This window comes from Equus quagga, chromosome 15 (assembly GCF_021613505.1).
Source record: "Equus quagga isolate Etosha38 chromosome 15, UCLA_HA_Equagga_1.0, whole genome shotgun sequence".
Lineage (NCBI taxonomy): Eukaryota > Metazoa > Chordata > Mammalia > Perissodactyla > Equidae > Equus > Equus quagga.
The window spans coordinates 30,057,119-30,193,669 of record NC_060281.1 but is presented as its reverse complement, the minus strand read 5'-3'; the positions used below and the strand labels follow the sequence as shown (position 1 = coordinate 30,193,669).

The window sequence follows — 136,551 nt, the reverse complement described above, 5'->3', positions numbered from 1 at the left end:
CATCAAAGTTCTTCCCCTGCCCTTGACCTTGGGTCTGACCTCCACTCCCATCTCCCGGACTGCTAAGGGACCCGGTTCTTTGGCACTCCATTCTCTGGCACCCAGGGCCCGGGCGAGAGGGGAAGCCGTCTGAGGGGCAGCCAGAGGGAGCCCTGGCTGGATCAGGCCCCCAGCAGGGGTTGGCAGCGCTGCCCAGGCAAGCCGCAAGGCCTCCCCCTCCTCACCCTACTGCCTGCGGGCTCCCTGCCCCACCCTGGGCCTGGGACTGCCGAGAGTGGGGTGGATGGGCAAGATCCTCCAGCTTACCTGCCCGGACCCTGGCCCAGGCCAGGATGGCTCAGCGGGGCCGAGGCCGGAGGTCCCGAGTGGCCAGCGGCTGCTCCCTGGGGTATGGTGCCCAGGGCTGGCTTCCAGAAACGGGCGTCAGTGAATTTCTGGTGCCTGGATGCAGCCTCTGCTTGTCCTGGCGCACACGGCCCCAGGGACCCGCGAGGCTGCGCCGATCATAGAGGTGCCGGCTGCTCCCGGCTCCAATCAGCTCCCTCTAGAGGAAGTTGCTCTGTGGCCGCCGGATACGGATGCACCGGCCTGCAGCCTAGGGGGCGGTCTGGGCTGCCCGGCCCTGGGAGCCGCTCCCGCCCCCTACCCACGGGTCCAGGCCGGCGGAGCGGCTCCCTCTCCCCCGCTGCTTTTCCTACCCCTGATTCCCAGCCCTCCTCCTTGATCTTGCCCTCTCTTCCTTTGATCAATACATACCAATAAAACAATCAGGGTGGTGACACTTTTTAAGCACTGCCTGTGCCCTGCCCTTTAGCAACCATTGTCTCACTATATCTCACAACCCTGGGAAGTAGGTGCTGTGGACTACACCCATTTTACAGAGGAACAAAACTGAGGCTCCGCTGGTTTAAGGAACTCTCCCAGGGTCCCTGAGCTGGGTTTATAATCAGGTCTGTAGGTGCCCTGGGGAATAATAATGCTAAATTGAGATTCAACGTGCGGTTAAGACGCGTGCACCAGGCACCTCGTGTCTCTGGAGAGACGAGATCCTGAAGGTGATAGGCAGCTAAACAGAGGTGAAAACACAGTGGGGTCTGTGCTACCACCTGGGCGCCGGCAAGCTGGATGCTGAGAGGAGAGAAGAGTGAGGTCAAAGACTATCTGGGCGTGGGGAAGGTTCTCAAGGACAGCAGCAGCCTCAGCCAGAGGACAAGCCAGGTGGAGAGAGGAGTGTGCACATCCTTAAGAGCCCCTGCCCCATTCTCGGGGCCCTGGTCCCCCCCAGCCTCCTCTGCCTGCCCCCGACCCCCACATCTCCTGGAGCCTCCCAAGCCACCCTCAGTCTGGCTCCCCATACCTCCTGCCCCTGCCTCATCAAACCCTGCCCTCTCTGCCCGCAACTAAGCCCCACCACCAGGTCCTCCCCCACCCCCCAACATTCCCCTCGCCTGCCTGACCTTTGCCTTCTAGAACTCCTGGAAGTTTCCAACTGGAGGTTTTAATTTGAAAACTCCTCCTGTTCTTAAGCAGTTGGTCCTGGGGGTGGCTGCTACGGCCCCTCCCTCTGAGTCAGGGTCCCCCTCAGGATGGAGGCCCCAGCTCCAACGCCTCGACCTCGAATTTTGGGCCGCTCCTCCATGTTGCGCTTTTTCCGTAGGCTGGTGGGGAGAAAGAGCAGCCCCAAAAGCTCCGCCAAGGCCCTGTCACGGGGTCGGGCATGCCCCTCGCAAGAGCAGGACGCCATGCCCCTGATGACAGATCGCAAGGGAGGAGTGGGGAGGAAGCAGCCCAGGTCACCCGCCACACTGCCCTATGTCCTCTCTGTGGCCGTGCCACGGCACAGTCCCTCGGGGCTGGGGGACATGGGGACCCAGACCCCCAACCCCGTGGAGGTCCTGAGGGTCGCGGCCCAGAGTGTGGAGGTGAAGTCAGTCCTGCCCAGAGGAAGCCAGGAGGTGCTGGACAACCTGTCTGAGAAGGAGGGGAGGGAAGAGGAGGAGGCAGCAGGCGAGGCCTCCGGGGACCCAGGGACCTCCAGCAGGTGAGGGGCTGGGCTGTGGTGGGAAGGGGCTTGGGAGGGAGGTGCTGGGGCCGGTGAGGCCGGGATGTAAGCTGGGGGAAAGATATGGGCCTAAGATGCGAGGACCCAGATTGGAGAGGGTCCAGGAATGTGAGTCCTCGGATGGGCAGAGGACTGGAACCGGATACCTGGCTGGGGAGGAGCCCAGAGATGGGGGTGGTGGGGAGGAGGCAGAGACAGGTGGATGGAGGCACCAGAGATGGAAGGGGGACAGGCTGGGGACTGGGAAGGGAGCATGCCAGGGCCAGCTGAGTTCCCATTGCTTCCAGCTCCTTTCTGGGCCCCGCCCCACCCTGCCTTCCCTCCCCACTCTCTCCCTCCTGGTTCCCACTCCCATTTGGACCTGGTGCCCACTCCCTGTGAGGAAGGGGGCCCACCTCTCCCTCTGCTCCCCACCCTACCTTCGGGGAGCGATAGCCCTCATCTATGATGAAGACCCCAGAGGGCAGAGCAGGGAGCTGTTGGGAGCAGGAAGGTGGAGGGGGCTGAGCAGGGCCTGGCGGAGAGCCTTGGGAGGGGTTGGGGGCTCAGGGGCCTTTGTTGCATCTCTGGGCCCCACGTGACTATGCTTTGGGATCAGAAGCCACTTTGCCAGAGCCCTGGAGGCGGAGCGAGGATGCCTGCGGAGGGCCACGGGGCCGCTGGAGGTCAGCCCCGAGGCCTTCACCAGGGAGGAGAAGGAGTGTCTGCTTGATGGTGAGTGTGGTGGCCACAGGCCTGGGGCAGGCGCCAGACACAGACCCTCTTCCTCTAGGTCTGGCAGGGTGTGGGTCCTGGGAGGACACAGGACAGTCTGAGGGAATGCTGGAGGCAGACTGCCTGGGTTTGAATCCCAGCTCCACTGTGCCGAGCTGTGTGACAGTGGCAAGTTGCTCAGCCTTTCTGTGTCTCAATTTGCTCATCCATGAAATGGGAGTATAATAGTACCTATCTCAGAGGGTAGTTGAAAGGATTAAATGAACTGTTCTTTGTAAAGTGCCTATGCCTGGGCCTGGCACATAGTAGGTGTTTGCTAAAGAAAACAAGGAAACCCCACCTCAGTCCAGCCTTCCCGATGTCCCTGCCCACCTGGGCCTGGGCCGCCCCCCTATTGCTATCAGCCTGTCTGTGACACTGCCCCTTCACAGGAGACCTCAGGCTAGCCTCTTCGAAGGAGGGGGCCACCCCTTGGAACCGCCTCCTCACCTTGTACAAGCAGCTTCAGAAGTCAGCGGTGGTCAAGGTCTGTGGGGGGATGGGGGGAGCCTGGGTGGGCCCTGCTCCCTCTCCACGTCCGGCTGGCCTCAGGATGTGTGGCCCGGGCCTAGGGGGAGCGGTCCCCTTTCTTAACCTTTGGGAGCTGCTCCCTCCTGCGCTCTGTTGTAGGGGGTGCAGGCGGGTGGGGGCTGCAGGCTTGGGGCCCGCCCTTTTCACCTGCCCGGTGACCCCTCCCCCCCACGCCCTCAGTTGCCTCTCAAGGAAGGCTTGACCCCTGAGGAGAAAGGGGAGGAAGAGGAAACGGAGGAAGAGGACAGCTCATTCAAGTTCTGTGTCCCAGGCACCGTCACCCTCCAGTCCCCGCTGCATAAGACCTTTAGGTCGACAGACACCGTGGGTAAGTGCGGCGCCCCCACCTCGCCTCCTGCAGGCCCGGGAGCCCCACTGTGGCTAGCGGCTCACGGGTGCGATATCAGTTCTCACCAGCAGGTGGAGCCAGAGGACCTAAGATGACCACCGGGGATGGGGGACCAGCGTGTGGCTGGGCTGGGCACCACGTGAGGTCTCGCAGGGGTCCTCCTCCCTCAGAGTTTGGGAGGCAGCGAGGTGGCGGTTGTGACTGGGGCTGTGGTCTCCTGAGCACCACCTTTTCCCAGCCCGGAATTCTACCTCCTTCGCTGGCCACCTCCATCCCTGGTTTTCCCATCACACACTGTTGTGACAGGGCCCCAAGAGTCCGCTCTCCCAGTACAGCCCCTGTGCTGCCCAGACAGGGTGAGCAGATGGCTCAGTGGTAATACCATAATATGGTAAAATCATTGTTGACATCACCATTCCCATGGGCCAGACTCTCTTCTAAGCACTTTTCATGAAATACTGCATCACAACTCTGAGGGAGGTCCTCTTATCATCTCCACTTCACAGTGAGGAAACTGAGGCACAGAGAGGTTAAGTAACCTGTCTGAGGCCACACAGTAAGGGGGCAGAGCTGGGACTTGGACTCAAGCAGTTTGGGTGGTTCCAGATCCTTGCTCCTGAGTTGGTGGCTACAGGGGGGCAGATGTCTGCTCCTCACATGCTCTCGCCAGGAGGTAGAGACTCATACTCATTGTGGAGCCCAAGGAAAGTGAGATTCCTGGGGATGGCAGGGTGGTGGGCAGGTGGTGTCTGGCTGGCTCCAGGTAATGGAAGAAGAAAGGGCTGTGCTGGGGGTGACCAGAGACTGCACAGGGCTGGCATGAGGTCCCGAGGCACCACCTTCTCCTTTGGTCCCTAGCAGGTTGCTGCTCCCTTCTCCCACATGTCCTGTGCCCATTTCTCTGGCTCTCAGGTTTCGTGGAGTCGGAGTTAAAGAAGCTTCTGGTAGTACAGCGGGAGTCCCGCCTCTGGAAGATGGGCAGCCACGAGGGCCGGGAGCTGCTCACCCAGCCAGAGATCACCCTGGAGGAGGCGGGCATTGTGGACGGCCAGGTATGCCTGGCCCATCCCCCACATCCCCCACTGCCTGAGGGCCCTGGAGAGAGTGGGCTGGAGGCCTCCACCTCCACAGGCCTCACTGTCTGGGCAGGAAGGCACAATCTCTCCTTGGTGGGGGTATTTCAGAGAGTAGGACCCTGAGCCCCTGAACACACACACTTCTCCATCAGTCCCTCTGTCTCCTACTTGACCCAGAGTCCAAATGTCCATTTTTAAGTCTTAAGTTTGCCATTCACTTGCTGTGTGGCCTTGGGCAATCCCTTTCCCTCTCTGGACCTCAGTTTTCTCATCTGTACAAGAGGATTTGTCTAGGCAGCTGTAAGGTTTTCCTGGGCATCTGTAATTCACACAGTGTTGCTCTTTTTCTCTCCAATTCACACCCACACCTACTCCCACAAGCACACACAGGCATGGGGGAGTTACCCCGCTGCCACCCCCCTTGACACAGGCCTTCAAGGTTAGGCCTGTCCCAGCTTCTCTGAGTGCACATTGATGGAGCTGTTGTTGAAAACCGTGTCGATGTCCTTTTTGAGTTCATTTCCATTCCTTCATCAGCTCATTCATTCCTTCAGTGGCTATTTGCCCCTGACCGTCCGTGCGGTTCACAAAAGGAAGAGCACAGGGTTCCAAGGACTCCAGTCCTCTCCCTTCCCTCCAGAACGACTCCCTGAGCGCACTTGCCCTTGACCCAGGGGTCACAGTCCTGGAGTAGCCTGAGCAATACTGGGGGGCCCCAGGGGGTTTCTGGGTGGTGACAAGTGGGGGCCCAGCTCAGTCCTCACTTGGGGGACAGCAGCCTCAGGAATGCCTTCCTCCTCTGGGTGTTTCAAGGATCCTGTCCTTCTCACCACCCCACATCTCTCCTTATCTACCCTCAGGGACACCAAGCTTGGGGGGAAGGAAGCCGCCACCCCAGCCTTTGGGGAATGCTGGGGACTTGGGGGAGGGGCGCAGAGGCAGCTGCCATACCACCCTAGGCTGGAGGGAAGGGTACAGAGGCCCCTTGGTGTGGTGTTCAGCACAGAGGTGAGGGAAGGCAGGGGTTGGCTAGGGTGCCTGACTCCTGGGGCTTGCAAGGAACCCCCCAAGCTGGAGACAGAAGGGTCCCTCCATTTTATGGGAGGGAGATGGCTCAGGGTTGGTGGACCTGGACAAGCTGTGCGGATGTGGGGGAGGGTCTGAAAAAGGTGGCCTCGGGGTGCTTGTCTCTGGGGGATAGGTGGGAAGTTCTGGGGGTGCAGAGGAGGGAGGGGAGAGCCCGAAGATGCTGAGGCGTCTTCCTTCACTCACTCCTGCCCCCAGCACCTGCTCCTTGAGGAGATGGACGAGATGGGAAACTGGCCTCCGGAGTGACCCCGGTGCTGGCCCTGAGTCTGCCCCACCCCAGGGCCCTGGAACTTGCATAGGAATGTATCCCCCCTTCTAGGGCACAGCCAAGGAACCCCTGGGGCCAGGGGTCTTGGGATAAACAGTGTCCACCTGTCTGCAGGGTGGGCCTGCCCGGCAGACTGTCCCCACCCATCAGACTCAGGCCTCCGATGTTGTTAATAAAACCCAGTTTGACTCCGACCTCCTCGGCTGTGTGTGTGTGGACCTGCCGCTCATCCTCAACTCCAGAACAAGCTCATTGTGTCTGGGTCTGTCGTTTTATCTGTCTAGTCCCCAGTCTGTGCCCACGTGATGCCAGGACTGCCCCTGCTGCAGAGTCCTGGGTTCCAGCGGAGGGGCCGCGGGGTATCTGAGTGCGAGGACTAGGCGGGTTGATGCACCTGACCCTGGGTGGGGAAGGACCCCGCGGCCCAGAGCGCTATGGGAGGCCCTGCTGCCACAGGCCTGGCCCTGGTGAGGAGGAGTGTCCCCGACTTCCCTCCCTCCCTCCTAAGTTCCCAGGCCAGGCCTGCGGCCTCCCGGGGAGGATCCGGGAATTCTCCAGCAGGAAGTTCCTGCCCAGCCAGCACAGGGACAAAGCCAGGAAAGCAGCCCTGGGATGGGGGGACGTGCTGGGTGCCTGGGCTGGGGGAAGGTGAGGGGTCCCTGAGGGTGATGCTCGAGGGCCTGTGCTACAGGGGTGGGGCCAGGGCCCCATCCTGCTGCCACTGGTCATGGCCCGCTAGGTGCCATGCTCAGCACCGGGTGCCCCTGGGATCCGGGCAGAGGGAGTTCCAGACACCCAGAATGCCCAACTCTACCTAATCCCGGAAGCAAGGATGGGCTTGAGTTGGGGGCACACGTGCTGTGCCCTTCCTGTCATGGAACGGGGCACCCTCACACCTGGCTTTGTGAGGATGCGATGGGAGGGAGGGCCAGGTCTGATGTGGACACCAGGAGGTGCTGTTCACCAGGAGGTCCTGCTGGCTCTGGTGGTGGCACCCCTGGTTCCTTCCCTTCTGGGTGGGTCCAGGCTCTGAGCATCCAGCATGCAAATGAGAAAGAGAGCTCACATGGCGCCCAAGTCCTCTCTACACAGCTGCTATTTGCAGAAGCTTGTCTGCTGTTCTCCACGAGCCCCCACTGTGTCTAGCCTGAGGCCGGTTGCCGAGCTGAAGTTCACTGTCGGAACAGAGGCATCCACTCTTAATGATCATTATGATTGATAACAGCTGTCTGTTTGGACCCGTGGCTCGTGCTTGGGGTGGGGGTGGGGAAATGGCAGCAGTCTGGTCCCCCGCCCCAGCCCAGCAGGTCCAGTGGAGGTGGGAGTCTGCCCGGGTTGGGGGGGGGTGTGGTGAGGGGGCGAGTTTGGAGAGGGTGGGTGGTTCACAGCAGGCCGGGGCCTTCTCCTGGGCTTCCCAGCTATGCCCCTGGAATCCTTGACTCAGGCTCTGAGCTGGGGGCTGGTGGAAGGGCCCATCTGGACTGACCCCTGAGTCAGCGGGGAAGCAGCCTGTGACCGTATGACTCACCTGTGCCTTAATTATGTCCTCCCAGAGTGCTGGCCGTTGGGAAGGGTGGGGCCTTGGAGGGCGGACTATGGGTTCGGGGGTTGCACCTAGAACCCCCTGACACCCCTACATGGACATAGCACTCCTCATGGACCGGACACCTGGCCTCCTTCCCCCTTCCTGATAGGCCCCGAAACCTCATGCTGGCCAGGCGCAGGCTGGAGCGGGGACTCGCTGGGCCCAGAGCGCTCGAGGACAGAGCTTCTGCCCCGCCCCGTTGCCCTCTGGGTGGGGCCAACCAGTGGCTGCTGGGCACAGGCAGGCACCACAGTGGGTCGGGCCAGCCCAGGCCCCCGCTGCCAGCTCAGGCTCATAGGGCCCCTCATAGGCCACCTTAGCTCCTGGGGACAGGAGCGTCTCATCCTTGGACCCCAAAAGAGTGGGGCTGCTGGGGCGTGAGGGGGGCAGAAACCTTGGTTCAGTCTGTAGGACTCTGTGCTGACCACTTCCGTCTCTGCTCCTCGCTTTCCCTTTCTGGCACGTGAGCACCATGGCACCTCCTCGTCCACTCCCAGGGTTCCTATGAGCCACAGAGAGGAAGGGCTGGAGGCTGGGACATGTGGCTGCTGGTGCTGCGCTGGAGCAGGAAGGGGGGCTGTGGGCTGACACATGCGTGAGGACCCCTTCCCAGCCCCGCAGGGCCCTGGGTTGGTTTCTGTGGATGGGCCTGGCTCGACACTGCTGAGGGGCGAAGGCGGGGGTGACATGGCCCAAGGACCTGCTGTGGAGGAAGGCCCAACGGGCAAGTCCAGAGGGCTGGGCTCAGGCTCATGGCCCACACCGAGCGAGCCCAGGCATTTCTGGAAGCCTTCAAGGGAACAACCCACACTCATCTGTGGGGCAGACCTGAGGACTGGGTGGCATTTAAAGTTGCCCTCCCATCCTGGGTATGCAGGATGCACGGGGGAGGGCTGCGTGCACTGCTGTGCAGGTCGGGTCCTGCACCAGGGTGCTTGGCTCAAGGGTGAGAGGGCTCTGAAACCCAGCCAGCGTGCCTCTCTCTAATTTGCTCAAAAGGGCCAACTGGGCTGGCAGTGGCCCTGGTCAGGCCTGCGGGTTTGAGTTGAGCCATTAGGCCAGAACTTGGCAAGTCTCTGCTGCTCTCCAGGTTTCTCTCTTCTCTCGCGTCTTCCTCCGTCTCTCTCTGTTGGTGTCTGCTGAATGTCTCTGTTTCTGCTGCTCTCTCTCTCTCTCTTTCCCCCTGTGCTTCTCTCTCTCTCTGTCTCTATGTCTCTCTCTTTCTCACTGTATCTCTGGTGGGACAGAGATGAGAAAAGCAGCCTCTAGATCTGGCTGAGGGTATTTCGGGGCCAGTGATGGCTGAAAGGAAGGAGGCAGGTGGTGGGGGTGGGGCTGGGGGTAGGGGGTGGGGAGCAGGCTGGGTGGCTCTGGGGAAAGGTGGGCAGGGTCAAAGCTGGGCCTGCCTGCTGGGGAGACAGTGGTATCTCCCTCCCCGTGGGCTCCTGGGCAGGACCTTCGAGGAAGATACCAGCTCGCACCCTGTCTAGAGTCACTGGTTGTCAGTCTTGCCCATCCCGGGTGAGGGAAGGGAAAAACCACCTGTATTCTCTTCCAGGCGGGACATGAGATGGAGAGCAGAGAGGCAGAGGGAGGGACCCGGCTTGGTTGGAGCCCCAGCTCCAACTCTGACAAGCTCATGTGTCTGCAGACAGGTCCCACACCGCTCTGAGTCTCAGTTTCCACATCCATGAAATGGGCGAATGATGGTCTTCTCGTGTGGGCTGAATGAAGTGCTGTTTGGCATGGAACAAATATTTATTAAGCACCTACTACATCTTGTTCCTGTTCTAGGCACTGGGGAACAGAGCAGTGAACAAGACATACAAAACCTTCACTTTTTTGAGCATTTATTATTGCTAGTAGGATAGACAACTGATAACATAGGGAGTGATGAGTACTTTGAAGAAAGATGAAGCTGGGTAATGGGATGCCGTTTTAGACACTGCTGGGATGGGAAAGGCCTCTCTGAGGAGGTCAAAGGTAAGCAGGGACCCCCAGGAAGTAAGAGAGGGAGCCAGGGAGGTGCTGGGGAAAGGGCATTCCAGCAGAGGGAACAGCAGTGCAAATGTCCTGATGCCAGAGCAGGCCTGGGGTGTTTGAGGAACAGGAGGAAGACCTGTGTGGCTGGAGGGGAGTGAGTGGCAGCTGGGGTAATAGGAGGTGAGGTCAGGAAGGAAGATCAGGCACTTTGCTGATCTGGGGTTTTGGGGGGTTATTTTATCAGAGTGAAGAGTGACGTGATTTACATTTAAAAGTCTTTCTTGGCTGCTCAGTCGGGAAGAGACTGTAGGGGGCGGGGGCTGAAACAGGGAGGCCACGCAGGAGGCTGCTGGGGTCCTGGGGCGAGGTGGCCTCACTGGCCCTGTTCTTATGATGAAAAGGGTGCTGGGGGGGCGGTCTTTACCACTAGGGGGCGCCCCTTAGGCCGCACCTCCGTGCAGTCGGCAACCAGGCCCTCCCCCACCAGAGCGCGGAGAGGGGCGGCCTCGGGGCGTGGAGTCCGGGCCGGGCGTGCCGACGGCGAGCGGGCGCCGGCTCACGCGTGGGCCCCCGCGGCGGGGCGGCGGGAGGAGGCGGTTGGCGCCGGCTGGGCGTGTGCGCACCGAGGCGCAGCAAGTGCGTCCCGACCGCGACGGCGGCGCCACCCGAGGCTCGGCCAGCCAGGCATCCGTGCGCACCCTGGCGCGCGGCGGGGCCCGCGGAGCCGTAGGGTGCTACCGCTCTCCGCGGCCCTCGGAGGGCCCGGGGCTTCCTCTGTGAAGGCAGCTTGGCTTAATGTCAGTGGCCCAAGGACAGAAGACCCCTCCATGCCCTCATGAGACTCACAGTCGGGGCTGTGGGGTAACCACAGACCCCCGCAATAAAGATCAGGTGATGACGTCGCTACGGGTTTGGAAGGCACAGAGGAGGGAGCAAGTGATTCCAGCAGGGAGGGACCCGGAAGGCTCCCAGGAGGAGGCACCATTTGTGATTTGGGCTCGCAGGAGGTGGAGGAATTTGACACAGGGAGTCAGGGGAGAAGGGCCTGCCTGCCGGGGGACCCCATGGTGAGGGACAGTGTCCCGTCTGCACCATGCCCCGACTCTGCGCCTCTCTCACCAGGCCAGAGCCGCCTGACCGCCTCTCTCCGGGCCTCCTTGTTCAGTCCTGCAGTTGATGTTTATTTAGTCCTTCGCTCCCTGCCATTCCTCCCTCTTCACACATGCTGTCTTGCCGCCTTTGCTGGGGCCCCGAATCACAGCCACAACTGCCGATCCTCCCAAAGCTTCTGCCCCACGGCCAGGTCTCCCCTGCTCCCCTCTCTAACCCCTGCCCCGCCTCTGTAGCTCATCCCGGGCACCGCCCTCCCCTTCTCCTGGGGTCCTCACAGCTCCCAGGCTCGGGATCCACATGGTTACCCGCTCTCACCTGGCCTGGACAGACATGGCTTCCCCTGGGGCTTTGTCTCCATGCCCGCAGAGTCCAGCACCATGACTGGCACAGAGCAGGCTCCATGCATGGTGCTGGGCTGACTGAGCAGGGGAGGGCAGGTGGGACGAGGGGGCCCAGGGGTGGAGCTGGAGAGGTGGTGGGGCGAGGTTGCACAGGGTTGTGTATGCCAGCCTGAGGGGCTGCATTTATCCTCCACTATCCATCATCCTCCATGGGCAGTGGGAGCCACAGAGGGCTGTAGAGCTGGGAGAGTGACATGGGAAGATGTACAGTGGAGGATGGAGGGGAGAGGGAGGGGGCCAATTTGAAGACTGTGACAGTTGTCCCAGTGAGAGGCTGTGGGCCTGAGCTGGGACAGTGGCAGATGGGGTGGACAGGAGGACCCTTGGCAGTGGTTCTCAACTAGAGCAATTCTGTCTGCCTGGAGACATCTTTGGTTTGTCACGACTTGGTGTGTTGGGGGGGGGGTGCTACCCACATCCCCTGGACCCCTCTGGTGTCAGATTCCTCATCTTTAATAAAGGTTATTGGGAGGATTAAATGGGTTAATACATGTTTAGTGTTTAGAAAAGTGGCAGATAAATATGAAGCCCTAGGTAACATGAGCTACTGTTATTTTAAATATAAATCCTCTGTTCGAAGCCCTGCACTGGCTCCCCATCACTTGAGAGCCAAATCCTTCCCAGGGCTGACAAGGCCCTCACCATCTGGTTCCCTCTCCGTCTCCAACCCCTCTCCTGCAGCTCTTCTTCTTGCTCTCTGTGCTCTGGCCACACTGGCCTCTTTGCTGTTGCTCAGACACATTCAGCCCCCTCCTGCCTCAGGGCCTTTGCACTTGCTCTTCCCTTTGCCTGGAGGTTCTGCCCCTAGGAATTTCTGGGACTCACTTCCTTGAGGTCTTTACTTAGCTCTCACCTTCTCAGGGTATTTATTAACCACCCTATGTAAAAAAAAAAAAAAGCATCTATCACCCCCCACAACCAGCTCTCTTCCTGTGCCCCTGCCCTGTTTTATTTTTCTTCAGAGCACTTTCATCATATCATATATAAATTATCGAACTTTTCATTTATGCAGGTGCTTATTGTCTCTCAACTGGAATGTCAGCTTCCCGAGGGCAGCACTGTTGTTTGCTGCTGTGTCCTTGGGGCCTAGAACCTCAGCGGCACACACCAAGTGTTCCTTAAATATTGCTCAAGTGAATGAATGAATGAATGGAGAGAGTGAGAAACTCCACCAGGAGTCAGGAGGTAAAAGGAGCATGAAGAGATGGTGAACTGTGGAGGAGAAGGGAGGTCTGAGTGGACCTCTGAGAGGGGCCAGGTCTTGGCACGGCCTGGGGCACAGAGCCTTGCTCATCTGCCTTCCCCAAACCTGCCATCCCCATCTGCCGCCGGGATCCTCCTGCAGGTAGCTTTGCATGCCCGGCCCTGGATGTGGCACCCCCGTCCAGGCGGACGGCCAGGCCTGAACAAAGTGTCCCTTCCCCTCTGATAAGCTGCCTCCTTCAGGGGCACATGGGGCAGCACATGTCCTGCTGCTCAGGAAGTGCCCAAGGCCTGGCGGGTCTCTGGAGTGGGTACCGGCTGGCCGGCTGCGGCAGCCACCGTGCGTGGAGGCCGAGCGGAGAAGCCAGGGCAGCGGCCAGAGCAGCCCCCTGCCCACCCCCAACCCCAGCATGCGCCCACCCCTCATTCATGACAGAGACCCCTGCTGGTCGGGAGGACAGCTGTGAACAGGACCCTGCCCGGGGATGGGGAGCCTGGGTTGACAGGTGGCCACGCTGGGGCGCTGGCCTGCCTTGGGCACTTGGTTCTGGGCTGCCACGGGACGAGGTTGGGCTGGAGGCCCAGGCAGCTTCAGGGACAGTGGGGACAGGCTAGGTACTGAAGGGGCGCCTCATATCTTGGCCTCAGGGTAGGGGCTGAGGACCCTGGGTTTATCCAGGCTTCCCTGACCCCACCCTGTTCCCGCCCCATCCCCCTCCATCCTCTGGTCTCTCTGCCTGTGTTTCTGGATTGACTGTGCTGCCAGGAAGCTGTCACTGGTTTCTCATGATTCTCAAGAGCCCTGAACCCTGAGACCCCAGGACCAGAGTCCCAGCCCCTCCCACCCCCACAGCCTCCCTCTTTCTCCACACATACTCTTGACTCGGCCCCTCCCTCTGGAAGCCCCTTCCTCCCCACGGTCCTGCCTGGACTTTCCCATTGTACCTGCAAAACCTGGGTCCTGGGGAGGGGAGTTTGGTGATGGAGCACAGTATCTCCTAGTGGGCAGAGTAACCCTCCCATGTCCATCCACACGTGCAAGTGCTTGTACACACACGTGCACATGCTTAAACACCCCTTGGGCACTCGCGCCCCCACATGCCTGCCCAGCTTGCTGACCTGCCCTGGGCCTTGGGGCCTAGGAGCCCTTGGCCTTCCCCGTGGTGGACAGGCAGGATGGGGCAGAGGCAGGTGCTGAGGGCCCAGCTCTGCGCTTTTGGGGCCCTGGTCTTTGAATCTGTAGGATGGATGCTGGCTTCAGGTCTCTTGGTGTCCCCCAGGGCCTGTCACCTGTGAAGTCCCAGTTAGCACAGGGAGAGAGATCTGTTCTGAGATGTTCTCTGTGATAGTTTTAAAACACGGCCCTGACATCCTTTGGCACCCTTCTTGGGGAGAGGAGGCCTCTATGTCCTCCTCCCCTCGAACCTGGGAGGGCTGTGACGGCTTCCAGCAATAAAGTACGGTGGAAGTGATGCTGTGTGGCCGCGGAAGCGAACTTATAAAAGGCCGCACAGGTTCCACCTGCTTCTCTTCCGATGCTTGCTCTGGGATGGGCCAGCCCCCGCCCAGGAAGTCAGACTACCCTGAGATTGCCCAGCTGGGGAGGCCACGTGGAGCTGGTCTCACCCACAGCCCCAGCGCCACCTGCCAGCCGTGGGAGGAGCCGCCTTGCACGTCCAGCCCAGCGGAGCCTTTCAGATGACTCCAGCCCCAGCCAACATCTGATGGCAATCACACGAGACCCCAAGTGAGAACCGCCCAGCCAGGCCCTTCCCGAATTCCTGCCCCACAAACCTTTGAGCCAAATAAAATGGCTGTTGTTTCACATTGCTGAGTTTTGGATAATTTGTTATGCAGCAACAGTAATTGGAACATTGGCCCCAAACCTTTCCTGATCCTTGTTGGTCCCCTTCCCACCCTGTCTGCCACACTGAACCCCTCCTGGACTGGGCCCAAAGCCCCAAGATGGCTCCCTGGGCTCTGGAATGCAATGGGGAAGCTGGGGAAGCTGGGGCAGCCCCACCCTCCCCCCAGGAAGTGCTGCGCTTACCCTGATGGCAGTGACCAACCACGCACCTGACAGATGAGCCGCCGGGTGGCACCCTCGCCCTGGTCCCTCCTGTTTGGCCAGGACCAGGGTGTTCCTGGTGCCCACCTCTGTGCCTGCGTTGGCCCTCGGCCAGGCCCTGCCCTCAGCCCCTGGCACCCCATGTCTCCAAGGCCTGGCCTCCTGTCCCCCAGTGTGTTGGCTGAGCACAGCTGGAGCCAGATGAAGACAGGATAGCCCAGCATCAGAGCTCAGAGCTGTGGGACGCTGGGACCTTGGACATGGCTGAGGTTTGAGTCAATATTAGAACTGCTGACTGGTGTGTGGAGGGTACATACCTGTCATCTTGTTGAATACTCACCACGATCCTTTCCGGTTGGTACTTCATTATGCCCATTTGACAGATAAGGAAACTGAGGTCGAGGGAAGTTGTTTGTTCAAGGTGAAGAGCTGGGAAGCGGCAGCTGGTGGTCCCTGTCATTGACTGCCCCATGGAGAGCAGAGGTCCTGGGCACGTCCTCTTGGGCAGGGGGACATGTAAGCTGAGCCTTGAAGGATGAACAGACATGGGACGATGGAAAGTCCTGGAAAAGGCCTCGGGCCTCGGTTTCCTCATCTGTCAAGTGGACATAATAACAGTGCCCCTCTCACAGGGCCGTGTGAAGATTAAATGAGTTGATGGAGACATAGGGACTGTAGTAAGTGTTGAGTGAAAACTAATCCTTACTGGCTCTGAATGGGAACAGCGTGAGCGGTTGGGTGTGGTCCTGGCTGGAGGTCTGAACAGGTTCTGGAGGCAAACTTCCAGCTCAGCTCCCAGCACTCAGGCCCTGAGGGGAGGGAGCTGGAGAAGCCAGAGGAAGTTAAATTAGTCTGGAGCCCCTGAATTTGGATTTTCAGTCAGGCAGCCTGGTATATTCCTCTTTTAAAGAATTCCACCACCTCTGCCACCCAGTCCCCGGATCTCCCATCCCCGACAACACGGAAGTCCTCCCTGCCATCTAACCTCCTTTCCTCCTGCTGTGCATTTTGTCTGTTGGGACCAAGGGAGAGCTAATGAATCATGGCGGTTGGCGCCGGAGTCTGCTGGAATCAGGGCAGGTGCAGCCCCATGTGGCCCACGGATTGTAGTACCTAGAGAGAAGCCGTCCTGGGTGCAGAGGCCCACCTGGCTCAGGGTGGATGGAGTTCCTCCCAGCCACCACCGAGGAGGAGTTCAGGATAGGGTCTGTGAGGGCAAAGGGACAGCCCTCTACCAGGCATAATTTGAGTGACCCAGGTTCCCCTCCCAGATTCCCTGTCTGGGACCCTCCTGCAGAGTGAAGACTAAGCCAGCAGGTTCTGAGGTCAGGCACGTCTTAGTTTGAGTCCCACCTCTGTCATTTGTTAGCTGTGTGACGTTGAGCAGGACCCTGCACCTCCCTGAGCTTTCCTCATCTGCAAAATGGGGACGCCTTCCTCGCCGTACAACCTCCACCAGCCCGTTAGAGAGCTGAGTTTCCATTCCCTATCTGTGGAATGGGAATGATCCACTAGCCGTTTGATGCCCTCAAGTCCCCTCAGCTGCTCTGTGAGCCTCAGTTTCCTCATCTGTAAAATGGGAACAGGGCTGAGGCCAGACTAAGCGCACTAATGCAGCCACAGCGCCACCTAGGGGTGGATAACAGGTGTTGGCAATGATTGGTTGCTGTCAGCTTCCCCTTTCTGGCTCCCACCCCAAGACACTTGCCTCTGGGCGCCTTTCTCCCTGCTCCCCTTCCTCCCTGCTGCCCCTGATCAACCCTGGACAAACGCTGAGGGCTGGCTGAGGAGGGGGGGCCGCTCCTGGGAGTGGCTACATTTAGGAAGGGGGCGTAGAATGACAGCATGCCAACAAAAGGAAGGAGTCGCTGAGGTTCAGCTTGGCCCAACCTATGTCTGTCACAGGCCCGCTGGGGTCAGGGGCTGGGCAGGGGACGGGCCACAGCCACCAGGTGCCCAGGCCAGCAGGGAGCCCTCCCTCTCCCACCCTGGAGAGTGCCAGGCACACAGCACAGACTCTCTATTTGTCAAGGGACTGGATGCAGCTCCCCTCACCAGACTGCATGCCCCAAAGGTCCGGGGCTGGGCTTGCTCATGGCAGACCAGGAGCACCCCTTCCAGAGGAAAGCCCGCCCAGCCTTGAAGACCCAGACCCAGACGGGCTCCGCAGCATCTGGGCCTCAGGAAAGCAGCACCTTGGGGTGCTTCTGAACGTCCCGGGGCTGCTTCCAGAGGCTCTGCTGTCTGGGTGGGAGGGGGGCTGCGCTGCCCCAGGCCTCAGAGAGGCTCCTCTCTTCCTCTCGGCTGGCCCAGGAGCTTGGTGGGGGTGTGGGAGGAAGAGGCTGCGCTCAGCCCAGGAATCCCCCCCCTTTCTCCATCTGGCCAGCAGCCTCCCCCGCTGCCACAAGACAAGGGCCCCAGTGTCTGCTCAGCTCCTGGGCAAACAGCAGGCCTTTCTCTCCCTCTCCCCTCCAGAGCGCCTCAGCTGTGACCCCTCCCTGCCCCCTCGGAAGGGCATGCACACCCCTCACTGCACAACCTCTTCCTTCTGAATGATCCAGAAGCAGAGGCTGGCAAACCTGGCAGAGGAGTAGGTCCTGTTTGGCAGGTGGACCCCTATATTTCAGCCATTCCCAGCTTTGGCCGGGCAGCCCAGGCAAGGGCCAGTTCGCGGGGCCTCCGTCCTGCCAAGGTGGGTGTGGGGCGTGGCTGGAGGCCAGGGCCCAGCCCAGGTGGACTTGACGTCATCCTGTTGGTCTCCTGCCAGACAAAGGCTGCTCTCGCCTGGCCCTGGCCCTGGCCCCGGGGAGGTTTTTCCTGCTAGTCCCCTTTCCCAACAGGATCACAGGGCCGATGTCCCCCCTGCTCCTAACCTGCCTCCCTTGTTGGCAGGTGAGGTGTGGAGGTCCGGGCACACTCACAGAAGCCCGTGCGGCCTCCCCTTTCTGAGTGTGGTAGAGAGGATCCCCAGAGGCCTCCCTTCCTCTTGGTGGCTCCTGCCAAGGTCCTGATCTGGACATCAGGTTGGGGTGACCTCACAGGGTGTCCTGGAACTGTAATCAGACAGCCTCCACTGTAACCTCCACTCCCCCAATCTGACTCAGAACTCAGTGTGGGGGGATCACAGCCCAGCCTAGCCCCCTGTACCTCCTCCTCCGGGCCCGTGGGTGTGACAGACACTCAGTACCTGATGACTGGGGAGGGGATTCCGAAGCCTCATTTGGGGAGATCTCAATAAAATCTGCCTCATCAACGGCCCCTCCTTGGTCATTCTCTAAAACAAAATTCCACCATTAGATTGTCCTTTCTTTAAATCTACAAGCACTTCTCGTTGTTGAGAACTCTGAGGACTATGCAAACAGAGACAATCACAGAGAACATGTGCTGACTGGGCTAAGTGCTTTACAAAGTAGTCACTTATGTTAGACAGTCTCCATTCACCGCCCCCAGATCCGCCGTCCACTCTTCTGTGCTTGCTCTGTGTCCCGGGAGGCCGGCCTCTACGGCCTGGCTGACCCAGGCTGCCTTGCCCTCTGAGCCCATGGCAGGCACGGGTGAGGGACTGCAGGGCAGGAAGGGAGAGAGGTCGGGGTGTTTGTTCCAGCGGCTCCTTCTCAGGCCTAGGGTGGTAACAGCTCTCTGCAGTGGCTGGCTCCAGGGTGCTGCGCCATCCCTCGTTGGGTCTCTTATGCCTGTCCACCCATCTGCAAGTCGATCCATTCACTAACCTCCCTTTAATCACCCACTGGGGACGTGTTGCCAGTTTCCTGCCAGGATCTTACTAACACGGCTCTGTATTCTCATTTTACACATGAGAACACTGAGGCCCAGAGAACCTGGGACAGAGAGCTTCTCTGTACAGCTGGAGAGCGGTCAGAGCCAGGCCGCAGGGGTCCTGCTCCAGGATTCTGCTTTTCACTGTCCGTAAAGGTGCCTGGGGGGGAGGGGTCACACCTCACCTGCCGGCCAACACTCGGGGGAGAGGAGGAGGAAGGACCTGGAATAATTGGGCCCTTCGGTTTCAGGACCCCACAACCAGGGGGCTGCTCGCTCAAGAGGCCAAAATTAGAAGTGGTGGGGGGGCCCTCAGTCTTTCTACTGTGACCCGGGGGGAGTCCTAGCAGCAGACTTTTTATCTCTTTCTTCACGAAAGCAGGACCACGTGTGGGGTTTGCTGGCCGTGGCTGGGCAGGCTGTTTCCTCTCTGGTCCCTTGCATGTGCTAAGTGGTCAGCAATGTCTGAAATCAATAGATAGGGCACTGGGGCTGGGGCTGGGGGGAGCGGGGAAGGCCAACAGAACAAGTTCTGTCTCCTCTCAGGCTTCCGGGAGGGTGAGTGGGTGTGAGTGTGAGGATGAGAGTGTATGAGGGAGAGTGTGTGTGCACGCGAGACTGTTGTGAGTGTGAGAGTGTTTGTGTGTGACTGTGCATGAGGGCTCCTGGGACGGGCAGCCCTGGCTGTGGCTAAGTGGTTGCTGTGGGCTGGGGTGCCCGCCCAGGGCAGCTTATGGCATGGGGAAGGAATTCTCTGGGAACCCCAGCGGGCCTGGGCTGGCACCCCACCCACGGCGGGTGACCAGGCTGGGTGGCTGCTGCACTGAGTCAGCCCTTCTGGCCCGGCTCTGCCCCGCCCCTCCTGGCCCCGCTGCCTATCAGGACCGAGGGGCAGAGGAAGCCCTTGGGAACTCCCTGTTATCGGCCCCACACCCTGAGAAGGCACAGCGAGCACGGGCAGGGGATTGCTCCTACCCCTCCCCATCACAGTTGGGGAGGGCCAGAAAGAGCTTGAAGAACAGTCAGAGCCAAGGATGAAGTCTGGCAAGGTGATGTCAACGCTGTTTAGAAGGAAGCTGAGACCCAGAGAGGTCTGTACCCTGTGCCAAGTCACACAGCAGAGCTGGGAGAAAGTCTCCAGAAGGCAGTTGTAGTGGTGGGGAGGGTGGGCATACGGGTGGAGGAGGCTTAGGGTTCAGAGCTGTGGCCCCTCCCTATGCTACAATTCAGTCTTATTCCCTGCCACACACACACACACACACACACACACACACACACGCATACATGCAGCATTCCCTTCTGTGCCCAGGGGGACGGTCTGAGCATCACCACCCTCCTTTCCTCATCTCCTCAGGCCTGGGTTGGATAGAGAGCGGGGGAGGCGGGTTTCCTGGAGGTCTTCCTGCTGGAGCTTGGAGCTTGGGGGTGAGCCTTGGAACATCTTTTTTTAAATCTATTTTTGGTTATAGGTTATATATCTGGATAGTCCAAAATTCAAAAGTTTTAAAAAGAGGTATGGTGAAAAGTAATTTCCCCCATCCAGCCCCTGCCACTCAGTTCCCCCTCCAAGAGGCCCCTGCAGTCACTGGCTTCCTGTGAACCCAGAGTTTGGGATTTCTGAGCAGAGCTTCCCATTCCGTTTTCCCTCTGGGAAAGGCTCCTTTGGGAGGTGGGGCTGGTGGGTGCGGGGAAACACCCAGCCACTGAGGTTGGGGCCTGGACCAGGCAGACCAGTGGCCATGGGGATGGTGGTGGCCTCCTTCCTGGGCCTGAATTTGGCTCCAGCTTAACAGTGTCCCACTCAGGAGGGGTGGGACCCATCGCTTCTCCTTTTCAACTGCTTAGAGCATCCCCGGAAGCTCCCCACCTCCCACCTGGGGGACCCAGACACCTGGCACCCCGAGCTGGGGCTCCCACAGTCTCCCTTTGTCTCCTGGTATAATTTATGTACTTTCCCCACTCTCTTTCTCCTTGACAGTTGAATTCCACGCAGATTTATTAAGCACTTACTATGTGCCTGGCCTGGGCTGGAGACCCAAAGAGAAGTGCACACAGCCTCCTCCGTCCAGGAGCTCACAGTCTGCTGGGGGAGGCCGAAAAGGAGAGAGAGGGTTACAATTCAAGATGGCCCACGATATGTTCTCCGGTGGTGGGAGGATCAAGACATTCCATGTGAAAAAGCCTGACAGTGCCCAGCGTTGGTGAGGGCGTGGTTCAGCGGGCACACTCCTCGTGGCTGGCGAGAGGGTGAGTTAGAACAGCCACTTTGGAGAGTAATTTGGCAGTTCTAGGAAGTTGACCAAGCATCTTCCCTATGATGCAGCAATTCCACTTTTTGAGTTCTCGCTCTAGAGTTTTTCAGACTTTTTGACATGTATCCTCAATAAGCATGCTCTGGGATCCAGAATACACACACTCCACACCCATGACGGACAACTTCCACCGTAATAGTCACCCTGATGACTGGTGATGCACGATGATATTTTCTAAGCAATTTTGAGTTTTAAAAATGCTGATCTTCGGGGCCGGCCCCGTGGCCGAGTGCTTAAGTTCGCGTGCTCCACTTCAGTGGCCCAGGGTTTCGCCAGTTTGGATCCTGGGCGCGGACATACCATTCATCAGGCCATGCTGAGGTGGCGTCCCACATGGCACAACCAGAGGCACTCACAGCTGGAATATACAACTATCTACGTATTGGGGGGCTTTGGGGAGGAGGAGGAGGGGGCGGGGGAAGAGGAGGAGGAGGAGGAGAAGAAGAAGAAAAAGATTGCCAACAGATTTTAGCTCAGATGCCAATCTTTAAAAAAAAAATGCTGATTTTCACCCACTAAATTGATTTCCTGACCCATTCATAGGTATCAATTCATAGTTTGAACAACGCTGCCCTAGAGACACTCATGCATGTGCACAAGGAGACGAGAATGTTTACCTCAGTGTTGTTGTAACAGCAAAAACTTAGGGCTTTAATGGTCGTCAGCAAAATGCATAAACAAATTGTGATGTGGTCAGGAAGTGGACTGTCACCCTGCTGCTCCGTGCATCAAAGAACACACACAGGGCGGCACCATTTCTATAAAATGTAAAACCCTGCAGGATGCGATCATCCATTGTGTGTGGAGACATCTGTCTGTGGGACAAGCATCAAAATGACGTGCAGTGATTCCCACCCAAATCAGGAGCGTGTTTACCTGTGCGGGGGGTGAGGGGGGGGGCGGGGAGGAGGGGAAGGGAGGGGGGAAGGAGGGCATAAGGAACTTCAATTGAATTTTTAATTTAAAAAAATACATTGGAACCAAATTTTGCAAAATATTAAGATTTGAGAAAGCTGGAAGAAAGGTAAAGGGCACTCACTATAATTTTAATCTATTTATTTTTATTTAATATTATTATTTCTTAAAGTATTTCATGAAAATACTTCCAAGACTGGTGTTCCAGTACATCAGGGAAGGACGCTTTACTCTGCCCAAGGGAAATGGAAAGCGGGCAGTGTGGAGGGCAACCGCATGAGCCCAGGGATAGGGACAGGAGTGGATGAGGTCCTGGGGAAACGAGAATGAAGACGCCCAGTCCTGCCTCACTGGGGATGCTGTGCTGATGGCTTTATCCCGCTTCCCACACGTGTTGGTACTATACTCTCCCCATTTAACAGAGAAGAAACAGAGGCCTCCTTATGTAACAGATGGGAACAGAGGCTGAGAGAGCTGCCACTGGACAGTGGTAGGGCTGGGACTGGAACCCAGGCCTGCGAGAGCCAGAGCCCACGCTCTCATGCAGTCCACGGCGTGGCTCCTCCTTGAGGACCAACCTTTGCGCCTGCCCAGGGTGCAGGGGTGGGGAGGGGAGGGACAGAGGGTTCTGGTGCGCCGAGCTAAGGTGTGTAGACTTCATGCTGTGGTGATGAAGAGATACAGGGCAGTTTCAAGAGGGGAGCAGCGGAGCGGACTCGCTGGAGCTGTAGCATCTGTTTCTTAAATTTTTTTTAACCAACTGAAGCTTTCTTCGAACAAACTCTAACTCAGAACCCATATGTACAAAAGAGCTTATGGTGGAGTTGATTTAGCAGAAGCAGATGAGGAGGGCCCAGGGCCCAGGAGTGGCTCCTCTGGGAACACAACATGGGCGTCAGGTTCCATAAAAATACCTAGAAGCAGTGCGTGTGGCAGGAGGCTGGCCATGGCATCCCTGCCAGGACTTCTCCCGTGGATGGGAGTTGTGCTCCCCACTCTGAATCCTCCCGGTTGGTGGAGGGACAGGGGCTCAGAGCACTCCCAGGCTGGGGGTGGAGGGAGAACCAGCGGCAAATGCTTTGGGTGAGATAGGCCTGCCCCCCACATCCTGGCTATGAGACCTGGGCTGAGCTATGGAACCATCTATTTGAATCTCAGGAGGAAGGACATGGCCCCTTGGATGTGGCTGGGGCAAGGAAGGCACAAGGCCTGAGTGCCTCCACCGGAGAGCATGTTTCCAGCACATCCCCCTTCCTCCTTGCTTTCTGGGGTAGGGGAAAAGGCAAATGGGCTGAGGCTGGCGGCTTAATCAGAGCCTGGTGCCCAGCCGAGGCCAGGCACGTAGTAGGCTGTCAACTGCTTATGGAACGAATGCATATATTTCCCTTGTACGGGGAAGTCAGCAGAGGCCTGACTTCTGGGAGCAAATGAGCTGTTCCAGGGGCTGGCCCTTCCCAGCAGGGCACCAGGGATGGGCAGCTGCAGCTCCAGCGCAGTATGGGGCAGTGGGGAGAGCACCCGGCTGGGAGTCAAAGGCTGGGCTCCCTGCTGCAGTTGCCATGAACCTGCTGTGTGACCTTGAGGTTTGATGCTCCCTTTCTGGGCTTTGGTCATCTCCTTTTGGCAGAGCGGTCTGGATGAGGTGTTTCAAACTGCACTTTGCAATCCGTCTGGTACATTAAAAAAAAAAAGTAATTTAGTGGGTCACAATCAGTATTAAAAGAACAAAACAAACACTGAAATAGAACAGAAAGCAGAAGAGTGCATCACAGGTCATAAGGGTAAGTATTGTTTTCTGAAACTATTGTTTCCTTAAATATAGATAAGGGGTGGACTGGTCTGATGTGAAATGTATTTGTTATTGTGGGTCTGGTGAAAAAACTGTGAAACCCTGAACTCAGCAATCCTGGAGCTGTGTTCCCTTGCCCCGTTCTGGGGGTCTTGCTGGAAAAACCACACACCCAGGGGCTCTTCTTTCCCTCCGCCGGTGGGTCAGCCGCTGTCTGTTCGTTCTTAGCTGCCTCCCCGGGTCTCTTCCTCCTGCTTCAGACGAGTCCCCTCCTCCCTTTCTCCCAGGGACAAGCCTCCCCAGGAAGTCAGGGCGGGGGTGGGGGTTGGGGGGGTGGGGGGGGGGGTGGGGAGGGGGGGGGGGGGGTTGGGCAGGGAGTAAATGTGAACGAATGGGGGTGGCATGGGCACTGGATCTCAGGAGTTCAAATAAAAGCACTAGGAAGAAAACACCCGAGGGCCCGGGGACAGAACAGAAAGTAGGCGAGCTGGGGACGTGAGTCTGAGGGCAGGACTTCGTGAGCAAGAGCTTGGCGGCGACACTGCAGCGGGTCCCTCCCAGAGGGCCGGCACCAGCCTTGTCATTGTTGGCGCTCGGGTGCGCTATTAACTAGAGAAGGTGGCTTTCTCCCCCGCCCCCCTCCTCCCTTTTTAAAAAGAAAGACAGAAGGAGCCAAGAGTTCTGGAGCCAACTCCTGGAGAGGAGCGGCTGAACTGATTCGGAAGTTGGATCTCTTTGTACACAGGAATGCGGAGAGAAAAAAACAAAACCCACCCCATTGCTTCATTTCCCCTCCAAGCCCGAACACTTTCTATTGTGCAATGAAAAGGCTTTTTCACGTAGAGAAAAATGAATCCCGATTTGCGCCGCAGGAATGAGACGGCTCTCAGCTGGGCGCGGAGACGGCGCGGTGGCCGCAGGGCGGCCGCACCAGGGCGCTCCGGGTCCTCCGCGCGCGGCTTCAGGTAGCGCCTGAGGGGGCGCTGGGCTCCCCCTTCCGCGGGCGCCGCCCCGGCTCTCGGCGACCCGGGGGCCTAGGAGCAGACAGTCCGGGGAACCCCGAGGGCTGGGCCTCCCAGGGATGGTGGTTGCACGGTCTGTTTGAGGGCTCGCTGGAGCTGGAACTCCTTCCCGGGGAGCCCGCCGGAGGCCCGAGACTCCTTGGAGTCGTGCGGGGCAGGCGGCTCGCTGGGTGTCCGGGAGGCCGGGCCCAGGACGCGCGAGGGGCGCAGGGCGCGGGGGGCGGGCCGGCGCACATGGGTGCCGGCGGGCGGGCAGCGGATGGGGTGCGGGGGACGGGGTGTGGCTTCCCCGCCTCCCGGGCGGGATTTGCATGTGTGTGTGGCGGCCCCAGACTTCCTGCTCCTTCTACGCTGCAGGTACGCGCGGGCCGGGCGGGCGGGCGGCGGGCGCGCGGAGCCGCGGGCACCTCCTCACCCGGACGCCACCACCGGCTGCCGGGCCACGCCGCGCCGCCTTCAGCTCGGGTGGCCGCTAGCCCGTCCCGGCCGCGCCGAGCGCTCTGCTCGGAGGAGGGGACGCGCCCCTTCCTGCCCCCTGGGTCATCTCCGTTCTCCGCACCGAGCCTGGCCGCGCGCCCCTGGGCGCCCCCACCGCCCCGGCTCCCCGGAGGGCCGTAGCCATGAGCGAGATGTCTAGCTTTCTCCACATCGGGGACATCGTCTCCCTGTACGCCGAGGGCTCCGTCAATGGCTTCATCAGCACTTTGGGGTGAGTGAGCCGAGTTCAAGTGGGGCGCAGGCGGGGAGGGGGCGCTGTGGGCCTTGGTGCCACTTGCGTGCGTCCTGCCGTCGCCTCCCTCAACAGAGAACCTGGATGTCCCCAGCGTCAAAGAGCGGGGGAACGGCTAACCTCCTTCTTTTAGAGAAAGAAAGTGAAATGTTTGCCCAGGTAGGAGTCGGGCGCCCTGCCGCAGTTGGCAGGAGGCGCCGGGCTCCGCGTAGCCTCCAGCGTTGCGCGCTCGCCTTTCTTCAGAGGGGGCGGAGAGGCCGAAACTTCCTCTGCAGGTGGTCCCGGGGCGGGGGCAGGTGGGTGGCTGGGGCCTGAGTTGGGGAACGGCATCTGGGTCTGGACGTGACCGGCTCTGGGGGTGGGACGGAGCCGTGGGTGGTGGGTCCTCTAGTTGCGGCTGTCGCACCTTTGAGGGGTCGCACTTTTTCCTCTTAGCTCTCTCCTGTCCTGCCGCCCTGTGGTAGGAGTGTCTTCTCAGCCCTCCCCTTCCAGGGGTCCCAGGTTCTGGTGCGCTGCCTCCCTTCTCCCCGCCTCTCTCTGTCAATTTCCTGCGCAACTCATCTGGCGCCCCTGGGTCCCTGGTCCCAGGATCTCTCGGGCACTTTACAAACATTAATTAATTCTGGCTGCCACCCCCCAGGGTCTGGGCTGGATAAGCAGGGAATCAATTCAAGTCCCTGGGGAGGGCCAGGCCTGAAGCAGGCATAGGGCACGAAAGGAATTAGGCAGAGAGAATAGGTTTGTCTTTAGAGGAGCAGTTGGGTGAGTCTTGAGGCTGGGGGGGTGGGTAAGGGGGAAGGGAGTAGAGTGGTTTCTTCACCTCTGCAGCCTGGCTGGAGGGCATGTCCTGCTACCTTTGTCCCATTTCAGTCTGAGGACCTGTGTTGTCTCATCTTCCCACCACACCCAGCTGCCGTTTAGGATAAACCCACCCTCCTCTGCTGACCCTGCTCATCTGGACACCAGCCAGCTACAAGGTGCCCCCTCTCTGGGGGCTTCGGAGGACAGCCCTGGCCGCCTCAGCTGGGGTCTGGCTCTGGACTTGCCTGGGAGGTGGGGTCACCTGGCTCCTGGTGTCTCGCTGGGTTGTTGGGAGTTTAGCTGTGGGAAAGGGAATCCAGCAGGGGGTTGGAGGGCGGGTGGGCGGGCTCTGCCAGCAGGGGAGCCTGACGACAATTCCACATACCCTGCTCTCCTTATCTCAGCGCCCTCCAGGCCGCTCCTTCCCCTCCCCAGACAGACGTGGAACCCGCGCCTGTCCTCTCCCCCATTAGATTTGACTTTACTTGCTCAGTTCCCCAGAGGATGGGGGTGGAGCCACATCTGGGCCATCTGTGCAGGTCTGCCCCAGAGAGCAGTGACCAGAGCCCTGGCTGTCCCTCTGGCCAGGCTGCTGCTTGAGGCCAGGGCCCGCACATAGTAGGTCCACAGTAAACACCTCTGATAATGCTGAGGGGAGAAGGAGAGAGTGTGGGGGACCTGGGGGCAGTTGGTGGAAGCTCCCTCCTAGTGTCTGAACAGCAAGGGGGGCTTTTGGGAAATGACCATCTTCTCTGTTGCTTAGTGCCTGGCTCAGGGCTGAGCGCACAGTGGGTGGTTTTGAAGCTCCTGTGAGATCTATCAGAATCAGGGAAACATCTTATTCCGCTCTCCACACAGGCCTCATCCGTCACAGAGAAGGGATTCCCTCTGTTGCTTCGCGATGTAGCTCCCTCCCGCCTTGGCCCTTCCTTCCCCAGGAGGCGGCTTCTTCCAGTCCACTCTGATCCTGGGGCAGGACCTAGTGACCTCTGAGAGCCCTTCCACTCCAGGGCTTTTACTCCCGGGTGCCCATTCCCCATGCAGACGCCTCCGACAGTTCCCCACTTCCCACCAGTGGATGCCCGCCCTCCCAACCTGGCATTCTAGCACTGGCCTGTGCTGGCCCAAACTTCACTTTCCGGTTTTTTTCACATCCCCCTTCACACCCTCCGAAGCTCCAGGTGCACCACACTCCTCCCAGTTCCTGGAACGTACCTACCCCCACGCCCACCATCTCTTTACCTTTGCCCCTTCAGCCAGTTTCCACCTGGGTAAATCTGACCTGGTGCCAAGTGGCTTCTTTTGAGACCCCCCCCAACCCCGCCCTGCAACCTGGCAAAATTAACCCTTTTTCCTCTGTGGTTTGCACTGCTTTGTACAAACTCCCCTCTGGTGTTAATTGTGTTGTCTTACAATTAGTTGGAGGTTTCTCTGTAGGTCCATCTAACACTGGCACTTTGCCAGGATTAGCTAATTAATTACACCATTCATCTACTCGGCAGGTCCACAGGCACTGTACTGGGCACGGGGGACGAGGTGGTGGATGAGGGAGCTGTGCGTCCTATCTTCTGGGAACTTAGAGTCAATGGAAGAATGATTTCTGGGCACTGTAAGCCTAGATGGCTACTCAGAGTGTGGTCCTCAGTCCGGCAGCACCAGCATCAGCCAGAAGCTTGTTAGAAATATAGAGTCTCAGACCCCTGATGGTCCTACTGAATCAGTCTGCAGGCTGATCCCCAGGGATTTGGTGCCTTAAAGTGTGAGAAGCATTGCTCTAAGTGATTCTTTCTCTGCTCCCTTGTCCCCTCTGGTCCCCTTTTGCCTTCACCCTGGCTTTTGGTGTCCCTGTCTGTGAACTCTGGAGGCCAATTTGACTAAGTTCCCAGGTTAGCCCAATGCTTGGTGACTAAGAGGTGCCCAGTGAGGGCTGGATGAAATGAATTTGGTGAAGACAGGGCAGCCCTGGTGGGCAGAGGGTTGTTCAGCTGGGAGGTGGGAAGGGGGCACTGGGGGAGGAGGGAGTCTGGGGCGGCCTTCAGATTCCGGCCAGGCTCTGCAGGGCAGCGTGGAGGAGGCCACTTAGAGCCGCCTGGATAATTAGAGCTCCTGGTGAAGATTGTACATTAACTCTGGATTGGGAGGGCGGGAGGGGTCTGAGGGGTGGATCCTGGAGGAGGTCGAGACCTCAGCTGGGAAGGGAAAGCAGGCCCACGCCCATTCTTGGCAGGAGAGCATGGTCAGGGCCGCTGCCTCAGCCCTCGCCCTAAGTGGGAGGCTGGAGAGGCCAGGGCTGGAGCGACTGATCAGGGCCAGCGAAAGGTGGAGGATCTAATGTGGCTCCCGGCCAGTGGCTGCGGGGAACTGGCCGTGAACGTGCAGGGTGGACCCCTCAGAGTCTCACATCCAGTTCCTTGGAGATCTCTTGAGTGGCCAGAGGGGTGGCACCAGGCCACAGGGAGTAAGTTGGGGAGTGCAGGTGAATGGGTCTTGAAGCTGAGCTCCTAGCATTTGTCCAAGTGGCTCTGCCCACCCCCATGGCCTCTGGGGGCTCCCATGGCCCCTGGACCTGGATCCCCCAGGGCTGGGTGATCATGGGAAGTAGGGTCAGAAGGGGCCCCCTTGGGGTTCCCTGTCCTCCTTCTAGCCTGATCTGCTTTCCTGAGGAGGGTGGGCACTGGAGGTCGGGACCCAGGAAATGTGACGGGGAACATGGAGGAAGCCTGGTCCCCAGCGACCTGGCTTTCCTGCTCTATCATTAACTTGCTGGGTGATTCTGGCGAGGTCTTGCCTTCTCAGAATGTTTACTTCAGCCTGGGTGTCCTCTAAGGTGCTCTCTTTGTACCTGAGGATCCCTCTGGAGTCTTTAAAAAAAATTCCAGCTCTGAAGTCGCAGGTGAGACCAACCTAGAAATGTCAACATTCTAGGGCTGGGTTTGAGGGCTGGATTTTTTTAAAGCTCCCAGTGATTTTAATGTGTACCTGGGGTGGGGATCCCTGATCTGAGAGCCCTCCCAGGCTGACAGGCTCTGAAGGAGCCTACCTGTTGGGTCTGCCTGCCTCTTGCTCCAGAAAGCTAATCTCTTAGCTTTCATCAGACTTCATTAAGTCATTCAACAAACACTTATTGGGCACTTGCTTTGTGCCAGGACTCTTCTAGTCACTGGGGAATCAGTAGTAACCAAGACAGGGTGCCAGCCTGTTCTAGTCTGTACAGTGAGGAGCTGGGAGGGATGGTCTGTAAGGGCCTTTGAGCCCTGAGTCTCTGAGACACATGTCATTCCAGGAGCAGGGGGCACAGGCCCTCCAGTGCAGACTGCATTCCCGGGTAGACTTCAGACCTGCCCTTGGCTTTCATTTGACTGTGATTTCACTGGAACGAGATGTTGAACTCACCCCTGACCTGTGCCCCAAGGCAGGGTCCTAGCCTCAGGTAGGCTCATCCATGCAACTCCTTTTTTGAAAATACATATTTTTTTTAATTAAAAAATAATATATGCCCCATGGAGAAAACGTGAAAAACTCAAATAAAGAATTATCTGGAATACCACTGTGACTTATATTCATATTCTGGATACGGACCTTCCAGCCTTTTATGTACACAAATAGACATTTACAAGACGATAGCAAACTGCAGAAAGGACTTTGTATCCTGTCCTTTTCGGGAGATACATTAAACTGTATTTTCCATGCCAGCACGCCACTGTGACGGCTGCGTAGCATCCCATGGTGTAATGTCCCGTAATTTATTTAAGCAACTCTAGTATATTTAAGCAACTCTAATATGGGGTATTTAGATTGTTTCTAAATTTTTGCTGTTCTAAACAGTCCACACTGAGCATCCTAGTCCATACACGCCCGAACACTTGTCCACTTATTCTCTCAGGATAAATTCCCAGAAGTGGAGTTCTGAGATCAAAGGGGAGGCATGGCTATTTTTGTTTTTGGTGAAGACGATTGTCCCCAAGCTAACGTCTGTGCCAGTCTTCCTCTATTTTGTATGTGGGACACCGCCACAGTGTGGCTTACCTCGTGGTGCTAGGTCTGGGCCGGAGCCGAACCTGGGAACCCTGGGCCTCCGACGCGGAGCACACACACTTAACCCCTCCGCCACCAGGCTGGCCCCACAGCTTTTTAACTCACAGTCTGTACCTCTGCATGTCTCCCTGGGGGTGGAGGCTGCAGAAACGGGGACCCTAGGCCCGGCAGGTCTGGCACACTTCATGTCATAAGTTTGAGAGTGTCGTCCTAGGAGGTGGGGGGAGTAAGACCAGCCTCCACCCCCAAGGTTGGGCATGGTGGCAGTGATCCGAGGGGTGAAGTGGGGAGAGGGGCTGTGTGGGGGTTGCCTGAGGACAGAATCAACCCCAGTGTCCCACCGTGGGACTCTAGGGACCCAGGCTGCCTCCAACTCCTCGGCCTTAAAGAATCTTGCAGTGGCCACTTGCTCACACTCTGCCCTGCCCTACATTCCTGACCCCATGTCCCCTCCCCTCCCCGACTTGGCCCAGTGGGGCTGTGGGGTGGGTGGGGCCATGCCCTGGATTTTAGGGTGGGGCCACACCAGCCTTCTGCTCTCAGCTCAGGGGGAGGTTTCTGGGTTTCGATTACCCTGGGAGCCTCTGGAGTCCCTGTGGTACACCCCCGGGCCTGCTTTCCAGACTTTACCGTGTGGAGCTGGGGGGCTCTTCCCGCTAGGTGGAGACTGTGAGAGAGGAGGGAAGGAGGCATGGGGGGAGGGGAGGAGAGCCGAGCCCAAATCTCCAGTAAGTTCATCACAGGCCTCTGAATGGGAGCTCTGAGCCCCCTGAGGGTGTCACACTGGTCATCCAGGAGTGGCAGTGGTACCCAGCCTTTGCACCTGCAGGCACAGTTTCCTGGAGTGAGGACCCTTGGCTTAGGGAGGCTAACTGACTTGCCTGGTGGTCACATAGGGGGTCCTCAGAGAGGAGGCTGCAGAGTGTTTCACACCAGGGACCGTGGGGGCAGAAATGAGGCTGGGCGTGGACTACACGGTGAGCCCAGGGTGTGGGCTGCAGAGGGGTTTCCAGCAGGGGAGACAGGCAGGAGGGACTCATTGCAGGGGACTGAGTGGGGGAGTAAAATGATCATAGTGGTGTGTAAAGCTGGTATGTTTTGGCTGGCAGGTGGGCAGAGCCAGAAGAGGCTGCAAACACAAATCTCAGCCCGGGCAGCTGCGGGTGCTCCGGGCAGACACCTGTGCGTCATTTGGTTCGCAAATCCCTCTCCCATCACTCACTCGGCCCTCCAGCCATGAGCTGGCCTCTCCAGGGTGAGATCAAGAAATGGGTGATGGGTGATAGAGGTCAGGGGAGGGAGCATGGAGTCGGTGCCCTGGAGCTGCTGTCGCTGCGGGAGGTGGACTCTGCAGAGCTTCCATAGCCGGCTTGGCTGTGGCCTCTACCTCTGCTGTCACTCTGGCCCCTCAGCACCAGCCTGAGGCATAAATATAATGCAGGAAAAGTAGAGAGAACCTTCTAGAACACCCATATACCCACTCCTTAGACTTAATAATTGTTCACGTTTTGCCATGTTTGTTGCATCTATTTTTTGCTGAAGTATTTTCTGGTAAGTTACATCCATTGCGTGGTTTCACCTCTCAGTACTTCATTGTACGTCTCTGAGAAATAAGGGTACGTTCCTGTGGAACCACAGTACTGTTATCATGCCAATTAGTAATTTCCTGATAGCACCCAGTGCCCCATCCGTAGTCACATGTGCCCTGTTGTCCTCAGTCTGTCTCCAAACACTGGTTTCTTTAATTCAGGATCCAGTCAAGGTCCACGTGTTACATTTGATTTTTATGCCTCTTAAGTCGCCTTTGATCTAAAACAGTGCCAACAGTGCCCTGCCCCCACCTCTTTCTTTCCCCTGCCCGGTGATGCTGAGCTCCAGACGAGACGAGACGGGGCTGGTTATGCAGGAGACCGTCTCACTTTCTGGATTCATCAGGGCTGTTGCTGCCGTTTCCCAGAGAGCTCTGCAGGCCGGGGGCCGGGAGGGCTGGACCTCAGGGCCTGCTGTGCTGACGCTCCGAGAGCCTCAGTTACTACGTCAAGTAGGACAGGCTGGGTCCAGCCGGCGGCTATGGAGAGCCGGAGAGGCCCGGGCCCAGCGAGGCCAAAGTGTGAGGCGGGGGCTGGCTGGGCGGCCCCTGGCTGCACCGCTTCTCTGTCTCTTCCCAGCATTCCTTCCTGTCTCTCCTGCTCCCCATCCTTCTTCTCCTTGGCCTAACAGCTCAGTCTTCCCCTGCCCCCAGCAGCACTGTGGAGACCCCAGGACTCACTGGAGCCCCCAATCCTGAGAGCCAGAAACCCAGACCCATGGGCAGAGGGAGCGCCCTGCAGGCTCGTACACTAGCCAGGGACCTTTAGTTCTGTTGGTCCAAATTCCATCCTTTTTCTACCTCCATTCATCACTGGAGAGACTCTGGGGTTCTCTGAGTGTGCGGCTTCCTGTCCTTTCTAGATTTAAGCTCCCTGAAGGGCTGAGCCATGCTTGTTTGAAATTCCATACACTGGCCCCTCGGGTGGCACAGGGTGGGTCCACGGTAAAGGGAGAGAAGTAGAGGTTACGTAAGTGGAGGTTTCTACAGGGATGCACAAGTGAATTGCTTTTCTCTGATGAGCCAGGCGACCCTGGGTTCCTCTCCCAGCATTCCTCCCCACTCCCACCTGGTGGGTGTGACTTTGGGTGTCTGGAGGGGACTACCGTCCACCTCCAGCCAGTCCCAGCGTCTGACAGAGCCTGCATTGGGAGTGGCCTTCCTTGGGTCTGGCCTGGATCTGTGGGGTTGTGGCCAGTGCCCTGGGCTGGGAGTCAGGAGACCTGGGGTCTGGAACTGGGTGTTCCTTTAACTTGTTGTGTGACCTGAGCTAGTCAGTTTCCCCTCCACACCTTGGGTCCACAGCCGGATGGCGGAGGGGCTATTAGGGTCCGTGGGGCATCTCCCCAGTGTGTGATTCCTCCTCCCATGGCTGTGAAGCTGGTCAAGCTGGCCAAGCTGGCAGGTGCAGGCTTTGATTCAGGCTCCTCTGATAGTCCCCTGTCCCACTTCTGGCTCCCTTCTTCCTCCTCCTTATCTAATCTTTCCAGACAGCACTGACGCACCCCACTGCCTTTTCCGTGGCTCCCACCTGCATCTCAAAGTCCACCCTGGGCAGGGCCCTGGATGCATCTGCCTTCTCGTCTTCCCTCAGACCAAGGTCCTGGGGTGCAGACCCCAAGGGCATTTCAGGGACAGCGCCCTTCTCCACTCCCTTCTAGAGCAGAGTTGTCAACCAGCTCCTCTCCAGAGTCCAGGGCAGCCCCACCCACAGGGCTCATCCCCTTACCCCCATCCCTGCCCACTCTGCTGATGCCCTCCTGGGCCGGAACAGTGCAGCCTCAAACTGGTCCCGTGCCTCCCAGTGGATGGCAGGCTCACCGCAGAGACTGTCCTCAGCTCTGTGGGGGTAGGGAGGATGGGAGTATGGGGGGATGCACTGGTAGAGGGCATGGCTTCTGTCCTCAGGGCACTCAGCATGATGGGCATCAGCTTCCTGAGGGTGGGGACCACACCCAGTGCATTATCGGCTGCATAGTAGACTGGGAGTAAGGTTTCGTTGAACGGGTGGAGGCCTGGGTTGTATAAGTGGCCCCTTCTGGTCAGTGAACCTCACACTGGACTGTGGTAAGAAAGGAATGAGGTATTGGATGTAAAAACGATTCATAAATTAAAACGTGTTCTGCACATTGGAGGGTCGGTTTTTCTAATGTGATCTTGGCTGGGGTGCAGCCAGCCTTTAGAGGGACGATGCCCGTGGGGGAATGGGCAGTGAACTCTGCGGGAGCTCAAGCGCGGCCTTGGAGCCGGCGGGACTCTGACAGGGCTGCTGCGCGTGCAAAGGTGCGGAGGGCGACGGTGAGATCAGCGGCCTGACGGAGGGTGGGAGCAGGCCCGCCCCCGGACCTCGGGCGGAGATGCAGGAGCTCCGGAGGGGGGTGAAGCCACGGGGTCACTTCTCCCTGGAGAGCTCGGCTCTGGTTACAGCGCCAGGTGCGCACTCGAAGCCGGGCACCTGTGCGCGGCGTTTAATAAACACAGATGTTCCCCGCCACGAGGGAGGGTGGGGGGCTGCGGCCCGGGACATGGGTGCCACAGGTGGGGAGGGGTCCTCGGGGCCGCCCTCTGCGGGCAGCCGGGGAGGAGAGGGAAGCGCGGGTGCAGGCGGCCGGACGCCGCCCCGCCCTCCCGCCGCCCCCGGCGCGCCTGGCCGATGCCCAGCGTCTTGGCAGCGGCGCGCAGTCGGAGGCAGGCCGGGGCGAGGCCTCTGTAGGCGGCGACGGCTGCACGTGGGTCAGCCAGTTTCGCTCGGCGGCGGCGGGGGCGGGGCAGGGGGCGGGGAAGGGGCGGGGTCTCGGGGGGCGGGGCCGGGAAGCCGAGCGTGCACATCAGCCTCCGCGCGGGGCGGGTTCTCGGGGGCGGGGCCGGGACGCTCGGCCAGCCCTGCTCGGCCGCCCCCTCCCCCGTCCTCCCCCGCCCCCTCCCCCGTCCTCCCCCACCCCCTGGTAGGCCCGAAACGGAAGTGCCGGCCTCGACCTGTGACGCTCCCCTCCGTGAAAACTTACCTGTCTAGTGGCCCTGCCTTCGGGCCTCCCTCTGGGCTCAAGTGTCCCCGTAGCCCATCTGATAAGGGCTTTCCTGCTAATCTGTTAATGGCTTCACGCGACACCCCTGCCACGCCCTCCCGCCCGCTGGCACCTTTGTGGGATGCCTCAGTCCTAATGAGTATACACAGGAGGAATGGAGGGGAGGCGTGTGCGGGGGCGTTTGGGGACATTTGGGACTCTAAACATCCTGCCGAGGGCCGCCCTCTTTGCCTACAGGCGAGGTGGGGAGCTGCCGTAAGCACCAGACGGGAAATACAAAGATGAGGAGGGCAAGGCGCCACCCCTTAGAGGTTCTTGGGGAGGGGTACGGAATGTAGCCCAGTGTTCCCAGGTGACGTTGATTCTGCTAGCTGGGTACCCACACTTGGAGCTCGGAGGGTGTGGAATGCCGGAGCCAGGAGGAACCAGAGAGCCGCATCTACTGACCGTGTGTTCCTGATACCTCCGGGGAGCCCCCTAGCTGTTCCCACCCGCAAAATGCCTTGCTTCTCCGTTCTGGTGCCTCATGCAGACCATTCCTGTCCCCTCTGGGCTGCAAGCCTGGGATGTTTTCTTTCCCCACCTTATTTGAAATTCTCCTCCTGGTGGCCATGCTCCCCTCCTGACCAATCCCTCCCCTTCTCTAAGTGGCTTCGGCTTGCGTTCCCAAAATGTGGCTGCTTTGTAGACCCATGGGCACTGGGGAGGGGCTGAGTTGGAGACATCAGGGCTTCAGAAGCTGTGGCAGAGTGGGTGGGGACAGAGGGACATCCACATCGTGACCAGGCATATTTGTGCCGGGGGGATTAGGAAAAACATGCCAGGCATCTGAATTTGCATGTCTTTTTCCTGCACATGTGACCCAGACAAGGAGCGTCTTCCCAGGGGAGGTGAGGAGGGGTCAGGGGTGAGGATGGGTTTTCCCTCAGACAGGGAGTCTCTGAGGAGGGGGCTTCCACAAGGCCTTGTGTACTGGTCAAGATGGGGGCTGTGGGGGCCACCCCCGCCTCTCCTCAGCGGCACCGACTTCCGGGATGCCCTATGGCTGCCCAGCACCCCCGGCAGTGCCAGGTCCCAGGCCTGACCCACGCTTTCTCCCTCCTCTCCCAAGGCTTACCCGTCCTGTGTCCCTTCCCCTTGAGCTTTGGGAAGAGACAACCAGCTCATCTGATTCACTGGAGTCTTACAGGAAATTCTATGAATTATTCACGACTCTGCAGGGCTCCTGCCTCTTCTTTCACACCTGCCCTGATTGGCCCAGCTCTGACCTCTCCCTACCCTGAATTCGGACAAAATCCGCAGCGGTACCACCAGTTGGCAGCAATGCATATTCCTTATATCATTAACTCCTCCGAGTGTGTGACTTGTCTTCCCAATGAGGTTTTAAACTCCCTGAAGCAGAGACCTTATCTTTTGCTTTTCGTATATTTTTCTCAGCAGCTAGGAAAATGAATTAATTTACTCAATGTGTATTTCTTCTGTGCCCGCTGTGCACCAGGCAGTGGTCTAGATGCTGGGGATACAGCAGGAAGCAAAACAGATACATCCCTGGCCTCGTGGGTCTTCCATCCCAGGTGGGGGGAGAGTAACCAAAATAAGTAAGTAAAACGTCTAGCAGGCCAGGTGGTGATATGTGCTGTGGAGAACAGTGAGGCGGGGGGAGGACAAGGAATGTGGGAAAGAGCAGTTTACTGTTTTAAAAGGGATGGGAAGGAGGGTGTCCAGGGAATGGGTCATATGAGCCAAGATCTGAGGGAGGTGATGGAGGGAGCCGAGAGGGTGTCTGGGGACAGAGGGTTCCAGGCAGAGGGAAGAGCCAGTGCCAAAGGGCCGGGAAGGTTTGAAGAGCCTGGAGGAGGGCTGTGGCTGGAGCAGAGTGGGCAGGAGCCCCTGGAGGAGATGAGGTCAGAGAGGTGAGGGGGCGGATCATGTGGGGTCTTTCAGGCCATTGAGAGTTCCTGGCTTTTACTCTGAGATGGGTGGTTCTGAGCAGAAGATTGCCGTGATTTGCTGCTGTGTGAGGAACAGGCTGTGGGGATGAGGGGGGACATCGGGAGACCAAAGAGGAAGCCGTTCCTCACATCCAGGTGAGTGCTGGAGGGACCTGGACGGGGTCGGGGGGCGGTGTCAGTGATGAGAAGAGGTCACGTTCCACACTTATCTTGAAGGTAGGCCTCACAGATTAGGTGCGAGAGGCGAGTAGAAGAGAAGCCCAGGATTGGTCCAAGGTTTTTGGCCCAGGCACTTGGAAGGATGGAGTTGCCATTGACTGATGCTGGGAGGACCTCAAGAGAAGGCCATTCAGGGGGCTGGCCCTGTGGCGCAGAGGTTAAGTGCGCACGTTCCGCTTCTCGGTGGCCCGGGGTTCGCCGGTTTGGATCCTGGGTGTGGACATGGCACCGCTTGGCAAAAGCCATGCTGTGGTAGGTGTCCCACGTATAAAGTGGAGGAAGATGGGTATGCATGTTAGCTCAGGGCCAGTCTTCCTCAGCAAAAAGAGGAGGATTGGCAGCAGATGTTAGCTCAGGGCTAATCTTCCTCAAAAAAAAAAAAAAAAGGCCATTCAGGTGGAAGAGCAGGAGCACAGTTTTGAAGATGCTGAGTTGGAGGTGGAGGACATCCGAGTGGAGATGTGGAGTAGGCAGTTCGACGCGCAAGCCTGGAGTCAGGCGAGGAGGAAGGGCAGAGGTGGATGTGGGAGTCATCCTGAGGGTACAAGTGGTGCTTTGAGCCCACGAGTGTGGCCGAGGTGCCCATGGGCCTGAGTGCAGATGGAGAGGGGAAGGGGGCCAAGGACTAGGCCAGTGCTGGAGGTGGGCGAGAGGGGAGGAGACCGAGAGGGTCCCTGCAGGGCAGGCCACCGTCTCCCTGCGCCATCACTGCAGGGTCCCACTCAGCACCCGCTCTGACGCTGCACGGCCTGGCTTCCAAGCCCAACTCTGCTGCCTGCTGGCCGTGTGTGCCTGGCCAGGCTCTTTAACCTCTCTGTTCTCGGCTTTCCCTGCCTGCGAAAAGGAAATAATAACAAAGTAGGTTTAGAGAATTAGGAAACAATATATGAAGACGTTAGAAAAAAAATCCTGCTTGCTATTGTTATTACTATGGACCGCACTGTGCAAAGTGCTGGTGATTCCAAAGGGAGAAGCACTGGGTCCTATCCTCAAGGAACTCACAGTGTAGACACTACGGGTGTTCGAGGTAGAAAGAGGCCTGGCAGCGGGAGAGGCCAGGACCACGTGCTTCGGGGCCATGGGGGAGGGAGGCCGAGAGGGAGGCCGAGAGGGAGGGAGGGCACTGGCCAAGGAAGGCTCCACAGAGTAGGAGAGAGGGGCTGAGAGTGGAATGGAGCTCTACTGGGCCTGGGGCTTGGAGGGGAGCCAGGGTGGGCTGGGCATGAAGGGCCTTGTAGGCTGCCAGCACCACCTCTGTAGAGATGAGAGCTCTGGGGACCTTGGGATCAACTGGAGGTTTAGCGTGGCTAGGGCAAGGAACTTGTGAGGTTAGCGAAGGAGTGGGTGGAGGTCAGATCACAAAAGACCTTGTTAGCCAATCCAAGGAGGGGAGGAGCAAAAGAAGGCTTTAGAATCAGCTCTGTAACTTCAGACAAAGTATTTAACCTTCAAACTCAGTTTCTTCCCCTATAAAATGGCGCTGTGACTAGCCCCTTGTGGAGAAGTTGGTGAGAATTCAGAGGCAACAGTTGTGAAGTGTTGAGACAGAGTTGGTGAGAATTCAGAGGCAACAGTTGTGAAGTGCTGAGACAGAGTTGGCCTCTGAAGTGGTGGATCCTCATCATCATTTTTCCTAGAGGCTGGGGTGGCACTGAAGGGTTTTAAGTGCAGGAATGAATGGATGGCTGATGGCTAGTGGGAGGATGCGTGCGTGGGTGGATGTCTTCTAGAGATTTGGGGTTAACCCCAGCCATGGCTGTAAGTGGGGGAACTTCAGGCCCAGGATGGGCTGGAGAGGAGGGTGTGCAGTGGGGCCTCACTGAGGCTGGGAAGGCACAGAGTTCATTGTCCTGTCTTTGAGACCCAAAGGCCTGTCCTCCTGGTTTGGTGTCTCACAGCTTCTCTCATCGGTCTGTCTGTGTCCGGCCCTCTCTACCTCTGTTTCTTATCCTGTTTATCCCTCTGACTCTGTCCTGTCTCTCGCTGTCTCTCTTGCTCGCTCTAACTTGCTCTCCCTCCCTCTCTGTGTCTCTCTGACTTTGTCTCTGTGTCTCTTGCTCCCTTTCTCTCTCCCTCCTCCATCGCCCACTGTCCTCTCAGGTCTGGGCAGCCAGGTCTCAGGGCCGTGACAAGAGTTGCACCCCTGCGTGTGACAGCCCGGACTGGCAGCAGACCCCACAGGACAGCTCCAGCTCTGGCTCGGGGGTTTGGGGGGGGCTGGGTGTGTCTGTGCTCTTGCTGGGGGCTCCCCTACCCCAACCCCGAGAGACCTTGCCTTGCAGTGGTGCCAGGAAAGGGAAAGCCTTGATGGTGGGGTGTGATGGTGGCGGAGTGCTTTCTCTGGAGGCCTTCCTGGTGTTTTGGAATCCCCTGCCCAGGGGAGGGATGCTGTGGGGAGAGGGGTCTCTGCTCTCCCGCTGACCGGGCTGCCTTGTTCCCAGGCTGGTGGATGACCGCTGTGTGGTGGAGCCTGCGGCCGGGGACCTGGACAACCCCCCTAAGAAGTTCCGAGGTAAGACCTTCCCCCCCACCCCGCCAATTCCCCTCCCGGGCTGCCGCGTCCTGGGCCCGGGGCTGTTGGACGAGGAGCCCGTGCACGCTCACACTGCTGTCTGCGAACCCCCAGCTGCTGCTATCATGGCACTGATGGCCTCTCCCTGGGTGTTCCAGGGGCCACACCCCACTTCTCAGGGGCACACCCACTTCTGGCGGGGGGCCTGTTCTCCCCCGAACTCCCCACCAGCCACAAGACTTTCTTTGTCTGCGTGACTGGGCGTTTTCTGTGGGAACAGGGGTGGAAAGAGAATTTCCCCAGGCGTTAGGAGGCCCAGGGTGGGCTCCCTTCTCTTCCTCACATCTCATCGGTGGTGAGGGAATTGGAGCCCCTTCTCCTGAACCAGGCTTGTCCTCAGCCCCACGTGGTGTGGACGACTCCTGCCCTGGGGGAGCCTGTGGAGCTCAGACCTGGCTCTGCTGTGTGACCCTGGGCAAGTGCCTTCCCTCTCGGGGCCTCTGTGTGCTCCGTGGTCAGTGGGCTTCTCGGCCCAGCCTCACAGCCCTGCAGGCCCTTGTGAGAATTCGATGATATTCTGCTGTCGCTGTGCCCAGCCTGGGCATGGTGTTATTATTGTCATCACCTGTGAGGCTGAGGCCGACAGTCAGACAGACGGATCCTGGGTGTGGTGGGCAGGGTGGGAGCAGGCAGAAACATGCCGGCCGCCGCCGCCCCGTCTGCCCACGTGGCTGCTCCTCTTGGGGAGAGTAGCTGGGATTGTTCTGGAGAGGGATGCTGAGAGGGGAGCGGGATTTTAGATAATCTTGCGGCATCCTTGGCTGGCTGGCTGCTGGGGCCTTGCCCATCCACTGGAGCATGGAGGAGACAGAAGGGGGGTCCTCCCAGCCCACAGAGGGGCCCCGCGTCTACTGGTCTGCCCCTGCTTCTATTGTGGCCTCTGAGTGGGGCTTTACTTTGGAGTCTTAGGTCGGGACATGCCTGGTTATGTGGGAGCCACCTCACGCGCTGGACTTTCCTCACCGCTGTGGACCCCTCTGCCCAACACCGTCTGGCCCCGCTGCCTCTCTCTCATTCCTTCCAGCCACGCTGACCTCCCTGTTGTTCCTCCTATTTATCTCCCATGCTCCCGTCTCTGCACCTTTGCACTTGCTGTTCCCTCTGCCTGGAAGGTTCTTGCTCCAGTATCCACGTGGCTCGCGCACTCAGTGGCTTCAGGTCTCGTATCCTCAGTGGGGCGTTTCCTGACCACTCAGTCGAAAATGCGCCCCCACCTCCCCTCCCTGCGTTCTTCTTCTCCGTAGCGTGAATCTGACATACTCCACGTGTTTTAATTATTTGTTTATCATCTGTCTCCCCTGACAGAATGTCAGCTCCCCCGGGACAGGGATTTCTGGCAGTTTTATCTGGCTGTTTTGTCTGTCCCATAGTGGTGCCCATCTGAGGAGTAATGCATGCATCGGGGCCCCCTCGGGCTTTGTCCTATCCCTGCCCCAGGCCTGGCGGCTCCAGGTCCCATTGACGTGACCCACCCAGAGTCCCCGGTTAAGCCCAGCCTCGAAGGCACTGGGCCCAGGTGCTGGGGGTTCCAGGGCGCTCGTGTGGGCCGCCTGCTTGGAGGCACAGCTCTGACCACACCTGCCCCTGGGTCGTGAGGTTGGGAGTGGGTAGTGAGCCTGGAGCCGGAAATCAGAGAGCTGCGGGCTGATGGCGGGGGCAGGGTTCCGCTGTAGCTGCGATGATTTAGGTGGATTCTGGGGGAGAACTCAGTAAGGGAGGCAGTGGTGAGGGTCCTGAGGGTAGGCTCTGCCAGGGCAGGGAGGGTCTGGGGCTGAAAGGAGAAGGTGTGTGCGTGTGTCGAGATATATGCAGTCTGCTTTGTGGTGCGACAGCTGGGGGCAGATGGGCGTGGCTGAGGAAGACTTGCCCTAGAGTTCCAGTGGGCAGAGTTTGGGGCCAATTTTTGACAACAAAAAGCCACTTAGCAGAACAAATGCTCCTCTGACTTCTTGCTCTCCTCCATCGCTCCTTCCCACTCCCTCCTTCCTCTTCCTCTCTTTTTTCCCCAAGCCCGTGAGGAGGGCCCACCCCAGGATCCGGGGGCTGCCCCGTGGTCCCCATGGCCTCACCGGGCCCAGCCAGCTCAGGGAGACGGAAGAGCAGACTCAGCCTCCAGCCTTCTCCGGCCCGCTCGCCCCATGTCCTGGCCTGTGGTGTCTTGGTGAGGCAGATAGAGGCCCCCCCGGACTCCCTGTGGCCCTGTCTGGACCTGAGAACAGCCCATCTTCTGGGGCAGACCCGGGTCTCTGTGTGGCCCATGGCTGGCGGGTACCAGTTAGAGGGCTAGGACTTCAGACAGAGACACGGACTCCACCTCTTCAGTTTTGAGGCTGACGTCCAGAGAAGAGAAAGGCGGAGCTTGGCCTCAAACCCAGGATCCTGGCTCTCATTGTTCCTTGTCTCTCCTGCAAACACCTGGCCCTGGAGGGGGCTCCCAGCAAGTGCGTGGGGGTCACGGCAGGCATTATAGAAGGTGCCTAGAGGTCATCAGAGATGGCCATGTCCTGAGGCCCCCACAAATGCTGCCCCTCCATCCTGTGGGGGCCCCAGCTATTGCTGGGGGCTGTGGTCTCTCCTTGTCTCCCCCCACAGCCCACTACCAGTTCCCTGCTGACACCCCTTCACCTGCTGACCCTGGAGGCCCCCAGGCTGGGCTGCCCAAGCCCAGTGAAGCCCCCGCCTGCCTTGTCAGCCCCTGACTGGCTCCTTGTTTGTGGTTTCAGCTCCTGCCATCTTCAGAGGCCATCCCAAGCCCTGACATGCTCAGGACATTCTTTCCAGAGTCTGCAGGGCCCTGGAGGCCCAGGCTGCCGGTGCCCCAATGTACAGGGCACCCCATGCCAGCCCAGCCTCCCTCACCTCTGCTTTGCTGTAGGGGTCTTGGGTTATGGCTGCTCTGAGACCTGCTCATTGACTGGCCTGGGGTCTAGGCATGTTCCCTCCCACATGCCCTTTCTCTTTCTCTGCCCCTGTGCTGGGCACAGGGAGACCCCATTCAGGACTCGGGCAGCTCTGGCCTCCCAGTCTCCCTCAGGGAAGCGCAGAGCTCACACCCCAACTACGGCGACCCCAGGAAAATGTGTGGGGTCACTTACGCACCTAGACTGGTTGGGGACAGGTGCCGGGGAGGGGGCTGATGACGTGTCCTCCCCGAGCTTGCATGACTCGGTGCCCGCCCCCACCCTGAGCCTTACGCCTCTGCTCTTCCTGTCCATCTTCCAAGGCCAGTTGATTGTTATTTTTATTATTATTAAGACACACTTCAATTCTACACAAAAGTATAGAGAAAAATAACACACACCCGTGTACTCACTACGGAACTCTGTCAAATCCTTTTTGTTGTGTTTATTTCAGAGCTTTTCGTTTTTAAAGAGATACCATCTTAACGCCTGGAGCTGAAGCCCCCTGCATCACCCCCGTCCCCCCATCCCTTTCCCCTCCCTCGGTCTCCAGAGGTAAACACTTATCAGAAATTGGTGTGTGTCATTCAGGGGCCCATTTTTATATTTTTGCTATTAATACTTAGGGATATATCCATATAGGGTGTTATTTCCCATTTCTGCAACCCCGTGTATTATCGGTAGCCTTCTGTGTAAATCTTTCTGCACTTCTTTTATTCTGCACTGTTTTTGAGATTTATCCATGTGGACACGTGTGGCTGTAGTTCATCTGTTTAATTGCTATGTGATATTCCACTGGGTGAATAAACTGCCATCCATTGTCGCCTCTCCTGGTGAGGGACACGTAGCTCATTTCCAGTTTTTGGTACTTGCCAGCGATGCCACGATGAGCATTCGTGTACACGTCTCCTTGGGTGCGTGTGTACAGGCTTCTTGGGTGCGTTCCGAGGAGGGGGAGCCCTGGTGGGAGGACGCTAGCTGTTCTGTGCCTGCCTGGAGGGCTGTGTGTGCTCACCCCCGACAGACTGTGGCTGCGCGCCCCCTCGCTCCACCGCTGTCCTTGCTGCCTTTGGTTGTGTCCCACTTAAATGTCTTCCAGCCCGCTGGGTGTGAAATGGCATCTCACTGTGGTTTTAATTTGCATTCTTCTGGCTCCTAGTGGAGGGGGCGTTTTTCCTATGTTATCGGCCACTTAAAATTTTGTTCTTACTCTTTTTTTTTTTCTTTTTATAAAAGTAATACAAGTACATGCTCCAGGATCAAGATGACAGCAATGGTGCGCCCACCTCATCCTCACTCACCTCCTGTCCCCATCTCCGGGGGCAAGCATATAGAAAATCTGACTAGGAAATTTATTCATACGGTTAAAACATCAAAACATTGTAGAAATAGATACTGAGAGTCTGCTCCCACGGGCCGCCCTATCTGTTATCCACTCAGGTAATCACTTTCTTTAGTTTCTTATGCATCCTCCAAATTCCTTTATGCAAATACAAACATATATTCAGATTTCCCTCTCCTTACACAAAGATAGCATTCTATATACACCGTTCTGTTCTTTGCTGTTTTTACTTTATAAATCTTACGATGGCTAGATCCTCTTACTGATCCTTTCACATTAGTATAGAGAACTCTTGGACTCTTTTTGTCTTTTTTTTCATTTAAAAACTCATTTTTGTTCCATATCTTGAACTATGTGAAAATAGTGTTCCTACAAATTACAGTTTTAAGCATTTAAAATATGTTTATTTTTAGGGGCCGGCCTGGTGGCACAGTGGTTAAGCATGCACATTCTGCTTTGACGGCCCAGGGTTCGCCGGTTCAAATCCCGGGTGCGGACATGGCACCGCTTGGCAAGCCATGCTGTGGCAGGCGTCCCACATATAAAGTAGAGGAAGATGGGCACAGATGTGAGCTCAGGGCCAGTCTTCCTCAGCAAAAAGAGGAGGATTGGTGGCAGATGTTAGCTCAGGGCTAATCTTCCTCAAAAAAAAGTTTATTTTTAAATTGTGGTAAATATCCATAACATAGAGTTTACGTCTTAACCGTTTTTGTGTGTGTATTTGAGGAAGATTGTTGCTGAGCTAACATCTGTGCCAGTCTTCCTCTATTTTGTACGTGGGATGCTGCCACAACATGGCTTCATGAGCCGTGCTGGGTCCCTGCCCGGGATCCAAACCTGCAAACCCTGGGCCACCAAAGCAGAGCGCGTGAACTTGACCGCTATGCCACTGGGCTGGTCCCTCAGCTTAACCATTTTCAAGTGTACGGTTCAGTAGCATTAAACACATTCTCTTTGTGCAGCCATCGCCACCATCCACCCACAGAACGTTTTTCTTCTTGTAAAACCGAAACTCTCCACCCGTTACACAGTGACTCCTCATCCCGCCTCCCCGACCCCTGGCAGCCTCCACTCTACTTTCCACTTGTATGAATTTGACTGTTCTCAGCCCTTCATAGGAGTGGAATCATACCGTATTTATTCTTGTATGACTAGCTTAGTTCGCTTCACGTAATGTCCTCAAGGTTGGCCTGCCTAGTAGCGTGTGTCAGAATTGCTGACCCCTCCCTCTCCTACAGCCTCAGAGCATTCCACTGTGTGGCTCTGTTGTAATTATTTATCCTGTCCCCTCGGATGGACACTTGGGCTCTTTCTAGTCTTTATCATTCCTGACATGCTGCAGCGAAGACCCTGTCCCGCTTCATTTTGTACGAATGCGCGTCTGCTTAGAATGAGTGACCAGTGGTGAGATCATGGAGGCCAAGGGCAGAGCATCTGTGATTCTGATCAGGACTGCCAGATGCTCCCCACTGGGGTGGCACCACTTTGCATATCCTCTGGCAGTGTAATAAGAGAAGGCAATCCTAATGCACTCCTTTGATTGTTTCTTCTGCCAGCGACCCCCATGTCTCCATAGGTTTTGCTTATTCCATGAGAATTTAGCTCCCTCGGCCCACTCCTCCGCTTTCTCTCCTCCCACCCTCCTGACAGCATCCTGTCGCTCTTGCAGATGCTCCATTATCCCCTTTAGAAACCCAAGAATCCTAGCTACCCCTTTATTTCTCCTTCCGTCAGCTCCTCGGGCCCCTGCCCCCGTCTCCCTTCCACCGCTGCCACGTGCACTCTTAGTTTTACGTCATTGGGACTGAATAAGCCTTACATCCTCTTCTGGAACCACAATGGGGTCTTTGGTGTTTTGTTGGTCTAAATGTTGAAAGAAAGTAAAAACAGATGTTCGCATTATTTATACAGCACTTATGCATTGTTGCAAGGGTATAACTTTATCCGTTGTGTTCTGTTCTCATCTCCAGTCCTCCACACTGGTGCTTTTCAACCTTGGTTGAGCAACAGAACCATTTAGGGTCTCAGGGTGTATATGTGGGGTGGGGTGGGGGGTGGGGGCCTTTACAAATGCATATTCCCGGGCATCACCCTAGACCTGCCAATATCTATGGGGGACCTGGGAGATTGTTTTATTTATTTTTTTTTAAGGAAGATTAGCCCTGAGCTAACATCTGCTGCCAATCCTCCTCTTTTTGCTGAGGAAGACTGGCCCTGAGCTAACATCCATGCCCATCTTCCTCTACTTTAGATGTGGGATGCCAGCCACAGCATGGCTTGATAAGCAGTGGGTAGGTCCGTGCCTGGGATCCGACCTGGTGAACCCCTGGGCTGCTGAAGCGGAGAGTGCGAACTTAACCGCTGTGCCATGAGGCCGGCCCCTGGGAGTTTGTATTTTTTAAAGCTCCCGCCACCCACGGTGATTCTGTGCAGTGGCAGTAGCCTTTGGGGTGTTACACACCTTAGTCAGTTTCAGGGAATGTCACTTGCCTTTATTTAATAAATGAGTGTCTTCTTTCTGCAGCCTCACAAGCCCCATGCCCCCCTCACCGACAGGCCCAGACCCCCAGAACACACAGGCCTAACTGTCGGAAACCCCCCTGGACTCACAGTTTTCTCTTAGCCTTTGCTGCTGCTGCTGTCACGTGGGCCCAGTCTCCCTTCCTCCTGTCTGCCCTCTGCCCTGCTTGTTTGATGAGAAGGAAGGTTGTGACCCCTTCTGGGGTTCTGCAGGGCTGCCTTTGGGCAAAGAGCACAGTAACAGCATGGAGATGTGCACAGAGGTGGCCCACAAACATTTAAGAGAGCTCAAATCATTTATTCATTCAACAAGCATTTTCTGACATGTATTGTGGGCAAGGCTCTAAGGGAGGATCTATGTGAGAGAAAAAGGTGAATTTTGACACGTTCCAGGTAGTAAGTTTCCAAGAAAGATATAGAGGAGTCGAGAGCAGGGAGGGATCGCTTCCGGCTTCATCCCTCTCCGGGGACGCCCCAGGGCGGCACGATTCATTCAGACACAGGTTCTGACCCATTAGTGGGTTGTAAAGTCCCTGTAATGGGGCTCAGCCATCCATTAAAAAGTTGAGTAGAGGGGCTGGCCCGGTGGCGCAGCAGTTAAGTTCATACGTTCCACTTCGGTGTCCTGGGGTTCAGTAGTTCGGATCCCGGGTGTGGACTTCCGCACTGCTTGGCAGGCCATGCTGTGGTAGGCGTCCCACATATAAAGTAGAGGAAGATAGGTACGGATGTTAGCTCAGGGCCAGTCTTCCTCAGCAAAAAAGAGGAGGATTGGCGGCAGATGTTAGCTCAGGGCTAATCTTCCTCCCCCCCAGCCCCCCGCCCCCCAAAAAAGTTGAGTAGAATAGAATTAGAATGCCTCAACCACAGTCAGGTTTGTTACTGTTTTACAAATTCTTTCTTCAGCTCTGTCTGTTCTCTTAAGTATGTTCAGTGAGTTTTAAATTTGGTTATTGAAGTTTTTTGATTTCTAGAAATCCCGCTTGGCTCTTTTTCAGTCTGCGGTGTCAGTTTTTCTGGTTTGCTGTTCTCTGCAGGGGTCCTCGAGCTTTCCTCTTGTGGATGTAAGCAGAGTGGGCGCAGCCGCGTTACAGATGATGTCTGTGTCTGCGGTCTCTTCTCTTCTGCTTCTAGCTTCTGTTTTGTGGTTCGTTCTGTCTGGTGGCGTCGAGCTCCCAACAGTTCCTGGTTGTCTTTGACTGTATACTGGTTCTTGCATTTGAAAAGTTTGGTGTGCGTGGTCGTGGACTAGGAGGAAGGCACCTTCTTGCCGGGAGGGTGTGCGTATCCTGTCACCAGACTCCTGGGGCCGCCGCCTGGCCACAACCACCTGAAGCTCAAGTTTGGGGTTTCTTGCACCATGCAGGGGATTCCAGGGGGCTCTAGTTCCTGGGAGGAGCTGTTTTACTCCGGGTCAGCCCTCACCTGGGGGTGGTGCTCTTTGGGGTCTCAGCTCATTGAGGGCCGTTCTCCTACACCCTTCCTGGGCCTTGGCTCGGATTTCCGCCCCCGTCACCTGGTAAAGCTGTCCGAATAAAAGTTCATGTTTTCTGGAATCAGCAGATACCCTCAGGGCGAAAGTCGCTGGGGTGTTTCTGTATCTCCCAGGTTTTCCTTTTGTTCTTCTGTTCTCGCGGGGTGATTCCTCATTCTCTCGTCCGTTCTTTAAGTCTTAAAATAAGACGCATTTGAAAAATCCGGTTGTTTTCTAGTTGGGTTGGCCCAGAACGGATTACAACCGTGGTTCTCAGCCCTGTCAGAGGCACAGCCTGCCCACCCTCCCAGGAACAGGAAGTCCCCGTATTGTTTTCTGGAATGGTGATCCAAAAATGTATTTCCTAGGGCTTGAGAACCTCGGCTCTAGGCGACCTGCGGTAGCATCTCTCTTTCCTCCTGTCCTCGTCTCTGGTTCGGGGTGGAGGGGAGGGGTGGGCTGTGGAGAGACCAAGGGGTTCACGATCCATCGCCAAGGCCTTTGGGCTCCCGGTCACGCTGCCCTCCCCTGGCTCCAGTCTCACTCAGACTCAGCCCCGACTGCCCTCTCAGCCCCCTCCCGTCTCGGCTCACCAGACCAGCTGGTGGCTCCCTGCCTCCTCCTCCTCTCTCTTCCCTTCCCTCCGCTCGCAATACCTCATCCCTTTCCTCCCTTCAAGGCTAAATTCAAGCCCCGTGTCCTCACACACGAGGGAGTCATTTCTAGATTCATGCGTTCGTCTAGCAGACATTGACTGATCCCCGGGCTGGGGGCTGGGGACACAGTGACGAGCTCTACTCGGCCCTGCCTCCCTGCCCCTCAGAGTCTGGTGAGGGCGGCGAAAAAGGAGCAGATCCACTCTCAGACTCAGAGCCCCCTTTAATATTAGGAAGTGGAATTCAAAAAGGCTATAGTCTTCATGTAACAGGAAAGGGCCCAGGGTCTGAGGAGCCCGGAGACGGGGGAGGGAGCGAGGCCAGTATAAATGCCCTAAGCGTGACAAAACAGAGAACTAAAAGGAAAGCGTTTATAGTAAAGGAATATATATGGTGGAAGTAAGTGTGGGGCGAATAAAGGAGGCAGTCAGGTTAGCTGCTGAGTCATGAATGCCGCAGCCACAAGTGCAGGCATTCGGCGTGGCTGTGAGCGATGCATTTTCTAAAAGAGCAAAAATCTCGTGATAGAGTTTGAACAACACAAATTCCCTGAGTTTATGTCAGAGTTGCATTCCTGGGAAATTCAGTGTTTGCTAAAACCATGCAAAAAATGCTTTGTGTGTCTGTGCCCCCCCGGGTCAAGAGCACCGCCTGCAGTGTCCACCTGTGAGCACACGGGGGACGCTCGCGGCAGGCGTCACATGGGCAGTGTTTATGGTGCTGGCGTCCGGCCTCCCTGTCCTGCCCACTAAATGTCAGCTGTGACCTCAAGCCTCGGGACAACCAAAATTTCACCCCTACTTCCAAAACACCCCCTGGTGTGGCCCCACTTCCCCTGCTCCTGCTGGGAACCAGAGGCCTCTAACAAGGCAGTGAGATCGATGTGGTGACCAGGGGACCTGGGGGAGTCCTGAGAGCTCCAGCCCGGCCTGAAGAAGCAGGAGGACTTCCTGGAGGGGGTGACACCGCAGCTTCTTCTTGAGCGCTGAGCAGAACCCCTTGAAGACATACTCTCTCCAACACACTGAGTGCTTGTTTCCAGAAGTGATGCCCACTCGTGCTGGTGGTGCCAAGGTGGGCTAGGCAGGGCAGCCCTGGGCCGCTCCATCTGCTTATGGAATTGTGACTTTCTTCCCTCCCCTCAAGGAAGTTCTCTCTTCTCTGAACTGTGACTCACTCAGTTTCTCCTGATGGCACCAGGTGCCTCTGCCAGCTTTGCTTTTACTTCCCAGGGGCTGGATGACCAGCTTTGACCAGGGCAGGGACACAGCCTTCCTTTTAGATGGTGGAGGAGAGGACGTGTGAAAGGGGGCTCCCGGGCTCTGTGACCTGCTCCCCCAGCGGCCCCCCTCCTGGTGCCCCAGCACAGCCATCTTTCTCCTGCATTCCGTGCTGCTGGAGCACCGTGCAGTCACGGAGGCACAGCCCTGCTGCATTAGAGGGTCTTAGGCGCCATGAGCCCAACCCCTTGCCCAGGGTGGGATTCCCTCCTGTGACGGGGAACTCACTGCCTCACAGCACAGCCCATGCTCTTGTCAGACAGGCCCAGCATTTCCCCGTGACCCGGAATCCTCAGTCCCCTCCTACCACACTTTAGGATTTTTCAACTCGTGCCCCCTTTCGATAAGGAGAAAAATCTGATGCCCTTTCAGGAGTTTGGGCTTATGAAAATCGTAGGTATTTTGTCTGATTTCCAAAATAAAAATTGTAAGAGTGAACCTGTTTCTGGAATTTTGGTTGGCTCTGTCTTAGGTCAAGTCCCCTAGAAGCAGAGCCGACGGGGAGAATTACTGAGGCGAGCTCTCCGGAGAAGAGGGTGAGGGAGCCTCGCTCACAGAGGGCCAGGGAAGAGCTGAGCAAGGATGTGGTTTCGGGGGAGAGAAGCGTCACCCTGACCCCACAGGGAGCCGGGCCATGCCTGGCACCGCAGACAGTCTCTCCGAGGCTGGGCTGTTACGGGCCTGCGTCAGCTGCTGGATGCGGCTGCCCCTCGGGAGGGGGCGAGGGGGTTGTAACTTCCCAGGCATCTGTGGGCAAGATGGCAGTCGGCCAGCGAAGGATGCAGGTGTGAGCTGTCAGCCGCTAATGTCCGCAGAGGCTGGGCACAGACAGGGCGTAGGGGTGGGGCCAGGAGCCTCTGATAGCTCTCCTGTGGGGGCACGTGTCTGCCTCCCAGGTGCCATCCTGCTCTTAAACCTGCCTCTGGGACTCTCCATCCTACTTAATCCAGGATGCGCCAAGTTCTCCGGGGTTTTTCCAACTGCTGCCTCTCTACCCTCCATGGGGCAGGAGGAGGGGGAGGGATGGGGAGAGTGGAGGTGGGATCTGGGGGCGGGGCTGCTGGCTGGGTTTTCCCACATGAACCCATCTCCCTCTCTTTGCCGCCCTGCTACAGACTGCCTCTTCAAAGTGTGTCCCATGAACCGATACTCGGCCCAGAAGCAGTACTGGAAGGCCAAGCAGACCAAGCAGGACAAGGAGAAGATCGCTGACGTCGTGCTGCTGCAGAAGCTGCAGGTGTGTGCGCACGTGTGCACCTGTGTGTGCGTCAGGAACCTGGGCGCGCACGCAGGGCTGCTGCTAGTCAGGGCCAACAGGGGCCCTGTGGCTGAGCCCAGTGGTTTTTAAGACCCTAGTACGCTAGAGATTGGTGTGTGTTGCTGTGAATGAGGTGAGGTGGGGGAGAATAGTACCCTCCCAGTGACCCACTCGTCTACATGACCCTTTTGTGCCAGTTAGAAGAAGTTGCCCCTTCCTGCAGGCTGGCATAGCCCTGTACCAGGGCACATGCTCAGTGAGTGGAATGTGGACTGGATTTCAGCTCCCACACAGCCCTTCAGCTGAACACCATGGTGCAGTGAACAACTTGTACAACTGTACATGGAGTTACCAGTGGCTCCCGGAGACAGTGGCTCCAGGGAACCCGATTTGAGAATTAGTCTTAACCTCTCCCCTCATTTTACAGAGCTGGAGCCTGGGGCCCTCAGAGGGCACTGGGCTGTCCCTGGTCATCCTGTGAGTTTGCAGTAGGGCCTAGATGGCCCCCGGATCTCTGACTCACTTTGGGTTCCTTGGACACGTGGTGCTAGGGCCCAGTGGGTGCTCACAGGCCTCAGGGGCCATGGTTCACATCCTGGGCAGTCCTCTCTGGAAAGAGCTCAGGGCCCCAAGCCCAGTCACCATGGAAAAGAGAGTGGGAAGATTCGGCTGTGGTCAGCGGCTTTGCAGCCTGCTTCTGAGACCCTCCCTCGGGCCCGGTGCCCCGTGCCCCGTCATGCAGGCCTTGCTGCCCTGTGTCCCCTTCCCCTGGCTCCCGGCCCTGAGGAGGATGTAAAATTGGGGAAGGGTGGGCCACCCCGTGGCTGTGAACCGGGCTGGAAAGAGGGGCTTGGGTGGGCTGCCAGAGCTCTGTTATAAATAATCCCATCTTTCTTCCTGGGCTGGGGGCCGTCACAGGCTTCCTTCCTGTTGCCGGCGAAAGGCCGAGGCTGAACTGGGCATTGGGCCTGGGGGTAGGGCGTTCACATGTGCACAGACACATCCTCAGAACCACACGAGGTCACACAGCCAGACACGATAGGTCCGTGGAAATCCACATGGTATGTGGCAACACTCCCCAGCGGCCACCCTCACCCGGGCCTCAGTCCTGGGTCCTGAGACTGAGGAGAAGGAAGGGGCAGAGGGGCCAGTGGTCCCAGGGAGTGCCAGTCTGATGGAGGAGACAGAGCCCCTGCCTGCAGGGACCCCTAATCTGATGGAGGAGATGGAGCCTGTCCTCAGGCAGCTTCCAGTCTAATGGGACAGAAGTGCCTTAAAAGGTGCCCTTAATAGGATGCAAATCAAATTTCTGAGGCCACCAGAATTCGATCCATCAGAGTTGGACCTGGCCCGTCAGGGAGGGCTCCCAGGAGGCGGTGGGCTGGGAGCACACACAGTTTTGGGAGGGAGGGTCACAGAGGAGTGGGGGTAGAGGAGGAGGAGGAAATGGCAGCAAGCACACCTGCCAGCGTTTGGGCTGGGGCAGGGCTCCCCTGTTGGGGGCATCAGGGGTCTGATGAGGTGGGGGTAGTGAGGCATAGCTTTAGGTGCCTGGGGTGTCAGGGGGCATAGGGGCCCGGGGGCCTGTGGGCATGCCCCCTCCAGAGGGAGGTGGGGGCAGGGGCTAGGGGTTTGGTTCCCTGGGCTGCATGCTGTACAACGTCGGGCTGCCTCTCCACCCTCGGAGCCTCAGTCCCTCATCAGTAGTGGGAAGGGACAGGCTAGATGGCCTCTGAGGATCACTGTGGGTGCAGTGCCAGGAGCCGTGTGTGTGTGTGTGTGTACCCACACGTGCATGTTCAGGGGTGGGGCTGCCCCCCTCCAGGAGGAGGCCTCTAAGCTGCCCTCACCCCTGTGTGTGTCCGCGTAGCATGCGGCCCAGATGGAGCAGAAGCAGAACGACACGGAGAACAAGAAGGTGCATGGGGACGTGGTCAAGTATGGCAGTGTGATCCAGGTGAGGCCCGCCTCCTCCCCCTGCAGAGGCCAGGCTGGTGTTGGGGGTGAGGGGTGCTCGCTGACATGCCCTCTGGGGTGTGTGTCCCTGGGGGGTGGCTCCAGCACCATCTCTGTGACTGCACATCTGCTTCTGTGTGTGCCACTTGCTGTGTAGCCTGAGCCCAGGGGTGCCCAGGGGTGTACTGCCAGCACGGTGGTCACCAACACAGATTCTGGAGCCACTTGATCTGGGTTCACATCTTGGCTCTGTGACGTGGACAAGTTATTTGACTTCCCTGTGCCTCTGTTTCCCCGTCTGTAAGATCAGGCCGGTGATAATACTTCCGTCTCGGTTATTGTAAGAGTGCATGAGCTAATACACGTAGGTATTTAGAACAGTGCAGGCTTCTTTTTTTTGTGTCACTGGGGTGCCCAACTGGGTGTGGGTGTTTGTGTATGATTGTGTGTGTGACTGCGTGTGTCTGCGTGTTTGTGTCTGTGTGTCTGACACTGTATGTGCGTCCAGCTGTGACCAGGGGTCCAGTGGGCCCCCCAGTGTCCACCTCCCTGGTGGGCTGGCCTCCTGGGGCCGGGTGACCTGACCTGTGCCCCGCCCGACCCTCAGCTCCTGCACATGAAGAGCAACAAGTACCTGACAGTGAACAAGCGGCTGCCGGCCCTGCTGGAGAAGAACGCCATGCGGGTGACGCTGGATGCCACGGGCAACGAGGGCTCCTGGCTCTTCATCCAGCCCTTCTGGAAGCTGCGGAGCAATGGGGACAATGTGAGGACAGGGCCGGGTTGGAGGGGCCTGGTGGAAGGTGCAGGCCACAGCTCCAGAGGGGCTGCTGTGGGATCTTTGATGTGGGGACTGCATGAGGTCTTGCCCATTTCTTAGAGGGGCAGACTGAGACCAGAGAGAGGGCCTGGAGGCCTGGCCCTCCTCCCCTCACCCTGCTCTGCCTGTCCCCATAGGTGGTTGTGGGGGACAAGGTGATCCTGAATCCCGTCAACGCAGGGCAGCCTCTGCATGCCAGCAATTATGAGCTCAGTGACAATGCCGGCTGCAAGGAGGTGAGTGGGGTGGTGGGGCCAGCCGTGCAGAGGAGGGGCGTCCACAACCACTGAGAGTAGAGACACCCCCTCCCCACCAGGGTCTCTTCCTTCGTCCCATGTGGCCCTCTGGACGAGCTGGGCCTCACTGCTCCCCCACTTGTCTCCCACCATCTGCCCCCTTTCTCTGCCCGACAGGTTGGCAGCCCGAGGGCAGCTGGGCTGGGGTCAGGGGCCCTGGCTGGGAGAAGTCACTCCTCCTTGTGCTCTAACGTGGCTGGGCTTGCCCTCCCCTCACCCCCTCTCCGGGCCTTCAGCACTGCCCCTCTCCCCAGTGGCCGGGGGCTGCTGGCATCATGGGTCTCTGCCCTTCCCCAGGTCAACTCTGTGAACTGCAACACCAGCTGGAAGATCAACCTGTTTATGCAGTTCCGAGACCACCTGGAGGAAGTGTTGAAAGGGGTAAGAACTGGGAGCTCCCCCCACCACCCCACTGCCTTCTGCTTGCTAGCTGCCCTGCCCCGCCCCCACAGGTCCCCCTTCCTGCCTTCTCCCACCTACCACGTACCCAGCTCTGCTTCCCGTCTGACCCTCCCCTCCATGCGCCCCTGTCTCTGGCTCTGCACCCCACTCCAGCCTCCCTCCACAAGCGCAGGGCCCCACCCACAGGCCCCAACTGGGCTGGGGTCTCCATCCCCCCACCTTGAGGTGGGCCCAGACCCTTGAACACCCCATCCCCTCCCAGAGGCCTGCTCCGTGGATCCCGGCCAGGCCCCTACCCTTTGCCCTGTGCCCTTGTAGACAAGGGTGTGAGGTTGCTAGGTCAGGGCCTGTGGCCTGGTCCAGACCTGCTGGCATGGGCACTAGGACATAAAGGATTGCCAGGTGGGGAGGGGACGAGCCTGCCGAGGACAGGACTGCTGGGAAATACCGCAGTAAAGACTTTGGGAGGGACCAGAGCAGAGGGTGGCAGGAGGGCTGGAGAGAGCATTAGAGAAACCCCGAGACGCGGGAGAAGAGAGGAGAGGTCAGAGGTCACTCAAGCGGGGCTGCAGTGGATGGAACCAGCCTGTTGGGGAGCAGGCGGCACGTGGAGGGGCAGACTTGGGGTAGCGAAGAAGGTGGGGGTCCTCAGCTGGGGGACTCGGCAGGTTCACTTGACCATGATACCCGTTAGAGGGACAGGTGACAGGCCCCTGAGCAGCCACCTCAGGAGCACCCTGTGCGCTGCGCCCTCCCCTGCTCAGACACCTGCAGTGGCTCCATTTACCCTCCTCTCCCAGCCAGGCTGCTCTCTCAGACTTTCCTGCCCCCTAGGGCTGCCTCAGCCCTTCGCCCCCCGCCTCCCTGCCACCTCCCAGGCTGTTTCCCATCCGCTCATGCTGTGTGCACATGCCTTTCCCTCTCTCCCTTAAGGCTGCACATCATCCACACATGCATCAAGGCCCAGCCCATGTGCCACCTCCCCCCAGAAGCCTCCCCCGATTACACATTACATTCCCAACTCTGTGCAGCACTCAGAAAATGAAGCATCACTGGCCAAACCCCGTGGTGCCGTCCGGAGTGGTTTCGGTGACTCTGTCGTGGCTCTGCGGTTAGACTCCAGGCACCTCAGGAATGAGATTTGAGTGTACAGAGCCCCTTTTTCGCTCTCACCCAGCACTGCCTGGCTACAAAAAGTCAGTAGGTTCTGCCATCGTCACTGGCCCAGCCTGTGTACATTCATTCGTTCCCTCGGTCACACTCTCATGCCTTAGTGCACAGATGTCGACTGAGTCCTTTGTGTCCTGCAAGTGTAGGGAAGACAGAAGATGTTATTAGTGATGATGCTGGAAGTGCAGCCTACACTGAGGGCCTGCTGGGTGGCAGGCCCACTGCAGGAGGATGGGAGGTGGAGAGATGAGGATGTGGGCACTGGAGCTGCGCCTGGATTCTTGTCCCATTTGTCACTAGGTGCGTGACCCTTGGCAGGACACTTACCTTCTCTGTGCCTGAGTTTCTCCACCTGTCAAATGGGGATAATGGTGTCTGTCCCCAGAGGGTTAGTGCGAGGGTTAAGGAGAAAATTCGTGTAAGGTGCTCCCACTGTGGCTGGCATGTGAGACGTGTCCAGTGTTACTTCATTATACAAATTATGATCATCACAATTTCTGCCAGGAGGTGCTAGTATTTTACAGGAGAGGAAACTGAGGCTCAGAGATGTTAAGGGACTTTCCCAAGGTCACACAGCTTGTAAGAGCAGAGCCAGGATTGAAAGTTGATCTGTGTCCAAAGCTATGGAGATCAACAGGCCACAGTCCCGGCACTCCAGCTGCTCCAGGCCGGTAGGGAGCCAAAGAAATGGGCATGGTCTCCTGGTACTCAGACAGCAAGGGCCTAGGAGAGGTGCAGCCATGGGCCTGGGGAGACCCCAGGAGGAGCGAGCCCTCCTGTCTGCCTGGAGGGGTGACTTCGATTGGCCTTTAGAGGTCAGGTGGGGTTTCTAGAGGTACATATCAGGGAGGGAGGTGATCAAGGGCAGGTTCAAACAGGAGAAGGCCCGAGAAAGCTCTGGGTAAGAGCACGTCCCATGCCAGCTGTCCGTCCGGATGTTGTGGCCTTGGGTCTGGGCTGAGGGCTGTGGGTGGCGTGCCCAGTCCTGGCCTCCCTCAGGTGGGGCTCAGTGCGCATCTCACCCTCTGCTTGGCGGCTCTGGAAGAAGCAAGAGGGGCCCAGCCGGCTGCGCCTGCGTCTCAGGCGGGTGAGGTTGGTCCTTGTCCATCTTGAGCACCCACCCGCTGCCTGCAGGGAGACGTGGTGCGGCTGTTCCACGCAGAGCAGGAGAAGTTCCTGACATGTGACGAGTACAAGGGCAAGCTGCAGGTGTTCCTGCGTACCACGCTGCGCCAGTCTGCCACCTCGGCCACCAGCTCCAACGCCCTCTGGGAGGTGGAGGTTAGAGCCCTGCTTCCGGTGCCCAGGACTCAGCCCTTTTCTCCGGCCCTGGGCTCCACCCCTCCCTCTTCCCCGTCATCCCGCAGGGTGGGAGGCCAACCCGTCTCTCCTCTGAGCCCCTGCACAGCCAAGGGGCCAGGGAGGGTCCAGGCGCTACCCACCCAGAGCTCTCTAGGCCTCCTAGTGCCCTCCCTCCCGGTCTCCCCAGGGTCGGAGCTCCCCCTCCTGGTCAGTCTCTTCTTCCTGCCTCACCCCTGCACCCCCCAGGTGGTGCACCACGACCCCTGCCGTGGAGGAGCTGGCCACTGGAATGGCCTGTACCGCTTCAAGCATCTGGCCACCGGCAACTACCTGGCTGCCGAGGTGAGCGGGAGGCACGGGCATCCTGGGAGCTCAGGCTGTGCGTGCATGTGCGTGTGCACGAGCATGTGGGCCTGGTGCACGTCTGCACACATAGACACGTGTGTGTCTCATGCATTTATTTAACAAATAGTATCAAATAAGTACATGACTGTCAATGAGCCTAATCAATGTTACTGCGCCCCCACCCTGTGCCAGGAGCAGTTCTAGGCACTGGGGGTGCAGCAGTGAGCAAAATGCCCAGCCCTTGTGGGACTTAGATTTGACCTCCATGTTTGTCCATGCTGCACAGGCTTGTGTGTATTGGGGTATTTGTGTGTGTGTGTGTGTGTTCATCTGTGGGCCTAGGGAGGGGGCCATGAAGGGTAGGGCTGGGGGCTATCATGGGGTTTTGGGGCTGGGATGGGCACCTTGGGAGGGTGGGGGCTGCCTGACCTGACCCTGGGCCACGTGTGGACCTTGTTTTGTGGTGGGGGTCATGTGGGCACAGCTTGGTGTCCAGTAGCTCCCCCATCTTGTATTTCTGTCCAGGAGAACCCCAGCTACAAGGGTGACGTGTCTGATCCCAAGGCAGCAGGAACGGTGAGGCCCGAAGCAGGGCTCCGGGGCCGGGAGAGGGGTGACTGTGAGCCGCTCTGGGTGTGGGCGGGGCAGGGGGCCCCCAAAACCCTGGGAGGAGGGCTGGAGGGAGATGGCCTCTCAGGTGGGATCCCCGGTGGTTTCAGGGCCTCTGAGGGGAGGGAGGGGCTCCTGCCTGAATTGGGGTCCTCACCCCAGGGTGCCCAGAGCCGCACAGGTCGCCGGAACGCTGGGGAGAAGATCAAGTACCGCCTGGTGGCTGTGCCCCACGGCAACGACATCGCCTCCCTCTTTGAACTGGACCCAACCACGCTGCAGAAAACTGACTCCTTCGTGCCCCGGTGGGTGTGTGCTGCGTGCCTTGGGGCTGGCTGGGGGTGCCCAGGCTGGGCCATCCTGTCCTTGGACTCCCCGCATCCCCAACTCCTCTGTCCTCCTGAGGTCCTTTGGCCTCGGGATCTGCACGACCCGTCCCTCTGGGGCTCCAGCTCTGAGACCTGGAGGGAGCTGACCACCATGGGACGCCCGCCATGGGCCGGGCCCTGGGTTCTGTGCGCGGGGTGCTGCCTTGTGCTTGTTGCTCTGTCAGAGGCCTTCTTGCCAGTGTTCTTTAGCAGCCACTCGTCCCAGCCGGTCTGGGTGCCCCGGCACAGGCTGCACGACAGTTTGTCCAGGGTACACTGGGCAGGGGAGCTGGGCCCTGACTTTTAAAGCCCCCCAGCCCTGAGATTCTAGGACGAAACATCAAGAAACTTCTGAGTGTCACTCAGGCTTTAGCATTTACTAGGGTGTGACCTCGGGCAGCTTACTTTGCCCTGACTTCCCCCCACCTGTAACATGGGAGTAGCAAGTCTGCCCATCAACAGGGCTGATGGGAGAATTAATTGAGTCACTGTAGGCCCGTGACCCCTTACCTGAAATTCTTGGGCCTGATGCATTTGGAGATTCATAGTCTTTTTCATTTCGGAAAGGTAATTCTATTTCATAATCACAGACATGAGTATTTCTGCTGTGAAACGGATGCACGTTGACACTAAATGGGATAAATAGTGTAAATAGCCTCATTTGTCCAAATGAATTTTGGTCCCACGTTTATGAGCAAGCCTTGGCTTAGGAAGCGCTCTGGGTCTGGGGAGTGGGGAAGGCCTGTGGGCCCGGGAAGGGTAGCTGTTAGCACACGGCTGGTGCGTTTCTCTGGCTCGGGCTCCTCACCTGGAGTGGACAGTGCCCCTGCCCCGTGGCTGCTGGTGAGGAGTCAGGTGGAAGGTGAAGCTGTTGGGGGTACGGTGGGTGGACAGCAGGGATGCGCTCCGGGGCGCCGTCTGCAGCCCTGCCCCCGCCCTACCTGCAGGAACTCGTACGTCCGGCTGCGGCACCTCTGCACCAACACGTGGATCCAGAGCACCAACGTGCCCATTGACGTGGAGGAGGAGCGGCCCATCCGGCTCATGGTGCGGGCCGCCGGGGCGGGGGCCAGGGCTGGGGCCAGGCTTGTTCCTGGGTGGCCTGCTGACCTCTGTCCTTGCAGCTGGGCACCTGCCCCACCAAGGAGGACAAGGAGGCCTTTGCCATCGTGTCGGTGCCCGTGTCCGAGATCCGAGACCTGGACTTTGCCAACGATGCCAGCTCCATGCTGGCCAGCGCCGTGGAGAAACTTAACGAGGGCTTCATCAGCCAGAACGACCGCAGGTGGGCCGGGGGCAGGGTTACTGAGGTGTCCCGAGAGGCCTTGTCCTCCAGGGGTCTGTAGTTCATGAACAAAGGAGCCACAAAGCAGGAGCCGGGCAGGCTGGCTGGGGCGGGAGAGACAGGTGGGGACTGGCCCCTGCCTCACTGCTCACATACTCCCAGAATGAACGGTGTGACGGAGCCATCATTACCCCTGTGTTACTGATGATGGGACTCAGGCTCAGAGAAGTTAAGAGACTTGTCCAGGGTCACACAGCCAGTAAGTGGCAGAGTCAGGATGGAAACACAGAGCCCTTCACACCAAAAATCGCCCCCCCTCCTTGTGCCCTATTCCTTTCCAGATTGGAGTACCCTGAGATTCTTTGTCTTGGGGGCACTTCGGAATGCAGGGTGGGTGGGGGAAGGGGTGTGTTTTGAGAGCAGATCGGGGTGAAGCTGGGAGAGAAGCTGCAGGTGGATGATGGGCTCTGTGCTTTGGACAGCAGGGCCTGAGAGCCATGTTTGGGGAAGGGCTGGTGTCCCACGGGGGGGCACGTGATGCGGGAGTCCTGGGGGGGTTTCCAGGGTCGGTGCCTCACACTCATCATCCCCGTGTCCCTTTGTGAAGGTTTGTCATCCAGCTGCTGGAGGACCTGGTGTTCTTCGTCAGCGACGTCCCCAATAATGGGCAGAACGTGCTGGACATCACGGTCACCAAGCCCAACCGGGAGCGGCAGAAGCTGATGAGGGAACAGAACATCCTCAAACAGGTGCGTGTGCACGGGTGTGGGGGTGCGGCCGGCGGCATCTGGACCTGCAGCGGCAGGCCTGTGGGAGGGGGAACAGCATGCCTTTTTCACGAGTTCGCCCGCCCGTCTCGGGTTGAGCTGCAGTCTCCCTGCCCTTTCTCATCGCTCCCTTTCAAAAAACCAATATTTATTGAGCACTTACTGTGTGCCAGGCTGTGCTCTCAGTGCCCTCCATGTATTAACTCATCCGATCCCCTCACCCCGTGAGGAAACTGAGGTACACAGAGGTTGGCGCAGCCGGACCGAGAGCACACAGCCAGGAAGCAGCAGGGCTGGGATTTGAACTTAGGATGTGGCGTCCAGAAGTGTGCTCTTTGAAACTTTTTTTTCCCTAAGTTTTTATTATGAAAATGTTCGAATACTTGGAAAGTCTTGAAAGAATAGTGCTGTGAACACTGCGTCCCACGCCTGAGTTCAGTTGTTACCATGTGGCCAGTTTGGCTTCATGGACCCACATCTACACACGCATTCTTCCATCCGCGCATCTCACACAGGGTGCGCCTCGCCCTCAAGTGCTCAGTGTGCACCTCCCGAGAATAAGGGCGCTGCCCCATATGACCTCGGCACCTTCATCACACCTCAGAAAATGAGCAATTACACCCAATCCGTATGACGTTTCTCAACATGTCTTTTTGAAGCTTGTTTTTAGGTTTTCTCCTTCCATTCGATTCTCTTTGGCCTGTTCTAGATCAGTTTTTCACCCCCATCCCACCCCCCGCCTTTCTGAGTTTTGTAATTACATTTTTTGTGATGCGACTGGCCTGGGTCTCGTCTCTTAAGCTCTGGCCACGCCGGCCTGGCCTGCCTTTTCCCTTAGCCTCAGCCCCCTGAGCGTTGGTGACCCTCTGCTCTTCCCCCAGAGGCTGAGCCGGGCCCAGGATCTGAGCTGGGATTAGAGTTCATGTCGGGGAGTGAGGGCTGAGGCCGGCCTCGGGATCCCGGCCAGGAGTAGGGCATGAGGGCTGGACCTGGGGCCGATGGGGTGGGCTGGGGTGGCAGTCCAGCTTAGAATTAGCCGGGGGTTAATGTCGGGGTGGCTTTGGGACAGGGCCAGTTGGGGCTTAGGGTTCCTGGGATAATTAGGGGTGTGGGAAGGAGTGGGGGACCCCTCCTCATCCTCCCTGTTCCCCCAGATCTTTGGCATTCTCAAGGCCCCATTCCGCGACAAGGGGGGTGAGGGCCCCCTGGTGCGGCTGGAAGAGCTGTCGGACCAGAAGAATGCCCCCTACCAGCACATGTTCCGCCTCTGCTACCGCGTGCTGCGCCATTCCCAGGAGGACTACCGCAAGAACCAGGTAGGTGTGCTGCCGCCTGTTCCCTGTGACTGCCTGCGCCCTCTGCCCGGGCCGCCCACCTGCTCGCTGCCTGCCTCCCTCGCTCGCTTGCTCATGCTTTCATTTACTCAGTGAATATTTACTGTGTGCAGGCACGGTGTTAGGCCCTGGGGCTAGTAGGGAGGCACACAGTAGGCCAGCTTCAGGGCGTACCACCTGGCTCCCTGCTCAGAAGGGCCGCGCACTGGGTTTAATGCTCTGCTTTTGCCATCTTGAAATCTTAACTATTGACCAAGGCTCCCACTATTTCATTTTGCACTGGGCCCCACAAATTATGTAGCTGGTCCTGCCACACAGACAAGGTCCCCGCCTTGTGGAGGTTTTGCTCTGGTAGGGAGACAGACCGCGAGCTGAACAACCGTATCACATAAACCCGTTCTTCCACCCAGTGCTGGGTCGGGGGCCCCTGCCAGTGTCGGGGCCCCGTCTTGGGGCCTGGGGGCAGTGTCCAGAGCGGAGCTGGGCCCCCGTGACCCCCAGCCCGTGTGCCCCCAGGAGCACATCGCCAAGCAGTTCGGGATGATGCAGTCCCAGATTGGCTACGACATCCTGGCCGAGGACACCATCACCGCCCTGCTGCATAACAACCGCAAGCTCCTGGAGAAGCACATCACTAAGACCGAGGTGGAGACCTTCGTCAGCCTCGTGCGCAAGAACCGAGAGCCCAGGTGGGCCCACCCGCCTCCCCTCCCGTGCCCCTCCCTCCTCCTTCCCACCCCTGCGCAGGGGAGAAAGTCAGCCGGTGTTGGTTGTTAAAATTCGGAAATACTTCTGCCTCTGTTGGTGAACTGCCGCCTCTCTGAGGCCCTGGCCTCCCCAGCCCCTCCCAGGGCCCCCTCCCACATTGGGCCCAATGTAGCAACAGGAGGGTTGACTCCTGGTCCGGCAGGAGGCTCCAGACCCTTCTCTGGTGACAAAGTCAGTGCCTGTATTGAACCAGTTGTTAAGTATTTTGAATATCACTCTTGTCCTTGTGCCTGACCCCCTGCGTCCCTGTCTACCTCCTCCCTGCCCCAGGTGTCCATGGGTTGTCCCTCCCTGGGCAGCTGGGAGTCCGTCACACCTGTCTCCAAGCTTTGGAGAGGGAGTAGGGGCAGTAACTGGTCCAGGGAGCCCGCCGGGGAAGGAGGAGGGTGGGCTTCATCCCCACCGGGCCAGCCTCTGAGCCCCCTCCCCCACTGCTGTCACCATCCCAGATTCCTGGACTACCTCTCCGACCTGTGTGTGTCCAACCACATCGCCATCCCCGTCACTCAGGAGCTCATCTGCAAGTGTGTGCTGGACCCCAAGAACAGCGACATCCTCATCCAGACCGAGTGAGCCGGCTGCCCCGTCTCCCACCCACAGCCAGGGCTCCACCCTGGCCGGCTTGCCGGCCTCCTTAGAGCTTGGGCCCCGTCTGAGTTCGGGGTAGAACTGGCACCACGCTCTCTGCAGATATGTGCCCAGTGCCTGCCATGTGCCCAGCTCTGTGTGGCACTGTGTGGGGGAGAGGGGAGCACAGAGGAGAGAGAGTGAGCCACGGCCCCTTCCCTGAGAGGCTCATGGTCTGTTTGGGGTCCCAAGCTGGGAGGCAGCATGGGAGCCTGAGCTGGCACTCAGCCCAGCTCAGGGAGGGCTCTGGGAATGGGAGGAGTCCTGCCCCGGCCCCCCACTCCCTGTGATGGGTGGCGTTGGTCTGCAGGCTCCGGCCGGTGAAGGAGATGGCCCAGTCGCACGAGTACCTGAGCATCGAGTACTCAGAGGAGGAGGTGTGGCTCACTTGGACCGACAGGAACAACGAGCACCATGAGAAGAGCGTGAGGCAGCTGGCCCAGGAGGCGCGGGCTGGCAATGCCCACGATGAGAACGTGCTCAGCTACTACAGGTGCCCCAGTCCCCGCTCCATCCCCTCCTCAGAGCTTCCCGTGCCCTTGGCCTTCTCAGAGGCCTTGGCCAGTCCTGCCATGGCCGAGCTCCAACAGCTTCAGATGGGGCTCCTGCCTCCACTCGCCTGCCACGTGGCCTCCACCAGGGAGACCAAGGGAAGGCCACCAGTGGAGCCCAAGGAGCACAGGGTGGCCCTGAGGCCGGGTTCAGCACAGTGCCCAGGCCTGAAGGAAACCCAAACCTGGCTCCAGACATATATTTTAAAAGCAAGAATACTAGCTAACAGTTATCAGATGCTCCTATATGCCAGGCCCTGTTCAAAGCACTTCACCTGATCACTCATTTAAGCCCCACAACAACCCCGGGAGGTAGGGACTGTCATTACCCTGATTGTAAAGTGGGGGAGACAGGCACCGAGAGGTTCAGGAACTTGCCTGAGGTTACCCAGCCATAACTGGTGAGCCACGGTTCAAACCCAGGCCGCCTGGCTCTGGAGCCCGTGGTCGGTAATGCGGGGCTCTGAGGAGGAAGCAGAGGGCACGACATCACCCGGGCCCCACAAAGCTTCCTCCCGTCCTCCTTTCTGTCACTCCTCCATCGTGGTCTCGCCCCTTCCACCAGCAGCTCACTTCCCCTCTCTCTCCCGGCCTTGCCCGCACCGTTCCTGCCTGGGGCTGGTTCCTTCACTGCCCTCTTCTCCCCGCCTCTCCCGGCCTTTCTCTGTGCTGTCCCTCTTCCCAAGAAGACCTGTGCTGGATGAGCCGGAAAGCGTTTTCCTCCGTAGCCAGGAGGGGGAGATTTACAAATACTCCTAATTCCTCTCTTCCTCGGAACTGTGTCCTTTCTGTCATAGTGGCTGGTGCATGGTTTAACCTGAGTCCCTTTGCCACTTTCTCGAGTCCTCAAAAGCCCAGGCCCAAGAGCTAGCAGCCCTTGCCAGCCCCCACCTGCCGTGTCCTCACCTTCTCCCTGTCCGCAGGTACCAGCTGAAGCTCTTTGCCCGCATGTGCCTGGACCGGCAGTACCTGGCCATCGACGAGATCTCCCAGCAGCTGGGCGTTGACCTGATCTTCCTGTGCATGGCCGACGAGATGCTGCCCTTTGACCTGCGCGCCTCCTTCTGCCACCTGATGCTGCACGTGCATGTGGACCGCGACCCCCAGGAACTGGTCACGCCCGTCAAGTTTGCCCGTCTCTGGACTGAGATCCCCACAGCCATCACCATCAAGGAGTGAGATGGGTGGGGGCAGGGGGGCCAGGCAAGGCTGGGGTGGGATGGTCTCAGGGACCCTAACCCTCACCACCTCCACCCCCAGCTACGATTCCAACCTCAACGCCTCCCGAGACGACAAGAAGAACAAGTTCGCCAGCACCATGGAGTTTGTGGAGGACTACCTCAACAACGTGGTCAGCGAGGCCGTGCCCTTCGCCAACGAGGAGAAGAACAAGCTCACCTTCGAGGTGGGCTGGGGCTCAGCCGGGATCTGGCTTGTCTGCTCCCTGGGCCTCTGTCGCCTGCAGGGGTGGGCTGTGGGGTCCACCACCTCCCTTCCCTCAGTGCCCTCAGCCAGTGCAGGGGGACTCCATAGACCGCTGGGACTCTGGTGCTGGGGGAGCGCTGCCTGCCCCAGTCTACTCATCCCATCAGCCTGGGGCTGTCACAGGCTCCTGGCGGGACCCCCCCCCCCCCCCCCCCCCTGCATTTCTGCCCTATCCCCCTCATGGTGGCCTCCTTTGCAAGCCTGTCTTTCTCAGTAACCTCCTGGGTGGGGCTGGCCTTGTCTGAGACCCTTGGTTCCATGTCCACGCAGGCCACCCTCCCAGAGGTCACGCCTCTCCCCGGCTTAGCCCAGGTTCCCGTCTTGGCCCCGCCTATCACTCTTTGGCCCCGCCCACACTCACCTCGGCCCCGCCCCTCCGCAGGTGGTCAGCCTGGCGCACAATCTCATCTACTTCGGCTTCTACAGTTTCAGCGAGCTGCTGCGGCTCACGCGCACGCTGCTCGGCATCATCGACTGCGTGCAGGGCCCCCCGGCCATGCTGCAGGCCTATGAGGACCCCGGCGGTGAGGCCCGGCCTGGCCCCTCCGCTACCCGCCCCAGGGGGCGCCTCAGTCCCCTCCCAGCCCTGGAAGCCCTCTCTGGTCTACCCCCCTGTGCAGCCTGCCTCCTGGCTCTGCTGCAAAGGGGCGTGTTTGTGCTCGATCCCCTCCAACCTCGGCTGGCCGAGCCGGGCCCCCTGCCCAGGTGCTGTGGAGACCCCGGGTCTGGGCGAGCTACCTTCCAACACAGCTTGATCTTGAGGGACATGGTGGGGGAGGAGGGGAGACACAGGCCCTGCCTGGGGAGCTCCCAGTCAGATGGGGGACACAGCCCAGCTACTGGGGAGTGTGAGGAGGAAGAGGGCAGTCTGAGGGGTGAGCCACAGTTCTTGCCCTCGGGGACAGCCCCAGGTCGCATAAGGTCATCTAAACAAAAAGTGCATAGAGACTGACACCTGGATTTTGGTGCTCCCCACACTGTCCCCTCAGTCCCCATGCTCTGTAGCAGCTCCCATGATTTTCCACCTGAGAATCCTCACTGATCTCCCCACACAGTTTGCCTTTGCCCTGGTTCTCTGTTTTTCCCCCAGATTTGGCTTAAAGCTCACCTCCCCCAGGAAGCCTTCCTGGGTTAGCCTTGTCCCTTCCTTAGCATGGCTTTGCCCTGAAGCTGGTGGAGACAGAGTCAGACTGGGGGCCCCTGCTGGTACCCTCTGTGACCCACTCCTGCTCTCCACTCTGCAGGCAAGAACGTGCGGCGGTCCATCCAGGGCGTGGGCCACATGATGTCCACCATGGTGCTGAGCCGCAAGCAGTCTGTCTTTGGTGCCCCCACCCTGTCTGCTGGGGCCGGTGCCGCTGAGCCCCTGGACAGAAGCAAGTTTGAGGAGAATGAAGACATCGTGGTGATGGAGACCAAGCTGAAGATCCTGGAAATCCTGCAGGTGGCTGGGCCAGCACCGTGGTGGGAGGTGTCAGGAATAGGAAAGGAGAGTGGAGGCAGGGACGGGGAGGTTGGGCCGGGTGAACCCCCCTCAGATCACAGTATCTAGTCCTGGAAGGCTCCACGGTGGTCAGCTGTCTAGCCCCATGGTTCTCTAAGTGTGGTCCTTGGACCAGCAGCATCAGCCTCACCTGGGAACTTAGAAATGCACGTTCTCGGGCCCCACCCAAGTCCTACAGATCAGAGACACTGGAGGCCGGGCGCGCAGTCTGTGCTGTGACAACCCCTCCCGGTGATGTGGCATGCACTAAAGTCCAGCTCTGACCTCCCATTGTACGAATGAGGAAAGTAAAAGCAGGGAGGGGACATGGCCGCGGTCACACAGAGATTTTGAAGCAGAGCCCGTTTCCCGGCAGGGCAGACCCAGTCATCCCTATTCTGATCTCGTCTGAGACTCCCCAGAACACTTGGGGAAGGGGCTGGTAGCATCCTGAGGAGGGATGGGGACCCTTACTTTTGCCTCGCTGCCGCCAGAGGACGGGAGGGGTAATGCAGTGACCTCCTTGGGGACCCAGGCTGGGCAGGGCCTGTTCAGGAGAGTCAGAGGAGGGGGCTTCTGACTCATTCTGGGGCCTTTCAGATCTGAGTCCTGGCTGTGTCCAGATGCTCTGCGCCCCATGAGGACAGAGGCCAGTGGGAGTGTCTGCAGATGCAGTGTCCTCACCCCAGACCCCACAGGGGCCTCTCCTGCTCCCTCACAGTCTTGGGTTCCCTGCCCCCCCCCCCCCGACCAGGAGCCCCAGGGTACAATGGGGAGAACAGGAAAGGAAGATAAGGGTTGGCCTTTGGATGTAGGGAGCTTCATTCCCTTTCCTGTCAGCGTCCAGCCTGGGAAAGAGGGACTGAGTGGGCCGGGAGGGGAGTCTCTGCCTCATTCTGAGAGGAGGTGCTATCCCCTATCACTGGGGTGGGAGCTGGGGAGAGGGCACCCTGGAACCTCCCTGGGGAGAGCGGTCTTGATTTTTATGGTTGGGATGTCCGGGGGCATCGCTGAACATGTGTTCTGAAACCCCCGAGTGCTAGAGCTCGTTCAGGGTACCCCTCTCCCCTCCTGGAGCAGGATAGGCCTCCTGACCCTGGGCTGGTCCTCACCCCATCCTCTGTCCACTTCTCCAGTTCATCCTCAACGTGCGCCTGGATTACCGCATCTCCTACCTGCTGTCCGTCTTCAAGAAGGAGTTTGTGGAGGTTTTTCCCATGCAGGACAGCGGGGCCGATGGCACAGCCCCCGCCTTCGACTCCACCAGTGAGCCCCCACCCCTGCCCTCAGGCCCAGGGATACCCAGCAGTGGAGTGGAGCCTGCTCCCCAGCCCTGGCCCTGCTTCCTCACCTGCAAAGGCCTTTCCTCTCCATTGTCTCGTTTAATTGCCACAGTGAGGCGGAAGGGCAGGGATCGTTCGCTCCATTTCCTAAATGGGGAAACTGGGGCCCGTAGAGGAGTAGGGACTTGCCCAAGGTCACAGCCAGTCAGAGGCTGAGCCAGACCAGGGCCCAGGCCTCCTGACCCCCAGCCCAGAACTCTGCCCCAACACTGGCCTGCAGGGCAGTGGGGCTGCTCTGGTCCTTGCCCTGGTTGGTTCCCTCTCCACTCCAGGAAGCAGTGGGCAGAGGGGCTACCACCCAACCAGTGGGGAAGGGGTGGTTTGGGCATGTCCCTGTTCCCGCACCCCTGTGCTCCCCATCTTTCCAGCACATGGACCTGCCCCCTGCTCCCATCTGTCCCCTCTTGCTCCCCACAGCTGCCAACATGAACCTGGATCGCATCGGGGAACAGGCAGAGGCCATGTTTGGAGTGGGGTGAGGCCAGGGTCGTGTGGGGGATTTTGGGGGGGGGTTGGGTGGTGAGGCTGGCACAGGCTGGCAACCCCCTCTTGGGGTGGTCTGTTTCCCAAGCCCGGGGCTGGCCTCTCCCTCTCTCACTCCCCCTGTAGCCCCTTCCCAGGCTCTGGGGCAGGGGTCCCCGGCTTTGTGCTCTGACCCTCCCTTACCTGCCCCACCCCACTGTCATTCTGGTCATTCCCCTGCCTTCACTCGGGGCAGTTGGGCCTCTGTTGGTGCATCAGGACTTGGCTGGGGCCTGGGAAGGACACCCCCCGTCCCAGAGCAGAGAGGGGGTGGGGGGTATGCAGCCTGCTCTACAGAGGGCTGGAGTTGGGGGTCTCCCAGGAGGTAGGGGCCCTTTACCGTTTCTGGATGCCCTTGGCGTCCAGTGAAGCTTTTGGACCCCTTCTCAGAATGGCGTTTTTAAATTCATAAAGCAAATAAAATTAGAAAGAAAACCAATGACATTGAGATACACTTACCACAACATTGAAGAAACCAAATTTGAAGTGGCAGTTGTGTGTGTGTCTCTTTATTAACACATTAAACAACGAGCTGTGCCCGACGTGTCATTAGTGCCTTTACTTCCGAGCAGTGATGAGTGTAAACGATGTTTCGAGATTTCTGTCACTGCTCTGAGGTGATGTGAAAACATCAGTGATTTTTAGTGGTGACAAAGTCACAGGTAACTGCTCCTTTTTTCTCATTGAAGGAAATGGTAGCTTTTGGTTAGAGGTTGGTAAAATAAAGATGCAGTCTTTTCCCCATCTCTGCTCACGGCCCCAACTTCTATCCAGGAAATCCCTTTGGGGGGCTGCGGATCCCATATTAATAGTCTTTGCTTCAGTTGCTTAATCCGGGGGAGTCCTGCTGGACCTTAGAGGACATGGGGATCCCGTGGGGAGCTCAGGGCAGTGGGTGTTTACAAACTGGTGAGAAATGGTTGATACTTTTAGCAAATAGTACCCTGGGCGCTGCAAGTGCTAGCGGGTGGCAGGGAGTGCGCTTGTCCCCTTGGACAGCGGGGAGTGCGCCAACCGTGCCCACCCGGTGCTGCAGGAAGACCAGCAGCATGCTGGAGGTGGACGACGAGGGCGGCCGCATGTTCCTGCGCGTGCTCATCCACCTCACCATGCACGACTACGCGCCGCTCGTCTCGGGTGCCCTGCAGCTGCTCTTCAAGCACTTCAGCCAGCGCCAGGAGGCCATGCACACCTTCAAGCAGGTGCCGCCCCCTCCTGAGCGCCCAGCCCTCGGGGGGTCCGGGAAAGAAGGCCTGAGGGGGCTTCCTGGGGCTGCCCCGGCCACGCATTGGCCTGCGCTGGGCACTGGGGGTGAACAGTGATGGAGAGCTCACAGCGCAGGGGGGAGCTTAGATGCACATTCGGGGTTCTTGGCTTTGCTGAGCTCCTTAAAGGTGTTAGGGCCAAGTCCTGGCCGCCCTCATCTCCTCTCGGCCTGGCTGAAGGCCTGTCATTTCGTACGACGTGGACGGCACTGATGGTTTGCAGACTCTGTCACGTGCACCTTTGCTGACTGCTTTAGGTCACGCCTGGCACGCCCTCAGCCCCGACTAAGGCGGCTGCTTTTGTATCGTGATGTCACCTGGGCTCGACAGCTCCCTGTGCACTTCGCAAGAGCTTGCTGTGTCCCAGGCACTGAGCGTTGCAATTCTCGCAGCAGCCCTGACAACGTGGTCACTACTCTCCTTCCTCTTTTACAGAGAGGGAAATCGAGGCCCAGGGAGCTTTCCTCCCTTACCCACTGACCCACAGCGGGTAAGGGGGGAGTCAGGGTTCAGGTCCCTCTTCAGCCAGCATTCAGGGGTGTCACTGCACTTTGCCCTGTCCTGTTCAGGGTCCAAGTGAGCAAGTGACAGCCCATAGCAGCATGTGACACGAGTCTGAGCAACTGAAGCTAGGCGACGAGGCTGCTCATGACGGAGAGCACAAGGAGGCCTGTGACCATGAGGGAAGGCTTCCTGGAGGCGGTGGACTTAGGCAGGGCCATAAACATTGAGTAGGATTTGGCCCAGTGAGGAGAAATGGTGGTGGCGTGGAGATGCCAGGAGAAGAGGCCTGGAGCAGGGAGGGCGGCGGGAGTCTACGAGGCAGTGGCCCCGGCGGTGCCCCTCTTACCAGGCAGCCCTGTCCTCGGCCTTCAGGTGCAGCTGCTGATCTCCGCCCAGGACGTGGAGAACTACAAGGTGATCAGGTCAGAGCTGGACCGGCTGCGGACCATGGTGGAGAAGTCAGAGCTGTGGGTGGACAAAAAGGGCAGCAGCAAGGGTGAGGAGGCAGAGGCGGGCGCCGCCAAGGACAAGAAGGAGGTGAGTGGGCTTGCAGGGAGCTGGGCCGGGGCCCCTACGAAGGCGGGGCCCGGCTGACCCCAACCCCTGTGCCCCCAGCAGCCCACAGACGAGGAAGGCTTCCTGCCCCCACCCGGGGAGAAGAGCAGTGAGAACTACCAGATCGTCAAGGGCGTGAGTGGCGGGTCCTGGGGATGGCTCTGCAGCCCGCCTGTCCTAGGGGCCCTGGGGCCCGGCCTCTGCTGACTCCCCGCTCTGCCGGCCACTGGTCCTCAAAATAGTCATCTTCTGGCTTTTCCTGCATGTTAAAAACAACCCTGCTAAGGTCCAGATGGAATGATTTTAAAGCTGAAGGAATTTAATGAAATTCCATTTCAAAGTCATCTTGTTCTACTTACTTTTATGGGTAGAATTGGGTTTTTACTGCTTCCCTGCCTCGTTGCAGTGATACGATTCACTGGCCATGGCCTCCTTCCCGCTTCCTGGCCCTGGTGTGTGCTGGGCCTCGGAGCAGCCTGAGGGGTGGGCCAGGCGGGGGGAAGCTGAGGAGGGGGGAGGGCCCTGGGCTCAGCCTCCCTGCCCCCAGATCTTGGAGCGGCTGAACAAGATGTGCGGCGTCGGGGAGCAGATGAGGAAGAAGCAGCAGCGGCTGCTCAAGAACATGGACGCCCACAAGGTCATGCTGGACCTGCTGCAGATCCCCTACGACAAGGTGACCCCTGACTTCTGACCTCTGACTCCCTAGTGCAGCTTCACCTTGAACCCTGACCCAACCCAAGCCGCACACTAACCCCCGATGCTGATCTAACCCAGTCTCACCCTGACCTTTTCCCCTGATCTGTCTTTAGACACACCTTGACCCCTGAATCCAATCTTAGTATCATCTCAACCTTTGACCCTCTGCCCCTCATCCTCATCCACTTGGACCTTCATTTGATCCCAGCCTCACCCTGAATCTTGACCCTGACCCCAGCTTCTGTCTCCCTCTCTGGCCTAATTCTGATAATCTCAGCTTCATCTTAACCTTTCACCCTCAGCCTCCTTTCTTTTGACCCATGTTGACCCTAATCTGACCCTAGCGTTTCCTTGACCCATGATAGCAACTCTGGCCTCATTCTGACCCCTGACTTTGATTCCTCGCCTAGCCTCACCCTGACCTGTTCCCAGGCCCATCCTGGCCTCTGACTCCAAACTTACCTCATCTCCACCTTTGACCCTCCACCCCTCACGGTGACTGACCTTGATCTTCTTATGTCCCAAGCCTCACCCTGACGGCTGACCCTGACATCACCCCAACGTTCACCCGACCCTCACCCTAGCCTTGCTCCCCGACTCCAGCCTCATCTCAACCTCTGACCCTCAGCCCTCACACGTTTCCATATCCTGACCTAGAGGCCCGGCTTTCACTTTGAACCTGGCCTCCTTCTGGTCCCAGTCCCAGGCCCTGACCCACCCCGACCCCTGTCTAGACTCAGGCCCTAGACCTGGCCTCACCTCCCTGCTGTGGTGGGGCCCAGCACCCTGTCCCCTCTCTGTGCCCAGGGCGATGCCAAGATGATGGAGATCCTGCGCTACACGCACCAGTTCCTGCAGAAGTTCTGCGCCGGGAACCCGGGCAACCAGGCCCTGCTGCACAAGCACCTGCACCTCTTCCTCACGCCGGGGGTGAGGGCACGGGGCTGGGGCGCCGGGGCGGGGCGGGGCCTGGACGCCCTCTCTGACGGATGCCCCCCCCCGCAGCTCTTGGAGGCAGAGACCATGCAGCACATCTTCCTGAACAACTACCAGCTGTGCTCCGAGATCAGCGAGCCCGTGCTGCAGCACTTCGTGCACCTGCTGGCCACCCACGGGCGCCACGTGCAGTACCTGGACTTCCTGCACACTGTCATCAAGGCCGAGGGCAAGTACGTCAAGAAGTGCCAGGACATGATCATGACTGAGGTGAGGGGGGGCCCGGGGGCACGGGAACTCGGGCGGCGGGTTAGAGCAGTCAGACAGTGGGTCACAAAGGAACACTGAGGTGCTGGACTGTGGATGGGGCTCAGAGGGAGGTCTGAGGTCACAGAGGCGGGTCTAGTAGAACTCAGGCTGCGGGACTAACAGCACTCAAGCAGGGCCCAGTAGAACTTAGGCATCTAGTAGAACCCGGATAACAGGCCTGAAAGAACTCAGACACTCATTCCTGCATTTACCATTTATTTAAAAATCATGAAGCACCTACTGTGGGCCAGGGACCGTGTATGCCTGGGGAGCTCAGTCGTGTGTAAGCTCGGGGGGCAGGGTCGGGGCCCACTGCTAGGACCCCAGTGTCTGGCACATAGTAGGTACTCAGTAAACACCTGTTAAGTGAAGGCATGAAGGATGAAGGGCTGAGTCTAAATCTGGAACAGACATGGTCTCTGCCCTCGAGCATCCTACAGGGTGGGGGTCGGGGGAGAAAGGAGCGAACCCCAAAGAGAGGTTAGGGCCCTGTAAGTGAGCCCCTGTGAGCGGGAAGTGCTGAGCCATGTGAATTCCTAATTGCTGTTATTATATTACTGTGAATAACATAATCACTGACACGAGAGAGAGGCAGTGTGTGCTTTGGGAGGGTTTAAATTACATGCGGGAGCACAGGGGAGGGACGGGTGAGCCGGGTGGGCGTGGGATTAGAAAGGGCTTCCTGGAGGAGGTGCCTCTGAGACAAGCCCAAGAGGGACTTCTTTCCTTTGAGGAGGAGGGGGTACTTTCTGGGTTCAAGGTCTCTGATGGCAGAGGGCCTGAGACATCAGCCTAGGGTCCGGAGGTCCAGGGAACCCCAAAACTCAGGCAGGGTGGGTTTTCCTGAGCGTCGGGCGATCTTCCCTGGTAAGCGCAGGAGAGGGGTGGGCCCAGGGCCTGCTGGGCTGAGGGGCTCTGACATGTGCCCCCCTCCTGCCCCGCAGCTGACCAATGCCGGTGACGACGTGGTCGTGTTCTACAATGACAAGGCCTCGCTGGCCCACCTGCTGGACATGATGAAGGCCGCGCGGGAGGGCGTGGAGGACCACAGCCCCCTCATGTACCACATCTCCCTGGTGGACCTGCTGGCTGCCTGCGCCGAGGGCAAGAACGTCTACACGGAGATCAAGTGCACGTCCCTGCTGCCCCTGGAGGACGTGGTGTCCGTGGTGACACACGAGGACTGCATCACCGAGGTGTGGGCTGGGTGTCGGTGCACAGACACTGGGGACTGGTGGTGGGATGGACAGGCATCGGGAGGCGTGGGGAGGGCAGTGGGGACATGGGCAGAGGAGCCGGGGCAGGTCGGGAGGGTCAGGTGAGGTGCAGAGGGGGAGAGCCCGGGCGGGCGGCCCTGCCAGCGCCCTGACCTCCCAGCTGCTGCCCAGGTGAAGGTGGCCTACGTGAACTTTGTGAACCACTGTTACGTGGACACGGAGGTGGAGATGAAGGAGATCTACACCAGCAGCCACATCTGGACGCTCTTCGAGAACTTCACCCTGGACATGGCTCGGGTCTGTCCCCGTGGGGGCGTGGCCCGCGGCCGGCCCGTGGCGGGGCAGGGTCGTGCTCGGGGGCCCAGGCAGCCTTCCAGGGCTTGGGAGTCGGGGCGCCCCACGTGTTGGTCACCCCCAGGCAGCTCTCTCTCCCGCCCCAGGTCTGCAGTAAGCGTGAGAAGCGCCTGGCGGACCCCACCCTGGAGAAGTATGTGCTGACCGTGGTGCTGGACACCATCAACGCCTTCTTCAGCTCCCCGTTCTCTGAGAACAGCACCTCCCTGCAGGTGAGCGCCTGCCCCGGCAGCCTTGGGGTAGGGAATGGGGGATATCAGAATGTATACGCATATCTGCTTGTAGTGGGTAAAGATACAGCAGAGGATGTACAAGCGTATGAGTTATCTATGCTGCGTAACAAATTACCCCCCAATTTAGCAGTTTATAACAGCAAACATTTATTACCTCTCAGTTTTTGTGGGTCAGGAATTATAGTGAGAACTGTACCGTAGAACAGGAATTCCTGAATTCACTCGGTCTGGTGGACCCTGAGGGGCAGGGGCTTCCTCGCAGCACTCACTCAGCCGGACAAGGTGCACGTGCTTACCGCAGCGGACAGCAGAGCCGAGGCGGTTGTCAGGAGGGGCTGACGCTCTGAGGTCTCTGGCGTTGGCCGGTTGACCATGTGCCCCTAGAGCTGAAATGGGGAGACAGCCTTGTAACACCCTACTTACCTGTCTGAGCAGAAGAGCTCGAGGCTGGTGAACAGGACTTCAGCTTGAGTCACTGGGAGAGTCATAGCCCCTCAGTCAGTCCCACATGCCCAGACTCGAGCCAGTTCATGGCCCCCGAGCCCTCTGCATGAAAGAGCGCCAGGTCCCTTGAGGAAGGAGCTGCTCTACCACCTAAATCATAAAGAAACACTGGAAGGATCTGCAAGAAACCCACAAAAGGGGTTACCTATAGGTAGAGGGGCTGGGAGCAGAGTGGGGATGGGGCTTCTGAGAGTGGTACAAAATGTTGGGTCCCACTCTCCCAGCAAGGGAGGGCGTTTGGCCCTGGGACTCCTTTGGGCCTATGGAACTCTGGTAATTTATGTCAGCTTTCCCCACATCAGCAGCCCCCAGGCAGAGTGTGGGAGAACAGGGGTGATGGGGCCAAGAGTGGGGATGAGAATTCTCAAAGTATGCCTTTTGATGACCTTTTGGTTTTTGGATCATATAACTATATCACATTTTCACAGCACCAATTTATTTAGAAAATGTTTTAGGGGAAGCAAAGGGTCAGCAATAGGGCTGTAAGCCGCAGGCCTGGATCTTGGGAAGTTCTCCCAAGGCTGCCATGTACAGTTAGGCAGGTTGTGCACTGCTGAAGGGAAAGGGGGTGGCTTTTTCCAACTGGGACAAAGGCACCTGGTAGCTACGGGAGGCCCTGTCCCTCCACCTGTCGCCATTTTCAGTGGGCCCTGGTCCCTGGGCCTGGGCCTGCCCAGTGTGGAAGGTGGGCCAGGCTGCAGCAGTAGGCGTGTGGCCTCTTGCAGACGCACCAGACGATCGTGGTGCAGCTGCTGCAGTCCACCACGCGGCTGCTCGAGTGCCCGTGGCTGCAGCAGCAGCACAAGGGCTCCGTGGAGGCCTGCATCCGGACCCTCGCCATGGTGGGTGAGTGTGCCAGAGCCCTGGCTAGCTCCAGCCCCCCACCCCTCGCCGCAGGACGTCTGCCCTCACAATATACATGTTATCCCTAAGCTCGCCCATCATCTGCTCCCAGGTGGTTCTCAGTAAGTCCTTCTTGTTGTCTAACTGATATCTTGGCAATTGAGAGAAGCTGTTTGCTTCTCCGAGTCAGTTCCCCAGAGGACAATGCTGGTGACATTCCCCAACCAAAGTGCCTGCAAATGGTCTCAGGCAGGAGGGAGGCCTGTAGATTTTTGGGGGCCTTGGGAAGGGGACAGGGAAGTTGGGAGAGAGGAGGGGAGGGGTCAGGGTGAAGCCAGGGTGGAATCAAAGAGACAGAAATTCAATATTTTTACCCAAAAAGTGGAAGAGGGCACCTCAGTCCCTCAAGGGTGGGCCAGGGCGGGGGTCCCTGCACCCCAGACCCTCAGTTGGGTTCACCCCGTCCCCTGGTGCAGTCGCCCTGAGCCCGGCCCCTCTGGCTGGCTGAGCCCCAACCCCCACCAGCCCTCCATCACCCCATGCCCTCTCCCCGCAGCCAAAGGCCGGGCCATCTCGCTGCCCATGGACCTGGATGCCCACATCAGCTCGCTACTCAGCAGTGGTGCCAGCTGTGCAGCTGCCGCCCAGCGCAACGCTTCCAGCTACAAGTCGACCACGCGGGCCTTCCCCCGTGTCACCCCCACTGCCAACCAGTGGGACTACAAGAACATCATCGAGAAGCTGCAGGTGGGTGTGGGGCTGCCTGGTGTCCACCACGGCTTTGGGGGGGCATGTTCTCAGGCATGTCCCTTCCTGTGCTGCCCACATTCCCTGGGAAGGGGCTGGTCAGCTCGTCCGCCGCTTAGGGGCTGCTCAGGGAAGGTGCTGGGCAGGGAACTGAGGGGCATCATTCCAGGGTTGGCGCTCATGTAGGGAGTCAGGACACCCCTCACTCCTGACAGCAGCTTCCCGTTTATGCAACACACTTCTGTGCACTGTCTCATTGGCCTCTAGAGGCCCAGAGAGGGCAAGGGGTTTGCCCAAGGTCACACAGAGCTAGAGGAGGGTCTGGGAGAAAAGCCAGGGCTCGCGGCTCCCAGCCAGAGGCTCCGAGCAGACGGACGCCATGCTTTGTTCAGGGCCATTCTGCGGGCCCAGGCTGCAGGGCAATCCATGGGGCCGTTTGGTGTTGGGGTCAGAGGAATGGTAGTCAAGCCTTGGTCATCTCTTGAGCCTGGGTGGCCTGTATCTGGCCCGGAGGTGACCCTGCCCTGCCCACCCCAGGACATCATCACAGCCCTGGAGGAGCGGCTGAAGCCCCTGGTGCAGGCCGAGCTCTCCGTGCTGGTGGACGTCCTGCACTGGCCGGAGCTGCTCTTCCTGGAGGGCAGTGAGGCCTACCAGCGCTGCGAGAGCGGGGGCTTCCTGTCCAAGTGAGTGGGGTGCTTGGCCGGGGCAGAGGGGCTGCAGGGGCGCAGTGGCCTGGGACAGGGAAGGGACAGGGAAGGGCCCCCCAGGGATTAAATGGCCCACAGAGTCAGAGGGCCAGGGGCTGTTCCTGCCCGGGACAGCATGGGGGAAGTGGCTGGAGGGAGGCAGCGGGGGCTGCCTGAGCGTGTGCCTCCTGCCCGCCGGCCAGGCTGATCCAGCACACCAAGGACCTCATGGAGTCGGAGGAGAAGCTGTGCGTCAAGGTGCTGCGGACCCTGCAGCAAATGCTGCTCAAGAAGACCAAGTATGGGGACCGGGTGAGTGCTCAGTGGGCTGGACGCCAGGCGGGCCCGGCCAGGAGGTCTGGGGTCTGAGGACCAGGACTGTCGGACCTCTGGTTAAATGGTGACATGTGCCACTGTGGGCTCGCTCCCTCCCCCAGGGCAACCAGCTGCGCAAGATGCTGTTACAAAACTACCTCCAGAACCGCAAGTCCAGCTCGCGGGGGGACCTTCCGGACCCCATGGGCACCGGTCAGTGTCACTTCCCCACTGCTGTCCCTCTGGGTGGCCCCTTAGCCCAGGCCCGGGTCCTCCCTTCTGCTCCCCAGCCCTACCAGCTCCCCCTCAAACACGTTCTCCCACTCCAGGCCTGGACCAAGACTGGTCAGCAATCGCGGCGACCCAGTGCCGGCTGGACAAAGAGGGGGCCACCAAGCTGGTGTGCGACCTCATCACCAGCACCAAGAACGAGAAGATCTTCCAGGAGAGCATCGGCCTGGCCATCCGCCTGCTGGACGGCGGCAACACCGAGATCCAGGTGTGGAGTGGGTGGGGGTGCTGGGGGCTTACCTCCTTTGGGCGGTCCCTTCTACTCAGGAGGGGGGACAGTGTGACAAGTCACTGAGATCGAGGGGGCTATGCTGTAGGGGTGGGTGCTTGCGGCCAGGGTGAGTCTGGCTGCCCATGGGCGGCTCCATCTTCCTATCTGCTCCACGTCACGTGGCCCCTTCTCTATCCACGCACAGCCCCCTGCTCCACCCAGGCCTCAGCCTGTCTCCCCACCGTTCTGTCCGCCGTGTCATCCATCATTCTCGCCTCTTGGTCTCTGCTCAGGCCTCCTTCCTCCTATTTCACATCCCCCTCAACCTTTGGTCTACCTCTTCCAGAAAACCGCTTCTGATTGCTTTATCCCTGTTCATTCATACATTCATTCATAAGTGTGCATTGAGTGTCTTCTGTGTGCCTGGCAGTGTTCTAGGCACGAAGGATTCAGTGGTGACAAGAGACAAAATTGGTACTTAGGTTTCAGTGGGGACAACAGTCAGTAATGGTAATCCCCGTGTAATGTGGAGAGCATGCTGGACAGTGATCATTCAGGCGAGGGGCTTAGGGAGTGCTGGGGCCAGGCTCTGTGAGATGAGGTGATGGAGGAAGGTCCCTCGGAGGAACTTTGAACGCGGACCCAGCAGTGAGCATGTGGACAGGTAGGGCGGGCGCACGGGGAGAAGCAGGCAGCTGGGCAGAGGCCATGCAGGGGAAGTGGCTGATTGGCTGGAGGGGGTGGAGGAGGCGTGAGTGGCAGGACCTGGGGTCAGAGAGGTGATGGGCCATCATGTGGCCTCGTGGGCACTATGAGGCCCGGCTTTTCCTCTGGGCCACATGGGGCCACTGCAGGGCTTTGAGCAGAGGAGGGATGTGCCCTAGACTCCAAAGGGATGCCTGTGCCGCTGTGTGGGGAGCAGACGTGGGGCCACGGGCAGACGCAGGAGGCGGTCAGGACACTGGTGCAGGCCTCCAGCATCGCAGTCACAGGCCTGGCCCCTCCATTCTGACAGTCCTGACTGCCCCCACCCAGCCTAGCCACAGGGCACAGGGGTGTCTCTGTCTCCCCCAACCTCAGTCTGGTTTGGGCACGTCTGGTGGCCCATCTGGGCCCCACCCTTGTCCCTGCAGCACAGGACAGAGTTCTTCCAGGGCCTTACCAAGGGCTGCTTTGAGCCAGGCCCTGTGCTGAGGCTGTGCCCCCATCTCACTGTCCACCCCAGAAATCCTTTTACAACCTGATGACAAGTGACAAGAAGTCAGAGCGCTTCTTTAAGGTGCTACATGACCGCATGAAGCGGGCCCAGCAGGAGACCAAGTCCACAGTGGCTGTCAACATGAGCGACCTGGGCAGCCAGCCGCGGGAGGACCGGGAGCCAGCAGACCCCACCATCAAAGGTCAGGGGTGGGGCCGGGGGCCCAAGGGGCAGGATGGGGGTGCTGGGCAGGGTCAGAGGGTACAGGATGGGGGAGTCGGGCAGGGATAAGGGCTTGGGGTGCAGGGCACAACGTGCAGTCAGGGGGCTCATGTGGGAACATAGGGTGAGGGTGAGAGTCTGGCCGCTGCTAGCAGCCCCAGCCTCATGAGGCCTCCCCCCGCAGGCCGTGTGGCCTCCTTCTCGATGCCTGGCTCCCCATCCCGCTATTCGCTGGGCCCCAGCCTGCGCCGGGGGCACGAGGTGGGTGAGCGCGTGCAGAGCAACGAGATGGGCACGTCCGTGCTCATCATGCAGCCCATCCTGCGCTTTCTGCAGCTGCTGTGCGAGAACCACAACCGGGACCTGCAGGTGAGTCCACCCAGCATGCCTGCCCTTCCCCGGCTGTCCAGCTAGCATGGGGACCCCACCCCTGCCATCTGGCCACGCACCCCTGCTGTCTGCCTATCATCTGGCCTGGACACCACTGCCATGTTGCTGGCGACTCCCCAACCCCTGCACATGCAGGATCGTGGTCCCAGGCCGGCCTCTCCCCGCTGGAGGTGCGCCACGCCCACCCCTTCTGTGCTCTGCAGAACTTCCTGCGCTGTCAGAACAACAAGACCAACTACAACCTGGTGTGCGAGACGCTGCAGTTCCTGGACATCATGTGCGGCAGCACCACGGGCGGCCTGGGGCTGCTAGGGCTCTACATCAACGAGGACAACGTGGGGCTCGTCACCCAGACCCTGGAGACCCTCACCGAGTACTGCCAGGGCCCCTGCCACGAGAACCAGGTGAGCGTCGGGGTGGTGGAGCAGCCACTGAGGGGGCAGCGTGGATGTGTGGGTGGACGGGGCAGGCTGGGCTGGGGAGAGACTGAGGCCGCTGCGGCTGCCACGGTTCTGAGGGGCCTGGGCCCCGTGTCCCCTACTGCCTCCTGCCAGACCTGCATCGTGACGCACGAGTCCAACGGCATAGACATCATCACGGCGCTGATCCTCAACGACATCGGGCCCCTGTGCAAGTACCGTATGGACCTGGTGCTGCAACTCAAGGTGGGGCCATGGCCGCCCGCGTGAGCGTGCATGGGTGTGCCTGTGAGCGTGTCACATATGCATGCGACATGTTGAGTGTGCGTACTGGTGTGTGTGATGTGGGCACCACATGTGCAAGTATGTGGTGATGTGTGTGGGTTGCATGTGTGTAATATGTGCATCTTATAAGTACATGAGTGTACACATGAGTGAATGTGTGAGCAAACACACTCAGTCTGGAAGCACACGGGGTCTGGGTTTATCCAAGGGCCCCCGTGTACATGTCTGCTGTCTGGGAGTGGAGCGTGCTGCTGCAGGGTGGGGTGAAGGTGTCCTGTCGGGGGGGCTGGATATGCAGGAGTGGGGAAGGCCATGGACATCTTGTGGGCGGGGAGAGACTATTACAGAGTAGTCAGTGGCAGGGGTTGTGGCTGCGTGATGGGGGCCCTCAGACTGGCCTGTCTCCCACTCCCCCAGGACAATGCCTCCAAGCTGCTCCTGGCTCTGATGGAGAGCCGGCACGACAGTGAAAACGCTGAGCGCATCCTCATCAGCCTGCGGCCCCAGGAGCTGGTGAGGCGGCTGGGCTGGCGGGCGGGTGGGAGGGTGTGGCAGGGTGGGGTGTGTGGGGATGGGGGTTAGGATCCAGCCCGCCCCACGCCCCGGGAAGAGGCATTCGAGCAGGCACTGCCCCGCCAGGTGGACGTCATCAAGAAGGCCTACCTGCAGGAGGAGGAGCGGGAGAACTCGGAGGTGAGCCCACGCGAGGTGGGCCACAACATCTACATCCTGGCGCTGCAGGTACCAGCCCCACCCCACGGCCCCACCCCCGACGACCATGCCCCCCCCCACCCCGGCGACCACGCCCCGTGACCCTGCGCTGCCCTCTTCTCGCTCAGCTCTCCAGGCACAACAAACAGCTGCAGCACCTGCTGAAGCCCGTGAAGCGCATCCAAGAGGAGGAGGCTGAGGGCATCTCTTCTATGGTGGGGCCCTGGGACCAGGCTGGGAGTGGGGCGGGACTTAGACAGGGGCGTGGCTGGGCTGGAGATGGGATGGGCTAGTATCTGGGGGGCAGGCTGGGAATTGAGGGCGGGGCTATGGCCCGAGGGCGGGGATGAGGGCAGAGCTGAGGCCTGAGAGCTGCTTGGAATCCAGCATGAGGCAAGGGGCGGGGCCGGGGGCTCGGGGCGGAGCTTCGGCCCGAGGGCCCGCCTGAACCTGAGAGCTAGGATCGGAGAGCAGGGCTAGAATTGGGAGGCGGGGCTCGGGGCGGGGCTCAGGACTATCGGGCGGAGCCCGACTGGTGGCTAGGGGTGACACCAGGGCTTAGAAGGGGCAGCAAGGCTGGGGTGGGTCTGGAAGCCTGAAAGAGGACGTAGGGTGCATCTGAACAGGACTGCGGAGGGCGCTGACTGTCCTATAGGATTGTCCGGACATGGCTCTCCAGCTACCCCCCTCCCACTTTGGGGCTGGGTCCTGGCTGGGCTGGGCTGGGCAGGGTCTGGTCTGGTTGGGGAGTCACTGGCTGGGGCATAGTTCAGAGCTGGGCTCATGCCTGGCAGGTGGGGCTTGGGTGCAGGCCTAGCGGTGGGGGGCTGCTGGGCTGACCTCAGCGCCCTCCCCACCCCCAGCTCAGCCTCAACAACAAGCAGCTGTCGCAGATGCTCAAGTCCTCAGCGCCCGCACAGGAGGAGGAGGAGGACCCGCTAGCCTACTACGAGAACCACACGTCCCAGATTGAGGTGGGGCCTGAGGGTCAGAGGCCAGTGAACCAGGGCTGTGAGCTTGGCCCTTGGTGGCCACGGCCCAGGTGTGACCATGTGCCTGTGTGCCCCCAGATCGTGCGGCAGGACCGCAGCATGGAGCAGATCGTGTTCCCGGTGCCTGGCATCTGCCAGTTCCTGACAGAGGAGACCAAGCACCGGCTCTTCACCACCACCGAGCAGGACGAGCAGGGCAGCAAAGTGAGCGACTTCTTTGACCAGTCGTCCTTCCTGCACAACGAGATGGAGTGGCAGCGCAAGCTCCGCAGTGAGGACTGTGGGGCGGGAGGGTGGGCTGGGGCTTGGAGCTGCTCACAGCTGCCCCCTGATGCCTCCTCGCCTGCTGGTGGGTGCCCCACCCCCACCTCCGCCTCAAGTAGTTTTCCTCCTGAAGGGGGGCCTGGAGCTTGTGCGGGCGGGGGGGCAGAGGTGTTAATCGGGGGCTCCCTGACACTGGCCCCCACCACCCTCCCCCCTAGGCATGCCGCTGATCTACTGGTTCTCCCGCCGCATGACCCTGTGGGGCAGCATCTCCTTCAACCTGGCGGTTTTTATCAACATCATCATCGCCTTCTTCTACCCATACGTGGAGGGCGCGTCCACAGGTCAGGACACAGGGCTGGTGGGCAGGCGCCTTGGGGCCCCCCATGCCCCCTCCTCAGGCTTGGGCAGAGCCTTGGGGCCAGTCAGGCTCTCAGGGACCAGACAGATGCAGAGTGGGGAGAAGCATCCCTGTGCTGCCCTCTGGGCTCTGCACCCCATCATGGGGAGACAGGTGTGGTCCAGCGGGACAGACGGGGTCCTTGACCTCGGGAGACTGTGTGTGTGTGCACGAGCCAGAGGCTGGATATAATAGCAGCAACTGGATAGGGGCTCCTGCCACAGGCCTAGAGATGCAGGTGTGGTTGGGGGGCCCTAACACCAGGTGACCAGGAACTTAATAGGGAAGGCTTCCAGGAAGGGGTGGCTTCTTCGGGTCTGTTGGGGCTGTGGTGAGCTTGAGCAAGCCACACTCCTCCCTGCTCCCCTGCCCCAGGTGTGCTCGGCTCCCCGCTCATCTCGCTGCTGTTCTGGATCCTTATCTGCTTCTCCATCGCGGCCCTGTTCACCAAGCGCTACAGCATCCGCCCCCTCATCGTGGCGCTCATCCTGCGCTCCATCTATTACCTGGGCATTGGGCCCACGCTCAACATCCTGGGCGCCCTCAACGTGAGTGCCAGAGGGAGCCCCCACCCCAAACCACCCCCATGCTCATCACACAGTTGGACTTGAAGCTGGCCTGCTGCCTCCCAGCAGCCCCTGCTCTGCTCCATCCCCCTCAACCTGGGTTGGGATCCTCAGCTCATTCTAGACCTGCAGTTGGAACCACTCTGTGCCGCCTCCATCTCCCTGGACAACTGGGGTCAGCAGGCACTCAGAGCCAGCCAGCTAGCTGGGAGTCACCTTGGAGCACCAGCTTCAGGGCTGCTGTGCACACGGTGTAGTTGTGCACTGATCAAAGGCACTGTTCGCATTGTAGACATCAAAGATTTGTCTATTGTGATGATTTCCTGACAGATGGAAAAAGTGCCTTGAGCAAGGGGGCACCTTTTCATAAGTCACCCCATCCCCATAAAGGCCAAGGGCGCTCTTCTCTGACCATCCTCCTCTGTGTCTCACTGTCTTCCTGAAGCAGAGGGACCCATGGGGCTTCTCCTCTGTTCTAGGCCCGGGGGCCTGATGCAATTCTGGAAGCACTTTCATTAATGCTGTGCCTGCCGGGCTGACATTCCACTGAAGGCTGGGCCTCTGGGCTGGGCACTGGGTGGGCCTGGCGACAGGGAGTGGAGATTCATGGTGGGCGGTGGGTTACTGACCCCCGGGCTCTGTACTTTGCCCCCAGCTGACCAACAAGATAGTGTTTGTGGTGAGCTTCGTGGGCAACCGTGGCACCTTCATCCGGGGCTACAAGGCCATGGTCATGGACATGGAGTTCCTCTACCACGTGGGCTACATCCTGACCAGTGTCCTGGGCCTCTTTGTGCACGAGCTCTTCTACAGCATCCTGGTGAGGCCCGCTGTGGCTGGGGCAGGGCGGAGGTGCAGGGCAGCTGGGGCTTCCTGCGAGTTGCTAGCAGTTCCCTAGCACTGGTCTCTCTGTCCAGTCCTCTTGCTGCTGGGCCGGGAGGAGTGGATTTCCAGAGTTGTCCTCCGCCTGACCCCAGCCTGGCCTTCAAGTCCCTGATGGCCACTTCTGGCCCCTGTCTGACCCATCTCCCTCGTACAGTGGTGGTTCAAGCCTGGACTCTGGAGCCAGACCACCTGGGTTTGCATCCCAGTGTGGCCCCTATTAGCTGTGTAACTTTGGGCTTGTTTCTTAACTGTCCTGTGCCTCAGTTTCTCCACTGTAAAACGGAGATAATTAACAGCACTTACCTTCTAGAATAACTGTGAGGATGAAATGAGCTAATGCACAGACATCACATAGAGTGTGTCCTGGCATGAAGCAAGCGCACTGTAAGAGTTGGCCATCCTTCTCGCTCGTGTGTGGTGCTCGCCTGCCCATCCGACCCCTCACGCCATCCCCTAGGCCCCTCCCTTTCCTTGGCCTTAGAACCCAGGTTCCTCCGAGAAGCCGCCTCTCCTGACAGGCCTACCGGCCTGGTTACACCTGCCTAAGCACAGACCCTGCTGGAGGAGGCTGTGGGAAACCACTGGGACCACGGCCCTTTGGTCCAGCAGTGTCCCCAGCCCCTCAAGGCCCCGTCCCTGCCCTGCAGCTCTTCGACCTCATCTACCGTGAGGAGACTCTGTTCAACGTCATCAAGAGTGTGACCCGCAATGGCCGCTCCATCCTGCTGACTGCCCTGCTGGCCCTCATCCTGGTCTACCTCTTCTCCATCGTCGGCTTCCTCTTCCTCAAGGATGACTTCATCCTTGAGGTCGACCGGCTGCCCAGCAACCACTCCAGAGGTCCGGGCTCCTCTCCTGGCGGGTGTGGGGATGCGAGGGCCTGTGCACGTGACTGGCGTCAGGACCAGGACCTGGGAGTGCTTATCCCTGGCTCCCTGCCTCAGTTTCTCCTCTTGGGTTCTGGGGAGGTCTAGCTCACACCAGTCTGCCCCCTCCTTCCTGGGACAGACTGAGGGAGTGGGAGAGCCTTGGGTCTCTGGCTCCCTGAGGAGCCACTTGCTTGCAGACCCTGTCATTCGTGTTTAACTCAGTATTTGCGGGGGCTACCTGTGTGCTGGGGTTGAGGACGCAGACCCCCTTCCCTGCCCTAGGGCACAGCCCAGCGTTGGTAGGGGCGTGAAGACCCTTCCTTTGTAGCCAGAAGGAGTGAGGGGATGTTAGGAGACACAACCATGGGGATGATAAGGCCAGACATTTAGAGCTCCTGGTGACTTTGTCATTGTTGCCTCCAGCCAACCCCCTGGGGATGCCACATGGAGCTGCCACATTTGTGGGCACGTGCAGCGGGGACAAGATGGAATGCGCCTCGGGGGTCTCGGTGCCTGAGGTCCTGGAAGGTGAGGGCTATGTGTCTCGGGAGTCCAGGTGGGGTGGGGGCGGAGACAAGTGGCCTGGCCTGGGTATGAGCAAATGCTCTGCTTGCAGAGGACGAGGAGCTGGACAGCACGGAGCGGGCCTGTGACACTCTGCTGATGTGCATCGTCACTGTCATGAACCACGGGCTGCGCAATGGTGGTGGTGTGGGCGACATTCTCCGCAAGCCTTCCAAAGATGTGAGTACCCCCTGCCCCACCCCCAAATCTGCGTGGCCCAAGCCCTGGCCAGGTCAGCGACGGTGAGGGTCCTGTCCTCAGATCATGACCAGGCAGAGTCGCTTGGCCTCCCTCCATCTTCGGTGTTCCAACCCTGCCTCCCCACTTGTATCCCCCTTTTCCGGCTTTCCTACTGAGTCAGTGTGCAGTCACATTGTTGCTGAGCTGTCCCCAGCCCGGCTGTCCCCACCAGCTCACTGTAGATGCTCTAAGGAAAGACCCTGGCAACCAAGCTTTGCCCCGACTAGGGAAGGCATGAGTCAGACAGCAGGCCATCCCAGGGCCACACTGGCTTCATCTGTTCGGCAGAGCTCAGCCCACAGTGGGGGAGGGCAGAGTGGGGAAGCTGAGTTGGACTCATAAGGAGGCCTCAGGATTTGGCTCAGGCAGCCCAGCATTCCCAGAATGTTGGTCTGTCCCTAGTCCCATGGGGGTCAGTCGCCTCCCTGGCCAGACAGAGGGTTTCTAGAACATGTGAGGCCAGGCGTCCTGAGGGCGGGGCAGGGAAGTTCACAGCTGGCTCTTGCCCTAACCAAAAGCTAGGGGCGGGCACAGCCTAGACCCACGGCCTTAGCTCCCCACACGTCTCCTTCTACAAAGCTTCATCCCTGCTAGTCTCCTTTCTGAGTCCGCTCTTTGCTAATCCACATCCGGGGCTTGTGGTTGCAGTTCTCGCTGCATAGAGTGAGGTTGGGTCTGCCCTGCCATCCTCAGGGGCCTGAGAGCCAGAGGCCCTCGTTTCCTTCTGCTGGGGGCTGGGCCCCCTCCATCACAGTCCCAACGCCCCCTGCCCAAGTCCTCCCTGCTGGTGAACTAGGGGACTCCTGGGCCCAGCCTCCCTGTCCCACACCTGTAGGAGTCTCTCTTCCCGGCCCGTGTGGTCTACGACCTCCTGTTCTTCTTCATTGTCATCATCATCGTGCTGAACCTCATCTTTGGGGTGATCATCGACACCTTTGCCGACCTGCGTAGCGAGAAGCAGAAGAAGGAGGAGATTCTCAAGACCACGTGCTTTATCTGTGGTGAGGCCTGGTCCCTGTCCTGCGGAGGCTGCCGCAGGGCTGGGGCCGCCTGTGGACTGGGACATCGTCTGGGCTGTGGCAGCCTCAGTTTGGCCCTGCCCAGGTTCCTGTGGCCACTGGGGAACACTGCCCTGGGTTGGTTGATGGCTGTTTGCTCACCCAGAACTGGGAGAACAGGACCCTGCCTGAACCTGGAGTAGCAGGAGGGAGCGGGAAAGGCGTCAGAGCCCGTTCCTTTAAACCCTATCGGTTTACAGATGAGGACACTGAAGCCCAGTTGGTGGCTCAAGCCTCTAGTTCCAGCCCAGCGCTTTTCCCACCCCTGGTGTGAAGGGCTATCCTCTCTCCAGCCACTGCAGGCTAAGGAGCCGGTGTCACCTGGAGGGAGATCCCTTCTCCAGCTCTCCCTGCTCCCCCGGGTTCTGGGAATTCTGGCATTTGCTCCCGTGGCCCTTAGCGGCCATTGCGGCGGGCCGCAGTGTGACAGGGCGGCATCTCCACGGCTAAGTGGCTGGTGCTTTAAATAGAAGTGACCTAAATAGCTCAGAGTGGCTGTCACGCACGTTCATCAGACCTTTCAGCCTGAGAACAGATGACATGTCCCCGCTGCATCGAGAGGCGGTGTCTGCCCCCTTGGGGGACCCCACAGTGGCTCTTGGCTGCTGACGGCTTCCTCCTTGCCCTCTGCATCCTCAGGTCTGGAGAGGGATAAGTTTGATAACAAGACCGTGTCCTTCGAGGAGCACATCAAGTTCGAGCACAACATGTGGAACTACCTGTACTTCATCGTGCTGGTCCGCGTGAAGAACAAGACGGACTACACGGGGCCTGAGAGCTACGTGGCCCAGATGATCAAGGTGCGGCCCTGGGAGGAGCGGCCGCGTCGGCCTGCACTGGCCCGGGTGGACACTTGTTGACAGGCCAGCAGGGGAGTGGAGGAGCGCTGGAGCCAGCCCTCAGCTACGCCGGAGCCCTGCCAGCTGCCTGTGCCGCAGAGGGTACCCCACGCTCCACCCTCTTCTGCACAAGCTCTGTTGTCAAGAAAAAGCCTACGGCAAACCCATCGGCCCCAAAGGACATCCCTGGTGTCCCTGGGTCCGTGGGTACATGATGCCGAGGAGGCGTGGGAACAGGGCAGGCCCTGCCGGTGGCCGCTGCTCTGTGGACCATTCTGAGGGAGACTTTTCTGACCTGGGCACAGGAAGGGCAGCTTCCCGAAGCCTGGATGGTCCCAGGCTTGGAGGGAGCCCGGAAAAACTTTAAGCTCTCAGACTTACGAGGAATCAAATTTATTCTCTGTCCAATTTCTATAGTAATGAAGGGAGTGAAGGCAGTGATTAATAAAAAAGGGTCTTATAGCATTTGGGGGACAGGAAGCCCATCAGTTCCGTCAAATACAGCGCATCTTCACATTACTGCACAATGATAAATTGCAGGCTAAAAGGAAAGACTATCTAGTGAAAAAAAAAAGGGAGTTCTATTTGTTTTTTAAGTCTGTAATTTGAACTGATCTTTGAGTACAGATTTATCTGTTGGTCTGAGAATTCAAAGCTTGTGACAAGGAAACAGAAAACTGCTTGGTGGCCCCCTCCCCACTCCTCTGTCCCAGGAAACATGGCTTTGCCTCTCAGATGTGTCAGACGCCAGCGTACTCAGCAGAGCCTCCGGCTCCCTCAGTGTGCCATCTGTCTGACTCGAATCTTCCTGGGGCATGGGGCGTGCATGGCAGGGCGGGGAGGAAGGAAGGAAGGAGATTCAGGGTCTGGGCGCAGAGGCCTCCCCTCCACCCCTTGCAGGGTGTTATGAGAGTAAACAGATGGTGCCGATACCAGTGAGGCCGCCTAACGGAAGTCAGCCTGTCACAGTGCTGTGGCCTTAACGCCCACAGAGGGTTCACTGCCAGCTCGCTCTGGCCCGGCGAGGACCCCAGTCAATTCAGATTTTCCCATGACGCATCCCGGGGGAGTAATTCTGTCAAGGGTGTGGCAGGAGGCTCCCCCCACATTACTGCTTTTCCAAACGGGGCCTTCCGAGGCTGGGCCCAAGCTTGCTCATCCTGCTGATCTTTTTCAGAACAAGAACCTGGACTGGTTCCCCCGGATGAGGGCCATGTCCCTAGTGAGCAACGAGGGGGAGGGGGAACAGAACGAGATCCGGATTCTTCAGGACAAGCTCAACTCCACCATGAAGCTGGTGTCCCACCTCACCACCCAGCTTAACGAGCTCAAGGAGCAGGTGTGCACCCTAGCCCTGTCCTGGCCCTGCCCTTAGGGTCCCACACTGGGCACCCTCAGTCACGGGGGTGGAGGGAGAGGATACTGGGGCCTTCATGCCCCGCCCCCCCCCCCCTTCCTGCTGGCCCTCCTTCTTGGGTCTGGGGTGGAAGACACGTTCCAAACACACTTTCCTCTCCGCGGAAAGCTACACCAGGGTTGGCAGCCCCTATCCCTGCGCCCCTGAGACACACGGCCCAGGGGGACCTTGGTTTAGGTGTGTGGGGCCCTCCCCTTACTCTGGCAGCTGCTAGGAGTCCCTCGGAGGGGTTCACTGGCGACAGGGCAGGTCAGGCATCCTCCCGCTTCTCAAGATCCCCTCTTGCCCAGAGCATCCTCCTCTCCATCTGGCAGTGACTAAATGAGGTTCGGCAGCCCCTCTTTTAGGTGGAGTGAGTTTCCAGCTGCACCAAATCAGGGGTTTGTGACACACTAATTGAGGAAGAGGGTTTTAGCCTGACATCCTTGCTGCACCCTGAGGAGCCTTGGCCTGCTGCCAGTGCTGAATGGCAGCTGAGTCCGTGGGGGAGGGTGGGTGCTAGCCCTCGGCAGTACCCGTGGAGAGGGGGTGCTGGGCGGCCTGACCCGACCTGCTGGCATCTGTCTAATCCTAGATGACGGAGCAGCGGAAGCGCAGGCAGCGCCTGGGCTTTGTTGACGTCCAGAACTGCATGAGCCGCTGAGGAGAGCCATCGAGGGCCCTGACAGGATGCCCGTCGCTGTAGAGCTGTGATTGGGAACACTGTCCCTTCCCTTGGGTGGCCCAGCCAGCCCGCCAGCCTCTCGAGGCCAGGTGCTCACCCAGCCTCTAGCTCCCACTGTGCCAGACAGCCTGGTGCCAACCCAGGTGCTGACCAGCATGGAGAGGGGAGCCAGAGCTGACAGTGCTGCCCAGAGCCCTGAAATGACGCAGAAACGCACCGGGACTCAGCTTATTACCTTCACACTTTAGAGGAAGATAAGTTCTTCTGAAGGACTGTTGCTTTGTCCCTTAAAGCAGTAACTGACATTCCTTCGTATTCCTTCCTGTGGGTGATTAAGATGGGGTCACCTCTTTATTCAAGCACTACAGTCGGGACACTGCCCGCCTCGGGAGGGGTGCGGCAATGCAGTTGCCAGTCATTTTAAGGCTTCCTTACGTAACTTATTCACGGGTGCTATGCTCAGCCCTGCCGTGGCCGCAGAGCTCCCTCCGTGCTCAGATCTGCTGTAGACAGTGCAGACCTCACCGTCCGTGTCAGGGCCACCCTCTCTGGCATGGCCCCAGCCAGACTGTGACCCGAGGATGGAGAGCCTTGCTCCAGGGATCTGCCTCTTCCTGGGCCTCCTGGGGAGGAGTCACACGCCCAGGTGATAGAACTGGGCTGTGTTTGAGTGGCTGGTTTTTGACTGTTTGTTTTTTCTCCTTTTGGTGTAAAGTTTTACACATCCTTTGGCCTTAGAACTAATATGTTAACTGCCTTAAATAAATTAATAGAAACCTAGTCCATTAGAGGGGGATGCTGTTTCCTGTACCCCCCAAGGGCTGTGAGGTAACGTGGCATGCTGGTAGAGCATGGAATACAAGCCCTTGGCCACTGGTCCAGGCTCTGCCTCTCTGGAGATGTTGAGTGACATCCTGTCTCAAAGTGATTCTTGACCAGGGGTCCCTGTTCAGATTTGTATTCAGTACAACTGGCTTTTGTCTAATCCTGTGTATTTCATCATGTGCATTTCAAAACATCATGAGGAGTCTAGGTACAAACGAGGTTAAGAACCTACTTCCACTTCTTCGCAGGGAGGGATGCTGTTGGCTCTGCTCCACTCCTCCTCTCAGCTCTGTTCTTGACAGAAGAAAGCTCAAGTAGGGAATGTAATGTCTACTAGTTAAGAGCTAAGGTTCCATGGAGTAATAAGGTAACCCTGTGTGTGTCCCTGCCAGGGGGCCTCTGTCCTGTGGCCTCCCACAGAACCTGCCCATAGGTCTGAAGCCAACCACAACCTGAGGCCCCACCTGGCCAAGGCCTGTCTGTGGCTCCACTCTGTCCCTTAAGCCAACTTGGAACGTGGGTTTTCTGCAAGGTCAGGGGCAGAGGACCAAGCTCCATCCTTCTGAGTCAGTAGGAATGAGGGCCAAGCAGGCTTTTTCTCATCTGCCATACCACCTCCTGCTGCTTTCTGTTTGCAACAGGATGCCTTCTTCGGTATTTACTGCTATTTTTGGCTATCTTCCAGGAGCTCCTACAACAAAAGGGAGCCTGAGAGTCTTGCCACGAGCCGCCAGACCCCTGTTGGCAAGGTGGGGCTCCTGTGGCCGTGCAGGAAGCACCTTGCCCAGAGGCCCCGTCACCTTCCCTTCTCAGGCCCAGACGAGACCCACGCTTCCTCTCCCTGGGAGGCCTCCCTCCCCTGGCTGATGGGCAGGGCAGATGCTCAACTGGCATCTCTGCTCAGGCTGCAGCTTTCTTTAGAGCAACAAGGACTTCCTTTCTGTGGAGGCTAGATGAGATTCCCAAACTGCAAGGACAGGGGAAATCAGGGCGGTTTTATTTATGATGGCAACATACAGGACTCCACGCTTAGGTACGTGGGCGAGATAAGGCCCGAGCCCAGGCCTTAGGCTTCTCCTCGGGACTCCTGGGGGCAAACTTCTCCTGCAGTTTCTTCCACATGCCTTTATTCATTTCTTTAAACTCTTCCAGGGTGTCTGCAAAAGGGGAAGGCAAAAAAAGAAAGAGACTGATCTGAAATTTGATTATGTAGCTTGGCCCCCCGGGGCTTTGGCCATACAAGCTTGCCTCGCTTTTCAGTGTGTTCCTGAAAAGGGGAAGTGGAGACCCAACTTCTGATAAGCAAGCCAGATAGGGTCAGAGAAAAATAACTGCTGGTGTGGACTGAGCACTGGTTGACTAGGACTGTGCCTCACAGTGGCCTCTGCTCACATGGAAGCATCAGTCAGCATCTAAGCAGGGCCCTCACTGCCCTGCTACACCCGAGTGGGTGAAGAAATGGCACTGCAGTGTCAGCCACACAACCCACAGGCCCAGATGCTTTCTCTCAAAACTTGGCCTGCGCTGCACAGACCTTACTCTCTCCGTTTCTCAGATGTGGAAACTGAGGCAGAGGGAGTTTAAGCAACCTGCTGTGGAGTTGAGCAGGCCCCAGGGAGTGAGATGGACCTGGGCCCGAATCCCTGCCCAACATTTCCCCAGTGGGTCCCGGTCCCCTTAAGCAAATGTCTTCACCTTCTGGGCCTTGGGTTCCTCCTCTGTCAAGTGGAGATAAAAACGCCTGTCTCGGAAGTTGTGGGAATGAAAGGAACTAGTGGCACTCACCTGCTTGGCACCTGGACCACACTCAAGAAAATGTGGCCATTGTCACCGCCATGAAGGCAGCAGGGAGCTGGAGGGAGCCAGTGGGGCCCTTGTCTGAGAACGAACACGCACATGCACACAGTCCAAAGGAGCCAAAGCAGGGCTTCTCAGTCTTGCCATTACTGACCTCTTGAGCCAGACACTTCTTTGTTGTGGGACTGCCCTGTGCACTGTAGGATGTTCAGCCTCCACACCCTAGATGCCAGTAGTGCCACCCCTGCCCTTAGCTCTGACAACTCAAAGTGTCTCCGGCCACTGCACATGTCCCCTGGGAGCAAAATCACCCCCAGTTGAAAACTACCGGTCTAACGTCTCTCTAGCGTTCAAGTTCTCTGATACCTACTTTTACTTGTGTTTTAAATTTAGATTTTCACATAATATTTCAGTTTCATAGCTTGGATTTTCATCTGTTAACACAATTTCTGGAGAAAAAGAGTAACTTTTCTGAACAAAAAGCTAACTTACATTATTGTCAGTGGGCTCTTGACTGAATTAGGACATGTACTGTGCCTCAGCCACAAGCCATAAGCCCAGCATCCCACCCGGGGACTTTTCCAGAAGTCCAGGTTCTCTTGTGGGGCACAAACTCAGACGCGGAGGGTTCCCTGTCCACTTGTAAGCCATGAGGCCTCCTTTAGAGTCTCCCGTGGCCGCAAGCCCGGGATGGACACACTCGGGACCCAGACTGCGGCCACACTGCAGACTCGCCAGGCCCTCACGTCCTCTCACTACAAACACGGCAAGGTGTTTTCTTGCCCTGTCAGAGGAAATGTTCGGTAAGCTTATTCCACACAGTCGCAACAAAAACAGGAGGCTTGCTCTGAGAACAAATTATCAGCAGATTTCCTGGGGCTGAACTCCCAGCCAGAACAAGCTGCAGCCCAGGCCCGTGGCCGGGAGCCTTCCAGCTCCCCTCCTCCGCTGCGGCCTCTTCCCCCCCACTCACAGAGGGTTAACCAAGGGGCCAGAGCCTCGGGCCTCTGCAACTTAGCTTCATTCTAATTTCTCACTTGGAATTTCAAGTTCAAACTTGGCTCAAACTCTCCAAGGCCCTCACAATGACACTGTGCATTAATGCTGGTAACTACATGGGCCCACAGACATGGGAATAAATTGATATATATATATTTTTAATTGCCAATAAAGTGATTCTGCCTGGCCAAAATATCTCTACCCCAGTTTTCCAGAGAGTTCTGTAATAAAAATAGGATCAGACTTGAGACACAATAGCAGGTGACACTACCACGTTTTAATCTGCTCAGAACGTGAGAGCTTTCTAGAAGGCCAAATCCCCAACACTTAGTTCCTGAAAGCTGCCACAAGAATAGGAAAGAGAAATTTCTAGAGTACCAGAAGGTGAATGTTTCAGGGCGATGCCTTCCCAGAAAAGGTTAGCCTATTTTTGTATACAGTATCCTTGGCATTAAAAATAGTAATTTTCCAGAACTTGCCGACAACCCAGGCTCCCCCTTCGGTGACAATGGAGATGGGGAAGCAAGGAGGGAGTGGGCTAGGCAGGGTATTTCCTTCCTGGTTAATTGGAGTAACCAATGACTCCAACCTACCTAGTTAAGCCTGTATGTAACCCACAGACCACATCCCCTGGGTTGGATAACTCTTAGGCGGATATTCCCATACACGTTTACTGAATGGCTTTTTGTTTCAATTAAAACCCTCATTGTTTATAAAGCCCCCTTAGGACCATAAAAATAAAATTATTTTCCTTCCATCCTGATTTCAACTACTTCCATTTGGCAAACACGTATTCCCTCGGTTCCCTGCTGCCCAGCCTTGAACTTAAAAGCTCTAAAGATGGATTTTCTTTTTTTAAATAATGCCTCTGACCTTCTCCATAGTCTTTGGCCAAAAAGCATGAGCCCTGTAGCTTCAGAATTTCCTCTGGGCTATTCCACAAGACTTTCCATCAAGCAATGCTGTCTTATTCGACAATTCCCCTTGGCCACTCAAACTCAAAGAATCATTTGCAAACCAACCAGGAAAGGCAACTGTGCTTTCAATACCTGTGGACAGGATCAGCTTGTACTCTTCCACCGACAGGCCACTGAAGCTTGTGTCTCTGGGGCGAGGGTACTGGACACACGGGCCAGGGAGGAAGAAAGAAGGGAGGGGAGAGGTTAGTTCTGCAGCACAACCTGAGACCTGACGATCCCAGAGGGAAGCCTTGCTCTCTAACCGCAGTCCCTGGCCTTCTCTGGGCAGTGGGTGGCCTGAAGCCAGCGGCCGGGCAAGGAGAGCAGCGCCACCTGGAGGTCAAAGACTTGGCCTCGCAAGCACTGGTATCTCAACCAGGCGGCTCCAACTTCAATGTACATGAACCCTCTCTGAAAACGCAGGCTGGGATTCAAAAGGGCTGAGTGGGGCCCACGATGCTGCATTTCTAACCAGCACCCAGGTGATGCCCGTGCTGCTGCTCACAAGCCACACTTTGAGTTTCGAGGATTTAGAAGAAATTCCTTTTCCCTGTAAGCTAGGCACTTGGCCATGTATATCTGGGGAGTTACTGGACACATTTTCCAAGCCTGGGAAAAGCCACGCTAAATGGAATTTGACAGTCATCATGTCAGGGCCAAGGAAAAGCCAAGCCCTGTCTGATGGGACTTTCCCAATCACCCTGTCTTTAGCACCAGAGTGAGTGTGGGGAAGTACCAATTCCACCAGAGTGGATGGGAAAATACGTCTAAGATCCGGCAGTTGTCAGGCACACCCAGAAGACATACTGGCATATCAAATAATGGTTTTTACTCAAAATTATAAGTAGCTCTTATTTAGGGGACCTCAAAACCTCTACCAGGCACCTTTGTTAGCTTGGTTGAAATTACTGGTTGCGTTTGAAAGTAGCAAAACCACAATTCTGTATAAAACATTGCGTAATCAGATTTTCACTCATTCTCATTGATCGTCTGCAGTCAGAGAGCTGGGGCTATAAAGACTGTGGCTCACTCACCTTGTGTTTGTAATAGTTTGAATGGAGTCGTGCTAAACTCTCGTACATCTGATCACAGGCCTCAGGCTCGGCAATCTGGAAAAGAGAGAAGCCCCGAGGCAGTGAGCATACAGCCCTGCCTCCCACCTTGTCTGCAGCTGAGGGAGGACCCCACTGACAGAGGCCCTCAGAGGAAGCAGGCCTGCAGCCCAGCCCTCCCTCCTGGGAAGCAAACTCAGCCTGCAGCTCCTGCTACCAGAAACCACCTTTGTCAGCTCCCCAACCTGCAGAAAAGCCCGCTCAATCAACTGGCAACACATGATTACTGAGCACCTGTGACCTGTGCGCCACAATGAAAACGTAACACTGGCAGGGCCCATCTCGGAGAGGGAGCGCTGGGGGAGTGTGGGTAACAAGAGTCAGAGGGGGCTCCCCGCGGGCTCAAGCGGTCAGTGCGGGGCGGATGCGAGACTAAGCTGGGTCTCAAGGATGACAGGAGTTGGGGAGCAGAAGGAAGAAAGGGGAACATTCCTGGTGGAGGGGACAGCATGGCAAGGCAGAGGCGGCTGGAATGCCACCTGTGCTTCCGACCAGCCAGCCTGGCCGAGGCCTGAACATGCAGGTCAAAGAGCCTGGCAGGAGAAAAAGAAAGAGCTTTTTGAGTTAAACCTTCAATATGAAATGTATTAAATAAAAATTCTTTCATGAAAGGTAAAAAATCATCTGAGCTTTCATCTGTGCTAAGTGGACAGCAGCTGAAATTTTACAAGGAAACACGAAGAGAGCAGTATTTTAGGATGAGAGAGGTGCACTGAGGAGAACCAGGAGGGAGAGTCCAGTTAGGTACTGCTGGAAAGGACAAGGCCCCAACGCCGCGGCCTTGCGAACAGAAAGGGGAAAATTACTCGGGGTGCCTGAGACAGCGGTGCCCCTGCTGGGGGTCCCAGGGAAGCTAGCAACACGCTCCCTCACACCTCTTCTCAGTTTCCCCTCCTAGGATATATCTATAGTTCCTTACAGTATTCTGCCAAGAATTCTGAAAGCTCCCCAGAACAAAACTTTCTCTTTTATGTTTTCTCCCAGAATTCAAATGATGGATTTTTTCCAATTTAAATCCTTTCTCGAAGAAGGCAGAGCATAAATAAATCAGTGGTTAAGCGTTTTAATAAGGCAGCTCCACTTCTGCCTCCATATGTGTCAAACGAGGTCCCCACTTTACAGCAAACAAAAAAGACGACCGCGTCCTTTCATTCTACTTGATCCATCTCTGGATTCACGTCACTAGTCATGAAAATGCCCAGCCAGCCATATCAGGAGAGAAAGGACAATGGACTGAGGAGGGAGCCAGTGTTTGTTGAATAATAATCAAAGGCATTATTTGGATTGGGGCTATTGGTGAAAGAAACAATGGATGGAAAACTCCAGGCTGGTGACTGAGTTCTGACTCCCTGCTGAGCAGCGTTTCCAGGGAAAGTCCAGTTGGAACAGAATTCTGCAGCAGGCTCTTGGGAGGAAAGCATTTTGAAGATTACGTCTTCAGCAGGGCATGCAAGACCAGGAGCTCACACAGAAGACAGAGGGTACAAGACACGAGGAGAAGAATAACCCCCTCACGAAGTTCTGAAGAACATCAGAAAACTGTGCATTGCATCTTTGGCTTGCTCTTTTCATGCCTGTGCACACGTGCTCACTCATAAATTTAAAAGACATGCACTGAGAACCTACAGCACGCTGGGCCCTGTGTACTGGGCCTCCACAGCTGTGACAGCAGTGCAGTCAACGGCCTGAGTTGACACCATCACTTATCAGCTATGGGATGCTGGGCAAAAAACTCAATCTCCCCTGAGACTTTTAGAAAAGTTGCCACATTTGCTTGATCGCTCTGTCTCTGTCTGTCTGTATCTGTCTTCTGCTCCAGCTGAGAGCGAGTTGGGGCATCCATCCCTTCACTCCGTAATATTTCAGTATGTATTTCCTAAGAACAAGGACACGCTCTTACATAACCACAGTTCAATGATCACATTCAGGACATTTAACACTGATACAACACTTTCATCTAGTCCATCATCCACAGTGCAATTCTGCCAGCTGTCTCAGTAACAATCTTTAAAGAAAAAATTCTTTTGGCCCAGGATCACCTCCTGCCTTTATCAGTCATGTAGCTGCTTCTTTCAGTTGGGGCAGCGCCTCGGCTTCTCTGTCTTTCAAGTCTTGACATTTTTGAAGCATACTGGCCAACTTAACCTTTAAGAGAAAAGACAACAATAGTCCCTATTTCTGAGGGTGGTGCGAGGATAAACGAGGTAGTGCCTGGACTGCTCTGAATCCGGGGCCTGGAACACAGGGGAATGTGGTGATTAGTTTTTCTTACTATTACTAGCAGTAAACAGCTGCAGCAGTAAACACAGGTCTCTCCCTCACAAACTCCAAGGGGGACAGAGGACAGCTTAGGACAGTCCCGGTAACGGTGGAATGAAGGGTGCTGGGGGCTCCCCTCCAGCTGCCAGGGGAGCCAGGGAAGGCCAGCCAGAGGGTCGGGGCCAAGGAAGAGCGGGAGTGACGAGCAGGAAGTCGGGGCTCACCAGGCACAGGACCAGCATAAGTGGCTGCCCAGGGATGGCGGGTAGGACATTTTCAGAATGGGAGTTGCGGTGTGACTGCCGGGTACGGCCAGAGACGGAAGCAATGAAGGGACCAGAAATTGCTGAAGCTCCCCTCTGATCTCAGCCTGATGGCTCCCGGCACTCACGTCACTCCACGGTGGGCTCAGCGGGTCTCAGACACCGACCCTTGGTCTCTGCCGAGTGAGCAGCCGTTTGCTGCCCCCATTCTTTACTTAATGGCCACTCATCTGGACCTTCCCTTCCTACCACCATCCAGCTACCTTCCCAACAAGCTCCTAGGAGAGGCCCTGCCTTCCTCCTAGTGCCTCTCTCCTGGGCTCCCACTGCTGCCGCGGGACCAAGACACCACTTCCTGATCAAACCTGCATTCCCGCCAGATCCCCACCCTCAGAAACCTTGCAACGCAAGGTCCCCTCCTGCTTCTCCTCCAAATTCTCCAGCGGTGAGAATTCGCCAGAGGGCCACTCAGCCACCTCCTACTGTACCCTCCAGGGGGTGAGCAGGGGGTCCTCTTCTTTCCATCTTTTCCCATCTCTGACAGGGCAGCAGGGCACAGAGAAGGGGCAAAGAGGGACGTCAGGGTCACCACTGCAGAGCGTTGCTCCTGCGAGAGCAAACAACAGAGGGTCTGAGTGGGAAAAACAAAGTGGCCCTCTGGCTCCCTCAACCTCTTAAATTCCCTCAGGGTTAAAGAGACAGTCTCCTAGAAATTTTACATAATGCCTGGAGCTCCCTTAATAATCTGAGAGGGAACCAAACCCCTAAAAACAACCAAGCACCCAAAAATGAAAGTGTCACCCAACTTCCCATATGAAGTGAGGTGGTGACTACATGAGGCTGCAAAAGCAGCTCAGGGGACACGGGAGTGAGGTACGCCAGGCTCTAGCTGAGTTATTACGGCCTAAAAGAGACAGGGCCACGGCCAATCCTGGGTTCCTAGTCGCACCCGACCCAAGCTCGGCAACTAGGAAACTGTCTTGCTTACTACTTAAAAGAACCTCAGTAGAAATACTTGTCTAATTCCAGAAGCCTCACCACATTCCTAGATCCTACACTTTATTCAGACTCGACCAAAAACATTCCTGAATTTTGAAATATAGTTTTCCTGATGGAATGTACTGTGCACTTCTAGAAATATTCTTATATACAAGCTTTAAATTACCTGATTTTGCATTCACACCTAATGAGATTACGGACATTTTGGGACTAACAGAGGCACTGGGTTTGAAAAAGGTAGCAGTGGGACATTATGAAAAATTCAGCTCTGCTCCCTAAATGTGAATAAAATAGATGTTCAACTGACAAAGTGTCCTTTATGGCTCTATTTTTGCTCCTTTTGCATTTCCCCTGCTCAGTCGTCAGTAAATTTCTCTTTACCATATTAAACTTTTATACATACAAATCTACATCACTGCCGCAGGCACTGTTTTCGATTTTCAAAATTGAATTTTGGGTGGTGACAGCAATTGGTACAGCAGCCCCTATTCTAGTCACACAAAGGGACGCATAAGCACTTTTGGGAAAGGGTGTCGCAAATTGCTTTGCTAATTAAGGTAGAGCTGGATTCAGTCCAGGAGGATCTATGAAAAAAGGCTTTCATGACTTGGTAATGAACTTCTGGAATGAGTTCCTTCCGTTATGGGAGCCTATTCCCTGCAATTCAATTGAAAATCTATTTCTTGAGCACCTACTATGGAGAGTGCTCTGCCAGGGGGCTGTGGAGGGACAGACGGGAGACCCAACCCTGGCCCTGGAGAAGCTGTCAATCAAGCTGAGGAGACAAGACATGCATGCACTAAAAATCAAACACGGCCCGGGGCAGTGCATAACCGAGTGCCAGAGTCACAAGAGACCAGAGGTGGGAGCAGGTCAGCAGGCCTGCGGACAGGGCAGGTGTGGTGAAGGTCTTGAGTTTCACTGCGGTGACAGTTCAGAGTGAGGGGAGCCAGAGGCCCTCACTCTGAGGAGTGTAGACTTCCGAGCTGGACCTGGGCCTGGGCGGATGGGAGTCAGAGGAGCGCCTGAGAGGAGGCTCGAGAAGGCAGGGGGACAAGGATGTTTCAGGCAGAGTCTGAAGCCAAGCCAAGGAGTACTTCAAGGGCTGGGACACCAGCAAATTCTTGGCAAGCTGTGTGTCTGGGCTTTCTGGGGAGCGAGAGGGTGTCCACAGTGCACTAGATTCTCAAAGGTTAAGAACCACTTATAATATGGCCAATTTGGGAGGCATGAGAAGATACGCTCACTGAGGCAGAAGCATGTGCCAGGATGTGGTGAGAAGCAAAAGAGAGGTTGGGGCCAAGGACCAGAGGACAACGAAGGCCTCACAAAGCTGTCCGCCACTTGTCCAGGAGGCAACAGGCAGACTCGAACATCTCTGAGTGAAGTGGAGATCCAATGACAGCGGTCTGTAATTTACCCTCTGGGAGGAGCACCACATCTTTACACATGCAGGAAAACCACATCCCCTCGTCTAAACACTGCCTGAACTCACTTTAGCTCCATCCAGAAGCAGCAGAGAAAAGAGATGGAGATGTTCGTACTCCCTCTGAGATGGTTCTGCTCACAACTCCTGTTTCACAGCAGGGGTTCAAGATTATTACAAAATGGTGAAATCTGTTCTGAGGCCATCCCTCAAAAACTTGACTTCAGGGGGCCCACTGAGGCAGGTGCGCAATGTTGAGATGGCGTCACCGCCGTCAGCGCGGGCCACGCAGAGTGGAGCTAGCTGTCCGCCACCCTGAGGAATGCCAAAGACTGGGCCTCAACTGGATGGCAGAGAAAACAGCACCATATAAAACCTCTGTTCTCTGAGGAGCTAGAAATATCATTTACATTACTGCAAACCTCAAAGTCCAACTCCTTTCAAACAGGGCCAACATTACTGAAACCTGGATACAATACAATTACAAGAACTCTATGGGGGGTGAGCCCTTCCTGGGTGGCAGCACTTCCAGGCTGTTCCTCAGAGCTGCCCCCATGCTGGCTAAGTGGGTGCTAGTGTACAGGCAGGGGTCTTTTAGGGAGCTGCCTGTGCCCCTAATGAGCTCATTAGAAGGCTCGGCTCCTTTCTCTGCACTGAAGTCAACAATTACAGCTGTTCTGCACCTTGCTCCACGCCACGATTCTTTTATTAAGCTCCCGGGCTGCAGGTAACAGGTGTTCTCTTCAGGAAACCGTATTCGAAGGGGGTAAAATCCATAAGCATTAACTTGAAAAAAATTGCACAACAGGATGGAGGGTGTAAGAGGTGTTGTGTGTTCCTGCTTCCCACCATCACTCCCTCTCAGTGGGTTTAGGGTGGACGGGGAGACTCCCCAAACGGCACTTTCAGGTGGAACGAACATGGCAGTGATTTTGTACTCCGCTTTTGAGTCTGAATGATCAATGTGCTTTCTCGTGAATCTGGCTTTTCTGCACTGCTGTCCCACCTGAGGACCATGTTTCTTCCCGTGCACCCTGGGGAGGTAGAGCCTGGGGCAGAGAAGCAGGTGGGTGAACACAGGGAGCTGTTTAGTTCTTCATCCAAACTGTCCATGGTCCAAAAGCGTTCAAGCAGGGAAAGAGGGGAAGGGAGTGGCTTGATAGTGAGGCCTTTCTAACAAGAAATAACTCGGGAGGAGCGGCCACTGAGGGACAGGCAGCCAGGGGGCAACTCGAGATGCGGGCCGGGAGAGCTGGGCCTGATGCTCCTTGTCTTGTCCTGCCACTGAACTCCAAGGGCCCCCGAGTTTGTTGTTGTACTTTTTGGATTTTGTTTCTTCACCTGTAAAATGGGAATAGTCAGGGCTACCTGACTCGGCTGCACTGAGGATTAAATTAAATGAGATCACGCATGCAAAAGAGTGCCCTGCATGTGTTCAGCGTTACTGTCAAGATGCAGGAAGCTGAGAGGCCAAGACGACTGCTGCCTCTCTCCTCAACAGGAACAAAAGGCTGCAGTACAGAGCTGCACCCCCGCCAGTCCTGTCTTTTTGGCAACTGGCATAACCAAGGGGGAGCTCCACAGCAATCAGCCAACTGGGTCTAACACCCGCCGGCTGCCAGCTCAAGGAGGAGTCTATCAGAACTACCTTTCTTTCTCCAGGTCTTTGTAAATGGTCCGGGGGTGTCAGTGGGAGTGACTCACGCTGCTGTTCTCAATTCCAGCAAGGTGCTGCTCCCTCCCAAAATTATCACAAAGATTTACTAAGCCCAGGCACTCAGTTCTTAGGTGTCATGAGGATGAGGGAGCATGACAGTGGTCCTGAGTGATGCGCCTGCTGCCATCATGACGCACTGGCTTACTCTGCCAGGGACACATTCATCAGCCACTCTGCAACCATCAACCGAGCCATGACTTGCCTCTGCAGCCATGACTCAAATCTGTGTGGGCCTCCGACGGATCAGAACTATCTCCCTAGGTGATGACAGAGGATGACAACTCCCAAAGACAAAGCTCTGCCTTCCTTTTCTGGCTCCTCTTACGCTAACAGTCAAGTAGGTGACCGTCGCTCTCTCACCTCCTTGATGAGCGAGCCTCTGCTGGCCTCTCTGCTGGCCGGTCTCACCGCCTGAATTTCCTCAGAGTGGCTCACGGATCTGCCTGACTGTAAGCTCCCTTGTGGGCAGGACCAGGTGAGGTCCCTCTTCTGCAGTTCCTGCAGTTCCCGCGCAAAGTAACCTCTCAAACTCAGGACACAGAAATATCCCCTCCTCACTCTTCACTACTTCTCTCCATCTAGTTCTGCTGCGTCTGCAACTATATTCAAATGATTCCTGCCTTATGAGCCATAACCAATCATTTATTTATCTATTCCTTCAGACGTTTACTGAGTGTCTTTTATGTGCCAAGAACTAGACTAAAAACTGGGGGAGAAAGACAACAGCACCATCCCTGTTCTCAGGAAGCTCACACTAAAACAAGCAGGGAGCAGGGCCCTAGAAAGTCTCTGGGACTTGCAGAGTTGGGACTAGGCATGATTCTTGCCTTCAAGATCCTTACACATCGGGCAAGTGCAGAGCACTGTAAAAGGTGTGAGGTGCACTACCCTCAGTGTAGTGCAAGCCCCCCAGCCTCCCCACAGAAGCCTGGGCCGGACACTCCACCCATGCCCACCATCCATGCCCTCCACCCAATCGGCGATCTGGTTACAATGCCGCCACTGGGCATGTTCTTGCTCCAGTAGGCGAGCTGGCTTGCTTCTGTGTTGGGCTCACTTGTAAGAAAATATGTTCCTGCTTTGATAGGTCATGGCCAAGTTTTGCAAGTCATTTCTTCACGCTATGTGTCTATGTATCTCATTTCATATCTCTGATCTCTTGCCTGAACCCCAGGCAAATATCCCACGGCCTCCTTGACATTTCCACTTGGAAGTCAGGCCACTTGGCATCTCAAGTTTAACACGTCTAACTCCAAACTCAAGATGTTCTTCCCACAGCCCACCTGTTGCTCTTCTAGTCTTTCCCCTCTCAGTAAATGACACCATCTTCCACCCAGCTGCTCAGGCCAAAATAATCCAGGTGTTGTCCTAGGTTCCTCTCTTTTCCCTTACCCCACATCCAATATATCAGCAAGTCCTGTTGACGAAACCTTCACACTGCAACTCGAATCCAGCCACTTCCATCTGCTGTGCTGCCACCCTCAGCCAAGCCACCATTTCTTCCCTGGGCTACCAGAGCAGGCTTATTTCCGTCCTTGCCGCCTATAACCCATTCACCATATACAGCTGGAGTGATCTTTTTAAAAAAGTAAGTTAGGTCACCTCAGTCCCCTGACTAAATCTCCCCAATGGCTTCTCCCTGGCCTTATGATAAAACCCAACTCCCAACCAGAGCCTGTACGGCCCTCCTGTGCCTGGCTCCCGTTCTCCTTTGACCTCAGCTCTTAGCAAACTCCCTCTTCCTCATTACCCTCCAGTCACTCTGGCTTCCTTTCTGTTCTCTAACATACCATTCTCATCTATATGTCACCTCCTCAATAAGGCCTTATCTTATTAACGTTACTAATATTACCCTTTTATTATGCTACTCTATTTTGCATCCATCATGGTACTTATCTAAACTGTCTTGCATATGTCTACTTGCTTACTATGTCCTAAATTAGAATGTAAACTCAAACTTCACGGCGGCAGGACCTCATGTCCAACTCAATGCTGTCTCTCCAGCATCTAGCGCAGGTCCTGGCACATGGTGGGCGCTCAGTAAAAATGTGCTATGTGAATGCATGAATCCCAGAGCGGCTGCAGCACCAACCTGGAGCAGAGCAAGAACGTAGGTCTCCCACTCACACACACACAGGGGTGGAGGCTGAGAACTCAAACCTGCTGCCGGGGCGTACAGGGGCCCCGGAAGCACATGAAGGCTTGGCGGGGGCCCTGCAGAGCTCCTTGGGGATCAGCTCGGTCAGTGCACAACACTGCGAGGCAAGGGCACCGTGTCAGGAGAGTAAGCCTGCGACTGTCACCCGCTACACTTGGTGCTGTGCGTCTCGCCCCCGCCCTCACGCGGAATCATCTCGAAAGCTTTGAGAAAACACTGAGGCCAAGACGCCACCCCGGAGATTCTGGTTCAGTAAGGCTGAAGGGTCCCAGGCACCTAGGCTTCTAAAACGCGTGTCCAGTAATTCCACGGTGCAGCCAGGGGAGAGCACAGAGGAGACGGCGGAGTCCTCGCTCCCGGCGATTCCCGGGGGACCAGGGGCCCGCGCGCACGTGCGGCCAGGAGGCAAGGCGCGCGCATGCGCAGGCCCGACGCTGGCCCGCTCGAGGGTCCCGCCCCTGCCTCGTCCTTTCCTCCCCTCGCCCCAACCGCCTCCCCGCCGCAGGCGGACCCCACAGTCCGGTCACCTGGGTGTTCTCTCCCTCCCGAAAGGCCTGTGCTACCCGCTGCCGCAGGTAAGCGCCCAGGTCCCGGCCCCGTTTGGTCTCGTCCACTGGCCATTCCTCACAGAGTTTAAGAAAACGCCGGTAGCGGCTGGCCGCCATTTTGGGCCCCGCTTTTCCCCGCCCCTGAGGGAGGAGTCAGCGCGGACAGATGGCGCCTGCGCACTGAGGCTCGCAGCCCTCCTAGGCGGGGCGGGAAGGAGTGAGCATGCGCGACGTCGCGGGCGCCCCGCTGCTCTCCGGGAGGGGGCGCTGCTCGCCTGTCTCTGCGAGACGAGCTCGTTCAGTCTCCGTCCTCCTGGAACCGGCCCAGATCCCGGGGGCGAGTCAGATGTGGGGACCCCAGGGACAGCTTTGCTTCTCCTTTTCAATGACTGCACAAGCTCCAGACTGAAAAAGCCTCCTCCGAGACCTCTGCTGATTTGCATAAGCGAATATATTTGCATGTAAATACCTGTTATTCGATGAAGATGTGTTTGAACTTAATCGCGTAGCACGCACACGTGGTTCGCACCCCCACCCTTCTCTCTCCTCACAGCACCTGTACGTGTCACCACCACTTGGTACTCTGCCACAGTTCCTGTTTTAGTGCTCCTCAGCTCTTCTCCCGCTCCCCGGCGCCTATTAGTACCCTTTCTGAGCGCCCCCTCCCCAGGCCGGGCGCTACCCCGCCCTCCCGGAAGCACGCGTTTCCTAGCTTAAGCAAGTCCGCTGGGAAAAACTTGATTCAGCCTGGAAAAACTTTTTTGTTTTACCAAGCCCTCTCTTATCCATCTCCAGCTGCATCCTCATGTGGAATGTCCTGATTTTTCTTTTGAAAAGATACCCCCACCTTCCAGATTTTCCTTGAGAAAGCCTCCGCCCCTCTCTGCGTCTTCACTGTCCTGCGTTTAGCCAGGCATCCCATGCATGCAGCTCTTGGCTTCCCCCAAAACCTCTCCCTTCATGCCCCACCTACTTTGTAAAGGTGAGTCCAGGAGACGCCTGCCTTGAGTAGGGAAGTGAACACACAACCAGAACACAGATTTAGAGTGACAAGGGCTTCAGCTGAAGTGTTAGAGAACGCTTGGGGGTTTGGGGAAAGCAGTCTTGCTTCTAGCTGTTCAGGGAAGTAGGGGGGAAGATCAGGGATGGCTTCTGAAGGCCGTGGCATTTGGGCCAGGCCTGGAAGGATGGTTAGGATTTGGATAAGTGGGAATGGAGGGACCTTGAGGGGCAAGAGCCAGGCCCAGGGCAGGAATGAGAGAGAGTGGAAGAAGGGGCGGTTTAATCTGAGGAAAGATCACTGGGTGGTTTTAACAGGGAACGGCTTTGAACTGTTCTGAAGTCTCAGAGTAAAGACCTCTTGAAGAGAACCTCCGGGGACCCAGGGTATGTGGTGCCTGCTTGAGGTACATGAGGTCAGGGGGTGAGAGCTCAGGGGGAGGGGAAAATGAGGCACTCACGGGTGCCTCCACCCCGTTGCCAGCCCAGCAATACCTCTCTGATCCATCCTCACCATCAACTGTATTTATAGCCACAGAGTTTTGGTGGCTGCCCTGAGGCCCAAAGGGCAAGGAATCTGTCTATTTGCTCTCAAGCTCCAGGCAGCTGGGGCTGTGCTGCGTGGTTCTCCTGAGGCCCCACCACAGCTGTGGCTTTGAAGAGCACCTGGCTGGCTCACAGCTGTCCTGGGAGGCAGGGACTGAGGTCCCTCTGTCTTCAGCAAGAGGAGGAGTGACATTAGGGGGCCGTGGATGGTTTTCACCCCATTTGAGACCAAGTGCAGTGAGACATTGAGAACAGCTGGACACCAGGGGACACCCAAGCCAGCGCCTCCTTCTGAGGCTCCCCCTTCCCCAGCAGGGCATCTTCCTCTGGGTCAGGCTGTGGTGGTCCCGGGTCAGGCTGCCCTCCCCACCTCCCTTCCCTCCAGAGGCTTGTGTGGCTTGTGGTTCAGCAATGAGGCTTTGGAGTCTGACAGACCTGGCTTGGAATGTGGGCTTGCTCATTCATTCATTCATTCATTCGTTTGTTCATTCATTCATCTAGGACCATCTATATAATTTGTGGGGGCCCCAGTGCAAAATGAAAATGTGAAGCTCCTTGTTAAAAAATTGTTAAGAATTTCAAGACTGTAACAGCAGAGCATTAAACCAAGTGTGGGGCTCTTCAGGGGGCAGGGCCCTGTTGTGACTCCACAGGTCACACGCCCATGAATCCAGCCCTGAGCTCCTTCCACGTGTGGACAAGACAGGTGAGGGCCTGACCCTGGGGTTTCACCTTTCTGTCAGGGAGGCGGACAACGACCAAGCAAATGCACAGCAACAGCAGTGGTAATGCTTATGTGTATTACGTCACTTAGTAAGTGAACAAGGTAATCAGATGTGATGATGTCAGGGAGAGATGGGGCCACAGTGACTGGGGCAGGAGTGGGGTCTGGGTGGTCTGGAGGGGCTTGGGTTTGAGAGTGATCTGAGTAACCTGAGGGGCAAGAGAGGCTTCCAGGAGAGGGGTGGCAAAGGCCTTGGGCGCAGCCAGCCCGGGTGGGTTATTTAATTGCTCTGAGTTGCAGTTCTTTACCTTAGGATGGGAGTTCTAATTATAATCAGCACTTACTGAGTATTTGCTCTGTGCCAGGCACTGTTCTAAACGCCTTACACAGATTGACTCGTTTATGCCCCACGGGGGCTCTCAGAGAGAAACGAGTGCCACTGTTATCCCCATTTTACAGAGGTGGAAACCGAGGCACACAGAGGATAAGGACTTGCCAGGGTCTCTAGCTAGTAAGCAGCAGAGCCGGGCCATGAACCCCATGTTCTCAGCCATTCCATCGAGATGCCTCGTGAGGCCTCCCTGCCGCGTCGTTGCCATGGACCACGTGCTTGGTGTGTTTCTGTGTGTGTTAGTTTCCCCAGGAGCTCTCGGGTCCTCTGGCCTTGTGTTACCTGCTCCCCACATGCCTGCGTGTGGCTGGAGCCAGAGTCTGGGCTCATGGCTTGTCAGTCACGCAGTGCGGTTCTGGGCACATTAATAGGCACTGCCTGGAATGTGGCTCTGCGGTGCCAGCCACTCAGGGAGTTGATGACCATTTTAACACCCACCTGCCGACTGTCACTCATTCCCCACCAAATGCAGCCTCCCCTGGCTCATTGAAGCCCCCCGCCAGGGCCGCACCTCCTGCGCCATTTGGAACTGGGTACTGGGGCTTTGTGGAGCCCTGATCACTCTTTGTAGAAGCAGGCACCATCGGGGGAGGAGAGAAGGGGGAGGGAGCGCTGCTTTAGTTTTTCAAAATATAATGATCCCAGTAATTGAGACGCCGAATTGCACATTTAAATCTCTTGAAAGTAAAAATATCGTTTTGTAATGCTGGTGTTAATAATGTAAACATTAAAAAGGAATTAAATACTTAGCTGTATTGTGGGGCACGATTGCCTGATTTTTCTTCTTTCAGCTCATTCAACCGGAGGAAATGATTGGCTGCAATACCAGATATGTTACCATAAAAAGTGGGTCTGGACTTGCATTGCTGCAGTTTGTCATTTAATGTCCCCATGTAAAGGCAGCCAGAAGGGTCACACGGGCAGTAGATTGCTGCCTTATTCTGGAGATGAGCTTTTTTCAAGATGTACAGGCCTGCCTCCCTTCACTCTGCTCTCTGGTCGATGTCGCCTTAGCGGGGCCTTCCCAACCTCAGATCCCCCCCTCCCCCCTGCTAAAGTAGCAGCCCCATCACTTTTGGTCCCCTTTTGCCTTAAAGCACTGTCACTGTTTGACAGTAGGGCCTGGCGCACAGTAGTCCCTCACTCAGTGAATCTGAACAAACCAGACGACATTAGAACACAAGCCCAGGTCTCCTCCCCTACCTGTTCCCACCCCCATCCCTGCCCGTGTAAGATGCCCACCCTTAGGGGGTTGAGGGAGAAGGGTGAAGGGCGAATCAGGAGCAGGTAGGTTTCTGGATTTTGCTCTTGGATTCGCTCTCACACTCCCTGTCCCATTTCAGGGCAGCTTAGTCACAGAAGGGAGAAGTTGGGAACAATGCATAATGAAAAGCACCCAACCTGGCTGCAAGTCAGCCTGCCTGGCTGCTGCTCAACTTGGTATTGTCCCAGAGCTGCTTTTTTTCCCTCCTTCCCTCCCCTCTAATTCTTGGCACCCACGCCTCCATTTTCGTTCTTTCCCTCATCTTCTGTTTTATGTTTTTGGCCACAGAGGATGCAGATTTAAATCAAAAGTCAGAAGTTTAGATCATTTTGAAGAGCTGCTGATGAGTGATCTCGCCTTGCCATTTGTTTTATTATGCCGCTTCCTGCCCTTTCCAGCGTGGTCTGAAAGGCTCCACGCGGCTGGGAAGAGTGATGGGGCTGCCAGGGTGCTGCCCAGAGGCCCAGGCCTTCCTGATGACATTGCGTTATGAAAAAGCTGTAATGATATTCTGCTCTTTAGCTTCCTCTTCAATCACACAGGGGACACCAGGGGACAGAGGTGGGGCTGAGTCACTGTCCCCCAGGCTGCCCTTGTCCCCCCTGCCACTGGGGTGGAGGTCAGGAGCAGGTTGCTCTTCCATATCACCTGTCTTGAGGACCAAGTTAGAGTTCCTGTGGGCCAAATGAGGAAACTGGGGCAGGCAACATGCTATCTACCAGCACTCTGGGCACACTCAGTGTATGAGGACGTGGCTAGGGGAAGGAGCTAGATGAGAACCTACAGTTCTGGCACTGCTAGGCCCCTGCTGTCCCCTCGCGCCCCCACTTGTTCTTTATGTCTCTATTTCTACCTCCTTAAGCCAGGTATCTATTTGACATGAGGATTATGGAGAAAGAGGTTATAGTAGAGACCGGCTAGGTTCTCATCAAACCCATTTCCTCTTCCTAGGCACACAATTAAACCATTTCTCAGTGCCCTGGCATCCGGGTATGGCCACATGGCTAGTTCTTGCCCATGGAATGTGGGTGTGCCTTCTCCATGCTGTCTGACTTTGAGGCCTTGTGGTTGAAGATGGTGGTGTCACGAGGTGGAAGGAGCCTGGTTCCTGGATGAGTGTGTGGAGCAGAGGCTCTCTGCTGACCACGTTAGATTGTAATGTTAAGTGACGGATATTAGGGGATTGTTTGTTACATCAGTTGGCCTACCCTGACTAATACCTGTGTGTTTCTAAGTTCAAAAGAAGAAGAGAGCTCCCCAGTCTAGGATGGGAGGCAAGCCAGGAGGCTCTGACAGTGTTCCAGGCAGCAGGGAGCAGTGGAGTGGAAGGTTCAGGGGTCCTTTCTGGTTCTCATGTCCTGAGGTTTCTCCATTTCTATCTTACTCTTTCTCGCTGTCCCTTGTACAACCTGTACAAGGTTGATTCCCCCTGTGGCCATCACAAGCCACTGCTGTTCCCTGAGCAGAATGCTTGATTCCGCATTCCTGTGCCCGTTGATCATTTTCGTGGAATCCCTGCCCATCTTTATCACCTTTCAGACTTGTCTCCCTTTCAGGGCACAGCTCAAACACCCCCTCTGTGATCACTCCACGTGGCAATGAGTCCTCACTGTCTCTGCTCTGCTCGGTAGCAGTCTGTCTGCATAGCTGAGCCGATGGCCCCCATGCCTTGTTGAAGCACCCATGATATTTTCATGTGAAGGTCTTTACTCTCTCATTAGATCATGAGGTTCTTAAGGATAACGCCATGATCCTCACGTTTCCTTGTTTCCTACACAGGCCCAGGCACTGGGAAAATATTTGTTGGATGGATGAATGGAAGGAAGGAAAGAAGGAAGGAGGGGAGGGAGGGAACCACGGAGAAAGGAAGGAAGGACAGATTAATGAAATCACAAGCAAATGAATGAGCTATTCAGCAGATTGTCAAGTGTCTGCGCCATCTGGCTCACTCCGTTTCCCTGTTCTTCATTTCTACTACTCCCAACGACAAAAACCCTCTTCTGAATGGGTTGGTCTGTCCATAGACTCCTGAACATGCTGGACTTTTCCCTCCTTCCACTTCCCAACTGCTTACCATCTCCCGGCCCCTTCCCCAATCCTGTCACCCTTCAGGGCCCAGATGAAGTCTCACCTCCTCCAACAGTTTCCGTGATGACTCTGCTCTCAGTGAATCTCTTCAGCCTTAAATTATAGGCCTGATCGTCCGCACTATACAGATTAACCCTCTGTATCATTGGTAACTGACTTGTGTGGTTTGTTGTCAGTTCATGTGTGTTCCTGCTTCCTCCACTAGAATCTAAGCTCCCAATAGCTGGGTCTTCCACAGCACTTAGCAAAGAGATCAGCACAGAATAGCTGCTCAGGACAAGTACACACTTGCTGGTTGCTGGCTGTCTAGGGTTCCCTCACCCCTGTTGCCGTTTTTAAGTAAACTCAGATTGGAGATCAAATACATACATACATACTCATCATCTTCTCTTCTTTCTATGTCTCTCTGTTCTCTTCCCTCTTCCCAAATTCCCTCTAATTGGGTGGGCTCATTCAGCCAAGTTTCTGAATCTGCAAAGCCTTGTACAAGTTCCAGAGCACGGTGACCCCTTGGAGCCCAGTAGTTTTATATGAACAGTCTAAAACCAGTAGCCAACCTTGTCCCTTACAACAAACTGTACTTTTGTCAGGCACGTCTTCAAGAGGAGATGGGAATTCCAGCTGGGCCTTAAATGATTTCTAGAGGAGGAAGAAGGCCTCATATGCGAAGCGCACCGTCGGGTAAAGGAGTGCCGAGAGGGGCCTCACATGGGCAGGAATAAGGATCCAGCCCACGGAGAGTGGCTGTGGCACAGTTAGTGACATGGGTGGCCAAGCCCTAAAAGCTGAGGATTCCCACCCCATCCTCAGACGGCTCCCACAACACCCAGGGCTGAGAAGGGGGGAGGAATCAGAAGCTAAGCCAGGGAGCTTTGGACTTGGTTGATGTGGTACCAGATTCTCAAGGAAGTGGCCCAGAAAAAGCAGTATTTAGGGCTCCCTTCTGCCATCAGCAAATACTTAGTTTTCGGCTGACTCCCTTTTGCCACTCAACATGCTTTGACTCAACTCTCCCACCATGGGCACAGAGCATGCAGATTAATCACGTCATTACCTCGGCCAAACATAATTAGAGAGGTTAACGTGCTTTGAAATCCATATAATGTATCCCAAAACTAAACAAAAGTTTTTTTATTATCCAGGCCACTCTTTCCTTCTGTTAGTGCAGATCTTGGAAAGTTGATGGTAATTAGCCATGAGAATCCAGAAAATATTTAATTTTGCATTGTATAAGCTTCCAGCGAAGGGAGCCTTTCTTCTCAGGGCTGGGGCCTGCCTTGCCAATACATGCATATATTTTGTTAGCCACCACTTCCCTCCCAGGTTCCCTGAAGGACTGCAGGAAATTGGCGAACTGTTCTTGCTGCGTACTCTAGTCACTCATAAATTGAAACTACTGTACAGTGTGATGATCGGAATGAATAAACAGGAAGGGTAATAAGGCACACCAAAGAATCACTGGTGACCTCAGCAATTTTATTAACAAATTTATTTCCCTAATTGGGGAACGTATCTCTGTGCTTGTCTCAAGGGCATCGTAATAGGTTTCCACACTGCAGAAGACGGAATTAATTAGAACTTTGCTCTTTGTTCCTTATTTACACTTGTCCACCAGTCTTGTAAACATCACGCCTGGTTTCCTCCAGGCTCCTCACTTCTGACCCCCCTCCCAACCCCCAAAATAAATAAATAGTAAGCCTAAGCTGAGAGTGTAGTGTAACTTCAGTGGCTTCTCCTTATGCGCAGTCCACCGCCACTGGAAGCTGCATTTCATGGTCAGAGCCATTTCGTGGTCAGAATCTGGCAGAATCATCACTTCCAACAGGTACCTGGAAGTCTGTAAAGGGGCAAGACCCTTCTCTCCACAGGCAAAAGTGGAGAACCCGGGCTCTCGGCCTGCCAGCGCCATGTGTGGGGTGGTCCTTGTCCATTCAGAACCTGGGTACACAGCTGGTGAGATGGGCAGATCTGCCCACTGCGTGCTGCCCCGCCTCCAGGGCCTCTCAGGAAGGGAAGAGATTCATTAGCTCCATGTGCCCTTGGATGGGCAGCCCATACAGGCAGACAACCATGAACTCGTGAACTCATTCTTCAAGACTTCTTCAAGTAAGGTTTCTCACAGCTTGTGAGAACTGCAGCATGACAAGAAAGCATTTTTAAACGCGAATACCTCAGAATCTCGCTGTAATGCTGGCCTCCAACTCATATTGCACCCTCCACTGTCCTCCAAGATGGTGCCATTTTGTACTGACCGTCCAGCCTGCGATGACCAGCATTAGCCAAGATGCCAGGGTACGTGGAATTACCTCCAGATCTGGTTTCTTTAGCAGCTGTTAACATAGCCTGCCATGTAAAGAGATGGCTTCTGAATGTAGATATAGTTATTACAAAGACATCTAAGGGTTGTCTAGACTATCTTAGCTACCAATAGGTCCCTTTTAAGATCTATACTCCAGAAAAATCTGGCTGGGCCCACCAAGTCTTATTCTCCCTCCTGGATATCCTGCAGGATCTGGATGAGGTTTTCCAGACCAAAAATATAGCCTGGATCTGGTCCCTCGTAGGTGGTGTGCTCGTTCTGGGAGCCCTTGTATGTCGTGTGAGCAAAGTCAATCATCCGGATGTCAACCTTGGTGACACAGCAGGAAGAGCTGCCATGGGCTGTCTCCAGAACCTTCTGAGGGTGCAGGCCGTCCGGGGCTCTTTCCGCCGGCTCCTGCGCATCGTAGATGATGAGGAGAGAGCTGGAGTAGAACCGGTATGAACTCTGGCTCCTAATGACCGAGAGGAGGGCCTGGAGCTGGCGCCGGATGGGCTCCAGGAGCTCTGTCCGGAGGCGCGTGCCGTCGTGCAGGAACTGACAGAGCCCTTGTCTGAAGCCCTCGACTGAGAGTTTTCGTCCATAGTACTTGTCTTTGCAGAGAAAGTGCCTCTTATCAACTTGATAAACCTTACATTACAAAGAAAAAGGAGGAAATGTGAAGAACTGCACACTTTAAGAAAAATTGCCTTTGCTACCTTTACAGCGTCGCAAGCTAACATAATATATAAACAGAATTCTAGGAGACACAGAGCACGAATGGCTGAAATGAACAGAAAGACCATCTTTCTTCCAGCACCAGCGTAGCTTTTACATTTTAAAATGCTCTCTGTGCGAGCCTTTAATAGAAACCCAAGCTCGGAAGATCCTTCGCCCTACAGAGGTGACCCTCCACCCACGAGGAAAAGGTTTGGATGGCCTTTCTTGTGAATTTCCAATGTCCACCTCCAAATCATGATTTAAACCCTGGCTTCTGGCCCTCTTCAGTTCAAATATTAGCAAACCCAAGCTACAAAGCTTTAGTAGGAATCTGAAATCACAGCCAATGGCCTTGGAAAGCCAACTCGATTAAATTTTCCCCAACAAAGTTTGTAAAGTCCTTTCTCTGCAGATTCTAAGGATATAGTAATGGCTCTTGGGGTGGAGTGGGGTGAATAGTTTGAAAATAAAACACAGGCTAGGTCAGGTGTGGACAGTTTTCAGGCAGCCAGTGCAGCTGAGGGGAGCCTGGATGGAGCAAGGCGGTCCACGCAGCTCTGTGGGGCTGGTGGCTCCTCTCCTTGGCACCGGCTCCTCTCCCCTCTCCTGTCATGTCTTGGCCACCAGAAGGGAGCAGATGGAGAAGAGATGCTGATGGGGGAGATAGTGGCAGCCACCCCCATTTCATTCAGATGGCACAGGCAAGAGCAGAGGCTGATATGAGGCCAGCGGTTGGCATGGCCAAAGGGTGACTTGGCAAGCCTCTGCCTGGCACACCTGGGAAGGGCTGCCCGTAGCCAAGACAGTTTCTCAGGTGTTTCCTGCCTTCAGATTACATGATATGTTTACAGAAAACCAGTGTTGGAAAAAATCGGAAATATATGATAGACTTGCTGTTGCCTTTGGAGGGCCTGAGATCGGCTGCTAAATTAGCCATCATAAATGCATGATAGGCATCACTTTCTAAATAAATCAGATCAATTTCACAAGGTTTGAGGTCCAGAGAAAGATTCCATTTACACCACGAATCATCACACTCCCTTCTCTCAAGAACTGCATTCCAAGCCTTCCAAGGGACATCTGTGCAACAAATTTATAGACTCAACTTCCAGCTTCAAGGGGTGGCAGTTTCAATTAAGGAAAGCTATAACATTTACCGTCAAATCGGTGTCTGGTTTTGCTTTGAGTAGGTAGACGGTGAGAGCGAGCGCGTGGAGAAAGTTTATTTCTTCCTGTTCTCCTGCAGCCCCTGCCATAAGCTGCATCAGAGCAGCAAAAATGAAGAGTGGAGTCTGGGCAATGAAAAATTAACCATTCCTTTGCTGAGCTCAGCAGGTTACAACCTCCCCCTTTGTTAACCGGAGCAGGTAGCAAGAAGCAGCAGAAAAGGTGGAGTAAGAAGAGGGAAAGACTAATAAGAATTCAAAGAGCAGACTGCCTCACAGCATCTGAGAAGGAGAGTTCAGCTTTATCGTTCAAGGGACTGAGGAATCCACAGTGTGCGTGGAGAAGTTCCTTCTCTTAGTTCTTTCCCCAGCGCCTGCTCACACACTGTCATCAAAGGTCTGCTCCCAACATGGGCAGGACCCACGTGGCCACTGTGGAAAGTTGCAGCTGCCAAAGACCCTGAGACCAAGTTAAAAAATGGTGGGTTTCTGACACCGCTACCCTGAAAGGTGCTCTTCAAAAAACCTAGCGTGTCGTAGACCAGGATATGCATTTCCCTGCTGAAAGAGCTGTGCCTGGCCGCCTCCTCTGTTGCTCCCCCAAAGCGAAGGGCTCTCTGGGGACAGTGATGTCTGGATGGGAGACATCCTTGCCCCACAGCGGACATGCCAGGATGCCCAGCCCTGCAGTGGGCCCCTGCCACCTACCTGCATGCCACAGATGCGCACGCCCAGGCAGGCCGAGGTGCTCTGCGCGCACTTCCTCATGTGGCGGGCCTTCTTTTCCTCGGACACGTCATCCCCATGCTGCCGGGTCCCCATTTTTAGGTCCAGGATACAGGGATGCTTGTACTGTGACACGACGTTTTCCAGCAGCAAGAACCCTAGTCACACCAAGTTAAGGAAGGCTCTGAGGACATCAAGGCCGCTGCCCCCGAGATGCAGTTGGCAGCCTCCAAAGCTGGCTGGGGATCCCTACTCTGAGCTCCCTTCCTTCTCTCCTGTTTCTTTCATTGCAGACAGGCCGATCGTCACTATTAAGAATTCAAGGTATTAGCTTTGCAGGCTGCTTTAATATTTCCATTTATTTAGGAGGAGTTTATGAGTATGTGAGCTTCTTTTCCTTTTTGCTCTGAGGTTGAAATTTAAATGCAGGCGTGAAATCCCTGGCAGGCCATGCCCAATTTACATTTTATGGCAGAAAATCATAAGGCTAAAATCTCAAGTCATTGAATGGGCCAATACCTTTTGGGAGAAGTGGGTTGATGTTAGCTTCGGAGATGAGTTGCAGGAATATTAATTTCAGCGGAGTAATTATCCTGCAAAAGCTTCTTAGGGATTAGGCTTGCAGATGCGTCTCAGTAAATACTGTGAAACCAGCCGCCCGTTTGCAGGAAGGAGCCCAGCGGTGACAAAGGGGCATTTCAAGCCTAAATGTGCTCATTGAGAATGTGGCAGCCTGGAGGGGAAAGGGGGGTGCTTCCCCTGAGAGCCCACCCCACGGCACTTCCTTCAGGGAGGAGCCACCCCCCCCTCCCCCATCAGCTCCATGGGAAGAGTCTGAGGGGAGAATTTGGAGGGACAGAAAGGAGGTTGGGGGTGTGGAGACCCACCTAGCCCTCAGAGGCTGCTGCTGCTCCACCCAGCGTGGCAGTCCTCATTCCTCTCTGCCCATGGAGACCCCCAGCCCAGCCCATCCGTACTGTCCAGGTGGCAGAGACACAGCTAGTGGCCTGGCTAGGGTTCAGCTTGATTCCCAATCTGACTTGCCCATACTCTCTGAGTTTTCTTCTAGAGAGATCTGATTTCCTCTAGGTCCCAGGTTTGAGGGCTTGTGCCCTGCACGGTGGGGAGGGCTGGCAAGGATACGGTGCCGCTTGTTCTCTGGGTACTCGGCGCACAGGCGGGTCAAGTGGGCCTGGTGGCAGTAGAGGCCCCACGGGTTAAAGCTCCTCCTCTCAGCCTGGTTCCTGTTGGCATCTTCCACCAGCGAGGAGACCTGGGCGTTGAGGTGGAACTCGGACCTCAGGAGCGCTGTGGCTGGGCTGCAGGTGAGGGAAGCAGATGACAGGGCAGCCGTGGGCAGAGGTCTGGAGAAAGGTGCCCGTCCCTGTGACTGACTGGGGTCTCCTGGGTTGGACTCTGACGTGGACTGTCCCTGACTACACTTGAGGATGCCTGCAGGGGACCCACTCAGGCCCCGGGCCCTAGATCAGGCCATAGGGCAGCCCTGGTGGGGAGTTTCTCTAACCCAGAGCAGCTCATCAGAGTGCTCACCTCCTCAAGGGCTGAGGGGTTAAATTCACTGGTAAGTGATCTGATTATCATGTCATCTCACTACGGGTGTGGGAGGCAACACCGTGTGGGGGCAGCAACCCCCGCCTGGAATCAGAAGCCCGGGGCTTTAGGCTGTTACTGCAGCTTGTGGTTATCTCCTCAAGGCCTCGAAATGCCACGGGGCGTAGGCATCACGGGTCCTCGGTCCACCCCCTCTCCTGCCTCTGTGTCTCAGCTTTCCCATCTGTGAAATGGAGGTAATGTTCACCCACTGCCTGACACCGAGCCAAGAGACTTAATTAGATCCACTGTGCTCCTTGGGGAAGGGAGGTACGTTCATTGTATTAGCTCCCTTTTGTTTCCCATAAATGTTTTAAAAGTCCCCAGGGATCCTTTTCATCTGAGAAAGGTCAGCTAACAATATCAGAGGTTTTGGAGACCTCTCGGAGGGCCCCGGGTACCCTGAGCCGCCTGCGTCTCCAAAGCCCCCCCGAGGGCTATATTGACCTCTCTCCTCGTCCCATCCCAACCGCTAAGGAAAGATGATTTCTGAGAGACATTAGCCATTTTCCTCTATGTCAACTACTCTGGGGTTTTTGCTCTGCACATTTTTCCCCCAGAGGCACTTTATGGTCTCAGTGAAACTGGTATTTAATTAAACAAATATGTACCGAATGCCTGCTCTGTATAGGATTCTGCGTGTGCATCAACTTCCCAGATGCGATGCCCCGAATCCTCCCTCTAGAAGTGGCGTGAAGGAAAATTCAGTCCTTTCTTTGGTCACATTGGTTATTCTAGACAGAGCCTTCATCTGAATTTCTCATTTTCTCAGCTCCAGCCCTAAAGGGGAGCAGTCAGCCTTGGCACAGGTGGGAGCCGTGCTGGTCCCTGCTAGGGACGAGCCGCTCAGTTTCTGTCATCCTGCCAAGTGGCCCTCACCTCTCCTTGAGCGAGTGTGCCAGCTGGGCGTGCTGCCACTCGGCAAGGGGGCGGGCGCCGCCACTGCCACTGGTGGTCTGCTGGAGCGTCTGCCATATCGCCACTGCCGCTGACTCCGTGGAGACCTTGAAGGGCCCCCGGTTCTCCTTCAGTGGGTTGGCAACCAGCCTGAGGTGGCCGAGGCTGTCTTTCCGGAGGTACACGGTGATGGTGCCTGCAGAGCACACAAGGGGGAGGGAGGAGAAACCAGATGGAATTTACCTGAGTGGACACATGGGAGTGGGTGACGTCCCTTTGAATTGTAGTTTGATGGCGCTGGTCAGCCTCCCCCCTTCCCCAGCTCTTCTTTCAAGGAAGAGCTCTGGGGACTGGCCTGGTTTAGCCTGAACCTCATCCTGTTCCAGAATGATCCTACAGCGGGGAGCCTGCAGAAAGTAGCCTTGGGCCGATCTTGGCACAGCCTCTGCCTCGTGGCACTTCTCTGCCCCTTCCTACTTTACACAAAGCCAGGCCTGTGCATTTTGTTCTCCATTCCGGCTCCTGTGTACAGTCACCCCTTCCCAGTCACACCACAGCCGCCCCAACTGGGCCTCCCCTGGGGGCAGCAGAGCTGGTCCTCTGCAAGGGGGACCCCCTCCTCAGCGTGGCCGTGAGGGAAGTTGGGGCCCACCCCATTCCTTCCCCTGCTCCTTCGCCTCCTTCGCCATCCTTTCTCTCCCCCCCATTTATCTGTATCTGACCCGCTTCTTCCAGGAAGCCCTCCTCAGACAGCCTTCTGGGCTCAGGACTCTCTGTCGCCCCTGCATTCACCCTCCCCGTCTCTGGCTTTAATACTGGTGCTCGCCATTTCCTTTGGTTAGACGCACAGCACGTGAAGATTATTGGAGGAACATGGTTCTTTATTATAAAACAGACGACTGGTGAGATTTCTCCAGCTAACAGGGCCTCCTCACCAACGGTGTCTGTAATCGAGGCACCACAACATCCTGCTCCAATCGTGCAAGTGAAGAGTGAGAGGAAACCCAATGAGCAAGTGTGCTAATGGGGCTTCTCCTGCGGGACGTGGGCCAGGTTGGTAATGAGCTCTGGCACGTGCACTAACGGCTCTTCAGTCACCCCCTTTGGATCTCTCACTTGGGTGGAGAGTCCAGGCCTTTTGCTGTGGGGCTTGGCATCCAGTGGGTGCCCAGCCTCGCCAGAGCTCTGGTGAAGAGGGACTGATACTCTTGTTGGTGGCACCAGAGACAGCTGCACAGATGCTTTTTCAAGAACTGGATCTCTAGGTGTCCGGTTCCCTGTTCTTTCTGCAGCTCAATGCCGTTGCGGTTCTCTGTTGCTCTGTCCCCGCTAACCCGCCCTCGCCATCTCCAGCCTGCCTTGTGCCTGAGAGGCTGGCTCTGCCGTCACCAAGGCTTCCTTGGCCCTGGTTTCCAGTGGATTTGGCCACTGAGGACCACCGGCAGGAGATGGTGGGGAGAGGGAAAAGGTGAGGTATTTATCCCACTGGTTCCTTCCCTGCTGTAGCGTGGCTCTGCCATGGCCATGTTCCCCTGTGGCCTCCCTCTTGCTGGGTCAGTTACACCATCCCCTCGCTGTGGCCCCTCAGGCCCTGGGGGGCTTACAGCGCTCCAGTGGTGCTGGTGCCTGCGTACCTCACCATCCCCGGTGGTTGTATTAATCCTGCACGCACTTCTGCAAATAGTCCCTCTAAACCTTCTCTTCTTTGAAACCCCTCTGAATGTCCCACTCATTTTCTCTGGGACCTGACAGAGAGGGTAGGTTGCATGTGATCATGTTCCCCAAGGTATTTATTTCCTCCCCCGCCGCTTGGTCGCCTTCTCAGCGTAAGTGGTCATTTCTGTTGAGGCAGCAGTCGGGGTAGCTGACCTGCCGCGTGCGTCCCGCCGGGCCCTCCTGGGCTGGGCAGTGCAGACACTCATTTTCAGAGCTGCTCTATAATTCAGCAAGTCGCTCTTCGGGGCCGTCTGTGCCTAGCTCAGCGGTCTCCTCAGGCTAGTCCTGTCATCTCAGATTCCAAGTGCCCCAATTTTGCAGCCTGAGAGTGACATTTAGTTCTCTCCAGCTCCGGAAAAAACTCCGCTTTTCCTCAGCTCATCCCAGGCCCCTGTGTCCGGTGAAGCAGTAATGACACTAACCGTGCTGCTGCCCCTGAGCCTGGCATTTGTAGCGTACCTGAGCCCCGGCATGCACTGCTACACCCAGCCCCCAGCCGTCCTGCTCATGAGAGGGGGCACAGGCGGCAGTCGGGGAAGTAACCACACAGTGATCCTCACTGCCATGTCCTTTAGACCTACTGTGTGCCCGCACTGTCTGCTTTCCATTTGTCATCACTCAGTTATAGCAAATCTGTGAGGCCGCTGAGTTTGGTCATGGGGGCTCAGAGAGACTGAATGACTTGTCTGAGGTCACACAGGTGGTCAGGGGCGGAGCTCTGAGAAGGCCACACCAGACGTCGATGTGGAAGAAGGAACAGCTGTCACCCGAGGCCAAGGACTTTATTGGGAGACTCCGGTGTCGTCACACCGTGTTTACCAAGGTGTGGATGAGGAACACTCCTGCTGTGTCCCCAGCCACATTTGTTCCGGTCATTCTATTCCGTGGGTGGAACAGAAGCCGTGATCCCACCACCTGGTGAGAGAGCATCAGTGCAGAGGGCTGAGAGCTCCTAGAAACCCAAGGACGTGGCATTTACATTTCCAGCCCTGTGTCCTCAGGCAGGGGGGTCACTGTGCTTGTTCCAGTGAGGAGGGCTGACCTGGAAACCACCTGGGGAGCTCAGAGCACAACCCCCACACCCCTCCCCGCAGACACTGGGAAGGTGCCAGCCAAGGGCAAGGCCTTTTGGATCTTGTAAAGTTCAGGTTACCATGCGGCGGCCCCCCGGCCTTTCCGTTTGTGAGGCTATGGTGACAGGCCTCCCAGAAACCACAGTCTTGGGGAGCCCCAGGCCCAGGAGGCCTCCCTGGAGGGACAGGAACTGTGACCTTCACCTGCTGCTCCAGGGTCCAGCTCTTGTCTGATCTCATCCGTTCTGAGGGTCTGAATAAATGGAGTGAGCAGAGGTGCAAATAACCCCAAACCAATAAAATCCAGAGTCATTTCTATTTCTCATATTGTTTCAGCTAGGCAGCCAGACTCCGTGTCGCTGCCTTCTTGCTCCATCTTCCTGCGTGCCTCTGACTGGCTCTGCGTCTCTATCTATCTGTCTTCCCTCCCTCTCCCACAGCCCTCTACGGCTCAGCCCAGCCTTCCCCTGAAGCCTGGGACCCATGGCAGAGAGCTGCCCTGCGAGCAATCCCCAGTCTCCTGTCCTTGCCAGGAACAGCTTGTCAGTGGAATCCAGACTCCTTGGCTTGGATCATTCTTTTCATCAAGAGCCACGTCGGCCCCGGCCTGGCCTTCTGCTTGCCCTGTGTGTCCGTGGGGACTAGGCCTTGGAGGCCCATGGGCTCCCAGCACTCTGCCGCCCCTGCCTGGCCAGGAGAGTGGGGGCGCAGCCAGAGCCCCTGTCTGCCTGCTCACCAGGCCTCCCGGAGCACCGTGACCTTCCACCATGCCGGCTGGGCAGATAGTAGTGCTGGCTGCCATGATTGACATGCCCAGAGCATCTCAGCAATTTCAATTTGGCCCAGCAACTTCCCCAGCCTCCGTGAATATTCTGTCATGTATTTATTTTTAAGCTCATGAGAGCATTTATTTGCCACCATCTGTAATATGAATCTGGCTCCTCCGTTAACCAGCTGGACCTAGGAGCATGTCCTTGCTCACCCAAGGCTGACAGGAGAACTGGGAGGCAGAGGGACACATCCCCAAGACCCTGTCGTGCCCGAGGAGCCCAGCAAAAGGTCCAGGGCAAGCTCCCAGCATAGGGAGGCTGTCCTTGGGAGCGATGTCCCTGCCCAGCACTCCCTGACAGCATCGTGATGTGGGCGGCAAGAGGGGAGAGGGTGTGCTCCGTGGCTTGTGGTGGCCACTTCAGAAACGGCCCCTCTCTTTGGGGCTGTTCCCATCGGGGAGAAAAAGGGAGACCCCTGTGGTGGCCTTATGGGCATTCAAGTCCCACTGACCTGAAGTCACTAGCCTAGTGACCCCAGGCAAGTCACATCGCTTTCCTTGTTGGGTTAGACAAACCCTGGGCACTGGCATCGAAAGAGTCCGCCTCTTCAGTAAGGGGAGCCGGTGGAGGGGGCCTTGGTGGGCAGGGTCCACACTGGGAGCCAGACCTCGGGGCTTTGAGTCCTGGCTCTGCCTCTCACTGGCTGTGTGGCCTGAAGCAAGTCGGGTAAGCTTTCTGTGCCTCCTCACCTGTGAGATGGGGATGATGGCACCCACCGCAGAGGGCTGTGATTTGGTGAGTTAGTGCAGGAAACTGCTGACAGCGTGTCCACACTGAGTGAGCACTGAGGGTTGCTCATGTTACTTTTCTTATCTGGGAAACAAGAAGCCTGAGAGCCTGAGGGCCCTTTTAGGAACTCTTTCCCACCTGAAACCTGACCCGCAGCTACTGCCCCAGGAGTCTGAAAGCTGAGGGTCTCAGTTCTGGGCCTCTTCTAGTGTCTCTGGAAATGGGCACGTCCTCCGGTGGTGCCTGGCCTGCGGCATTGCGTGGGTCGCGTTCTGGCTGGCGAGCAAGTCAGCGGTTCTGCGTCACTGACACCTCGTGTGGGGCTCACCCCAGCCCGTGCGCTCTGCCGCCCCCTCAGCAGGGCTGCGTGGCCTCACCTGAGGGCTGCCATGCGGTTCCCTGACCCAGCCCCTCCTCAGCCTCTCCTGAGTGGAGTCCCAAGGCAGAGGCTAGAGCGCCCTGTCTCTGTTGATGCATGTAGCTAGGACTCCCTGGCTCAATTCATCTGTCACGTTAGCAGAGCCCCAGGGCTGGTGGAACTGGGGGTGGGCCCAACCGAAGAGGGAAGCAGGGCGGTATAGGGGTCTGGACAGTAGACCAGGGCCCAAGGGCGCCAAGATTGGTGCCACCCTACCCCACAGAGGAGTGGGCACGTGCAGATGGAGCAGGAGGACCCCAGGATGGGGTCCTGGAGACCCATTACCGCTTTCGCTTTCCTGCTTTGCCTGTACTGCCCTGGCAGCCTGTCTCAGCTCCAGAGCCGTGTCAAACAAGCGTGAAACGCTGAGGGCAGGAGGCCACCCCACGCAAGGTCCCACCACCACCTTGCTGGGTCGAGTTCAGTTATGAAAGGACAGACGTTAATTCCACTGGTGCTCAGACAAGATGGGCAGTGACCCACAGCCTACGGGCAGCCCCAGCCTGCGGCCCCAGAAGGCCCCACGGGAGGCCTGCACAGTGTGAGCAGGTGTGTGATGCTCATCAGTCTTGTCGCAGACTCTCAGGAGGTCCTGGTAGGACAGGAATGCCCAGGGCTCAAGGCCTTGGCCCCTACCAGGGGATCACAGTCTGGAGCACACTGAATTCTGAATCTGCCGGGGATTCTGCTTCAGGTCTGGGACGGGGCCTGGGAACCTGCATTTTAACACATGCGCGCACATGCACACGACACGCACTCACACACACTCCAGCGATTCTGCTACAGTTGGTGGATCTGAGATCACGCTTTGAGAAACATCGATGTAGAATCCTTCCCAGTTATCTCGATCACTGAAATGCAAGTGAGTTTTTGGCTGGCTTATTCGGATATTGTCATTGCCTTCACTACAGATGCGTGGACAGTGAGGGCGGAAGCTTGCAGTCGGGGAGTCTAAAATCCTTAAAGGAGGTCTCTTCTTTGAGCATTCCTCCTATTGCCTGTGGCTGGCAGTCATGCCCCGAGCCCTGTGAACTGTATTTACCAAAGGCTGAGTGTGGAGAAAACAGCCTGCCCCGTGGATCCCGGCCAGCTGCCCAGTGTGGCCCTGACCTGAGGCCCCCAAATGGCAGCACTCACCGCCGCCTTCTCTCCCCAGAATTCACCTTGTGCTCAGATCCAGAACACACACTGCTCCATACACAGTTTCCCCAGCTACACCCAGAAGGCAGCCTGTGCCCCTGGGTTTACCCCTTTTTGGGTGAGGGTGGGAATTCTGGTTTCCTAAACACGCTGCCATGTTGCAGGCCTGAGGCTCCCGCCACCCGCCTGGGTCTCCAGAGGGAGGTGAAGGGAAGGAGGCCTCAACCTGTCCTGTGTTTACCAGCCACGGTCACAGGACCCAGGCATGGCAGGCCCAGAGCGCAGACCAGAATGCCCCCTCAGGGCGTGGGGGGCCAGGGTATCATTTTGTCCCATTCTCAATTCCTCGAAGCCTGGTGGCTTCAGCTAATTTGTAGGGATGCCAAATGGCATTACACTCCAGATCTGGAGGCTTGAAGAGTTCAGAGAAACTAGGACAGTGAGGGCCAGCCAGGCTGCGAGAGAGGGGCACATCTCCATGGCAACCATTCCACACAGCGCGGTGCACGAGGAAGCAGAGGGTGCTGCAGGCCAGCCTGGCCCAGGGTGGCGGGCGCTGCCCGCGGCCGGCTGCCTGGACACTCACCTTTGTACTGCGGGGTGAAGCGCTTCATGGCCAGCGGCAGGGTCTCATAGAACCTCTGCTCCTGGGAGATGAGGGGCTTGCACACAGTGTGCTCGTCGTACTTCATCACGCTCAGGTGCCCCCCGACCTGGTGCAGGAAGGGCTCCAGCTGCACGCCCATCCTGGTGTCCCCAGCATCCGAGCTGTCCTGGACCACCATGCTGTGCTCGGAGAGTGGGCGCCCCGCGAGTCCCCAGGAGGAAGGCCCGAGGTGGAAGTTGCAGCTGTGGACAGGATGTGGGGCTGTCAGCAGGCCTCAGCTTTCTCCTCCTTGGCCTCTGTCACTGTCATAGCACAGTTGTCCTCCCATCTGGGGCTCTCGGCGGGGGTCCCTGGAAAGTGGAGCAGGGAGGTGGAAATGACATGAGGGAGATGGCGAGCCAGGGCCGCATTCAGAAGCACCCACAGTCCCCAGCCACGATGCACCGGTGTTTAAACAAGACTGTAAATAGGATCGATTACTTCTGGAATAATCTGTTGCCCGAAACTGGGGGCGGTGGTTGCCTGGGAGCAGGGCTAAGAGGGGGACTTCTCACTAAATACTCTTTTGTACCTTTTGGATTTAAATATTAAAACATTTAAAAAAATCAAATGATACACACAACTGTAAGCTCTCAGAGTGCAGAACCTGTGTCTTAACTTCTCATGTCGTGTTACTTGCCTTCCTCTGGAGACACTGATCCAGGCTCAAGGAGAGGGCAGAGTCCCTGCTGCTGGGACACTCAGCATCTTGCAGGGGCTCAGGGGGAACAAGAATGCTTCATTTTTTTTTTTTTTTTTTTTTTAAGATTTTATTTTTTCCTTTTTCTCCCCAAAGCCCCCCGGTGCATAGTTGTGTATTCTTCGTTGTGGGTTCTTCTAGTTGTGGCATGTGGGACGCTGCCTCAGCATGGTCTGATGAGCAGTGCCATGTCCGCGCCCAGGATTCGAACCAACGAAACACTGGGCCGCCTGCAGCGGAGCGCGCGAACTTAACCACTCGGCCACGGGGCCAGCCCCAAGAATGCTTCATTTTTGTGCAGCATAGCTGTGCACCGTCGAACTGCATCATGGCTCCACAACATAATCGCTGCGTGACCTTGGGAAGTTACTAAACCTCTCTGGGCCTCAGTTTCCTCATCTGTAGAATGGGATAATAATGATACCTCCCTCATGCAGTTAGGGACAGAATTGAGATAAAGGTCATGAAAAGGTTACCCCAGGGCCCAGAGCTAAGTGCTCAACAAATGTGATTTATTGTTATTTCCAGAATTATTGCCATGGGGTGGTAGTTTCCCCACAGCTCTGGGTTGTCGGGAAGGCAGGCCTTTTCACGGCAACTTTGCAGATGAGGAGAGTGGGCCTGAACTGCCTTCCTGAGGCCCTTGGGGGCTGCTTGTCTCTCCTTCGTCCTGCACCCTCCCTGAGGGTGGGCTTGCTGGACTGCAGGCTGAGGCTGGGGCGCTGGCCTGGAGCACAGCCCCTAAAGAAGTCCTGACTTTGTCTCAGGAGAGTGCCAAGGAGACCCTGCAAGAGGAGGCCCTGCTGGCTGTGTTCATCCTGTCCCAGAGGACATTCCCGCAGCGACACCCGTCACCACCACGTTATTAATACTCTCCTCTGCTGGACTCCCAGCCGAGGATGTGACCAGGCTGGGCAGTGCGGGGAGCGAGGAACCCTTTAAACGACCTTCAGTGCAGACCATGGGCATGGCTGGCTGCACGCACAGCAGTGCCTGTCCCTGTGTTCAGGACCCCGGCTCAGAGAGCTCCTGCTGCACACCCCTCAACCCCGTCCCGGGCCTCCAGTGCCTGGTGGCATTGAAGGCGGCAGCCCAGCCCATTCGTTCCTCCACAGGGCCTCTCCCACCTTGGCCCCTGTTCCACAGGCCTCAGGGTGCCCCTTCGGGAAGGGGAGAGTGCTGCCCTGCATGTGTGTTTGCTTTGCCCCGCACAGGGTGGGCCTTCTGAGGGCTGCCTGCAGTGCTGGAGCGCACCTGGGAGGTCGGGGCTGCTGGGTGAGGTGTCAGTGGCGAGGGGTCTGTGCCTGAGACAGCAGCCTAGCCTTTCCCAGCTCTGCTCTACGACCGCGCAGAGGCGAGCCCTGCTCGGGAGACTGTCCCAAGAGCTGAGAAGGGGAGTTGGTGGGAGGCACACAGATCCCAAGGTAAACCAGAAATGAGTCCAGGGATGAGCGAATATCTTCAGTCCGTTAACCCTTTGGTTAGAGAGGAAAACCAAGGCCGACCAACCCCTCTCCTCTCGCTGGGCTTGCGTGTACGTTGGCCTTTGCCAGCTGACCTGTCCCCAGGGGAGGGAGGCAGATGCGCTTCTGGTAGCCAGAGGGACAGCCAGGTTATAAATTCATTTATAGCCACTCCTGGAAGGAGCTCGAGCCTGTCCCTCACACTTGTCTCCCCAGGGCCCAGCCCAGCACCAACCAGGCCTGACCTTGCCGAGTGAGCCCCGCTCTGCCGACACGTCCAGGAGGTGTCCCAGGCAAGCCATCACGCTGTCCACTGCCCTTCTTCCCCCAAACCCGTCTCCCCGTGGAGCTTCTGAGGACATGGATGGCACCTCACAGTGGAGCATGGGAGGAAATAACGACACTAAGTGGTAACACATTGTGCTCGCTCTGCTCTGGGCAGGGTGCTGTGGGCCATGTCTAGATCAGCCCATCAGAGCCTCACAGCTTCCCCTGAGGCAGTGGCATCAGCCCTTTTTACAGATAGGGAAAATGAGGCACGGAGACATTAAGTTACTTGCCTATGTGAACCCAGCCAGTATGGGGAGAACAGGGATTTGAACGCGGGCATGCTAGCCCCAGAGCGCGCTTACCCGCCATGCTGCAGGCTCTGTTTATCTGCTTTTGAAAGTCAGGAAAATGAGCCACAAGGAAGCTGGGACTTGGCCAAAGTCACCTGCAAGTCACTGGCTGTGCTGGGACAGGACCCAGGGTTTCTTGTCCCCCAGGCCTGGTCTCTCCTACCCTGGGCTGCCCTCCCCCAAACCGATGACAGTAAGTGCATGTCCTACTGGCGGGTGGGCTCCCCACCTCTGCAGAAACCATCACGAGGGGTCTGGGAGGCCCACCCAGAGCTGGGGCTTTCTGGCTGGGGATGTCAGCCAGGCCCAGGAGGCACTGTCATTTCCAGTTGTCCTCAGCACAGAGCGAGCCAGGAAGACCTGGGCCTCCAAGACAGCCCCCAGCGCAGCAACGCAAACTCTGCTGCCCCTGGACTTAGGGTGGGTCGGTAGCGATGGGGTGTCTGCTGGGTAGTCAGCCTACACTTGTCAAAAAGCTGGACTTGACGGCTGGAGAAACTGAGGCCCATCTCCTCAAGGGTCATCTTAGGGTGTAGATTAGGTGACTAATCTGAGGGTCCTGCTCCTGAGGGTCCTGCTCCTGAGCTGAATGGTCTGTGGTTCTGACACGGGTTGGTGGGAAGGGGCGGAGGGAGGACAGGTGGGCAGCCCTTCAGCACCTGGAGCTCCTGCCTGAGGTGGGCAGGTGGGCCTTGCTGCTGCTCAGGGAGGCACCTTGTGGTGCCCTCCTTGGATCCTGTCTGCGCTGTCTTCTTGCGCAGCCTCCACTCTGTGGGACTGAGCGAGGGAAGGCCTCCCTTCTTCCTGTTCCTCCCTCGGAAGTCCCAAATAAATTCTTCAAATTGACAGACCTTTCTCAGCCCAGACCTTCCTTTTGCCACATGTAGGCACTTCTGTCACTAGCTGGGCCGTGGCCTTTGATCAATGCCTCTGGGCCCTGTTCTGTTTCCTAAGAGCACTGGGAAAGGAGTCAGGAGCCCAGGTCTGTTCCAGGCGTTCCCACCAGCTTGCTGAAGCCCCAGGATGAACTGGGTAACTGCTCTGAGTCTTGGTTCCCTGCCCACTGCCACAGGCCTGTCATGATGCTCAGATGACAAAATGCACAGCCCTCCTTTGTGGCGTCCTCTTGCCCAGCATCTGACCACTCGAGGTCCGTCACCGAGTGGGCTGTTCTCAGGACTGACTCAGCGTGGGCGCTGGGAAGGCAGGTGGTGCGCTCGCCGGAGACAGGCCCTCACGCCCTCTGACACACTTGCTGAACACTCTGGGCTCCCTTTAGTGCTTCCAAGGGGGACAAATGTCCCTCTCTCCATCACACGCCTCCTCCCACAGCCCCACAGCCCAGACCCCTCACTCAGCCTCCTTCCCCACTGTTCCTCGAGGAGGGGCAGAAGGGAGTAAGGATGGGGGGGGTGGGGATGGGAAGAGGGCGAGATGCCCCCAGCCAGAAGAGCTCAGCCTAAAGCTCCCCCTCCCCCAGGAACGGTGGACAAATGGCCTCAGGTCCCTGTGTCCTCCTGCCCTGTCATTGGGGCATGTTCTGAATGAAATAACTCTGGGCCTCACTCCAGGGGACTCAGGGCTAACTTCTCTAATGCAGCTCAGCCATTGGCCATCAAGCTAGTTGTTAAAGGAGGCCCTGGGTTGCCCGTGTCAGTGTAAACCCTGCTCCGCAGCCCTGTGGGGCCTGAGTGACAGCCAGGCTGCCGCTGGGTTGCAAGACATTCCCCAGTCTGAAAGGAGGGTTACAGACAGCAGGGCCTGCGGTTGCATTGGCTTCCAGAGTGGGGACAGATGACAATACCAGTGATGCCAGCTACAATGACAGATGCCACCCATCGAGCCGAGGTGGATGAGGGCATTGTGGCTCGTCACTGCCAGTCAGCATGTTTTATTTCCTGAGAGTCTGTGGGTATGTTACCGCTACCCACGTGCTAAACCCGAGCTCATGAGCAAGTACAGAAGCTGGGCCTCTGAGAAGCCGCCACTCCCATCTCAGGGAAGGTGGCCGGTGAAGCCACCAGTCAGACTTGGACTAGATGAGTCACGGACTATATCTTATCAAAGGCTGCCAGCCCCTTAGATGTGGAAATGGGGTGGCTGGCTGTGGTCATGGTCAGGGCTGTTCCCTGATGTTCTGGTTCTCCCTGCGGGAACACTGTACAGCTGCACTTCCCCTGCCCTCTGAAGCAAGTGTGGCCACGTGCTGTGCTTTGGCCACCATGATGTGGCTGGGAGTGACATGTCACCTCCGGGTGGGAGCTGTAAGGGCGGGCCCTCCCCACGTTCTCCTTCCCTGGCCATGGTGGTCTTGGACACACAGTGGCTCCCTGAGTGACTGTGCATGTTGGATATGCAGCGTGACAGAGAAGTAAATCTCTGCTATGTCAGGCCACCAAGCTTGGGGTGGTTTGTTACGCAGCACAGCCCAGTCCATCCTGACTCATTCACCAGCTCGCAGCCAAGTGCCAGGGTGGAGCCTTTAAGTTGAAAGCGACCTCACTTGACTCGGGCGCTCAGATATTTCATTGCACAGATATAGCTACACAGTAATAGCCACTCCTGTGAAGCATCTATGTGGACCACTGACTTGATAATCACCATCTCTGTTTCTCAAGGGAATAATTTTCAGGTGGAGAAAAGTTGAAGTGCTTTCCCAGGGTCCAGAGCGAGTGAGCACTAGAGCTGGGGGTCGGCTGCCGTGAGCCTGTCTCATTCTAAGGCCCATGCCTGTTCCGGCCCCTGGCAGTCTCCCTCTGGGAGTCCTGAGGTCTCCCTCTCCTGAACCAAGGCAGGCTCTCAGGGCCAGGTCCTGTCCAACGCACTCTCCACGCTGTGCGCCTCAACGACTGACATCAGAAACAGGAGCCTTCCAGGAGGTTGCACCCGGCAGGGCAGTGAGGACGCCACAGCTGGGGGCAGCGTGCTGCCAGTGGACAGCCTTCGCCAAGGCGTCTAGCAGTGCCGTGGGTGCGGGCCCCCACCCATGGGCTGCTCAGGACCTTACCCAGAGCCACACCACCACAAGCATTATCTGCAGGCTAGACAAGTGACGCCCATAGAGCCCGATAATTTCTCAAATGTGTATGAACACTTTGGTGATTACCAAAATACAAATTCATTTAAAGGCATTATTAAGTTCCTGGTAGTTTTTATCATCATCTATTTTCTCAATCAACATATACTAAAAGTATAATGAGTACCACAGGGGAGCTCCTAGGGAAAAAAATTATGCTGAAAAATGAGTCCTAGCTGAAAAGGTTGGGAGTGAGACTGGTGTTGGCTGAGATGGGGGTGTAAGGGTCCAGGAAGGAGTTTGGCGGGGGAGAGAAGCCTGCTCAGCCTGGGGGGGGGCGGGCCTGTTTCGGGGAGTGTGTGCAGGGAGCAATAGGAAAGTACAAGGACGGGCTGGAGATGAAGATGGGGACCAGAGGGGAGGCTGTGTGGGGAGGAAGAGGCGGGATGCTGTGGTGGGCCTGGCCCAGTTTCATGCCCTCCAGCCTGTGCCATGGGCATCTGCAATGGAGGGGTGGAGACAGGGCAGGCCACGTGGACTGGAGGTGCCCGTATGGTCCCTGCGGGTGGGGGTCACCCGAGATCACCCAGGTGTGGAAGCCCTTGGGACCACATCCCAGTAAATCTGAGAAAGGGGCATTCTGGGGAGGAGATCATTAAGAAGCAGCTTGTAGTGAAGGAGACTGCCATATAAAGTGTGCCTGGCTGCAGATTCAAAGCAGCATGGTTTATGGCCTGCCCTCTTACCTCGGAAGCTCGAACGTACATTCCACAGGCTCTCGGAGCCAGAGGTTTGGTACAAGTACCATTCAATGTCTTTGTGATGCCCAAGGGAGCATTTTTTAATCTATTAGAGATGAGAGGACCCGAAAACCATTTAAAACTGCTTAGGTCGTAATGGGCAGGAGAATTTTGGAGTTTCTCACTTGGTGAAGGGTTGTGTATCATCTGGGTCCATCCAGGCTGGGAAAGCACAAGCTATTTTTCTGGGGAGAGGAAATCGCATTTTAAAATCCATTCTAGAAATGATTCAAGGGCCATAGGACCGTGTGCCCTCCATCTGCTTGGTCCCCAGGCTGGTGGGATCAATACTGAACACTGGGTGACTTGGTACATCACCTTCCCAGCCGTGCCTGAAATATGTGGCTTTCGAGAGCATCCATTTCCCAGGAAGGCTTTATTTCCAGAATCTCAGGGCAATACTTCATATTCCCTGGTTGCAGAAACTTATTTTGGGGACTGATTTTATCCTTTGAGAGAAGATTTTTTTTCTCTCAACATTTAAAACCTCCCAACGTTCCTCCAGTTTGAGGACCAAATGCGATTTTAATACAGCGATTATTAGTTTAGAAGCCCTTCAGCCACTGACAAATGTCCTTAGCAGCACCAGCAATGTTCCGAGCTGGCTGTCAGGGTGGGAGACGCATGGGGCAAAGATGACTCCAGAAGCCGAGTGCCACTGGAAAGGCCGCTCTGGGGGAGGCGGAGGCTGGCAGGCTTCTCCTCCCCACCCCTAACGTGTCCTGACCTCGAGACAGCACCACGGGTCCTTGGGGACCCTGGCCTGGGTAGGACCCGCTCCATCAGCCCCTCCCAGGCACGCCCCCTTGAAGCTGCACCCAGGGTCTGCACATTTTCCAACCTCTGACACTCTCCCCTACACCTCCCTGCCTTTCTCTAGGTAATATGACCAGCCACCTGCCTTACGTAAGAGCCCTGTGAGCCGGAGATGTTTCCGGTGGTTAGCATAGCAATTTCATGGCTGCAAGAAGCAGCGGCTTTTTAAGGTTAAAACACAATAACAGGTGGAGCGTGCATATGTGTGTGTGTGCGTGTAGATGAGGGTGTGAGCGTGTGGGGGGGTGTGTGTGTGAGTGTGGCCGTGGTCCTCAGGCCTCTGAGCTGACCCGGCCAACTCTCAACGTGCGAGCCTGTCCCCAGCAGAGGGCAGCAGCGGACGAGCCAGAATCGCCCAGAGCCGGAGCCACTCCGGCCAAACTCTGCAGCCAGCAAGCACCTTGGCCCAGCAACCAGGGGACACATTCCTGAACTGCCGTGGGCTTGCCAGGCCTGTCCTGTCCTCAGAGAGCCCAGACGGCGGCTGGAAGGCCCCTGCCTTTCCTTCCCAGGGGTTGTTTTTAGAGAGCTCAGAAGTTGTCATGGGGTGGATGTCCCCCATGCTCCCTTCTCCCCTGTCACCTCTGCTTTTTCTAAAGCTTGTCTGGAGGGGAGCTTCCTGCCCTGGATGAGGCACGTTCTGAGGAGCCGGGTGCCTGCTCCATTCACAGGGGAAGGGACCCCACACCCGGGGGCAAGGATGCCCTGTAGGAGGTAGGGCGAGGGCGCTGGAGAGCACGTCTGAGGTGAGGGAGCGGGGTCTTCCACTTCTCCATCCAGGGGTGCCTCCTTCCCCAGGGCAGTGGACCCCACACCCCTTCAGCTGCCGGCCGGGCCAGCCCACTGATGAGGAGAAGTAGCCGGCATGAGGCGAGGGGCTGCCAAAGTGGCACAGCGTGCCGGATCCTCTCACCTCTCACCTCCCAGCCAGTTCTCTGAACAACCAGGTGATCAGTGCTCATCAATTTGGTTGCCGTTCCTCGCAGGCACTGGTGACCAGGATAACAACCACATAGAAAGGATTTATTCCGGCTCCCTGCTCAGATCAGGAGAACGCAGGGGCACGCTGCTGGCCTCGGGGTGGGCTCACCTGACCTACCGTCCCCAGATGCCCCAGGCAGAGCACAGGGAGGGTCCCAGAGGCCACAGGCCCTTTGCAGAGGAGGAGTTTCTTAGATCACCATAAAGAGCTGGTTCTGGGGGGGAACACGGCACAGGGGGGACCAGGAGACCTGGCTCTGCCTCAGACTCCTTGTCCCTTCCTCTCCAGGCCTCAGTTTCCCTGTCTGTACTGAGAGCTGTCTGACCCAGCCATGTTCTTACCCTCCTATGCGACAACTGGCCCTTTGATTCAGCAAGTTGATGTGGTCGGCGGGGGGGGGGGGGGGGTTTTCGGGGGGGGGGCGTGGGCAGAGATGCATCCAGATTGAAAGGCCCTTAGAAGACGTACTGACCCGAAGCAACTTGACTGGATCCTGGTCTAAACAAAGCATCAAAAACACTGAGGGGGCAGTTGGGGAAATGTGACCATGGACTGGATGTGGACGTTCTTGGGGAGTCGTCAATTTTGTCGGTGGGACAATGGCTTTGGGGCTACGTCAGAACCTGTACTGAGGTACTATGGGGCGAATGCTGTGATGTCCACAAATTACTTCAAAATACTTCAGCCTTAAAGGACTCGTTGAAGTAAACACGGCAAAACTCAATCAACTGTAAATCCAGGGGCCGTCAGGACATGCAGCTGCTCGTGATCTCGTTCCCTGTTTTTTCCTGTAGGCTTAATGTTTTTCATGGTAAAAAGTAAATGTAGCTTTTAAAAACTCTAGAAGCTTGGGTCCTGCCCTGTGGGGGCTGAGTGTCTGGGGATGGGGCCTGGCCTGGATGTTTCTAAGGCCCTGGCGATGCTGAGGACCACAGCGGGCTCAGGTTCGGGTCTCGGGTTCACTGGTGGGCCCCGAAGAGCCCACAGGGAGGGGCCCCAAAGACTGCCACTGCTCAGGGCAGGGGGCCCCTGGCGGTGACATGCCTCCAATGCCCATGGTCCACCATCGCCCACTCCATGGGGGTGCCCTGCGCTCGGGCCTGGGCCTCTGCCCACAGGCGCTGATGTCATCCCAGCCCCGTGGCCTCATGGGGGCAGGAGGGTGGGGCTGCTGGGACAGGACACGCTGTTCTTGGGGCCCAGGGGGTGCTGCTCACTTCCCCTGGGAGGCTGCTGTGTTAACGGTTAAACCCAGAGTGGAGTGGGGACCATTGGCGCCAACCCCTACACCTGCCCACAGTGTCCTCTGCGCCCCAGCTCAGCCCAGGCCCCTGCCTTCACGCAGGGCCACAGTTAGAGACCCCGGAACAGCTTAGGAAGGGGAGGGCTGGGGTTACTCAGGGGAAGCGGGAGAGAGGTGGGAGAGGAGCAAATGCCAGAATTTCTACACTGCTGAATTGTCCCAACACCCTGCCCCCCCCCAGCCATACATACAGAGATGTACAGACACTGGCACCTCCACAGGGCGGACCCCTGGTCAGCAGGTCCTGGATGGAGACGAGGCCCACCCCTCAGTCCCCTGTGGCATGAACAGGCCCTGTGGCCGTGAGACCCTCTCTGCCCTCCCTCAGGCGCCATCCAGGGCTCTGCAAGGCCCTCCTGCCCACCCCCGTCCCCTAAGGCGGCACTCACCAGGGCCTCTTCCTGGAGGGGTTGTGGGAAGCGTGTGGGAGGGAGGGCTCCAGCAGAAAGTGATCTTCTCTGTCAGTGCCCACCGACCGCGGGCGTGGGGCAAAGGCCCTTCCCAGTGTCCAGCGTAGAGAAGTCCCTGTCCACTGTCACACTGGTGGAGCCGTCTGCCCAGACCCAGGTCTGCCCGGAGGGCTCAGCTGCCGGTGGCCTGGGGAGGGGAGGTCACCTGACCCTCGGGAACGGCTGGCGTGTCCAGCTGTCAGTGGTGTTGGGCTGCAATGGGGCAGGGCCAGAGGGCTGGGGGTGGGGAGCAGGAGAGGAAGAGGAGGAGTGGTCTGGTTCAGCTCAGCAGCTGGATGGATGGCAGACCCAGCACGCCAAGGGCCAATCGCCCAAGGCCCCTGGTCATTTTTTGATTCCTTGTTCACAGGGTAATGCTAGGGTGGGGGGTCATGTTCTCTCTTCCCCTGGTCCCCCTGCCCCCACCCCATTCCCCAGAAGCTCATTGCCGGTCTGCTCCAAGCTGTGGCTGCCTGACAGAAGGAAAATCATGCAGCAAGACCTTCAGTCAGTCAATAGTTAATCAGCTTGAGGACTGTCAGTCAATCAACAGTCAATCAGCTTGAAGACAGTCAGTCAATCAAGAATTTTTTGAGGCTCTTGTGTGTGCTGAGCTCTCTGCTAGGCTGACCCAGGAACCTGCCAGACCAGTGCCTGTTGTCAGGGGATTACAGTGGGGGTGGGGGTTGGGTTCAGCAAGTCAAAGGGCAGTTCCAGTGTAAGGGTTTGGTGGGAAAACATGGGGCTTAGGGGGGCCCTTCACCCAGCCTGGGGCGGGGAGCAGGGAAGGCATCCTAGAGGAAGTGATCAATGGAGACCTGAAGGAGGAATAGGGTCATTCAGCCTGGGTTGGGGGGAGGGTGGTAAGAAGAATGGTCTGTCTAAGGGAAAAGCACATGCAAAGGTCCAGAGGCAGCGGGAAGGAGGGGTGGTCAGGGAGGCAGAGGTGCTCAGAGTGGTGGCGCATGCAGGGAGTGGGGAGTGATGATGGATGAGGCTGGGGGTGGGGGAGGCGGGCCTCACAAGCCTCTATCCTTAGCTTCTCTGAAGGAACTAAAGGGCTTTATGCGAGGAAGGGCCAGGCTCAGGCTTGTGTTTAGAGTGCTTGCTCTGCTTTGAGAAGAGCCTACTGGAGAGAAGTGGATCAAAGGCTGGAAGGTGGGCTATGAGGACCCCAAGTGCTGTCCCCTAGGTGAGTCCTAGCCTAGGGGGAGAGGGTCTGTGGGGGAAGGGAGCAGACGAGTCCATGAGATGTTGAGGGGGCTGGCTTGACAAGGTCTGGTAATGCGTGGATGGGGAGAGATGGGGTGGGGGCAAAGGTCGGGGGTTCATCAAGGGACAGGCTTCAGGTCTGAGCGACCCTGGAGCAAGTACAAGGAAGGTCTGAAGTCTGCCCCTCAGGTGACTCAAGCTACCCCCGACTTGTGGCCGCAGTTCCCCTGGGCACTGGGCACCCCACCTGCCCTGGGCCCCAGCCTGTCCCTCCCTGGGCTTCTCCACGTGGGGGCGAGAGGCCCCCAGAGCCTCAGCAGCCTTGGGGCTCAGCCTCCTCCTGGGCCTGAGGCCGGGCAGACAACCCCCCACCCAACCTGGTCCAGCCTCTCTCTGGCTCTGGGCCACATCCCC

General features: G+C 57.2%; 5 protein-coding genes across 9 annotated transcripts in view; 2 read left to right on the top strand and 3 right to left on the bottom strand.

Annotated features, from left to right (window-relative positions):
- The window catches only part of BAK1 (BCL2 antagonist/killer 1), a 6,833-nt gene extending 6,156 nt beyond the window's left edge, over window positions 1–677 (bottom strand). Inside the window, exon 1 of the mRNA XM_046641344.1 lies at window positions 307–677. The gene's annotated coding sequence lies outside the window, so the exon portion shown is untranslated. The remainder of the gene's footprint in view (window positions 1–306) is intronic.
- A 909-nt stretch (window positions 678–1,586) lies between these two features.
- Window positions 1,587–6,287, top strand: LOC124226527 (gametogenetin-binding protein 1-like). The gene is made up of 6 exons (XM_046639886.1): window positions 1,587–2,041; window positions 2,661–2,776; window positions 3,208–3,302; window positions 3,527–3,674; window positions 4,608–4,747; window positions 6,056–6,287. Exons 1-6 carry the CDS (start codon window positions 1,587–1,589, stop codon window positions 6,104–6,106), a joined length of 1,005 nt encoding a protein of 334 aa, XP_046495842.1. The 3' UTR covers window positions 6,107–6,287.
- A 17,818-nt stretch (window positions 6,288–24,105) lies between these two features.
- Window positions 24,106–90,716, top strand: ITPR3 (inositol 1,4,5-trisphosphate receptor type 3). Of its 4 annotated transcripts, XM_046640023.1 has the most exons (59): window positions 24,133–24,236; window positions 24,651–25,002; window positions 39,086–39,156; window positions 50,504–50,625; window positions 52,517–52,603; window positions 53,210–53,368; window positions 53,560–53,658; window positions 54,016–54,099; window positions 56,425–56,571; window positions 56,839–56,934; window positions 57,463–57,513; window positions 57,709–57,851; window positions 58,862–58,961; window positions 59,039–59,199; window positions 59,807–59,948; window positions 61,121–61,282; window positions 61,817–61,989; window positions 62,518–62,637; window positions 63,006–63,188; window positions 64,170–64,421; window positions 64,507–64,651; window positions 65,114–65,255; window positions 65,976–66,175; window positions 67,351–67,480; window positions 67,975–68,032; window positions 69,116–69,281; window positions 70,221–70,385; window positions 70,464–70,538; window positions 70,951–71,076; window positions 71,907–72,029; window positions 72,105–72,305; window positions 73,289–73,540; window positions 73,733–73,858; window positions 74,002–74,127; window positions 75,378–75,498; window positions 76,052–76,242; window positions 76,780–76,928; window positions 77,135–77,243; window positions 77,369–77,459; window positions 77,576–77,745; window positions 78,974–79,148; window positions 79,353–79,537; window positions 79,762–79,962; window positions 80,113–80,223; window positions 80,680–80,775; window positions 80,902–81,003; window positions 81,102–81,188; window positions 81,837–81,947; window positions 82,044–82,236; window positions 82,448–82,573; window positions 83,005–83,177; window positions 83,851–84,015; window positions 84,728–84,920; window positions 85,373–85,477; window positions 85,566–85,693; window positions 86,589–86,754; window positions 87,451–87,611; window positions 88,828–88,989; window positions 89,642–90,716. In XM_046640023.1, the coding sequence occupies exons 2-59, from the start codon at window positions 24,914–24,916 to the stop codon at window positions 89,708–89,710; spliced, it is 8,016 nt and encodes a 2,671-aa protein (XP_046495979.1). In that variant the 5' UTR covers window positions 24,133–24,236; window positions 24,651–24,913; the 3' UTR covers window positions 89,711–90,716. The 4 variants fall into 4 exon arrangements, with proteins under 4 accessions (XP_046495977.1, XP_046495976.1, XP_046495979.1 ...); XM_046640021.1 differs by lacking the exon at window positions 24,651–25,002 and having other exon boundaries at window positions 24,106–24,236; window positions 70,467–70,538; XM_046640020.1 differs by lacking the exon at window positions 24,651–25,002 and having other exon boundaries at window positions 24,106–24,236.
- Window positions 90,717–91,530: 814 nt separating this feature from the next.
- Window positions 91,531–104,943, bottom strand: LOC124226599 (ubiquinol-cytochrome-c reductase complex assembly factor 2). The gene is made up of 4 exons (XM_046640026.1): window positions 104,773–104,943; window positions 95,346–95,420; window positions 94,402–94,471; window positions 91,531–91,713 (listed from the first exon to the last, which is right to left on the bottom strand). The coding sequence occupies exons 1-4, from the start codon at window positions 104,908–104,910 to the stop codon at window positions 91,586–91,588; spliced, it is 411 nt and encodes a 136-aa protein (XP_046495982.1). The 5' UTR covers window positions 104,911–104,943; the 3' UTR covers window positions 91,531–91,585.
- Window positions 104,944–112,260: 7,317 nt separating this feature from the next.
- On the bottom strand, window positions 112,261–135,075 carry IP6K3 (inositol hexakisphosphate kinase 3). Of its 2 annotated transcripts, XM_046640024.1 has the most exons (7): window positions 134,866–135,075; window positions 124,717–125,087; window positions 118,207–118,420; window positions 116,860–117,035; window positions 115,699–115,874; window positions 114,982–115,083; window positions 112,261–113,755 (listed from the first exon to the last, which is right to left on the bottom strand). In XM_046640024.1, the coding sequence occupies exons 2-7, from the start codon at window positions 124,913–124,915 to the stop codon at window positions 113,288–113,290; spliced, it is 1,335 nt and encodes a 444-aa protein (XP_046495980.1). In that variant the 5' UTR covers window positions 124,916–125,087; window positions 134,866–135,075; the 3' UTR covers window positions 112,261–113,287. The 2 variants fall into 2 exon arrangements, with proteins under 2 accessions (XP_046495980.1, XP_046495981.1); XM_046640025.1 differs by lacking the exon at window positions 114,982–115,083 and having other exon boundaries at window positions 134,866–135,073.
- Between the last annotated feature and the right edge of the window lie 1,476 nt (window positions 135,076–136,551).

Bases quoted from the DNA above. Each gene is read 5' to 3' on its own strand.
- LOC124226527 (XM_046639886.1), top strand. From the start codon at position 1,587: ATGGAGGCCCCAGCTCCAACGCCTCGACCTCGAATTTTGGGCCGCTCC. The intron at 2,777-3,207 runs GTGAGTGTGGTG...GCCCCTTCACAG, and splicing joins GAAGGAGTGTCTGCTTGATG to GAGACCTCAGGCTAGCCTCT. The intron at 3,303-3,526 runs GTCTGTGGGGGG...CCACGCCCTCAG, and splicing joins AGAAGTCAGCGGTGGTCAAG to TTGCCTCTCAAGGAAGGCTT.
- ITPR3 (XM_046640020.1), top strand. From the start codon at position 24,121: ATGAATCCCGATTTGCGCCGCAGGAATGAGACGGCTCTCAGCTGGGCG. The intron at 56,935-57,462 runs GTGAGCGGGAGG...ATTTCTGTCCAG, and splicing joins GCAACTACCTGGCTGCCGAG to GAGAACCCCAGCTACAAGGG. The intron at 69,282-70,220 runs GTGCCGCCCCCT...CTCGGCCTTCAG, and splicing joins CCATGCACACCTTCAAGCAG to GTGCAGCTGCTGATCTCCGC.
- LOC124226599 (XM_046640026.1), bottom strand. From the start codon at position 104,910: ATGGCGGCCAGCCGCTACCGGCGTTTTCTTAAACTCTGTGAGGAATGG. The intron at 95,421-104,772 runs GTGACCGGACTG...TCTCTTTTCCAG, and splicing joins GGGAGGGAGAGAACACCCAG to ATTGCCGAGCCTGAGGCCTG. The intron at 94,472-95,345 runs GTGAGTGAGCCA...CCGTGTGTCCAG, and splicing joins CAAACTATTACAAACACAAG to TACCCTCGCCCCAGAGACAC.
- IP6K3 (XM_046640024.1), bottom strand. From the start codon at position 124,915: ATGGTGGTCCAGGACAGCTCGGATGCTGGGGACACCAGGATGGGCGTG. The intron at 118,421-124,716 runs GTGAGTGTCCAG...TGTGCTCTGCAG, and splicing joins CTTCACCCCGCAGTACAAAG to GCACCATCACCGTGTACCTC. The intron at 117,036-118,206 runs GTGAGGGCCACT...CCTCACCTGCAG, and splicing joins GCACACTCGCTCAAGGAGAG to CCCAGCCACAGCGCTCCTGA.